Raw genomic sequence first — 144,179 nt, forward strand, 5'->3', positions numbered from 1 at the left:
CAATGGGGAGGGGTCTCAGGTGCCTTGTGAGTAGCTCTGAGTCCAACCATGTCTGTGGATTGTCTGCTTGGCATTGACCTGGAGGATTCACCTTAGAAGAAGGTGGAACGAAGGTCCAACTTGGAGATGTTGGGTCTGCCTGGGTGGGTATGTGTGTCCGCCCGGTCAATGGTAGCCCGTTAGGGTGATCAGGAAACCATGGAGCCTGAAAGAGTGGCCCAGGTGTCTGTCAGAAGTTGGAAGTGTACGGGGTGCGGGAAACCCACTCCAGAAGTTCCCACTGTCCAGGAGAAGGCTGAACCTGAGGGGGAAGCCCAGGAGCCTACAGGGGATCAAGTGGCTGAGCTAGGGGAGGTCCCTGAGCTGACTCAGTGACAGCAGGAAGGGGGGACTACCAGGGAAGCATTCTGTGAAATCCCCAAACATTCCCTACTCTGGAGAGTTTGAGGCAGCAGGCTGCAGACCAGGCATCTGGCAAAGAGTATTTATCACACTTGATCTACTGGGAGGATGGCCTCCTGTATAGTGAGCCTAAGGTTGCTAAACCTGGGTGAGCCCATTTTCTGGTGGTACCCCAGTGCTTCAGAGCCTTCCTGGGTCTGGGTGATATTGTACCTTTTAGCTGGACATTTGAGGCAGGACAAGACCTTTGACCGACTTGTCACCCACTTTTTCTGGCCCAAATGCACAGGCACTCACTTGTCAAACTTGTCAGGCAAGAGTGGGGGGAATGTAATGCTCCTCTCCAACCTTTTCCTGTGTTCAGCACCCTCTTTGAAAGGGTTGATATTGACATTGTGGGGCCTCTGGATCACAAGACAGCCATGGCCAACAGGTTCATCTTGGTCTTGGTGGACCATGCCACCCGGTACCCAGAAGCCATTCCTTTGAGGTCAATCACCTCCCCCGTGGTGGGACGTGCTCTGATGTTTTTTTTAACCTGCATGGGGTTTCCCAAGGAGGTGCTATCTGATAGGGGCACCAACCTCATATCCACTTATATAAAGTCCCTGTGGAAGGAGTGTGGGGTAACATATAAGTTCACCACTCCTTACCACCACCAAAGTAATGGTCTGGTTGAAAGATTCAACCACACCTTGAAGGGCATGATCATGGGCTTATCGGAGCCCTTGAGGCGCAAGTGGGATGTCCTCTTGTCATGCCTTCTGTTTGCCTATAGGGGAGGTGCCTCAAAGGGTCTTGGATTTAGCCCTTTTGAGTTACTGTATGGCCACCCTCTCAGGGGACCTTTGAGTCTGGTTAGGGAAGGCTTGGAGAAGGCCTCCAGTAAGCCCCCCAAGGATGTATTCAGTAACATGCTGACCTTTAGGAACCAGACAGCCTGCTTCCGGCAACTCGTCCAAGTGAACCTGGAAACAAGCTAGGAAGATATGAAGTGCTGATACGACCAGAATGCTACTCTAGTTGAGCTCCAGCCTTGCCAAAAGGTTTGAGTGATGGCCCCAGTGGAGCCTAGGGCTCTCCAATATAAGTGGGCCATTTGAGATTGTGGAGTGCAAGAGTGATGACACCTATCTGGTGAACTTGCGAACGCCCAGGAAGCCTTTGAGGGTCCTATATGTCAATCTCCTCAAGCCTCATTTTGAGAGGACAGAGGTAACAATGCTCTTGCAACAGATGATGGGTGGAGGAAGAGAGTGACCCTCTTCCTGACCTCCTGTCTGCCAAAGAGAAAGATGTTCAGTAGAGTGTGTGAACCTCTCCCCCTCCCTGAACCCAGAGCAACAGAGGGACTATCACCAAGTGTTGAAACAGTTTGCCCCTCTATTTTCTTTGATCCCAGGGTCACTCATCTGTGTACGCATGATGTGGACACCGGGGACTATCCTCCTGTTAAACATAAGGTTTACAGGGTGACTGGCAAGGTTAGGGCCAACATAAAGGATGCAGTATCCACAATGTTAGTCCTCAAGGTAATTGAGTTCTCCAGTAGTCCTTGGGCCAGCCCTGTGGTCTTGGTCCCAAAAGCCGCTGCTCCTGTGCCACTCCAGAACTCAGGTTCTGTGTGGATTACCGAGGACTCAATGCAGTCACTAAGACTGATGGGCACCCCATTCCCTGAGCTGATGAGCTCATTGATCGGTGAGAGGCTGCCAAAAATCTAAGTACTTTTGACTTGACCTTTGGATATTGGCAGATTGCTCTGACAGAGGGGGCTAAGGAGAGGTCTGCATTTTCCACCCCAGACGGGCACTACCAATTTAGGGTGATGCCCTTTGGAATGAAGAATGCCCCTGCCACCTTTCAGAGGTTGGTTAACCAGGTGTTGGCTGGACAGGATGATTTCAATGCAGCCTACCTGGATGACATTGCTGTGTTTAACTCCACTTGGGAGGAACACTTGCAGCACCTCTGCAAACTGTTGGAGGTGCTGCAGAACGCAGGCCTCACTATTAAGGCAAGCAAGTGCCAAATAGGGCAGGGTTTTGTGGTGTATTTGGGACACCAGGTGGGAAGTGGCCATGTGGCATCCCTACAGCCACAACTTTACACCAATCTGGCTTGGGAGCCTCCCAAGACCCAGACTGAGGTGAGAGCCTTTTTAGGTCTCACCGGACACCATAGGAGGCTTGTCAAGGGGTATGGCACTATTGTTGCTCCCTTGACTCAGTTAACCTCCAAGAAGCAGCCCTGAAAGTTGATCCAGGCTGAGTCATGCCAGACAGCTTTTGATGCCTTGAAGGCAGCCATGTGCATGGCACTCGTGCTGAAGGCACCTGACCTCTCCAAAGAATTTGTTGTACAGACTGATGCTTTGGAGCATGGTGTAGAAGCAGTGTTATCACAGCTAAATAAAGAAGGCATAGACCAGCCTGTAGCCTTCATTAGTAGGAGGTTACTTCCCCGGGAACGTAGGTGGAGTGCAATTGAGTGTGAGGCTTTTGCTGTGGTCTGGGCACTGAAAAAGCTAAGACCCTACTTGTTAGGGACTCACGTCCGGGTTCAGACCACCCACAGGCCCCTCAGATGGTTAATGCAGATGAAGGGTCAGAATCCAAAACTGCTGAGGTGGTCCATTTCCCTACAGGGGATGGACTTTATGGTGGAATTACTCCCTAAACAAAACACACCACTGCTGATGTTCTGTCCAGATTATTCCGCCTTAGTGAAGAGAACTCCCATGAGGTCGGGTAATTCTCCCTACTTTCAGCTGTGGGGGACATGTGTTAGACCTGGCATCCTTGGCGTGGTCTGCTCCCTGTCTTTTTTTGCCTCTACTTCCCATGCTTTGTGTGCTGGACTCTGTTTTTCCTGTTTTCGGTACTCTTGGTACTTTACCTGCTGACCAGTGCTAAAGTGAAAGTGCTCCTGTGTAGATTATATGTGTAATTGGCTTTTCCATGATTGCCATATTTGATTTACTACTAAGTCCTTAGTAAAGTGCACTAGAGGTGCCTAGGGTGTAAATCAAATGCTACTAGTGGGCCTGTAGCACTGGTTGTGCCACCCACATTAATAGCCCTGTACACATGGCTCAGACCTGCCACTGCAGTGTCTGTGTGTGCAGTTTTAAACTGCCAATTCGACCTGGCAAGTGTACCTACTTGCCAGACCTAATCTTTCCCTTTTTATAAATGCAAGGCACCCCTAAAGTAGGCCCTAGGTAGCCCTATGGGTAGGGCGCAGTGCATGTTAAAGGTGGGATATGTACTAATGTGTTTTACATGTCCTAACAGTGAAATACTGCCAAATTTGTTTTTCACTGTTGAAAGTGCCATCGTTATCATAGATTAACATGGGGGCCGCCTTTAAATATCCTTAAAGTGCAGTTTCCTTCTGAAAGCAGATAGAAATGTGGAGTTTGGGGTCTCTGAACTCACAATTTAAAAATACATCTGTTAGTGAAGTTGGGTTTTAGATTGTTAATTTGAAAATGCCACTTTTAGATAGTAGGCAATTTCTTGCTTTAACCATTCTGTGACTCTGTCTGTTTGTGGATTCCCTGTCTGGGTCATACTGACAGTTGGGCTGTTGTGAATTACCTCTAGACAGTGACCCAAAGGGTGTTGGGGTGTAACCCGCATATCCTGATGTGCCATCTGAGCTGGAGTGGAGGGAAGAGTGGTCACTTACACCTGAATAGGCTGAGCCTCTCCTCTCAGAATGCAATTTCCAACCGCCTGTTGTGGGCCTGGGGCCTGGCCTGGGCAAGGCAGGATCCTGTAAACAACAGAGACTCCCCTTTGAAGTTTGCCTACTTCAAAGGCAGAAAGGGGTATAAGCATTGGACCCAAATCCCCATACTTTAGATCAATTCTGGAACCAAGAGTAACCTCTACCAAGTAGAAGATCTGAAGAGCTGAGGAGCTGAGGAGAAGTGCTGCCCCTGCCTGTGACTGTGCTTTGTTCAGCTATCCTGCAGTTGTTGCTTCTGCCTGTGAGAGGGGACAAAGACTGGACTTTGTTGTGCATCCCTGCTTAAGAAGAATCTCCAAGGGCTTTGATTGAGCTTGCCTCCTGTTTTGAAGTCTCAGGGACATCGAAGACCTCCTCTGCCAGCACCTGGACCATCTGCAACGCATCTGATAAAAGACGCAGCACCCACTTCGCGGCTAAAATCGATGCTCCACCTGCATCGCAGCTGGGAGATCGATGCATTGCGGCTGGAGAAACAATGCAACACCCGCTTGCAGCAGGTGATAGTGATGCAAACCCCACGCAGCGCACTTTTCTAACACTGTGCAACCAGATTTCACACGCATCGTACCTGGGCGTCAAAGTCATCGAGAATCGGCGGAGATCTGAGGTGCCCCATCCAGAAATCGATGCATTGCTCTCCTGCAAGGGAGAAAAACGACACATCACCTGCCCGACCGGAAAAGAAAAAACGCACGGCCTCACTTGCGAGTAAGGAACCGATGCATCACTGACTTTTCGGACCCACGCTCGCCAGTGCAGCTTTATTTTTGACACAAACCAGGTACTTTGTGTAAAATCAACGTTTATATTGTTTTCTATGGAGTAAGATTCTTAGGCCCTGATTTATACATTTTGACGCTAAACTGCGCTAACCCAAGTTTAGCGTCAAAAAGTATACTTCCGGCTAGCACCATTCCAAGACGCCTGCTGGGTGTCTTATTTATGGAATGGCACAATCGGAAGCAAAGGGTGGGCTAACGTCATGGAGAATGAAGTTAGCCGGGAAGGGGTGGCAGTGTGGGAGTAGTGGGTTTAGCGTTAAAAAATTATGTTAGGCTGGTTAGAGTAAAAAAAGATGACTCTAACCAGCCTAGCGTCATTTATTGATGCTAAACCTACCATACCACATGACTACTGTCTTATAAAAGACAGGAGTCATGCCCACCACCCCAATGGTCAGCACAGGGGACAAGGGTACCGTGGGCATGGTCATTGCACCCAGTGCCATGTATGGGGCCCCATTTCTGGGATGGGGTCTCCCATCCTCTGCTGTCCCTTTGATATGGGTGGGGTTGTTCCTGGGGCCTGGGGAGGGCACCAGTGGGCCTATTCCATGGTGTTCTACCATGGAAATGGGCCCACAGGTCCTCTAACACCTTCCCTGACCCAGGCGTTAAATAATGGCGCTAAGCAAGCTTAGCGCCATTATTTAGATCTGCCTACCTCCTGTACGCCATTTTTCCATGGGAGTATAAATAAGGTGCTGGGGCCTTTGAGTCATTTTTTGCCCGGGAACGCCTACCTTGCATCTTTTTGACACACAGTAGTTTTCCGCAAGCAAAAAATGACTTTAACTCCAATATTTTGCCGCTAGACATGTCTCGCGCCAAAATATAATTATGTAGTTATGTTTGCGCCGGATTTACGTAAAAAAAATGATGCAAATCCTGCGCAAACAGTGTATAAAAATGCCCCTTATTCTTTTAAAAATTCATATCTTGACTTGTGTATTTTGGATTTTTGTTGTTTTGGTCTTGTTTGATTAAGATAAATATTGACTATTTTTCTAAACTGGTGTGGTGTCCATTTTGCAGTGTTTTCACTGTATTACTGTGTGTGTTGGTACAAATACTTTACACATTGCTTCTCAGATAAGCCTGATTGCTTGTGCCAAGCTACCAAGGGTGTAAGCAGGGGGTTATCTACGTGTGTTTCTCCATTGCCCTGACTGGAGTTATGGTCACTGCTTTGACAGAGTGCAAACTGACTACAAATCAGAGAGCCCATTTCTAACGCAGCCCATGTGTATACTTTAGTTTTCAAAGGCGTCAGTAATGGCAATAGAGATATTTCATTATATTTCTTGTCTTGCATAATATTTATCGATGCACCACTGTTGATAATGAAAGGTATTGAACAACCATTTACTTTAAGTGTAATTTTCAGACAATGTTTGAATGACTTTAGTGCTTTTTTATGTTGACTTTTCTTTGATGGGTATTTCTCTTTACATGCGGCCAGTCCAACATGCGTACATTTTTCTGAGGTTGACATCGACATTGCATAATCATCTTTTTCACTTTCACTTGATAGTGATACTGACAAACTTTTTGAAAGTGATTACATGACGATCGTTTTTGTTTGGTGTAGATTTGCCTCAACTGATGTTATCGCTTGGCCTTGTGGGCGTGCACCGAATGTCATTTCTGGGACGTTTGGGTAGCCATTTTGTCTTCTTGCCATGAAACTTACTTTTTCCTTTGCTTTGCAAACCATTACAAAATGGCTCTCCTTCCCACAGCCTTTTCAAATCTGTTCAAAGGTGGGATATTTACCTTTGTGTGGAGCGACAAACCACACCTGAAACACAGCTTATTTTCCGTAGACACATCACTCTGTGTCTTTCAGCTTTGTGTTTGTGCTTGCTCTTCATGTTCATGACCGACTCACTTTGAACACCTCTGGCCTCCATGTCTGCATGTTTGTCGATCGGCATTCTCTTCAGATCTGGCATCCATGAGAACTCGCTCTAGATTAGAGTTTCTCTCAGCATTCATCATCTGTATGAATCTGATCGGTCAATACCTCAGAGACATATTGCTTGCTCATCATTAAATTCATTCAACTTACGGTGTTTCACGAGAGTATCCATTCTGTCAACCAACTCTTTGTTGTTCTTGACTGAAAATGTACCTTTCGTAATCTACATGCGGCATTGAATTGAACTTGCGATTCAAGGCTTTTTTAATTTGACTGTATGTAACTTCATCAGCTCGCTGCATTTTCTTCATGACTTCTTTCACACCTCCACCAGCAAGATTCTTAAGGCATTTGATAGTTTTTTTGTTTTCTGTTTCTTCTAGTGCATCCATGAACTATTCAAATGTCTCTATCCAAGCAGGCCATGTATCACCATATAGTGCTTTTTGGTGGTATAAAACGGTGGTAGTGGTTTCAGGAAGGCAGCAGCATTATAATAGTTTACTGGATTAGCTGACACTGAAGGTGGGGCTCTCTCTGACTGGTGATTTTGGTGAACTTATTCATGCATACCATCTCTGAGCCCTTGCAACATGCTTGCCTCTGGGCCATGTTTGATAACTGCAGGAAACGTGGCCTCTTTCTTGATCTCCATTGGAACAGCCTTCCACTATTCCAATCACTGCTCTATGTACGAATGGCTCCAGAAGCACAACCCTGGGCACTTCTCCTTGGGCCACTTCCCAGTGCTGTTGTATGATGACTGTCTTTAATTGGTTCTGGTAGGCAGATGATCTTCCCTTCTATCTGAATTGCTTTGCCTTCAGGTGTCCTTTCATGTTTTTTGACACCTGGTTGATCTCAGCTTTGCAGCGTTTCTGATTGCAGCGTTATTGTGTAATTTGCTGTTGCTATCTGCTGCATGTTCGCTGTGTGTACTGTATACCTTTATGCAATGTATTAGAGAGGTGCCTCTCTTTACGACCTTGCCAGCAGGTTCTTGGCCAACAATGTGTAGATTTCTCAGTGAAGCTTTCTTTATCTTCAAATGATTCACACCGGCAGGAGCTGCGCTTTGACTCTACATACGCCAAACATCGACTTTGTATTGAGACAGAGGCACACTTGGCATGCATGACATTTTTGCTTGGACCCTGGCAAACTCTCTTAGAGAGCACTGTTGATCTTCTGGTTACTTATCCTCTATCTCGTCACCAGTTGTAGCGTCTTCTTCAGCCTAGGTACCCACCAATGACTACACCACACAGAGAGCTATGTATTACATGTCTTCATTCATCTACGTGTAAACGGAACTCAACATTCTAACCTTGCATTCACTTCTCCACGTTCTAACCCTTACGTCACAGTTATACGGAGTACTTCAGGAGCCAAAAGTGTTCCGTCATTCATACTCACATGACATCCACAGGAGTAAAAGGATTTCAGCACTCATAATTATTGCGTGAAGAGTTCTCTTGTTTGTGAGCATAATAACTAACCAGATTTAGAATTGGTGAAAAATTGTATAGTAAATTCCTTGCTATCAGGGTTGCATGTGTTTAATACAGGCAAGGAGAGGTTGCATCTACCGCTTTTAACTGCAACTAGATAATGTTTTTAGAATCAAAATCTTGGGTCTTTACATGAAAGACTAGTCTAACCTCTACCCAAATAGCCCTGTTATGGGCACAGTTTTTGCACTTTTTTCTATTGGAATTCCAAAGGGTGCCATGCACATCATCAGAAGCTGAGGATTCCTGCAGGGTAACATTGGGTACGGTATATGGTATGGTATGGTATGGTATTGTTTTACGTACCAACAAATACTGGCCATTCTGAGTTTGGCAGCTGTTTGCCTTTCTCATCCAGACCCAACACACACTGTGTCCTTTCAGTCTCACCAGTTCACTGAAAGTGGAATCAAGTGGGGTGCCAAAGGCAAAACATCTCTGCAATGGATCTTAATTTATTTTCCCTGCCTTGGCAGCTGGATGGACCTTGACCATATCAATGGCATATGTGGCAGAATAACTATACTTTATAACTAGAGGTAAACCTAGAGTCCAAAAACGTACAAGTGCTTAGTTATATCCACATTGATCCATGGGTGCTCACATATAGGGTTTGCATTTGAATTATACTCTCATACTATGAGGAGGAAAGTATGACACTTCATGCCTGAAATAATCATTCAAAGAAGGTGCTACCTATGATTGCTTATGCTTGTTAATTCAGTGCTAGCTGTTGAATAATATATATTAGAACATTCGAACGTTGGCAGCTCCATTGTAAACAATAGAGTGCTGCGGGCTTTTACTGGCCGGTAAAAGCCCGCAGCGCCAACATTCCAATGTTCGCTTTGTTCACAGCAACAGCTGTGAACAAAGCCTCACGGAGCCCGAGGGGAATTTAATCCCCTCGGGCTCCGTGAGCAATTTGTTTTTTTTAAAAGAACATTCTGCCCTGAGTGGCAGAATGTTCTAATAGCCTTAGAACCCGCCGTAGCGGGCTCTACCGGCTATTAAAGGCCCTTTCCTTTGTTAAATGCCCTCGTCTTCGGCTCGGGCATTTAACGCGGGAGCGGGCCTTTAATAGTCGGTAGAGCCCGCTACGGCGGGTTCTAAGGCTATATTAGAACCCTGGAATGTTGGGAGCTCTATTAAAAGCAATGGAGTGCTCTGGGCTTCTAATGGCCAGTAGAATCCCGGGGCTCCAACATGCCAATGTTTTGTTCACAACTGTTACCAGGAACAAAGGCCTCAGGGAGCCCCGAGCGCCTTTGTTTTATTTATTAGAACATTCTGCCCTCTAGTGGAAGAATGTTCTAATAGCCTTATAGCCCTTCCTAGCTGGGCAATACTGGCATTAAAGTCCCACTCCCTTGTTAAAGACCCTCGCCTTCGGCTCAGGCCTTAAATGCTGGAGCTGGCCTTTAATGGTTGGCATAGCCCCCCACAGAGGGCTATAAGGCTATAGTGAGATTTTATCCCACATTTACCTCCAGGCAATGACTCCTTACAGACAGACTTTAGAAGACAGTAACTCTTCAATGCCTCAGTTCATGCCACCAATGTCTGTTACTTTTACCATGATTAGGGTCTCGACTTTGGATCAGTAAGTTTTCCTCTCTGAAAATATTTTCTTTAATATGATCTTCTTCTGTGCCATGACAATAAACCAATCTTTGATCACATTCATGATTTCCTCTTTCCTCTTCACCTTGTGATTGGAAATTATATGGTGCAGTGCTACTACTGGTGGAACCTAAAGCCCTGTTATGAAGCCTTCGGAAATCATGTGGGGATAAGCTTCGATACTGGCTACTGCGTCCTTGTGTGTGCATGTGTGTTTTTGTGTGCCTGTGCGCGTGTGTGCATATTAAACAGAAAAGTTGTAGCTTGTGATTGGAATAAGTATATTAAACCTATTTCAAAATATCATTCTTTTTTTCAAAGTGATTTTGCATAACACGTTTATTTTGTTTGCTAGCAGGAATTTTTTAATAATGCACTTCTACAGGCAATACATGACTTTACATAACATTATTGTTAAGTCATGCGTTGAAGGAACAGCAAATAGAGACTGAAGGTATCCATATAGCTATTCTGCTGAATTTTTGTAGTTGTTGTTACATGGTAATATAAAGTAGTAATTAAACGTCATTGTAGCCACGCCAGAAATTACTAATCTGATAAATGCATATTACAGTAAATTGCACTAGCAAATATAAAAATGCACATAATACATTGCTTTTAATCTGGTACCTATAATGTCGTAGTAAAAAACGTACAATTTTTGTGAACGGTACAACGTACAAAATTGCATTCAATCTACACGATGAAACGTTTTTTTCCAGTGAAAAATTAAAGTTGCAAAGACCTGGGAGATGAGATTCTTATGATCGATAATAATGTAAAAAAATACCAAATGTCGAACTAGCCAAAATATTTAACACAAACATGCTTGTGATTTGATATAAAATTAGATATAAGCTCAAAGTAAGATTCCAATAACCCGATAAATGTTATGGTTGCTAGTGACTTTTAAAACAAAGCTTGAATCTTTTAACATGAATACAAATAGGAATGTTCTTCATAGAGGTAAAAACGTGAAGTCCCAGCTCCTCAGTGATATTTTACCTCTACAATTTGACTTTTTCCAAGGAAAAAAACAAAAGCATTCTGAATTTATATTCTCTTCTGAAATCAATGATTCAAAAATATTTTTCACAGAAATTAAAATTAGACATCAATTTACCTTGGCGTTGTTTGCTCTTTTACTGAGTGCTGCCACAAATGTGTGTTTATATTAAGTCAGTGCTAGTAACCTTTGAGTTTTCGTTGCTAGTGTTATTTAGAGCATTCTTTGGGCTGAACTGCGAGGGACCTCGTAGAGTTCTAGGGCCAGGCGTATCATGCAAATTTGCATTCGCAAACGGTGCGAATCGCAAAATTCGGCAGTTTGCGAATGCAAAAATGCCTTTCCAGATGTAGGAACGGCAATCGCTGTGCAATTTTAAGGAATTTCAAAAATAGCAATTCCTTCAAATTGTGACCCCATTTAGAGGATCGCAAATTGCGATTTTCTAAATAGGGAATCGCAAACAGGGAATTCCTATTTGCGATTTCCAAAGCACATGTATCAAGCATTTCCTAAGTGCAAATTGGGCATTTAGGAAATGCAATTACCACCAAATCCAATTTGGTGGTAAGCATGTGCAATTTTTAAAAATGCATTATAAATGCATTTTTAAAAATGTCATGTAGCGCACACATGCCCCTAGGGCATGTGTGTGCTTCACATGTCCGCAAATATTTTTTGGGGTGCATCAGAGGGGGCCTTAGGCCCCCAGCACCCTGGGGTTTGCATTACCTAATTTGCGAATTCCTAACTGAAATTCTCAAATTGGGAAATGCAAAACCATTCGCACCTATGGACCTGCAGGCCCATAGGGATGAATGGAGTCCCATTCTCTAATTGCGATTCGTTAATAGCGATTGCAAATTTGAAGAAATCGCTATTACCGAATTGCAAATTTCATACATCCCATTTTGCATTTCTTTTATTTAATTTATTAAAATTCGCTATTCAAGAAATGCAAACCGGGAGATTGATACATCTGGCCCCTAATGTCTAACCCTTTGTATCAAATCTTGTGTGTTAGCTGATCTGAGCTCCTGGTTTTGCTTTTAGTGTTGGGTCACCTATTGTCTTCACTATTTGCAGACTGATAAACTAAAGTGCATATTTACAAGCCCTGTGCGCCGCCAGTGAGGCATTGCATGAATGCCGAAAGTGGGCTTTCCCACGCAACACCCACGAGTTTTTATGCATTCCCAGGTTTACAAGAATCTGTAAACCTGGGAATGCGTCAAAACTGTATACCTCCCCAGGGCAGATGCAACAAAGAGAAATATCTTTATTTCTCCTTGTTGTTTCCTCTATGTGTGCTGCTTCCTGACAACAACGCAGACACCCTTGCACAATGGTGCAAGGGTGCCTGCATTGGCGCTAGCCAGAAATTTGTGCGCCAACGCAGGAGAAAAGGACAGATATGCACTGTATGTTGTAAATGTAGTGCATTTCTGCTCTTTCAGATTGGTGAAGGGCAGTGAAGCAGAAAGCCTTGCTACGCTGACCTATGACAATTCTTTGCAAATATGTCCCCACTCTTGTATGTTGTGCAAACGCTTTCAATGTGAATTGAGTGACTCTACTGGGAACTACTGGTGGACTTCCAAAGTCATTTTGACTTGATGTCACATTTTAAAATTAGGGCTTCAACTGCCGACTAGGGGTGTAACAATGGCCATGGCAGACCTCTGCATTGCATGGGGCCCTGGAGGACCATGAGCCCCCTCAGCACAGCATCTGGCCCGAGTGAGTCCGGAAGGTGCCCCCCTCCATGTTCTGTACAGGGGATCCCCTCCAGTTTTGTTACGCCACTGCTGCCTACTGCACTTTCTGTGGCTTAGGTAGGAACTATGCATTGAGTATCTATTTATAGCTCGGTTTCCCACTGTTTGTCCAATTCATGAGAAGTGGAATACATGGTCTGCAATGCAGATAAATATCATTACAGTCCCCTTTCTGTAATATTTCCCCGCAGCATCCTAGCACCTGTTCAGCACTGCATTAGGGCAAGGGCGAATCCACTTCAAACAAAAAAACTAAAAATCTTTATGAATAGGTCCCTTTGTCTAAAACAAGCATGACACAGATGACTGATTTGTTCATTAATATATTAAAATAGTTAATTTCATTAGATGTTTGATTTTTCTTATAGAAAGAAAATTTCTACTTTTGTGACCACCAAATAATGTAGATGCATAAGGTTAGCCAGTTATGTAGTACTGTAGAGCAGCTGTTCATAAATCTTTTGACTTCGGTGGACCCCCAATGAATTACTAATGAGAGCCGAGGACCCCCAGCCTGAACACTTTCCTTTTGAACTTCAAAACAACACACAAAAATAGACAAACTAGTTTATATCAAAGACAAAAATTGTGAAACATTTCTTTTAATTCACAAACTAGGGGCGTGCGGCGAGGTCCCCTCCGCTGGCGGAGCTAGGGGAGTTTTTGGAACTCTGCGCTCCGTTTGGAGCGTAGAGTTATCAAAAAAACACTCTGCTAGCCCTGCCAACGGAGCGGAGCTCAACCGGTGTGCACTACAGCCCAGAATGGGCTGCTCAGCACAAGGGCAGACAGTCTGTGCATGCCCTGTGCAGCCCATAACTGGGCTGCAGCACTCACCGGAGCAGAGGAGGGAGACAGCCGCTGACTCGTCGTCGGACGAGGAGGAGATGAGGACCCCGGGAAGACCCAGGTAAGTCCTTGTCTCTTTCTTTCGTCGTTGTTTGTGCACTTTGGTGCACAAACAAGTACTGAAACTGCAGCTTTTGCTGCCTACGACACTGGCCTGGCCAGGGCCGTAGGCAGTAAAAGCTGCTGTTTGAGGCCTCTTGTGCACCGGCCTGCCCCGTGTGCAGTTGACAGGGGCAGGCCGGTGCACAACAGTCCTGGCAGCTTTCACTGCCTACGGCCCTGGCCTGAATTCTGTCCAGGGTCATAGGCAGCGAAAGAAAGCTGCACTGCACACAGTACAGACCAGTGCCCAAGAGGCCTGAAACAGCAGCTTTCACTGCCTACGGCCCTCCTGAAAGCGCCCAAGCTGAGAAGGGCTAAGGAGGGTCAGGACTGGCTGACCAGGCCCAACCCTGTTCAGTGCTTCTGAGATCGGGTGCATTCAGGACTCTGCTGGTTCTGGAACTCCGCCTCCCCAGAATTCCACAGAGTTTTTTTCAACTCCATGGAATTCCACGGAATCAGACTTCATCAACTCTGCCCAGGCCTATCACAAACCAAAAAGTACACAATACATTTTTTTTTATTTTGCTGGGAAGGTTAGAGCTTTTCCACATGTAGTTTTATTTTCAAAATGCTACACTCTCACATATCTCTTTTTTGATCCTTATGCATGCCCTCTTTTTGACGGTGCATACCAGTGCTTCAGGCGCAGCCACTAACAATCTGTACTATATTCTGTTTGCTGTGTATGACTGCTCCCATGAATCAAGCTAAGGACACCAACTTCATTTTAGCTTTCAATTTCAAATTCATTCATATTTACAGAACATGTTAACATTTAATTTTTGCTTTTTATGTATATATTTTAATAATCTGCTAGTATAATTTAATTTTCTGAACTGTAGCGGACCTCCTGAGTATGCATTGTAGGCTCCCAGGGCTCCTCAGGAGTCTTCCTAGACTCCCAGGAGCCCATGGGGAACTGGACTCCTGGTTCCCCTTAGAAAGTCGTTCCAGGGGAAGCACTTCTGTAGAGCCCCAACTGTAAACTAAATCAAATCTAGGAAGTGTTTTATACAATGTGTGAATTAGATGCTCATTAAAATTTACATTGTGCTACTCATGTTAGTGAGAATGTAATGTGCACTTCACAGCTTGATCAATCCTCGGCTCTCTGCATAGAGTGTCAATTTATCATGCCTGGAGACTGTACCTATGCAGATATATCAACAGCACAATGTCACTGGCTAACAATATAATATGTATGATGGCATTTTTAGAAACACACTCTGGGCAGGTGTGTTAGATAACCATAACATGTGCATTATTGCATTTTTGCCATCACCTGCACTGTTAATACTACTCTTATAATCAAGCGGAACCATAGAGAATAGAAGATGTTTTTATGCAAGCGGCTACATTATGTTGTCATTTCAATTAAGTATTTATTTTTCTTTTCATGGCTTCTTATACAGTGAAACAGTCGCTAATGGGTGCAAGATTGCGGAACATTGTGATCTATATCCTCACACTATTGCAAATACGAAACGCAGTGAACATAACACGGAAGAATATAATTATATCGAAGGTCTATAACAAACCAGTCTTTTGTTTCAAGCATTGTTCGGTTACCATAAAGAAAGTTCCGGTGGACATTTACTGAATTTCAGGTGCCAAATTGTTGTTTCGGGGGACAATTGAAGTTGAAACCGAAACGGTACCATTTTAAATGAATTAGTGTGCATTCAGTTAAAGTGCTGAACTGTGTGGGACATGACTGGATGAGACTGAGGAAAGCTGGGATAGCAAAGACAACATGGCACGCAACCGAGGGCCAGCATACAGAGGGTCAACAAACAAATTGGCATAAACAGAGCTCTGATTGTCTTGTAAATTACCCAAAGGCATTTTGATGTGTCAGATGGTGACTGCAGCGTTTTCGTTATATACCCTCCCGTTTGAAGATAGAAATCTGGTGGTGGCAGTAGACTCAAATGATTATAGTTAGGAAATAGACAGATGTAGATGAATGTGGGTACTACCAGTTGGATTTACTATAGATGTGATATTAAGATTTAAGCTTAGCTTGTTTCAGACACTTCCTGGAAGGTGTTTTGGAAGAGGAAGTTTTGGACTGCAAGTGTTTCAGCCCCGCATTTGAAGTGCTGAGGTGTGGCGGCTTGTAGGTTGTGTAGGCCGTTTTAAAAATTTAGTACATTTCTAAGGGCAACTGCTGTAGAGAGATCATACCAGGAATAATTTTATGGTGCCTGGGATGCGACTGACTGGCACTTACTGAAAACCTTTAGGCGAGATCCACAGAATGACGTATGCCTATTCCCATGTCTCAAATTGGTTCACCCATGGTCTTCAAGCAAGTATTGAACGGAGTTTGTGGGGGACCCTTGAGTAGAAAATCTTGAGTCTTTAAGTTTTGCTACCTGTGTCTGCTTTTGAGCAAATGAAGAGAACCAGCTAATACATCTTGATGGGCATTTTACACAGTGGCCATTGAAGATAACATACCTCTATACCCGCCTTTAATTGCTTTGACTACAAAATACATTGCATGCAGGTGGCAGTGTGGAAAGTGATTTTTTTTCTTGGGTTCAAGGTTCGTTTTACAGTTTTGTAGCGCATTCCCACTGATAGATTTCTCCTTGCAAAACATTTTATGTATGTAACAAAAGTAATACAAATGTTGGATTAGATAGTTTTATTGTAATTTGTTCTGTTTTAATTTTATTCTGGTTTGTATTCTGCATTTAATCCGTATTTTTGTGGGTTTTACATGTTTATAAAATAGGATGGATTTACGTATGCATGGCAATAATTTTCTATGACATCGTTTGGACAAAATTTTGGGTTTGATGTTAAATAGATAGATTTGGGGGTTAAAAGCCCCCAGGTTTTACTTGGAAGAAGCATGTTAGCAAACCAAAAAGATGGGGCTTAATGGGTGGTGGGCAGTTGTGGGTTCCAGAAAATGCTGTACCAAGAGAAATGCAACAACTACACTGTAGCATTTTTTTAAAGGACTGATTTCGGGTTGACTGAAATAGACGGATAAATCATTACATAATCCTGACTCCTGAGCCCAAAGTTAAGAAACTTTATCTTGGCAACAAAAGGCATAAACAAACATGGTCTTGTCCCTGTGGTATAGTTTGTAAAATGTAGGTCAACACAGCCAATTCAAAATTATTTGGTACATAACACTTTGCACTCCATAATAAATAGGATGAGTCTGAAAGGTTTGTTGTTACTAGAGTTTGGTGTGACTTCTAGTGTTGAAAGGTATAAAATCTACAATTTTGACGAGCTGCACTGGGTTGTGCTGGTAGACCTTGAACTGAGACTGATCCATACCCTATTGAAGGACTCGTTCATATTCTTCCTTACAGGTCCACTCAGCAACACATAGAGGATTGGGTTAAGACAGCTGTGAAATGAGGATATACTGGAGACTAGTGGCAGCACACTGTTCATGGTGTGCATTAACTCCAGGTGCAGCTTGCGGGCTGCTATGATAAAAACTGTCTCCACTACAGCAAGCGGAGTCCAGGCAAAGAAGTATGTAGCAACCATTACTATAATGAGCTTGTAGAGCTTGGAGGAAGTTTTATGTAGGGCACGTTGTCCCTGAATAACTGTAACGATGTTAGTTACAGTGATGGTGACTAGTGGGATCACAAAGCCAAATATTAGAAGCGGAATGACAAGGCCCTCTGAGAATCTTAACATATCATCCCATTTCTTAATCTCATCTTTATTAACACACTCGTCAATATATTTCCAAAATGTCTCATTCTGGCAATCTTGCCGGTGGTGTGGAAGTTCTCCTAAATTCTCTGCTGGAAATTGTTGTTTGATTGCTCTTGAAAATGCACGAACTGTCTCCTCCCCTTGAGTGCGATCTATTATGTCCACTTCATCCAGACATCCAGAAGAATTTAGTAAAACATTGCTGAAGCGGAAAGGGTCGCTTCTGTAGAAAGCAAAGACACACTGTGTACTATTATCAATATTCTCCAGGTGACCAAAACAGAGACCAGGAATGCTCATTGCAATGGTGAGGATCCAAATCAACAAGCAGACCCAGCGGGAGAAGTGCTTGGACACGAATTTCAGATGCCAGAGTGGTAGTGCCACACTGAGGCAACGGTCAACGCTGAGGGCTGTGAGGATGAAGATGCTGACATACATGTTGAGATTGGAAAGAAATTGGTAGATCTTGCAGAAAAAATCCTCAAAATACCACTGCCCAATAAACAAAGAAATGGCCTTCATTGGCAAACAAAGCAGGAAAACCAAGTCGGCTATTGCCAAATTCAAGAACCATGTCATAGCTTTCCCATTCTTCATTTTAAATCCAGTCACCCAAATAACAACCGAGTTTCCCACCAGCCCCAGGATACATGTGATCACAGAAATCACCAAACTGGAAATGCGCACTCCTTCTGTTGTATCTGCGAACTCTCTTTTTGTAACACTTTCAAAGATATCTCTTACATCCCAAAGGAAAAAGCAGGCACGTTCAGAATCCATTTTGTGTCTCACAGTTACCACCTAAAAGAAAAGCAAAGATTAGTTTCATACAGAACATGTTATTATTCCGACAACATTGTCAGTCACGACTCGATCACTAAATATCGTTGCGTGCATGCCTATATACTCATAGACGAACATTTAAATTAACTGACCTTAGCTAATTCATTTCTAAATGATCTCAGACCACATTTCCGCAGAGAAGGAACGAGTTACTAGGTAATGAGAGTTCTATGCAAAAACTATTTGCAGATCACTCAGAGCACCTTAGCTTTCACCAAAATCCGATGCACCTTGGCCAAAGCAGGAGTGAGATAGCCATGTCTCTTTCATCTGAACATAACGCCAACTGAGCAGTTTTAATCCCATGAACAAATTGAAGGTAACATGTTAGGGGATCTGCAAATAATGCCTTTGGGTGTTGATAGATTAAAATATATACTATTTGAGTTACTTCCAGGAAATGTATTACATTCCTTGCCAAGTTTGGTAAATAATTACTCCTTGGTCAGCAGCTATTTCATAGAAAGGTTCTGGTCAAAACAAATACCCAGACCATTCACCACTGGTGATATGAAGGAATATTCATACTGAAGTATTTCATTATTAGAAGGCATACAAATACTGTGAAAAATACATTAGTTAACTTCAAATTAGTAGCGAGTGCTGCTGCATGAGCTTAGTTTCATCACTGCAGTGCAAAGCTACATTGTCACCTTAGAGTTATTGTCATTTTTCAGATTCTGGATGTTTCCATTGGTATTTCATCAAGTATACACAGTAGAGTACGAGATGTTATGCAGCACCGTTTCAGAGCCTTGGCACTTAAATTTAATCCTACGATGCTTACATTTATTTCAATGACTGCGTCTCTCCTTTTTGGGTTTATTCCACCTCTTCAAATCTGTTTTTAATTTATGTTCTTTATTCGGTTTAAAATATAAAACCATAAAGACCGCAGCTGAATAGAAACAGTAAAAACGTAAAAATAAATAATGCTAAACGACAAACAATCTATATAAAAATACAAACATCATCCATGGTGCTCCGAATAGACACTGCAGCACTTGAAAAAGCAAGCCACATTAGCAAAGCAAAGTTTCACTGACAGCATTTGTAGATATAAAAGTGCTGGTGGGGCTTGTTTAAATCCACCCCTTTTCAGCAAGGGAACAATAAAACGATGCGTTTGGGAAAATTCACAAAATAACATGAAATAGAATTCATCCCGGGGTGAGTTGTTATCACAAACACAAGGGCCTAGCAATTGAAAATTGTGGCATCTTCGTGGTGAGGCCAGAATCAAATGTGATAAATTTAGCCTAAAGCAAGTTAATAGACATCTGTCCCAGTTACATTTCACCAAAGTTAGGTAGTGCTCCATTTCCCAAGTTGTAGTTATCAAAACGTTCTTTCGGACAGAGGGTTTTACCAGCTCAGCCTCTTCCCTGAACAAAGTAGCTAATTCCTAGAATGTTTCTTTAATCCATTTCAGGTCACCCTTACCAATATCCTTCGGATTGAAAAGTACACCTTCTTTACCTAACTTCATAAAGGTTTCCTTTATGTATCTTATCCACTGTATTTTTAAAGCATGGTTAAGCGGCAAACAATCCCTCATTGTTGGACCTGGCCTTTTTTGTAGGGTTGTACCCAAGCTTTTTGTCTTATTCCTCCTATTTTTTCTGACTTGTTCGGGTTGGCTTTAGGACTCTGGGCACTTTACCACTGCTATCCAGTGCTAAAGTGCATATACATTCTGTCTAAATTGTATTGGTGATTGGTTTATCCATGATTTGCATATTTGATTTACTAATAGGTCCCTATAAAAGTGCACTATGTGTGCTAAGGGCCTCTAAATCAAATGCTACTAGTGGGCCTGCAGCAATGATTGTACCACCCACATGAGTAGTCCTCTAAACATAGCTCAGACCTGCCAATGTAGTGTCTGTTTGTGCAGTTTTAAACTGCCATTTCGAGCTGGCAAGTTAACCGACTTGCCAGGCCCAAACCTTCCCTTTTACTACATGACAGTCACCCCTAAAGTAGGCCCAAAGCAGCCCCATGAGCAGGGTGCAGTGTATTTAAAAGGTGGGACAAGCAGTGGTGTATTTTACCTGTCCTAATAATGAAATACTGCTAAATTCAGTTTTCACTATTGCAAGGACCATCTCTCCCACAGGGTAACATGGGGTTGCCTTGAATTTAAAGTGTAATTTCCCATTGGGAGCAGATAGAGATTTGGAGTTAGGGGGTCTCTGAACTCAAAATTTTAAAATACATCTTTTGGTGAGATTCGAAATGTAAGTTTGAAAATGCCACTTTTCTAACCATTCTGTGTCTCTTCCTGTCTGCTGAATAGAATACATGTCTGGGTCAGGATGACAGTTGGGCTGTTTGTGTATTCATTCTAGATGGCCACACAAGCGGGAGCTGAGGCCTGCCCTTCATATCCTGATAACCCATCACCGGCTGATGGGCCTTCCTGAGCTAGAGTGGTGGGAAGAGCTGACACTTGCACCTGAATAGTTCTGTGCCTATCCTCACACAAAGCAGTCTCCAACCCAATGGAGTGTGTCTGGGGCCAGGGCAGGGAAAGACAGGGTCTTGTGTGCTACAAAGACTTCTCTTTGAAGTTTGCCTACTTCAAAGACAGATAATACTGGACCGCTGACACCATATAGTTAGAATTCTTTTGGACTGAGGACATTTTTCCAGGAAGAAGAGCTGGTTGCTGTAGTAGGGACTGTCACTTTACCTGTTGCTTTATTGTGCTGGCCTGTTGCTTCTGCTTCTGTCCTGGGAGTGAAAGGACTAGACTTGACTGTCTACATCCTGTTTTCCAAGGTTCTGCAAGGTCTTGAACTGAGCTTGCCTCCGGTTAAGAAGTCTCAGGATCATCAAATAATTCACCTGCCAGCGCCTGGGCTCTCTTGCTGAGAGTCCTGACTGCCCATGTGGTGCCAAATCCAGTTCCTGGGCACTTGAAGTGAGCTCTAGTGCAATCAAGAAGAAACAAAGCACTTCACCTCTGGGGTGACTTCGGAACCAGCGCTGCTCTCCGACTCCGTGCCACTGTCTGCACTGGAGCCGTTGTCCCCCGCTGAGTGCAACAACCATGACCGATGCTGTAGGCCTGATGCTACCACAGTGCTTCCGAAGTCTCGCCACAGTGTGAGTCCAGAGCGCCATGTCACTGATGTCCGTGGCACCCGACTCCAACTTTGCCACAGCACTTGTCACCCCATGGTGTGATCACAACACTGCAAATTCTACACCCCAGCTCGCCTTGCTGGATTCCGCCTTGTCATAATGAACCAACTCCTTACTGCCAATGCTGCATCACCTCACCTGCAACCATAAGAAACTGATGCCTCACCTTCCCGTGCCAAGCTCTTGCGTACTGGCTCCAGTGATGCCTCACCTTCCCCGTGCAACATCTTTGTTTCCTCGTTGTTTTCCAAGTTACTGTAATCAGGGTTGTGCGACTCAGTGACCGGCCCGCACTCCCTCACGAGTGGCTATTGTGTTTTTAAGCGCTTTGCTAAGATTTAATCTTTGAAAATGTACATCTTTAATTGTGTATATTGGATTTTTGTCATTTTGGCCTTGTTTTACTCAGATAAATGTTGGCTATTTATCTAAACTGGTGTGGTGTACTTTTGTGGTGTTTTCACTTTGTTACTGTGAGAGTGTACAAATACTTTACATATTGCTTCTGAGATAAGCCTGACTGCTTGAGCCAAGCTACCAAGGGAGTGAATAGGGGTTATCTTAGCTGTGTGTGTCTCTTACCCTGCCTTGAGTGAGGGTCCCTACTTGGACAAGGTGCAACCCCCCGCCAACTAGAGACCCCACTTCTAGCATTCATGATTCAATGATGTAGAGCCGTCTCCTCCTTTAGCCATATCCTAATCCAAGTCTGCAAAGGACACAATACTAGTTGGTCATTTAGATACTAAACCCCTAGCTCCTCATGCACAATGTAAGTTGGTTTACTCTGAGGACACAGAGCACACACCGTAGGAATTCATTGTCCTCTATCTGCAGCTCACTAGCTGAGAGTACTCCAAAGATGTCACACCCATACATGATCTTTGACAGGCGCTTGGTCTCATACGTTTTTATTAGGGCTTTAAGCAGCCTTCTACCTAACCTAGCAGCAAAGCTAAAGACGGCCCCTATGGAACTCCTGTATTCCTGCTTCTTATCCTCAACGAAAGGTTTCTAACTTAATTTTGATTCAAACAACACCCACAGATATGGAAAATCCCAACTTTTGCTAGAGGGGGGTGGTTTAAAGTAAAGTTCTTAGATTGTAAAGGTTTAGAACCCAACACCAAGATGTATGATTTGGAAGGGTTAACCGACAGATTTAAGTTCCTCATAAAAATTTCAAAGACATTTAATAAAAATTATAGACCATCAAAACCGCATCATCCGTGTATAACAACACAGGCAGAGGAGGTGATCCAATTAAGGGGCAGTCAGCCTTGGCATTTACTAAGGCCTTTTAAAGGCCATTTATATATAAAGTAAACAAAAATGGGGCAAGGATACATCCCTGTCCCACTCCACGGCTCGTTTAAAACTATCCGTGCAGGCCAAATCTGCAGAGTATCTCACCGTGACCATGGTATCTGCGTGGTGATCACAGAGACAATACCCTATGTTAGTATCAACACACATGCTCAAGAGGATCTTCCACATTTTGATCCGATTCACCCGATCAAATGCTGCCATAAGATTCATAAATACCAAATGAATAGTCTCAGAACAGACAATAGTATATTTACTAGTCACCATTAACAGGTTTAGACACTGGTCTATGGTGGATTTACCTGGCTGGAAACAATATTGGCACTCTGATAATGTATTGTTGTCAACAGCCCAGGAGCACATTCTATCCAATACCACCTGCCCCAAAACCTTCACTACAGAGCCCAAGAGGGATATTGGTCTCTAACACTCTGGTTTATCCTTGTCCCCCTTTTTAAATAGTGGCACATTAATGGATGATGACCAGGAAGGGGGAGGGCCTACCCTTGCCGCAGCATTCAAAATCAAAGCCAACATAGGTACCCAAACATCAAGGTGAAAACAAATAAGTCAGGGGGAATGCCATCTGGACCTGGGGCCTTATGCATAGTAAGACTCTTTATGCTCTGTCTGACTTCTTCCCGGGTAAAAACCAGGCTTGACTTCTCCTACATCTCCCGGTCCTCAGCCCCCAATACTCTCTGGTATGAACAATTATAAATCTTCTCGAAATGGGACATCCATTCCTGGGGTGGTATATCATGGCCTAAACTCGGGACATTCTCCTGGGCAAAACAAGGCTGATTAATAATATGCAAGAAAGCAACACTACACTGGATTGTACTAACTCCTCCCAAGACCTTTTCGTTATAGTCCTCTTCCTCTTTTTCAACTCAGTCTTATAAATATGTCAGCACCTGGTCACCTGCTCCCTATTTCTAGGGTTAGATTTAATTTTTTTTTAAAGTACACAAGTCCCTTGAACAATTTGTGTGAAAACATTTTAAGGCCTCATTGGGAGATCTAGAGCTATCTACGTGGACGAGCACTTTTACCTGTTCTGCAATGGAATTAAAGGTGGTTAAAAGAACACCATCAGACAAGGCTGGCGCTAAACAGATTATCTGCACAGCTAGGACAAAGGGATTTAACAAAAAGCATGGACTGCACTAGAGACCACCTTAAAAGTCTACCCTGGCTCTGAATCTGGGGAACTATACGGTCCTTAAAGTTGTTCCTTACTGATGTTCAAGGACCTCTTAATGTCATCGTTAGACAATTGTGATCATTAAAAGATTGACACATGATGTTGAAATTTGGGATCAGAGGATATAACATGGCTGACACAAAAATATAATCAGTGATAGACGTGCAACCCCTTCCCATATACGTTAGGACAGTTATCCCGGCTTTAGGCTCTGTCAGCATATCAATAGTGAATACAAGGTTAAAATCATTTAACATCGTCATTAAGTCAGCACCTTCCCTGGTATGTTCCAAATGGAGCCCAGTTAACAGAAAGCACCTCAGTAGGGTTGAGGGCCACCTGTACCGACAACTACTAAAGCCCCCCATCTTACAGAGATGTGTGTTAAAGTCCCCAACCTGAATTAAATTTGTCTGCCCCCCACTAGTTGATAAATAAACTTCCAGTGACCTAGCAAATGAAATCTTATGAGCTTCTAAGGTAGGTAGGACAGGGTGAAGGTCAATAACACACCCATTTATCTTGAGAGAAACAAATATGATCATGTCCTCTTAGTCCCTCCCTACAGCTGAATAAATAGCTGGAGTAAAAAGGTTTTATAGCCCGCTAGATAGAAAGTATTCTTATATTCCCAGGTTTGTGGAAGACAAATCAAGTGAAAGCTTTTTCCAAACCTAATCTAGTTTGCATCCTTAAATTTAGAGGAGAGACCTGCAATATTCCAACTGAGCAAGAGTACATCATCACTGACAACCGAGGTAAAGACATTATACCGGCGGACTTGAAGACTTGCACGACTAGGAGATGCTGTATCTGCTGTAATAATTACTGCTGGAGGCTTGCGTCACTCACAAGCATCCAACTGACTCAAAGGAGTGAACCTCTTATAAACACTTCACCTACGGGGGTGTAGGCTGATGAATGCGACCCGATCTCGGGAGCACAACCAAGGACCAGGGTGTTGAACAAACATTGTTGAGTCTATAAAATAAGCCCAGAGGGAGAACCTGAATGCTGGAAGACAAATTAATTCTACTGGAATCAGCCGCAGGAAGCACATGCCCAATTAAAATTATGGACTACGTAGTCCCCCCTCAATAACTTGGCATCCTTGCCCAGCCAATTAACTCTTATAACCATATGGATACAGAAGAAGTGGCTGGACCCAATTTCAAGTAGGACCCTAGCCAGTGAGTCACTTTGTTCTTCAACTGGAGATAGGTTTCAGGGAAATTACAAGGATAACAACATAGGGAGTTGCTTCGGTGGGGAGATCAGTGGATGGGACCCTCATCAATCTAGGCTTCAAGACAGGCCCGTCTGAGACAAAATAAACCTCAAATCTGATTGGCCTTCCTCAATGAGCTCTCTGACCGGGTCACCTTTAGAAGGACGATCCTCCCTGTACATCATAATTTCAGTTGAGGATAAGTGAACATCACTAATCCTAAGGTTAACCTTGTCATTAAATGTACATGCATCTGTCCTAGCCCACTTGGCCAGATCTAGGGGGTGGAACCTCGGCTAAGGAAGACAAAGGGGTAAGCGTAGCATCCTGAGAGGGTGTCCATTTTAGTCCCAATACCACTTGCTCTATGTTTTTACAACGTGGTTCAATGGGACCTAAAAAGCCCTTAATCAAGAGTTCAAGTTTAGAATGTAAAGAGCCCATACAGACTTGGAATTTGCTCCAGAGACTTATTCACAGGTTTAACCTTCAATAGAGCAGACTGGCCACAGCCACCATCAGGGTCAAACCCTTCTCTTTTCTTCAGTTTCCGTGCCCGGGGAAGAAGATACTCTACCCGCTCTGGGACTGTGACCACCAACGTAGAGACAACTTCAGTTGGTGGTGCGACAGTACAGTGATCCTGGGCTTATACTGAAACTATGTTCAAAGTCGGCCTTGCTATTTTTAAAATGGGTCCGAAGGGGGCTACTGATTGTACTACATCCCCCCACACTGAGCCAGTTCATCCTCCATATTGATAGTGTCTTTTTCCAGGGCACCCACAGCGGATGATAAAAAGGACAGGATACTCGCGTGGTTTAGAGGCCGCTGGTTCAAGCTCCCGGAGGCTTGGCTGTTACCCTTGAATTTCCTCAAAGGCATGTCAAAGCAATAACAAAAAATATGCACAGAAATGTTCACTGCACCCTGGGAGTGTGATCTTGAGAAACAACAATGTACCTGAGGGTGAACGACCGCTCCTCTAGACCAGATCCAATCAGGGTGGTAACTATAACTGCAATATGACAAAATGGTACAAGAGTGCTACTAGCTAACCAATGCCACTTCGTCCACAAGGGAGGCCGGAAAACAAGGCACAATCTCAATGTTTAATAAATAGCCCAGCACCAGCGAGTTGTATAGCACGGTCACCAACAAGAATAAGGGGATCCAAGTTCTTACCGTCGGCCTCTACTGCAATACTCCTTAATGAAGTAGGTACACACACTGCCAAAACCTGTGCCTAATGCCCAAACCTGGCACTAAGAGAGTAAGGCCCAGCCCAGCCTCGTCCAGCTGCGGATGGGCACAGATGGGCCTGCCCTTCGCCTGGGCTTCGCTCAGGTGCGTTCTGCATGCGTCCCACACAGCAGAATCAGCTGAGGCGCTTTAAAGCACGAACATATGGGCAGCCCTGCTCCCGTCCTCTGCAGGCATCCGTGAGGCTTTTGGGACTCGAAGTCCCTGTCTCAAAAAGTGTTCAATGATGCTTCCCACACAGCAGGATCAGCTGAGGCAATTTATAGCGCAGACATATGGGCAGCCCCGCCTGCTTCCTCTGCAGGCGTCCATGAGGCTTGTGGAACTCGGAGTCCCTGTGGCAACAAGTGTCCGATGATGTTTTGTACGTGTTAAAAATACGTGCCTCATTAACTCATTACAAGTTGCACAGCGCCCTGTTGGGCAGTACAACACATGGAAATCCCAATCTCTCGGCTGTAGTAATTACCGGCGGCGGCATTGAGCAGACATCCACAATGTAGCTTAAGCTCAGAAATGTTCGTGTAATACTCTGCAGATGTTATTCCAACATTTCCTTAATATGAATCCTATCTTTAGTGGGAGAAATCTGTTTTGGAAAAAACGGTAAGACTCATAATAATAATTCATCCAGTAACCCCTGTTGCTGTTTGAATCAGCATTCCCTTTGAACTGGCAATGAGAGTAACAGTCAGGATGCTCCAAACTCCTTACTCTGCTATTTGTAAGACACTGAAGTGCTTTGGACATACACCTCTACGAACCCTGAGGATATATATTTCAGCATTGGAACACAGATTGATTGCATGGGAGAGTTTTCCATCATGGGAGTGTAGAGTGTTTCCCATTAAAAGTAACATCAATAGAGCACAGTGTTCATGGGAAGAACCTACCAACAACTGCATCAACTTCAGATAAAACCAACTCTAAAACAATATCCATTTGGTGGTAGCACTTATGCATCAGCCAGCTCAACCTTTCTTCTACAATACCTTCCACAAGAGCGCAATAGGGTCATTGGTACAATTTTTCAGCTGAGTACCCACTTCATGAGTACTCGCTTCAAGTGTCCAAATGTGAAAGGGCAAATATTTGGTCTCATTTTCATCACCTATGCTAGGCTGCGTCTATTTAGACAATGTGCTTAATATTTCAAAGTCTTAACAGTTTCTTCAGTACATATCATTTTGTAAAGTGCAGATATGAAGTACATCTCACTCACACTGGTTATTTATAGGAATCAAATGTAGTTACTCTCATAAAGACCTTCACTATATTAACAACATAACGAGACTGAGACTCGTCTGCTAGTTGCCTGGCACTGAGATCTTGAACCATTGCCATTATATCCTAAATTCTTTCTTTGGCGGAGTGTGTGAACTCCTCACAGTCTCTAGATCCCATTTTCAGTCTTGCTCCGGACACCTTTAGTTATTTGAGAGGTCTCATGCTGCGAATACTTCAAAAAGGATAAACATAGAACGTGTTCTGCAAGTTAACTCCCTTCTGCCATTGGCTCTCGTGTGTCTCATGTTGTGTCAGTGTGTGGATGGGCTGTCCTTCAATCCAATGTCATTTCATAGAAGGTTACATTATCCCAGTGCTGTTGCCATTTTGATTTTGATGATGGGCTTCACGAAGTAGTCCCAAATCTCAGCCTCACTCTTTCTCCCTTGTTTTCACCTTGCATTTCCCTTTTTCCTCATCACTACATCACCCAAGAGTTTCTATCTGCTGTTATCTGTCTTTTGGAATCACCATTACGGCCAATCCTCCTTTTCCTTTCCTGTCAGAACACACAACTCTGCTTGCATACTCCTTACACAAAATACCTCACAGAAAGCAACTAAAGAACTGTTCTAGGGATTAAAAAAAGTCATTTTCTTCCTACATGCAAACAACAGACCATAATCTAGCTGTACATTTAGAATGGAATAGAATGAAAGCATCTAAACCACACTTACAAATGGACCTTTCTTAATACTAAAAGGCGTTTGTTTACTACACATATTTTCTCAGCTCTTCACATGGAGGCTTCCATTTTTTACAGTGTGAGAGAGCTTCGAGATTCATACTGAGTACAAAATAGCTGCGAATCCATTGATATGTTTAATTTGATGGTACATTATTTTGAAGACAAAATCTGCATTATTACAAATGAATTACTACCATGTGAACGTTCTTCAGGAAATCTTCAATGCCACATTCACTTAATGCAATGTCGAGTCTGTGATGAGACCTTTCTTTGATTAGTGGGTTACACAAAAACCGTCTGGTTTTCCTAGGACCTACTACCAGTGATAATTCTTAGAGACCTCTGCAAACTGGTACCTGCCCCACAACTAAGTCATCATTAATGCATCTCTTTCAAGAGGCGAGGTGCCTTCTGAGTTTAAATTTGCCAGGGTCTGCCTGTTGTGGAAGAAAGCTTCTCTGTACCCCAGAGTTCTGACTTGTTGCTGCTCCGTATCCCTACTATCTTAGCTGATGATACTGGAGAGGGCTGTTTTTCGGCAGAGTGCAAGGACTTGCTGCACCCTTACTATGGCTTGAAGTTAGTGGCCTCTCATCATTCTTCAATACCGTTAACCATTAGATGTCACTCGACTGGTTAAGAGAGATGGGTATAAATGCACAGGCCTGGCTCCACATTCACAGTTTTCTGTCAAACAGGGCATTTCAAATCACTACTAGAGCTTATTGCTCCACCCACCGGTCACTATCTTGCAGTGTTCACCAGTGCTCTACACCCTGTACATGGAACCCTCGCACAGCTGATCTTGTCACGTGAGTTTGAGCTGTACGTGTATACTAATGGCACTTCAATCATCTGAAAAATCACCAGTGAGCCTGAGGAGGTCCTGACCTAGTTTCTTTCTTGAATGGTTCAGATTAAGCAATGGATGAAAAAAAAGCTCTTTGGACTAAGGGGCATAAATACAAAGAACTGGCAAAGCACTGCACCAAAAATGGCAGCGCTGCGTCATTTTGAAACCCAGGGATGTGCCACACTTACAAATGCGTCATATCCCTGTGTTTCCCCCTGTGCCAGCGCTAAACTAGCTGCCTAGCAACAATGCAGCCACCCTTTTGCAATGGTGCAAGAATGGCTGTGTTGCAGAGGAGATTGTGTGCAAGAAGGGACACCTTCCTGCACAAAAACAATCTTCAATGGCGATTTGCTCTTTCTATGTGTGCTGCAAAATGCAGCACACATAAAAAGAGCAAAAAACAAGGAGAAATTAAACCATTTCTCCTCATTGCGATATGCTAATGCAACCCCTGGGATGGCCTTATATTTTGGCACTGCCTCAGATTTTCGATTCCTTGTAAATCTGGGGCAACGTCAAAATTCAATGTGTGTTGCTGTGGAACACCCATTGGAACACCCATTGGAGCACCCATTGCACGCTCCTTCCATGCAAAGTGCTGTGTGTGAAGGGGCCGTATTTACAAGGTGGCGTTAAGCCACAAAACGTTAGACTATAGTAATGGGTGTACCTATATCCTCCTCTACATCCTATCCACAAACTTCAAATGGTTCAGAATAATACTTTGAGAGTAGTCAGGGGATTAAACTCAAGGAGCTCATTTTTCACACTATGTAACCTCACTTCATGGGCTTACTGTGAAGGAGCGTGTTATTTTTTTAAATCACTTTATCTAGTGCACAAAGCTGCATACGTCTTCATGAGCTCTTTCTTGTGTATGCTTTGCCTTCTGTTAAACTCGCTGTCTATTAAAATCGAGCGCCCTCTCATTCTTGGTGGCCCCATATTTCAATTGGTATGCACTGGGGGGCAGTGCGTTCTCAACCGCTGTGGCCTGGCACTATGATAAACTGCCAGAATAAATCGAGAACGAGCAGCCGTGTGCCAGGTTTACAAAGGCACTTAAAATCTGTCTGTACACGAAATCGCTATGAACTGTGTTAGAATAGTAATGACTATAACCCTCACAACCCAGACTAGTGTATTTATTTAAAAATAGTGAACTTTCGAAGGTGAATATGCAAATATATATGTTGAGGCCACCCCCTCTTCATGACCTAGTGGGCCGAAAACAAAAGCACAGTCAGATTTTTGCCAGGATTTCTTTCCACTCTCAACAAAAGCGGACATTGCAGGGATCCGGGTTTGCTCAAAATGCTCTTATACATTGCGATTGAGGGCAGAGGGGAACTCCAGTGGCACAACTAGTAACGGCCCAAGGAACTTCAATCCACAAACAGCATGGATTTGCATCTGAATAGAGGGACCTGTAGCTGAAGGCTGTGCAATCTACTACAGGAAAGACTTGTTTCTGACTCTTGGTAGAGAGCAGGGCCGGCTTTAGTTCTAGTGGCGCCCTGTGCGACAGTCTTTTTTGGCACCCCCTACCCCATGACCACCTCCTCGGGTTCACTTACTGCCACTGGGCCAATGTGCCCTTCATTTCTCCATAGCCCCCTTTCACATACATTAATTTCTTTTGAAGCGCTGATAAAGGCTGACTTTACTAATTCACTGAGGTACCCACATAAAATATAGTTCTACTCTTTGCAGCAGGCATATTAACCTACTACGCTACTTTATGGTAAGTCAAAGCTTCCGCTGGACAAAATACTCATCTGTCTCCCTTAGCAGGAACATTAATCACAAGAGGTATCCTGACATTGTAATTGTTTCCTGAAGGCTGGACGCACAAGGAACTTTTCAGCAGGTGCTTTTCAATGGCAAATTTCGTAAGTCGTTGCTAAACAAGGCGCCCCCCTGAGGCCAGCACCCCTCAATCAAGGTCAGCACCAGGTGCGGCTGCACAGCCCTAAAGCCGGCCCTGGTAGAGACATAAAGGGCCTGATTTAGATTTTGGGGGACAGGCTACTCCATAGCCAGTCCACCGATATCTAACTCCTATAGGATATAATGGGATTTATATTTCGGCGGACCGGCTGTCACTTTTACGGAGTAACCGTCTGCCGAAACATGAATTAGGCCTATAGTGTTGCAGTCTGGTACAGCAAGATCTTATGTTTGCCTCAAGGGACCTCTAGTAACAGCCCAAGAAACTCAGGTATGCATCAAGATAGTGTCGATTGCAACTTTAAAAAACTCTGGGGACATACAAATGCCACATTTGGCACCTATACAACAACTTTAGAGCTGCTCTGGGAGCCACCCATACCTCAGTAATATGTTATAGTGAGGAAGAGCCAGAAATGAAAAATGCCCTGGTTTTTGTGTGAAGCTTGTTGACCTTTCTTTTTTTTAAGAATTATAGGGAAATAGACATTTCTGAGTATAAAGTTAGCAGCTACACCTCTGGTTATGTCCTGCCCACATCAGGGTTATTTACTTCAGGATCGTATTTAGCCACTGGTATTTTGTCTATTGCATACTTTTTCAATAAAATATAATTAGCGAACCATATTTAATGTCCACTATGCAAAGTCAGCACATAATGGCCAGTTTCTATTATGCCCACTTACATGACACTGACATGTTTCCATAATGGCCTGTTAGAACACCATAGAGTAAATTCTATTTTACTCAAAGTATCATGAACATCTGCTCCATTAGATGATCAGCTCATCAGGACTAATTGACTTTATGCAGCATATATTCTGGGTAATTTTCAGTAAGCCAGTAAGCACAAAATGGCATGTTTCACTAAGGATGAGTAGCACACCATAGACGGTGTTGATTATGCCCAGATAGTATCTCTTGGACAATGCCCATTATGTGCATTAGGAACATGGGACCCATTTCCATTAAAATCAATTAGCCCTTCAAGGTCATTTTCCATTAGTGCCTTCTATCATATCATGGCCCATTTCCCTGTTGGCAAAACAAACAGACAGGTCAGCAAAATATGTGAACATATATGTTTCTTTATTTCATTCTGATATTAAAATATAAAATTCCAGCCAACAGGATACGGGAAGCTTTCAAGTCAATCGTTCAGAGCGTATGAGACCTTCCAATGAGTGGCCCTCTAAAGTGCGCCATTCCTTTTCAGAAAACAGTAATTCTCTAATTAAAAAGACACATTTATTAACTGAACAACTTAAGGCAATGTATTAGCAGCAACTTGTCAAACTATCTCCTCCATCAGGAAAGCTGAAACTTACCGACCAACCTACTCAAATTAATTATAGTGGGCACCGCCAGTGCAGAAAACTTCTACATGCATTTTCTATCTGTTTTGCAGAACAGAAAAGTAGCATTATTTCACAGCAACTAAGTACTAGTCAAAGAAAGAAAAAATAGAACAAGCATTGGCAAAGGCAATAGGTTTCACCTTTGTTTTTTATTACAATTTAATTGTTGTAAAATATTGGAAAAATGTTATAACATTCTTTGTTTTAAATTTGATAAACTGTTAATGGTTTTTCTCGTTTTGAAACAAACATTATTATAACATTTTTGTAATATTTGTATTCCAGTTAGATAAAACAAAGAAATAAAGGCAAAACCTATTAGCATGACGCAAATAAGACAGAGAAAACAAAATAAAATGATGGACAGAGTGTTGAAACTTTTCAAACTCTCACCCCCAGTCACAGATCTGGGCTTAATCCATTGTTATTTTGCTCACCACGTCACTCTAGTTTGGACCCAGCCATATGCAAATCAGTCTTAACCCTGTTCCCCATGGGAACAGTCCAGCCCGAACTGCCAGGACAGGTCCTCCCGGGACAGGAAACAAGCATCCTGAGACCGGTTTCAGGGTATAACCCTTCATCAGCCAGGCTAGCTTGAATCCAGTAGCACAGTGAGCAAGGGACCCACGTCTGGGCAGACCCTAGCCACTTAGGGCACACAAGGCAACATCACAAAACAAAATAAAATGATGGACAGAGTGTTGAAACTTATCAAGCACTCACGACCAGTCACAGATCTGGGCTTAATCCATCATCATTTTGCTGGCCACATCACCCCAGTTTGGACCCAGCCATATGCAAATCAGTCTTGACCCTGTTCCCCATGGGAACAGTCTAGCCCAAACTGCCAGGCCAGGTCCTCCCTGGACAGGAAACAAGCATCCTGGGACCAGTTTCAGGGTATCACCCTTCATCAGCCAGGCTAGCTTGAATCCAGTGCTGCAGCGAGCAAAGGACCCACGTCTGGGCATACCCTTCCCACTTAGGGCAACTTTAGCAACACAAAAGGATGATGGACGGAGTGTTGAAACTTGTCACAGATCTGGGTTTAATCCATCGTTCCTTTGCTCACTATGCCACTCCAGTTTGGACCCAGCCATATGCTAGAGGTTGAGGTAGGGGTAAGTTAGGTAGAGATAGGTGTAGGTAGAGGTAGGTGTAGGTGTAGGACAAGGTAGGTGTAGGGAGAGGTAGAGGCAGGTGTAGGTGTATGTAGAGGTAGAGCTAGGTGTACGTAGAGGTAGTGGGTAGAGGTAGGTGTAGGTAGAGGTAGCGGTAGATAGAGGTATAGGTGGGTGATGGTAGATGTAGGTAGAGGTAGGTGTAGGTAGAAGTAGGTAGAGGTATAGGTAGAGGTAGGTGTAGGTAGAGGTAAGTAGAAGTAGCTGAAGGTGGAGGTAATTAGACGTAGAGGTAGGCGTAGGCAGAGGTAGGTGTAGGTAGAAGTAGGTGTAGGTAGACATAGGTAGAAGTAGGTGTAGGTAGAGGTAGAGGAAGGTGTCGGTAGAGGTAGGTGTAGGTAGAGGTAGTGGTAGGTGTAGGGAGAGGTAGGTAGGTAAAGGTAGAGGTGGGTAGAGATAGGTATAGGTAGTGGTAGGTAGTGGTAGGTTGAGGTACGTGTAGGTGGAGGTAGGTGTAGGTAGAGGTAGGTATAGTTAGAGATAGGTGTAGGCACAGGTAGGTGTAGGTAGAGGTAGGTAAGGTAGGTGTTGATAGAGGTAAGTAGAGGTAGAGGTAGAAGTAGGTGTAGGTAGAGGTAGGTAGAGGTATGTGTAAGTAGAGGTAGGTAAAGATAGGTATGGAGATAGAGAGAGGTAGAGGTAGAGAGGTATTCAAGAACAAAGCACTATCAGCACTCAAAGTGCAAAACAAGTGGCAATGCAGGCTGCAGAAAGAGATCAAAGACTGAGTCAAAGCAGCCCACTCCGACACATTGTGCAATCATAGTAATTGTAGGCCTGTTGCATGCAAACCCTGTAGGAGAGGATGCGGTCTAACAGCCTGAGCTGACAACTTTGGAGCTGGGAAACCAGATTCAAGTCTCGGTGTCAGCTTAACATCCTGTGATTCTGGGCAAATCACTAAGGGCCTGATTACAACTTTGGCGGAGGGTGTTAATCCATCCCAAATGTGACGGATATCCTGCCCACCGTATTACGAGTTCCTTCGGATATAATGGACTCTTAATACGGCGGGTGGTATATCCGTCACATTTGGGATGGATTAACACCCACCTCCAAAGTTTTAATCAGGCCCTTAATGTCCACCTGCCTACCAAAAATGAATGTCTCATTCTCTAATGTAACTGGTGCTCATGTAAAGCGCTCCAATACCTTCGATTCAACAGGCACAGATACCAAAGTAGCAGTGACAAGAAACAGCGACATTCCCAAACAACATACTGCCACGGAGTGCGAAGCAAAGGAAATAAAAAAAGAAGTACCTTCAGCGTGGTAGCCAGAGAGGACGGACACTGGCCAGTGTCCAATGGAAAGTGACCGGAAGAAGTACTTGGTGTAGAGGCAACCAGACTACAAGAACAGCGAAGAAGACAACAGGAAGTGAAGCAGGATGACGTACAGGTGATTAGGCCAATCAGAAACATGTAAAGCAGATCAACGTTGAACTAAGCCAATGGTAAGTTCAGGTAAGTACGGAGCTGGGCCGAAACCCCTTATAAGTTTTTTTATTAACTATAGATTTCACAAGCAGCGTACAAGTGCGCATGCTTGCGAAACCTAAAAATGGGTTTGGCCAATTATAGCGACATAAAACGAGACATCTTGCATGAGCTCCCCTCATGCTGGGAACATCATCCCCCTCCACCCCTGGACCTGAACATAAAACCCTGACCGGGAGGGTCTTCTCAATATGTTGCTGCAAATCTCAACAAGATGTGGAAAATATATCTAGTCACTGATGGCATTTGAAGACGCACATTGGGATGCAAGGGCAGGAGGTCTACCGGCTGATATTTGATAGGAAAATTATTAATTATTCATCATCATCATATACTTTATTCGACCATAGGTCATAAAAGTTACATATTAAATTGTACAAAAAAGGTACGTTTTCTTCATTATACTTTTACACTGGCTGGAAATAGTAAGGTTTAGAATAGGAAAAGCTTCTATAGGCAATGGCCTACTATAATCCACCATTGATCCCGATACATAACTTAACATTTAGATACCAGGGTTTCTGAGACAATTACTTCATAACGTTAAAATAGTACAAATATTTAAAACTCTTAAAACAATATGGGGTGATTTCAAAATACATATTTCCCAGATGGTATCATCATCAAGATAAATACAAACTATCCGACCCAAGATGTAAAAATTTAAAGTGCTGATTTGATGTTACATAATAATATAATTCCTTAATAATTTAGATGGCATACTTTAACAAAGAGAGCCTACTACCGGCACAATCATTTGGCAAATTTAAGCACTGTCAAGTCGTTAAGACACAGTGATAAAAAGCTTATATATTAACTTAAAATGGTTATCGGATTCATGTTAAAATGGCACAAGTGCCAGACAGATGCATAAAAAATAGCTCTTTATGGCTAAAACTAGTGTTAAAATGGCAGAAACACATAATGATTACCTACATAATGTCTGAAAAATCTATTCCGAGCCCTATCCAACCCACTTTATCCAGATCATCTTCATCATCAACTTAGTTCATCAATGACCATAAAAGCACATAAAACAGAATATAATAATTCTTAAGTAAATAAATAAATACATGTCTGTAAATAGGTGTAAAATATTAAAAAATAACTTGATTTGCACATATGGCTCTAAATCTTACCTATATAGAGATAAGACCTTAAATAACTTTTTGAAGATGGCAACGTATGCGCCAAGCTGTTGCTAAATACTTACTTACTGAAAGAATTACGTCAGCTGAATTATGGCTTTTTAGAACCCGTAGAGCCAAGGAGCAATTCTTGAATCCCATGTCCCTGCAAATCTTGCGGATCCATTTTGTTCGCGGAATCGCATAGGCTGGGCAGAAGAACATAAAATGCTCAATGGTTTCAAAAATACTGCCACAGGCAGGGCATGTATCGGGAAGATTAATCGACCCCCACCTATGAATCAATGACATCAGGGGCAGTGAGCCAAAACGAAACCTTGCGTATAAGCTCTTGCCTTGCAAGTCCGGTATCACATCCAAATAGGATTCAAACTTTGGGGACCATTTAGTATCAGTAAAGGAATTAGTTAAGCGACCATGGGATTTATGGATTATGTAGTTGTCCTTAACATAAGACCAGTAGGTTAACTTTAAAACATTTTTGTGCCGTCTCTCTAATTTGTGGGGATTTTCCCAATAGTCGCCCAAGCCCAAAAGCCTAAGCCAATGGGCCACATGGCGAATCCAGGGAAGAGTATTAGCATTTTGGCATTTCAGTAAATCGAGTAATGCGGTCTTATATATATCTAGTTCGGGGGTTGTCCATAATCTAATCCAATAAAGGAGAGGTCTTAGAGTAGCTAGATCTGCTACTCGGCTTAGCCCCAGATCTAGAAATATTGGAAGCAAGGGTGTAGTGCGTGGACATGCAATTAAAGCCCTTGCAAAGTTGTTTTCCCCCACACTGATCTTATTGCAGTTAGCGTAACCCCATACCTCCGCTCCGTACAGGGCTGCACTTTGAGCCTTAGCCGTGTAAATTTTAATTGCTGGGGAAACAACCTTTGTAAAGGAGCTTTGGTAAAAACGCAATATGGATGAGGCTCTATGTTGAAGGAGCCCTGCACTTTTCGTAATCTGCTCTTCCCATAGTAGTTTACTGGTTAACCTAACTCCCAAGTAATCTATAGAGCTTACTTCCTTCAGCGGTACTCCCTCAATGTGGATGGAACATCTTTTCCTAGGTCCCTTGGATAAGACCATCAATTTTGTTTTGTTAATGTTAACCTCCAGCCCATAATCGCTACAGAATTGGTTAAACCGGTCAACAAGGGTCTGCAACCCCATTGGTGTCTTAGAAATGAGGAGTGAATCATCGGCAAAGAGCAAGATAGGGATTTTTTGTGTATTCAGGGAAGGGGCATCATTCTGGCCTGTGGACACAGCCTTTACTACTTCGTTGATAAATATAGTAAACAGTAGGGGGGCTAACACGCAGCCTTGGCGAACTCCTCTTCTGATTGGAATCCGTTCTGTCAGTTCGCCTTGTTCACCCCACCTCACTTGGGCATAAGTGTTCTCATGCAGTCGTTTTAACAGGAGTAATAGATCCTCTGGGATTCCCAATCTACCCAGCACTTCCCACAGTTTGGCTCTTGGGACCAAATCAAAAGCCGATCGCAGGTCTATAAATACCACATACAGGCATTGTTTGGCCACAAGTACATATTTCCAATGCAATATGGCCAATCGAAAAACCTGGTCTATCGTGCTTGTTTTTGCACGAAACCCTGCCTGTAGATGGGAAAGGATTTGGTACTCCTCAACCCAATTGATTAACCTCTGCAAAATTTGTTTTGCAAAGATCTTTTGTAGGTTGTCTATAAGGCTAATTGGCCTGTAGTTGGCTGGGAGATTAGCATTCCCTTTTTTATAAATGGGTATGATCTCTGCCCCCTTCCATGTACCTGGAATTTGCCCCCCTGCCGCTATACTATTTGAAATGGCATTTATATACCAGGACCAGATATGTGGTTCTGATCTATAAAGATCTCCAGGGAGCTTATCTGGTCCAGGTGCTTTGCCAGGTTTTAGGCTATTTATAGCCTCAAGGGTCTCTTCTATTTTAAAAATGAGGCAACGCTCAGGGACACACTGAGACTCCACTTGGGGGGCCATACGGGAATTTGGTTCCAACAATTCTGTTGGAGAGTGGGCCACATTGGTGTCCATTGGGCCCTCTGGTAGGGCATAGAGAGTAGTAAAATGCTCTACCCAGCTTTCTGGTTGGATATGGTTGCTGGGACAACTCCTACCTCCATTTTCTCTTTTAGACAGAAGCTCCCAGAAACGCTTATTGTTCTTCTCTCTGGAAGCATCTAATAATTCCTGCCACAGGGAATCCTCCCACTGCTTTTTAGCATTAGACAAAGTTGCTTTGTATAGGGACCTGGCTTGTTTAATTTCCCCCTGGGAACCAGACATTACTGCAACTCTTAACCCAGACTTAGCCTTTGAGCACCTCTCATCAAACCATCCCTTGCTTGCCCCTTTCCCTTCATGTGTCTTTGACCGCCTTGTTTTATAAAAAAAAGACCGTAGTTGGGTATACATGTTGTCATGTATTTTGAGAATCGGAATATTCCCCACTGCCTGGTCTTCATACTCTGCCAAATTATTTAAAAAAATCTGATATATTGCTCTGATATGATGAGGGTTGGACACCACTTTTGGCCATGTAATCTTGGTGAATTTGTTGTTCCAACAAGATGGCGGAATGATTGTGACATGGTTATTAAGTGTTCTCCTGAACGTTTCTCCAGAAAGAGTAAGGAGCAAGGGGAAATGGTCACTGTCACATCTTACTTCTATTTTCATATCTACCAATTGGGGCCACAACCTAACATCTACCAAGAAGTAATCAATAGTGCTTGTCGACATGCCCCTTTTAAAAGTAGGTGCGCTGTTCATATCAGATGGAGTTCTACCGTTACAGGCCCTAAGGCCATGATTTAAACATAATGTGGCTAATTGCATGGCCACCCGAGATTTTTTGCAAGGCTGGGTAATAGATAGTTGTGGGATCCCCCACTGCTCATCTTCTTCATCAGTTAAACCACTTGTGAGAATAGAAGGCTCGAAGGTACAGTTAAAATCTCCAGCTATGATTAGAATAGTTGAGGGGTGGATGCTGCCTACAAATTCAGACAGAATAGCCAGGGTATGGGACTCGGAGCCATTTGGGACCGATCGTATATAAGCATTAACAATAACAATTGATAATCTTCTGTTAAACGTAATACACATGGCTTTTAGATCTACAGAATCAATTCCCAAAAGCTTGTAGTCACACTGCAAATTCTTGTTAACAAGTAATAAGAGCCCACCTTTTGCCCGGCCCCTCCCCTTCTCTGGAGGTATAGCAGGTGCACTAAATGAGAGAAATCCATCTATATTGGTGGCATCCTCCGCCCAAGTTTCCTGAAACAAACATATGTCTGTTTTTTTAATAAAAGAGGCCCATTCACCATCATCTAGTTTCTTTGCCAGGCCGGCAACATTCCATGACATAAGTTCTAATGTACATTTATCTTGGTTTGTCACCACGGGTGTGCATCCAGCGTCTACCACACTCGAGTCAGTACTACAAGTGTTTGGTGATAATGTTTTGTCATCCCCCGTAAAATGTAAGGCCTTGGAGCAGGCCGTCACATTAGTTACTAGTTCAGTAGTCAGTCATACAGGATTGGGCAACAGCCTGGGATTAACTTCCTTTCGTGCAGCATCTCCGCGGGAATTAGTTAAACCATCAGATCCTGCCAGTCCCATGGCTTGTCCAGTATTTTGTGGGTGTAACATGAGTCTAATTCCCTCCCTGGTTGTTGCATGTTCCAAGTGGGTACGACGATCAAAATCCATTAATTGTGTCACCATATACTTGTCTTCAAAATAGATAGTTATTATGTCAAGATTGGTCCCTGTGATGCTGCTTCTCTTGGCCGATATTATGTCAGAACGAATAACAGAGAGACAACTTCGTCGGGAACGTATCCAATGTATGACTTTGTTGATCAAGGAAGCTTGATTCTCAGCTAACCCTGGCGATAGTTTTGGAACATTAGTCAAATAGATTTTATTTGTTCCCTGACTTATAAACAGGTCCTGTTCTTTATTAACTATACTCTCAGTATTGTATCGGGAGAGAGTGATGTTGTTAGAGGGAGTCTTATGTGACTTGTTGGGGGGTTGTGTAAGGCTGGAGTCTTGGACAGTTTCCGGTGGGTCGGATTTGCTAGTCCTACCTCTGGCCCTGTCACTAGTAAGATTACTTGACCAACTACCTTGACGGTCTCTGTGCCTAGGTACATTTGTAGACCTCCTGGGTCTCATGTTGTCGATATTGGGATCACAACGGTAGTCTTCCCTCCCTAGAAGAGCTGTCCCCCTTCTAGTGGGGAGACAACAATTGTCCCTTAGCTCCGTCCCCATTGGTGGGGCAGATAATGGGAAGACTTCTTCCCCCCTGACCTCCCCACAGACTTTACAAAGTCCAGCACAAGCACGATTGCTCTTCATAAGATCTATTAATACTAAAACCAGTCCCTTAACTTCATCAACTCTCTGGAGAACTGTAGCCAGGTTGTCTCTACTAGCTGCTGGTTCTTTGCCTTCTGGCTCGAGCTGGGGGATCGGTGAAATAACACTAGGGTTGGGTTTTCCAACTACTGACTTGCACTTGGGCACACTCGTGGGCACGGGCGAGTCCTCTATTACCAATAGAGGTTCAAAACGATTAGTACAGAATAGGCTAGGGACCACCTTGATCACCGGAGTCAATGGTAGAAGGGTTGGTGTATGTGGTACGTGTGGGAGACCCAGCTGGGATACTGGAGAACTCGCTATGTTATAAGTGGGTAACGGTAGGGGGCCCTTGCAATTATGCGGGCCCCCGTCTCCATCTACCCCTATTATAGTATCTGTAGGATCCCTTGACCCCTTCTTTTTAAATAACTCTGGGATTTTCCTATCGTTAGGGGGGCCTCTCTTTAAATTAGTTGCCCCTAGAGTTGTTTGTGTACCTAACATAGACTCAACTTCTTTAACTAGGAGATCTATTTCATCCAATGGGTTTAACCCATTGGGTATAGCTGGATTCAAAGGTCTACTTGGGCGTTTTTTTGCGATTTTAGTACCCTTGGATTGTGCTGGTAAATCTATAGCCTTCCTTTTCCCCATATTGGGAAGATGCCCGCAATGGGGTAGCTTAGAGGAGGAATTAATGGGGGAAGGGCTGAGTGAAGAATAGGCTTCTCAATTTAGGAATAGTAGGATGGTGCTATAATCTGTACTCTCTTAAACAACTCTTAGATAACAAGTAATTCTCTTACTACAGGTGAAAGAGATGGGGCCCAGCCCAGCCTCCTCCGGTCTCTGACGGGCTAAGGACGGGCCCGCCCTTGGCCCGGGCTTCGCCCGGGCGCCGCCCGCGCGCGTCCCGCGCTGCGGGAGCGCGAAGATAATTTAAAGGGCTCCTGCCCTATTGCTTGACTCTCCTCCCGGCCTCCCGGCTGTGACAGCGCTACCCGCGACGGCGGGAGCGCGAAGATAATTTAAAGGGCTCCTGCCCTATTGCTTGACTCTCCTCCCGGCTGTGACAGCGCTACCCGCGACGGCGGGAGCGCGAAGATAATTTAAAGGGCTCCTGCCCTATTGCTTGACTCTCCTCCCGGCCTCCCGGCTGTGACAGCGCTACCCGCGACGGCGGGAGCGCGAAGATAATTTAAAGGGCTCCTGCCCTATTGCTTGACTCTCCTCCCGGCCTCCCGGCTGTGACAGCGCTACCCGCGACGGCGGGAGCGCGAAGGTAATTTAAAGGGCTCCTGCCCTATTGCTTGACTCTCCTCCCGGCCTCCCGGCTGTGACAGCGCAATTAATTATTAATTTCTTACATGTGATAAGATGTGCACGAACATGTTTTTTATTGTTATGCCCAACTCAGCCTTTACCAATGTGTATTATTACTTATGCACGAGTGAGATACCTTAATACAATAATCACATGGTATGATCATGTGTCATAAACAAAAAATATAACGAAGAACGAAAATTGATCGTACAGTAGAATTAATGTGAGACATTTTTCATAGAAATACACTTTTATTGAATTCACTTTTATATTACTTGTCGTTGACACGGATTTTTTTAAGGACTAATTCTGGATTTTGGTGCATGTAGTATAATTCAACACATAGGTATGTCAGTGAAACTTTGCATTCCACTTAGTTCTAAACGATGTATTGAAACTGTATGGAAATGGAAAGATAAAATAAAAAATTGACATATACAATTATGTTTACTGTTTGAATGCCGAGATTGATTAAATCAAATAATTAATTTATTATTTGGGTAATTGGATAAAACTTCATCCCAACAAAATGATAAATTGATTTTGGATGAATATTTCTAGTCCGATACAAAAGAAGGATTTTTGATAGTGGTTTGCACATGCATGAATATTGTTTTAATAAAGGATGTGGGAATAACAAAATATATTTGGTAATCAAATGTTACAAAACTGTTGATTGCAGATGTCTTTATAATTTATGAGATCGATAAAGAATGTTTTACTCTTTATTTGTAATGTGTTTTTCTACAACACTTATCACAGCATTCAGGCAGATTCCCCACCCCTCTGCACACAAACACATTTGCACCCTGACATCCCCTCCTCTCCGCTTCCATTCAGATACACACACATGCATACTCACATGCATACATGCACACTAATTCCGTTACACGTACACGGACACACCACACACATGCACCCAACACCTCGCCCCCCCCCTTTTGGATAGTCCACTTACCTGTTTCGGCGAGATGGTCATATGGAGGGGATGGGTCCTGGCGTCTTCCACTCCAAGCACTGCACCGCCGTACAGGACACCGCCCTGCCAAATTATGCATCGTGCCTTGGCGGTGCTGGCAGTGGAACCTCCTCTCTTCCTCAGTCAGCCAGGCCAACGGGGTCGGATTTCAACCCGTAAACGGGTGGAAATCTGAAGGAACTCACAGTATGGTGGTCTTCGGACCGCCAACATTAGCAGTCTGTTGGCGGTAGCGGCTTCGGCAGTCTTGCAAAAAGAACGCTGAAGTCGTAATGAGGATCTGAGTCTGGAACTGGCAGTTCATTGGATCGTTGGTTTAAGGATATATGAAGCTGTAACTCCCTTGCTTGGAGCCCATCGATGCTGACCTGTGGAGTGACTTAATACTTATGTTTCACATTTGAGTAAGTGTATGTCCTAGCAATTATACCTGAAAAAGAATCTTCAGAAGTACATCCCTCAAGCAACTTTAGTACCAATGAGATATTACTATCCCAAACAGACTGAATTACTAAAGGTGACGAGTGATTTTCTGTTATAGAGCCTTAAAATTAAAACATATCTATGGATATCCACACACCTGAATAATAGTTGTGTTTGACGAAGCGGAGTCAACGTTTTTATTAGGTACTGGTTGGATTTGATACTGACTTTTTTCATGCAGCTATCCTGTTGAAGTAATTAGATTCAGGCTACTAAATGTAAAGTTTGTCTGTCTTTAATCAAATGGACATCATTCAGCTGATACTGATAACACCGAAGCCCTCAACCTGAGTGGGCCGGTAATGCTCCTGTTAAAACTGGCCCCTTGGTATTCCAGATACCAGGAGAACCGATAAATCTAGTGTGGTAGAGTTTACAGAAATTACATGTTACATGGGGTTACCTTAGAATGAAGAATTATTGTGAGACTCAGTAATTCTGAGTCAGATTCCATTGCTTATTCGTCATTCTTCACCCAAATTACCCCTGCAAATTTTGTCTTCTTCAGTCAGCCTAAATTGATGCATGAAGATAATCAGATCTGTGGTGTTCCAGATGATCTCATAGTTCCAAAAGGGCTGGGAACTTCTGTTAAAGTCCCCATTAGATTTAAGAGACCTCTTGCAATAAGGGTCTTACTGTTCAAGTATCTAGACAAAAAGCAGTTTGTGGCGTGTTTTATAGAAATATCTTATATTTGATTTCTATCATTGCTAAAGAGAGCTCAAGTTCTACGCAATGAGGAAATCAAGAGGCTGGTCAACAAAAAAAAACCTGGGCAGCCGACCACGGGTACCCTCTGCTGTGGGTGGCACTTATGAATATATTGAACAGGCGTGTAACGGCATGGGTGGAAAACAAAGGGAGGGCCCTAAACAGCCAGAAATTGTTGAGGCAGTCCTGCAGTTGATATTGAAATATAAAAGTATGCCATGTATACTTGAAGCAGTAGTCAAGTACACCTGAACCAAATCATTTTTTAGCAGACAAAAGATGCATTACACAATGTTCAATGCTCCTAGCACTGCTGCATTACTTGCAAAGAAAAAAACGATTAAATATTAATACCATATGAACAGCAACCAACTTAACCACAACCCCACTCAAAAAGTCAAATCACCTCACATTAATATAAAATGAGAAACAGACCACAAGAGTTTTCAAACATCTCAAACAAAAATATGCCACCATTCACACAATGAGTTTTCATTAACATTACGGAGGCATTAAGAGTGCATTAACTCCTATCTATGTGGGTGTACTGTGTGATAAGTGAAAACCTCAGAAACAAGGGCATAAATAGTCTCATGAGGTACTTTGTGCTCATAATGGAAAGCTAACTCCGAAATAAGTTATACAAACAATGTGCAACCTTATCCTGATCATGCGTGCACATAAATTCAAGACATAAGCTTTATAAGCAAATAGGTCAATGCATCACATCATGGCTTTATGTGGTTGAAGCCACAAACAGAAGTGATACTTAAAGGATATATAAATGATAACATATAGATATTAATGGAGACGTATGTGTCAAATAAAACAGAAAAGTTTGACAGAATTGAGAAGATTCTATTTTCTTTATTTTTTATTTTAATATAATTTGTTTTTTAAAGAACCTCGCTGGATCCGAGTATAAAGCTGTCTGTTAACACTGTGATAACTTAAATCATCAGTCTACCAAGTTAGTCAACTGCAAGTTGCAGTGTGAAATGGCAAAGAGCATACATTTTAAAGGGAGGACCATATAGAGATAGAACGTTGTGCGTATAGAATTATTTTATCTCTCCTGGTGTACCGTAAATATGTTTTTGAGTGGACCTAATATGTCTCCTATGGAAATATTGTTCCATCTGCTTACATAGTTAAAAGGGTGTTTGTCCTTGCAGACCATTATTCATAGGACCTCCAGTCTTAAATTTGGTTCTTTGGAAAAGTTAGTAAAGTGACATCAATATGAGAGAACTAGGGTATGTTTGGCCAGGATGCAGCTGGTAACATAATTTTGACTCTCTGGATCTTACCTGTCATTAGATAGTAAGTCTACATAGATTATGTTGAAGACGATCTTGGAATTACAACGCCTGTCAAAGTTAATGATCCTTGAGGTAGGATTGTAAAGTCAGATGTCCGTGTAGGATGACAAGGTGGTACAATGGTATTTTAGTGATGTAGTTCACCTGTAGTTTCACTGAAAGTTCACAGGCTTTTTGAGAGAAAGATGGTGGCACGTCCATGAAGAGTGGAGACTTGAATGAATGATCGGTCTCTGGATTTTCTTCTGTTATATGAAACCAGTTTCTTAACAAAGTTAAGCCTACTACAATCAGAAAATGTATACATCTTTATGAAATGTAAAACAATTTAGTGCAGTTGATGCATATGAGCTGTCTGCTTTTGAACATCAATATTTTATTTTTTACCTGTTTGTGTGTATCTTTTATTGCACGGTGGTTTATGTTGCTACAGAGAGGTCCTTCTACCATACACCTAACTTTTTGTTTACAGATGATCGCCACCTTGGAGCCATTTCATTTTTTTTCATTCATTTTCTCACCTGCACCTGCTGCGGATTCTGATCCCACAGAGCAGTACAGGCGGGGAAATAACCATTATTCTAATGTGCATGACAAAAAAGCTTAAATATCAAGATTTTTACATACTTCCCTATTGGTAAATGCAGTGTCTCATTTATAATAGGAGCCAAACTCTGTATATGAGAATAGAGAAGGCTGCTTTACATTTTGCTTTACATTTTCAGAAACATGTAAAACATATATTATTTTACTTAACCTTGTCCCAGAGATTCCTGTACTAGTGATCGTGGACTGTTAGAGGCCAAGCACTTACATACCAAATTGGTTTAGTTTTATGAACAATAAAAAACATAGACATGAAAATAGACATTTAAATAAATGAGACGACAGGTCATCGTGAACACCATGCAGCTTTGCTCATTTTATCATTGGGTTCTTCCTATTCACCTCTTATCATGCCATGTGTCATGGCCTACTCCTATTCTGTGAGGTTTCTTTATGCCTAATGGACTGTTGAGGCTTCCCACTTGCTTCACTGTCTTTCTATACATTGGCACTTGTTTGGGGAATCATGTTTAATTGGTCTTGGGAGGTAGCATTGTATGTTTAAACTTGTTGGTGCTGAATAACATGAATGTACTTCCAGATCTTGTGGTCTTAATATCTGCCTGCTAACATATTGTATTTGTGAACAATTACTACCAACATAACATCAACATAAATATGTATAGAGAAGTATAGATTTGGTGTTCTTAATTCCACATCTACTTACTTTGATGATATGTTAGTAGCCCATATCATGGGCACAGTGTTTTGCAAGGTCATTGTCAAAACCACACACTGTGGTACAACACTAATGAGACAGAAACTTGTATCTTGAACTCAATAATTGCTCACAAACAACGAAAGGCAATGATGCAAATAGACAAGTTTCTAGGCAGCTGTGATACATAATGTTAGATTAAAGTCGTCAATTCTCTTGTGTTTACAAGTTCCACAACGCCAGTGCAAGCACAGAAAAAACCCAGTCTACTCTTTGATGTTTGTAGAAGTAAAGAACTGTTTGCAGGCATCAAACACAAAGCCAAATTCTAAAGACCCACTAGGTATCTAAACTGGAACAGCTATTAACTGAACATATAGGATTATAACTACATCTGGACATATTAACCACACACTAGATCTTAAACATGTTCTTTAGATAGGGTGCCAATGTAATTCAAAAGCAGGTTGACGTGGTCAGACATTCAAGCAGCAAGAAGCACTTGTATACCTAATCCAAATAAAGCAGCCACAGCTGAATAACTCTAAGACGAGGCAGACAGAACCAGACTCTCCAGAGTAACCTTTGCTGAAAAAAGCAGGATCAGCGCCCTAAGTGGGCCACTGCCTGCCAGGGCAAGACCTTGGCAATGCAAAGAAATGGACGTTTAACCAGGGCTCTATGGGACGAGATTCACCTGCTGAAGTAATAAAACACCTGTACCTGCCTCCCCGTCTCCCTGTCACACGTTACTGCTGCAGTACAATGTTATTGGAAGCACCCTTTGAGCCACGCGACCAAGCAACATGGTGGATGCTGCAGTTTATCTATGGTGTTCCAGTGCCTAAAAGACTATTTCACTCAAATAGTTTTCACTTATTCTTAAATTAGCTTTGTCAACATTTTTAATACTTATGGCCAACGATAAAATTGTTGTATAATCTGTTAATCAAAATATTCTTCTTTCTGTTGTGCTTTGTCCAGTAAAACTGCAAATATTAATTTGTCTATTTCACATGTATTAGGCAGTGCTCATATTCGTGAAGGCAGCATCTCTTGTAAAGCTTTCATAGAAACTTTTCACTCTCCCTACTGAATTTTAACTGTGCAACCTTTCTCTTCCTACTCAAAGCACTGAGCAAGGCGATGTAATGATAGCCATTCTGGATTCCAAAGATTGCAGTGTGTCTTGAAATCTAACTTTTCAGTGGAGCTAAACAGGTGAGGAAAATGGAGCTAGTCATACTGAAAGGCTGAACTGTAAATGTTCTTGTGGTCAACCACCGAAATCCTCAGCAAATAGTCCTTGGGAAGTTTTCTTCATTTGTCTAAGCTTTATCTAAAAACAGTGAGAGAAATATAGGACCTGAATTTATTGCCAAAGACAATGAGATTCTAATTTTTCATAAAGTATGGCTTATAACTACCTTAGACCTGCATCTTAAGCAATGTCTAGATAATGATGGTTGCTGCTAGTGGTACTGGTGTTACTAGAATTGGACTTAATATTATTTCTGCTGGCATACTTGGCATTTTATGCGTTTTACTTTGGTAGAGCTTCTATCACAAATCCAATGATGTGTTAATTCTGCTCTGTTACATGTTTGTGCTAGTAGGCTAAGCCAGGCAAACCAGGATATGGCTTACTGTTGTTGTCACAAGGCAATAGTGGCCAACAGATTTCTGCAGCAGCTTTTTAGGTTGAGAGTTGGCAGCGCACACCGCTGACTGCAAGACATGTTGTATTTCAATCTATGCGCTTTAACCAAACCCACTCTTAACATTCGTTATTTGTTTTGCTTGTTTTAAATGCTTCCTTTTTATTGTTGAATTTTTCTGAATGTCCCTCCTTTGAGTGCTGAGTTTCCTCTCAGGCAATTTCACTAAGAGAACATTTTTGTTGGCCCCCACACTACGTTCACCCTTCCTCCTATTACAATGTGTGATGGCCCCTTCTTCCTCCTCCCAGGGTTGATCCTTTTTGATGGCCATCTGTTTCCTCTTCGCTCGCACCCCATCCCTCCCGTCATTGCTGCCATCCTTCCTGCGCAGCTGTTTGTCTAATGAGTTTCCTGATTAAACTGGTTTCACGAGGGCACGATTCATCACTCCCACAAGCAGCACAGACATTTACTAGCTAATCTCCAGCTGCAGCTTTGTTTGTGGTTATTCCAAGTCTCATATCTGGGCATCATTTGATCTAGAACTCAGTGATCAACTCATATCCAGAATCTGTTCATGCATAACACATTCAATACGTTTAACTATTTCTCGGGAAATAATAATATTAATAATAATTCCAATAATAATAATAACATATGATGATGATGATAATAATAATAGTAATAGCAGCACCAATATTAAAGAGTACCAATAATATCATCCCTGTGAAACATAAACTATAAGGCTCACAACAAAAACATCAACAACAAAACAACAGCAAGTTCATTCATCACTTCCTAAATAAACTATATCTTCCTTTCTATCTATTCTGTGCAGCTCTCACCAGTATCTTTTCACCATGTCACATAATTACATTACACAAGCTCCACATCTAACAATTCCAATACAAACCACATAATTCCACTCCACCACATCCATCCACTATGTTCCAAACCAATACCAATAAATGAAAGACATTGCCATTTACAACGTCCTTAGCTCTGACTTTCGCGAATCCGAGACCTATTACATTGCAAATGCTTGTTCTTTATAGTACTCTCTTGGATGAGGTGATATGTGGTATGCTTTTCATGCAGTATATTTGCGTACCAGGGCCCAGATTCTGAAAACTGTCATGCGGCACAGTGCGGCAGCCAAAAAAGCTGTGCTGCATTGTGTGACAAGGAGAGAGCAGGAGAGCGCTATATTCACATAGAAATGGCACTCTCCTCCCCTAGCAACGGTGAAGATTTCAGCTACCATGCACCACACGAGCACACCATGGCACCATAGTTCTAGGGTGTGTGCATGAGTCTAGCATAGGTTCTGTACAGGAAGGGTATTCTTCCTGTACAAAATACTAAGCCTAGACAAGTGGAAATGCTTTTCCCACTTTGTATGTTTGCTGTACAGTGCAGCACAAATACAAAGTCGGAAAAGCAGGGAGAAATGGAAACATGTATCTGTTTTGCGCCTGATTTTCAACGGCTTTAATTATTGACGCTAAACCCTTTCTTCTGATGTTTCAGAATAGGGTTTAGTGTCAGAAAGCATGGGTGGTAGCACGGGTACCCTCATATAGCACCCATGTAACGCCCCCTTGAGGCAAAATAACGCAAACCAGCGTTTCACACTGTTGTGCATTACCTTGCCACACAAACCAGCGCAAATAACTATTTCCTTTGGTTTGTGAATGCCAAAAAATGTTAGCGTCGGTTTAGCATTAAAAAAAGCTTCGGTAAACCGACGTTAAGCCTTCGAGAATCCGGTCAGAGTTTTTTTAATTTGTTTCTTATGGTAATTTTTAAGGTGCATTGTGAATATGACCGTGAAGTACGGTGTTTCTTTCGTCCAGTTCCACTCATTGCGTGATTGTAATTACCAGGCCCGACCCATTCAGTTCAGTTAGATAAGTGCTTCAATGTCTATCCTCTGACATGAAGAGCTGTAAGTAAGACTCACTTTGTTTGGTGGCTGTTACCACTACTGTCTTGATTTCAGGTCAGATGCTTACCTCAGATGCTTATTGTTAAGTGTTCTAGTGACGGCATTTGTGGATACTCATGGTGCATGTTCGCTGGTGGGGAGGCAAGGTTGACGTCCGTGATGTAATTTGCTCAAAATGCCTAGGCTTAAATTGTTATCAAGCACTACGGGAACGCCGGGATTGCATTTTTAGTAGTACATTATTATTATTTTTGTTTGGGTCGAGCGCTGTCTTGATGTCCATGTTTGTGTGTGAGGATGCATCTGCAATTGAATCACAACTGAATATAAATAAGGTGTCTGTTCCCAGTCGACCCTTCCTTCGTTTTTTGGTTAAACTGCCATCGGCGGACTTTTAACATTTTCAATAATTTCCATATTTTAACGATGAGAATTGTTTAGATTTCTTTTGCACACAATACACCTGATATACACGCCCCAGTTCCCACAGACAGACATGCATGAAACCATCCACTGACAACAACATCCGACATCTTCTAAGCATCCTCTGCAGGCCTTGTAGTTGCTGCAGCAACAAAGCCTGGGAGGTAGATGCAGCTAGTAGATGCTTTCCACAGTGCCACTTGTTCAAGGTGTGCACAGTAGTGATTGTTTGGGGTAGGAGGTTACATTAAAGTGCCTCGGGGTACCTGCCCTTTTCCACTGAGGGACTGGTGCGCAGCATGTTTGCGAGTATATTCTCTCCTATAAGGGAGCTTGCCCTGCCTACTTTTCTGCGCTTATGTTATGACCATATTTTATTTGTCCATGTCACTTTGCTGTAAGGTCCTTCTGCAGTGTCCAATATTTTGTTTGATTTAGCCGTTGATCTTGAGTTACAACTTCCCTCTGGTCCAGTCACATATATTTGTTTGTTGTATTATATTTTAGTATTTGAAAACAATTATTGTATTTTATTAGTATTGGTATTTTTAAAAGTATTGTATCTAAAATGATTGTATGTTTCTGTGTGAGCACGAAGTATGTTTCCTAATTTTCATGAGCTGAAATAACAATCACTGGTTGGATCTGAATCCAGAGGAAATGGCTTCGAGTTGACTCTGGTTCTCTCCATTCTATATTCTCACATTTGCTTTGAATTTCATGTATTTCCTACATTTTAATGTATGTAATAGATTTGTCACTACTGGCAGTAGATACATCTACGCCAGTTAAATTTGTCGAATAGTGTGGCAATGAACGCATACTTTGCATACCAAATAAAGGAAAACTGGGCATTAACTTTGCTAGTTTTTATATTTATTGTACAACCTAGATAGGCTTTAATTTTAATTATATCGGGGTAATCTGTGGTAATGTCTGGAATTTTTTGTTGGGAAAATTATGTAAGAGGCCAAAGATTATGCCACTACCATACCTCGTAAATGAAATGTCTGTCCAAGGAAAAAATCATATAGCAGGAGCTCGGAAGCAGCACAGTCGAAGTGCAGCAACAACGTGACGAACCCGAAAGAATGCACAGCACTCCTTTCATGCACGCATCTATAAAATAACCCGAACAATCACTTTTTGTTACCTTTTTTTAACAGTGTGGACAATCTGGGTACATATTGAATGCAATAAGTATTTATTTATTTTTTAACTATATATTTATACCCAGAACAACGAAAATTACGCTGCACTCTTACAAGTTTAAACATTTCCAGATTATTTTATAATAGTAATATTTACATCTCTTCAAATAGTACCAACGCATTTCAGCTTTTACAGCCTTGTTCACGGTAAATTCGTTTTTTAAAATAGATATTAGTATTTGCAACCCCAACCTCCAGTGAGAGGTACTTTGGGAATTGTAGTCCGATTTTCTTATCCTCCACTACACTCATTTAGCTGGCGAGTATAGTGTTCATTATGTTTAATTTCATTAGGATCCATAACTCATGAGCCCATAGTTACCAAGGCAATCCCCAGTACACAGGCTGCATCGGTTTCAAGGAAATAATGTCCCAGGGCACGTACTCACCATTTTCCTCAGTGAGACTGCCCTTCTACAACTCGTTTTTGCTGCGTTTTACATAATAGCCGTTCATGTAGCGCAAACTTGATTGGAGGAACGCTTTACATAAGTATGTGACGTTTCATTTAGTTTCCTACAGTTTCCATCTGAGGAGTGCTTTATATGACTACCACTTACAGACAAGCTTAGCAGTTGAAAAATATGCAAACTGGAGCATTTACAAATGAAAGAAACACAGAGGGAGAGCTGATACTTCAATAATCACTGTACTAGGGAAACTCACCCCATAATGCTTTGCGGGGCATTTCTTTTCCAAAACATTTTACCCATAACTCAGCCTGTAGTAGTCCTACGATGATGGGACCATGACCAAACCATTCAGCGCAATTCACTATTTCTGTCTAGGGCATCTCTGGGTCCCCACACTAGGTTTCAGGGGGCCCCAAAATAGTAGCCACTCCCACCATTCAGATTTTAAAGCTTTCTCGTGGCTGGAACTTTTGTTTTACAGCTGGGACTAGTTTGTGTTTTAAGCACCTTGTTGGTAATAGTATTGCAGTAGACCTCTAGGGGTTCAATATATGTTACACTGCATTATTTACTGCTATTCTGTTTTTGTGTTGTGGGGCCTTCTAGGGGATCATTATATACTTATATGACCATGTTTGTACAAACTCTTTTTATTATGGTGTCTTCTAGGGGCTGTTCTGAACATTATAGTCAAGAAACTACAATATTAGCTGCACTCAGAAACTCACCCCGTAATGCGTTGTGGGCAATTCCTTTTACAACATATTTTTGCCCATAATTCACTGTATGGTGGACCTAGGACAATAGGATCACCATCAAAACGTTCAGCATGACATACCCTTTCTTTCTAGGTCATCTCTGGGTCCCCACATTAGTTTGGGCGCAGTAAAATAGTAACCTCTCCCACCATTCAGTGTCTTTTTAAGCTGTCATGGCTGGAGCTTATGTATTACAGCTGAGAGTAGTTTGTGCCTTGTTTGTATTAGACCTGAAAATGGGCAAGGCACTACACCCTCACTGCATTACTTTCTGCCATTCAGTTTTTTTGTTGTTATATCCAATAGGGGCTTGATATATGATTACATGACCATGTTTCTTACAAATGTTATTTTCATAACGGTGTCCTCTAGAGGCTTTTTTCAACATTACATTCAAGAAACTACAATATTCGCTGCACTCGGAAACTCATCCATAATGCTTCGTGGGGTATTCCTTTTTCAAAACATATTTTCCCATAACTCACCGCATGACATGCTCTTTCTGTCTAGGTCATCTCTGGGTCCCCACATTAGGTTGGGAGGGTCCCAAAATATAAATATTTAAAAATATAATAAATAATGGCAATATTTTCATTTTTTGCTGCAGATAGAGGATGAGGGTAAATGGCGGTGCCTTAGTTCCATGCAGAGCCACTGGATTTATGTGTCAGAGAGGATCAAATAATACAACAGGGTTGACCAATTTATTTGGCAAGAAAAGTCCAGTTACGCATTTACGACACAAATAGCTCTAACTCAAGCAAATGCAAGACCTATTGCATTACAAATGCTTGTTCTTATTTGATGTAAATCCATTCAGTAGTTTAGGAAAAATTAAAGGAAATCCAAATTTGGATACCTAGGGTCATGACGACTCCGCGAATACTGACGATATCGTGCTGAGATCTGATTGGCTTCAACCAGGGAGTGCTGGCAGCCATTTTGCTTTTTTTTTTTTTTTTTGGTTAAGACAGCCACCAGGGTTTACCATTGATCACAAATCAAATTAAAAGTACAAGCTCCCATTCCAATTATCAATTTCATAGGTTAATCCGGAAAAAACTTTAACTAGTAACAGTTAATTTGTCTTTTAGATGGGGGCAGCAGGATTATGAAGCAATATCACTTTATTAGAATTTTTATGCTTTACAGGATAGTCACTGCTGGCTTTCCTTACTGTTTCATTTTTATAAATGAGAAACTAGAGGGTGATAGATGACCCTCACTTGGCCAGTATTCTTTATATTTTAAAAGGAGCATAGTCTAAAGCTACTGAGGTGTGTTCTAGGCACCTTAGGTCATCACTGAGCAGCAATGGAAGATGCTAGTGTAAAGGTTGGTAAGTTTGTACAAGTCTGAAATTCTACTTTTCAATATAGAAAATATTTTGCGGTGGGAAGACTTCAGTGGGATAAGATTGGACGCAGTGATCTAGTTGAGTCTATAGTGGGGCGATTGCTGTGGCTTTTAAGAAAGGTAACACACTTGTGGGTAATTTACATGTGTAATCTCCTCTTACACTTTTGAGTAACCTTATTTATTTTGAGTTTTTGCAAAATCTGATTGTGAAGTTACTCAAAAGTGGAGACATATTTCCCCATACCCTCAGTTTTGGGAATGGAGTGAGTAATCATCCTTTCTGACATTTAACTTGTGGCTGGATTATACATCTGGTAGCACCTCCGCACACGGGGTGGAGTCTCCTCCTTCAGAGCAAAGAGTCTGGATGGTGGTCCATATCACTCTTGTGCACACAGGACTGAATCTCTGCACCCGGGGGGGGACTTCCACATGGCAGTGAATAGGAGACCTTTGCATGGCAGTTAATAGGAAACTCTCTCTATCTTTCCAACACCAGACCTACAAGCACTCATTCATATCTGTCCTTTACTCATACCTGTATGTTAGTCACACATCACATACATGTCCATCATGAACATCCTCTAACAAAAGCTCTAAAAATTACTCATTTTGTGGTAATGACATTTTATCACTCTTTCAAACAGGAACTCATTTGAGTAGATTGGCTGAATCACCTGGGGCAGAAGTCATTGCAACGGCAGTAGGGCAACATGCAGAGCAGGTCTTGCAATACAAACCACCCACACAGACTGGTTTGTCACTACTGTAAAAAGCTGACTAACTCACTATAGAGGATTGGTCTTGCTCATTTTTTTCAAATCCAAAACATAAATGTCAATATGTTTTGCCATGTCTTTTATTTGTAATGAAATGTTGGGCCTGATTTAGATTTCCGAGGACGGAATCCTCCACCACAAATGTGATGGATATCCCGTAGGCTGTATTACAATTTACATAGGATATAAAGGGATTATATTACGGTGGACCGGATATCCGTCACGTTTGTGATGGAGGATTCCCCTCCGCCAGGATCTAAATCAGGGCCTTTGTCATTTATACTGGTAGACTATTATATACTACTACTTTTAATTTTCTTTAAAGGCTCTGTTGTGTTGTCTTATCCATCATGTTCCACAACATCAACTTCTGCACTTAGCAGTGCAACAGCTCCTGAACTGGTAACACACAGAAGACGGATGGTACTGGCAAGTTAAATCTCTAGTCTTTTGCCTAAGGTTTTGGGCCAAGATTTACTAAGGGCTTGCATTGCCCTTGCATCACACAAGGCGACACAGGGCAATGCAAGCTCTTACGTCAGATTTGGTATGTCACGCAAAGCCATCTTGCTTGGTTCTGCATGGCTTCATAAATCTAGAGTAATGCAACACCATGCATGTCGCTGCATTGGAAAGTCATTCCATGGGTGGAGACTGGGTGATTCAATGCATTAAACACTAGTTTTGTTGCATTCCCAGATTTACTATCAATGGTAAAACTGGGAATGTGTCAAAATGGGATGCCATCCCAACATAGGCGTGCACTGTACAGCACAAGTAGACAGTGGAAATAGCCTTTGAGCATTTTGTTTTGTACAGGAAGGTGCCCCTTCCACCACAAAAACAATCCAGCCTGTAAGACAGGCATACTTGTAAATGGCGCAAGGGTGTTTACATTGGCAGTAGACAGCACTCAATGCACCAGGGCAGAAAAAGAGCTGGAATGCGTCATATCTTAGCAAACATGGCACAATCCCGCTCTCTCTAAGTTGTCTTGCACCAAGTGATAGTAAATCTGGGCACTAATATCTATTTATTACTGACAGGGTAGTTGCATCTATTTTGTCACACATCCCTAATGGCACCATGCTCAATATATCATTCAACTCTTTTAAATATTATTATTGTAATAATAAAATGGCCATGAAATTTGGCAATGCAAAGGTAACACTAAAATATATGTTAGGCCTTGTTTTAAATTGAAGAATATAATGGAATAAAAATGAGTAGTGAAACCATGTACCTCATATCTTCTTGTATGATTTACAATGACTTACACCTACATATATGTCTTTCTCTCTCTCGCTCTCTCTCTCTCTCTCTCGCTACTGTCAGCTTCTGTCATACAACAGACCCTGATGTCAACCTTGAAAACAACCATAAGTGAGACAACAGGGGACATCCTGGCAACAGTAATTAGACTCTCCATCATCCGTTCATCTGGTAAGTCTGGGACCTATGATGTTAACTTTTATATCTCATCATTATTCCTTTCTCTCACTCAATGTTCTCTTTTCTCTTTTTGGTAGGTATATCAAATGTTAGTGTATATCCAGTGCTTTTTCTCTAATATAGCATTTGTGCCCATGATGATAAATTTATAGATTAACAATATAAAATTAGCCTTCATCTTCACTCTACAGCTGCTGGATCTGAACATATATGGAACGATCAGCTAGAAGGACCCAGGTTCAGAAGCTCACATCACTGACCATCACCATTAAAAAATCATCTCTGTGGCATGAACTGGTGAATTCAAGTTGTTGAAACATAATTTCATCAATGGACCATCACTTGATAGCATATGCAGACTTATGTTAACATGGTACTAAGTCTCATATATATGAAAAATGGTGCACATTTGCACTAGCGCAGTTGTGCGTCATTTTTTAACGCGTGCTAATGCCATTTCCTAACACCATCTTTGCGTCATATTTAAGAAATGACACATAATGGCGCTAAGGAATGGCTAGCGTCCCAAAAGATGCTAGCCGGTGAGGGATGGTATTAGGGGAAATGGTGCTAGTGGGTCAAAAATAACAGTAGGCTGATTAGAGGCAAAACATCTGCTGCTAATCAGCCTAGCGGCATTTTTTGACGCACAATCAGTCAAAAAATGTCTTCTGTTTAAGTATAGACAGGAGTCATTTCCACCACACCAATACCCACCACAGGGGACCAATGTCCCCAGGGCAAGCCCAACATACCCAGTGGAAGCCAGGGGGCCCCATGTAAGGCCCCCCCAGTGGCACACCACAAACATACACATACATTTACCTGGGATGGGCTCCCTCTTCCTGTAGTGTCCTTGTGGTGTGGGTGGGGTGATGCTGGGGTTTGGGGAGGGCAACTTTTTGCCCATTCCATGGCGTTTCCCCATGGAATGGGCCTACCAGCACATTAACGCATGGTCTGACCAGGCGTTAAATAATGATGTTAATCGAGCTTCGTGCCATTATTTAAGCTCACCTTCTAGTTGCGTGTTGTTTCTGCATCAGGTGTTAAATATGGTGCTGGGGGACTGGTGACATTTTTAGGAAGGGGTCGCCTACCCCCAACTGTCCCTCAACTATACATGATACACAGTAAACCATAGGTGTAACACTACATTGTATCAAGATGTTATGCAGAATCAGTTTATTTATGGCGTAAACATGTGGCATCGGTTTCTCAATTACATTTTAATTATATGGGAAGGGTCTAGAGAACATCTGGAAGAAATTTAGAGTTGGTTAAATTTGGGTGTTGAAAACGTGAATCTCACAGCCAATGTGAACAATGAGAAAATCGATCTCCTTGATATTACCATTAAGGAAGCAGGTGGAGTTCTTGGGGTGGAACTCTACACAAAGCCTACAGATAAAAATAATCTTCTTCATTATTCAAGATAACATACCCTTCGGGCAGTTCCTGCTTTACCATCATAATGGCATCTCCCTTCATAATTTTTAACAAACACTCAGAACATCTAAAAGAAAAGACTTAGGGACAGAGGGTACACGAAGAAGTTAATCAAATCAAATCATTAGCATTTATAAAGCGCGCTACTCACCCGTGCGGGTCTCAAGGCGCTAGGGACAAAGGGGGTGGTTATCGCTGCTCGAACAGCCAGGTCTTTAGGAGTCTCCGGAAAGCGGAGTGGTCCTGGGTGGTCCTGAGGCTGGTGGGGAGGGAGTTCCAGGTCTTGGCCGCCAGGAAGGAGAAAGATCTCTCACCCGCCGTGGAGCGTCGGATGCGAGGGACGGCGGCGAGTGCGAGGCCAGAGGAGCGGAGGGGGCAGGTGGGGACGTAGAAGTTGAGGCGTCTGTTGAGGTATTCCGGTCCCTTGTCGTGGAGGGCTTTGTGTGCGTGGGTGAGAAGTCGGAAGGTGATCCTTTTGCTGACTGGGAGCCAATGCAGGTGTCTCAGGTGTGCGGAGATGTGGCTGTTGCGGGGTACGTCGAGGATGAGGCGGGCTGAGGCGTTTTGAATGCGTTGCAGGCGATTTTGGAGTTTGGCGGTGGTCCCAGCGTAGAGGGTGTTGCCGTAGTCCAGGCGGCTCGTGACGAGGGCGTGGGTCACGTTTTTTCTGGTGTCGGCGGGGATCCAGCGGAAGATCTTGCGGAGCATGCGGAGGGTGAGGAAGCAGGCGGAGGACACGGCGTTGACTTGCTTGGTCATGGTGAGAAGGGGGTCCAAGATGATGCCGAGGTTGCGGGCGTGGTCTGCGGGGGTCGGTGCGGTGCCGAGGGCCGTGGGCCACCAGGAGTCGTCCCAGGCGGACGGGGTGTTGCCGAGGATGAGGACTTCAGTTTTTTCTGAGTTCAGCTTTAGGCGGCTGAGCCTCATCCAATCTGCGACGTCCTTCATACCCTCTTGTAGGTTGGTCTTGGCACTGGCGGGGTCCTTGGTGAGGGAGAGTATAAGTTGGGTGTCGTCGGCGTAGGTGGTGATGATGATGTCGTGCTTGCGTACGATGTTAGCGAGGGGGCTCATGTAGACATTGAAGAGTGTCGGGCTGAGTGATGAGCCTTGAGGTACGCCGCAGATGATCTCAGTGGGTTCTGAGCGAAACGGAGGGAGGTAGACTCTTTGGGAGCGGTTTACGAGGAAGGAGGCGATCCAGTCCAGGGCCTGGTCTTGGATCCCGGTGGAGCGGAGGCGGGTGATTAGGGTGCGGTGACAGACGGTGTCAAAGGCAGCCGAGAGGTCGAGAAGAATGAGGGCGACTGTTTCACCGTTGTCCATCAGGGTTCTGATGTCGTCTGTGACTGAGATGAGGGCGGTTTCAGTGCTGTGGTTGGTTCGGAATCCGGTCTGTGAGGGGTCGAGCAGGTTGTTGTCTTCCAGGAAGGTGGTCAGCTGTTTGTTGACGGTCTTCTCTATTACTTTGGCTGGGAAAGGCAGAAGGGAGATGGGGCGGAAGTTTTTCAGGTCGCTCGGGTCAGCCGTAGGTTTCTTTAGTAGGGCGTTGACTTCGGCGTGTTTCCAGCATTCGGGGAAGGTAGCAGAAGAAAAAGAAGAGTTGATGACGGTCTGGAGGTGCGGGGCGATGATGTTGTCGGCTTTGTTAAAGATGAAGTGCGGGCAGGGGTCCGAAGGGGCGCCGGAGTGGATAGAGTTCATGATGGGTTTGGTTTCTTCCGTGCTGATGTGGGTCCAGTTGTTGAGGGTGATGGTCGGGGATGTGGGTTCGGTGGTGTTAGGTTGGGTCTGGTGTCCGAAGCTGTCGTGGAGGTCGCTGATCTTGCGATGGAAGAAAGTGGCGAGGGATTCGCACAGATCCTGTGAGGGCGTGACGGCGTTGGCGTTGGCGCTGGGGTTGGAGAACTCCTTGACGATGCTGAAGAGTTCTCTGCTGTTGTGGCTGTTTTTGTCCAGTCTGTCGGTGAATAAAATCCTTTTGGCAGTGCGGATCAGGTGGTGGTGTTTGCGGGTAGCGTTCTTGAGGGCGGTCATGTTGTCAGCGGTGCGGTCCTTGCGCCAGGCTTTCTCAAGTGCGCGACAAGTTTTCTTTGATTCTTTGAGGGTGTCAGAGAACCAGAGGGGTTTCTTGGTGTTGTTCTGTCGCTGCGAGCGTTTGAGGGGAGCAAGGTTGTCTGCGCAGTTGGAGATCCAGTTTGTGAGGTTGAGGGCTGCGATGTTGGGGTCGGTGGTGAGGGTGGGTTGGTTGGCGGCGAGTGCGGCGAAGAGTTGCTCTTCAGGGATCTTGTTCCACTGTCGGCGAGGGATGGGTTGAGTGCGGAGGTGGCGGGTCTCGCGTCGGAATGTGAAGTGGACGCAGCTGTGGTCGGTCCAATGAAGGGCGGAGGCGTGGCTGAAGAAGACGTGTTTGCTGGCGGAGAAGATAGGGTCGAGTGTGTGTCCGGCGATGTGGGTGGCAGTGTTCACCAGTTGTTTGAGGCCGAGGTTGGCGAGGTTGTCGAGCAGGGTGGTGGTGTTGGGGTCGTTGTTTTGTTCCAGATGGAAGTTGAGGTCGCCTAGGAGGATGTAGTCCGGTGAGGCGAGGGCGTGCGGGGAGATGAAGTCGGCGATGGTGTCGCTGAAAGGGGCGCGAGGTCCGGGAGGACGGTAGACGAGGGATCCTCTGAGGGTGGTCCTCGGGTCGGTGCGAATCTGAAAATGCAGGTGTTCAGCGGCAAGAGGGGAGTCTTCAGTGGAGGTGGTGACGCTGATGGAGTCTTTGAAGACGATGGCGATACCTCCTCCTACTTGGTTGGTGCGGTCTTTCCTGGAGATCTTGTAGCCTTCGGGGATGGCGGTGGCGATGTCTGGAGCAGAGGAGGCGTTCATCCAGGTCTCCGTGATGAAGGCGACGTCCGGTGCTGTGGAGTCTAGGAGGTCCCAGAGTTCAACGGCGTGTTTGTGAACGGAGCGAGCGTTGACTAGGATGCACTTGAGGTGGTTGATGGCGCGTGGGCTTGTGGTCGTAGTTGTTGCGTGGTGGAAGATGCGTTTGCAGGAGTTGCAGGCGAAGGGTCCATGGGTGCGTTTGGGGTGAGCTTGGAAGCAGGTGTTGGAGCGTCCTGGGTTGAGGGCATGGAGGGTGGTGGGGTCATAGCGGATCATTGGGGCTTGGGAGCGCTGGGGGCCAGGGGTCATGGCGCTGGGCGCGGGCCAGACGCGGACGGGCGCAGACTGGCTTGCCTCTGGCGCGCCTCTGGCGCGCCAGCGGCGCGGTCGCGCAGCGGCCGCCATATGAGGTAGGAGGGGGGGGAGGGGTCAGCTGGGAGCGAATGGGAGCTGGGGGGCGGGGGCGTGCAGGAGGTTGCGACGGGAAAGCGCGAGGGAGGGGGGGGGACAGGTAGAGTGAGAAGAGCTGGTGGAGGGGGGTTTAAGGGTGGAGGGGGGAGAGTGTTAGGAGGTTTAGGAGATTAGGGAGAAAGATAGGTGTAGGGTTGTGAAGATAGGGGAGGGAGGGTTGTAGAGGTGGGTGAGGGTGAGAGGTAGAGTGAGGGGATAGGAAGATAGGTAATAGAGGGGGTGGCGGGAGGGGGGGAGAGATAGAGAAATAGGTAGAGAGAAAAGGTAGATAGAGAAATCGATAGATAGGGAAAAAGATAGAGAGATAGGAAGATAGGAGGAGGTGGAGAGTGAGGGAGTTGAATAGTGGGATAGAGAGATGGAGAGATAGGTAGATAGGAGGAGTGAGGGAGGTAGAAAGTGAACGGGTTAGATAGGGGAGATAGAGGGGGGGATGCGAGTGGGGGAGGGGGATGAGGCAGGAGCAGGAGGGCAGGCGCGGGGAGAAGAGGACGGAGGAGGCAGAAGAGCCGAAGGCAGAAGACAAGAAGACAAGAAGAAAAGAAGAAAAGAAGAACAGAAGAAAAGAAGAACAGAAGAGCAGAAGACCGGAAGGACTGAAGACCGGAAGGACTGAAGACCGGAAGAGCAGAAGACCGGAAGAGCAGAAGACCGGAAGAGCAGAAGACACACAGAAGAACACAGAAGAACACAGAAGAATCTATAAGCCACTTCTTTAAAAGAGCCAGGTTCTTTAATAGGTAAAGTATGGTTGAGAAATCTAAGAAAAAGGCAGATATAAATAGTCTTTGTAAGTCAATTTTCAGCTACCAGTAACCTGGTAAAAAATGTAATCCATAGAAACTGGCATCTTCTAAATGAGAATGAGGTAACAAGGCTAAAAAAAACCCTGTTCCCCTTCAGATGAAATAAAAATCACAAATACAAACGACTTTGGGGATGACAAAAATCACTTGTAACCATAAGTGGGGGAGTTGCAGTTTCTGTGATCAATATGTTCTTGCAAAAACGAATAAATATCTGGGAACAAAATGGACCAAAAATCTTTTTTAATGATTGTCAAAACAGTAATGTGATATACTCTGTGCTGTGCCCATGTGACCTAGGGTACGTTGTTAAAACAAGTAGAGAATTGAGATTCAGGATCTGTGAACATAAATCTGCCATAAGGACCCAGAAGACAAATTCCCCTCCTCAGAACACTTTAAAGAAATGGGCTATGACTATACAACTTTAAGGTGGTTAGTATTGGAGAAAGTGAATCGTGGAAAAAGAGGTGGGAACACAAAGGAGTTTAGAAAGTTGAGGGAACAATGATTCAGATCTAGATTTAACACAAGTAGACAAGGTCTGAATATGAAGGAGGAATTGGATTGGTTTCCTGTATGAGTGCAATCTGAATAAATGAACCTTTATAAATGTAGATTGGATGATATAACATCTTGAATGTTTGATACCATAACAGTGGCAATGTTGGGAAAACAAAATAGGGGAGATTACATCTGTTATGATGCCCTTATGCAGAATAAAGTGGAATACGGAGGGCTGGATGGATGTATTATGTTGTTAAAAAAAAGTGGTTTGCATATATTTAAGATGGCATCCTCTACAGGGATACTAGGAAATTATATATGTCTTGTTGTAAAACAGAGTTCACGGAAAAAGGGATTCGTTGTTTGGAGCCGAAGCTGTCACACTATCACGTGAACCAGGAGTTTGTGAGTTAGGAGTTTTGGCTTTTAGGAACTTTGTCCTAGTTTACAACGTGAAGAAATGTTGAGTTCACTGTACCCAAAATGGTGCTCCATGGGAGAAATGAACGGAGTTTGAAAGTCAAAGTGAGTAATAGCATTAGTTACAAATAGAATCTTGTGTGCATGCAAGATGGCGCCCTTTGCGGCTATAATATTGATCCGCGATCGACTAGTGATTGTATTGGGTACTTTCATCATGTGATAAGATTTAACGAATTATAAGATAAGTGTTAGAAATGGGGTCATTGGTTGGCAGTCAGGTTACCCTCTGTCCAAGCAAGGACCCTCACTCTAGTCAGGGTAAGTCACACACAATCCAAATTATCCTGTGCGCACCCTCTGGTAGCTTGGCACTGAGCAGTCGGGCTTACCTTAGAAGGCAGTGCGTAAAGTATTTGTGCAATAAATCATGCAACAACACAGTATAACAGCACAAAAATACACCACACAGTGTTTAGAAAAATATATAATAATTATCTGGTTAAATTCAGGTCAAAACGTTTAAGATTTGATAAGTATAAGTTAAAATATCACTTCAGAGAATTATAAATAGAGTCTTTAGTCTTTAAAAAGCAACAAGTGTCTCTTGCAAGCACGAAGTACCTGGTTTGCGTTCAAATACTCTGCAAGGGTCCACAGAGGAGGAGATGCGTGGAAAATGGGGAGATGTGCGTTGAATTTTCTGGCGCACACCGTTGATGCATCGTTTAGTTTTCACGCAGGGCAGGCTTTGTGTTGATTTCTGGCACGTAGATCCTCTTTGGGTTGTGAGGTTTTTGGACACCCTGGGGACGATGCGGAGAAATCCTGGGCATGCAGGACAAAATCACAGGGGCTGTGTAGATCCGGTGGGCGTTGCGTGGAAATTTCTGTCGCACGGCAGCCGCTGCGTCGATTCTTCTCGCAGGAAGTCGGGCTGCGTTGTTCTGGTTTGGCTATGCGTCGATCCAATGGGCCGTGCGTCAAAGTTCCGGTCACAACACTTGCGCTGCATCAATCTCCTCTTGGAGAGCCGGGCTAGGTCGTTCTGGTTCGGCGTGTGGTGATTTTCTCACTGCGATGCAGGCTGTGCGTCGTTTCTTGGAGGCTGTGCGTTGATTTTCGCAGCACAAGGAGTTCTTTTGCAGAGATTAAGTCTTTTTGTTCCCGAGACCTCAATGAAAAGGAGGCGAGCTCTATGCAAGCCCTTGGAGAGCACTTCTCAGCAGAGCCAGAGGGCAGCAAAGCAGCAGGGCAACAGTAGGGCAGCAGTCCTTTGCAGAAAAGCAGTCAGGTGAGTCCTTTCAGCAGCCAGGCAGTTCCTCTTGACAGGTTGCAGGTTCTGGTTCAGGGATTCCTCTCCAGTGGTATCTTGTCCAGAAGTGTCTGAGTTGGCAGGGTCAGAGGCCCTGTTTAAATACCCAAATGTGCCTTTGAAGTGGGGGAGACTTCAATTAGTGGTGTAGAAGTGCACCAGGTCCCCTTTCAGTTCCACCCTGTCTGCCAGGATCCCAGTACGGGGTTTGGCAGTCCATTGTGTGAGGGCAGGCCACTGTCCTTTCACATTTAAGTGTCAGGCCCTCCACCTTCCCAGCCCAGGAAGACCCATTCAGTATGCAGATGTGTGCAGGTGTGACTGAGCATCATGTGTTTGGGGTTGTCTGAGTGAAATGCTCAAGGGAGCTGTCAAGTAACGTAGCCAGATGTGGATTGTAAGGCACAGAGGGATTTAAGTGCAATGAAATGCTCACTTTCTAAAAGTGTCATTTCTAAAATAGTAAAATTAAATCCAACTTCACCAGTCAGCAGGATTTTGTATTACCATTCTGGCCATACTAAATATGACCTTGTTACTCCTTTCAGATCAGAATCTACCACTGAAACAGGATATGAGGGTAGCCCTAATGTTAGCCTATGAAAGGAGCATGCCTCACAGCAATGTAAAACAAATTTAGTAGTTTTACACTACCAGGACATATAAACTGCCCAGATACATGTCGTGCCTTTTATCTACATAGCACCCTGCCCTATGGGTTACCTAGGGAATACCTTTGGGGTGACTTATAGGTAGAAAAAGGGGAGTTTAAGGCTTGGCAAGTACTTTTAAATGCCAAGTCGAAGGGGCAGTAAAACTGCACACACAGGCCTTGCAATGGCAGGCCTGAGGCATGGATAAGAGGCTACTTATGTGGGTGACACAATAAGTGCTACAGGCCCACTAGTAGCATTTAATCTACAGGCCCTGGGCACATGTAGTGCACTTTACTGGGGTCTTACAAGTAGATTAAATAAGCCAATTGGGTATGAACCAATGTCGCCATGTTTGAAGGGAGAGCACATGCATTTTAGCACTGATTAGCAGTGGTAACGTGAGCAAAGTCCTAAAGCCAGCAAAAATGAGGTAAGAAAAAGAGGAGGAAGGCAAAATGTTTGGGGGTGACCCTGCCGAAAGGCCATTTTCATCAGTCAGTAAATAATCATCGGAGTAACCCCGCAAGTTCACTTTCAAAGGAGTGCATAATGGCGTCCATACGCCACGCTCCTGCAGAGCAGCAATATGCTACTGCAAATGCACACCATAATGACGTGGGTATCGCCTTTAGTATATATAGAACCCAGTGGATTTGGTGATTGAGGAAGGGGTTGCCATATGGGCAGATATCTGGTGCCAATAATATGATTGGTGAGCAAAGTAGGAGTTTGTACTCACCCTCTGTCCATAGTCCCTGAGGAAAATAAGGAAGGATAAAAAGACTATAGCGCATCTTTTATAATACGCCTTTTTTTTAGGAGATGAGTTGCAATTACAAATAGCCTGTTATTTGGGTGCAGAGGTCCTCGCACTTCAAGAAAGTAGGGAGGATTGTTTCCTCCTCTAATTCCCAGTGAATGTCTCTACACTGAAGCACGGCCATCCTCTAAGTCTTGAAATATTGACAGGCAGTGAGTGGGGCATATTAAATCTTGATATTTTATTTTGTATTCTTTATAACAGAGCATTTAACGATAAAAGGGAGGACTCAGTTACCACATTTACCCTCAGTTAATGGTTTTAGTGTGAAGTGGTATCATCCTCGAAAACAGTGAGCATTGTAATTTGGGTTTATATGTAGATATTTGTAAAGGGAGTTAATTTTGTGGACTAATTGAGAAGTTTATATTTTTTCGGTATAGCCCCCTTTGAGGAGAAATAGACATACCAAGAACCTCAAGAAATACGTGACAGTTTATGATGACAATATCTGAGAATAATTTGGTGTTGGATATATGAGTGAGTGTACAATAAGTTACATGTGGAACACTAAGAGGAATGCAGGAGAAGATGTGGTTTGGTAGTTAACAGACACTATAAGTCATGATGAACACTGGCATGACAGATGATGGAAGGCTCTGTAGAAAGTATATATGGAGTATGTTTGGGTATGGGGAAAATTGATTTGAAATCTGTACAGTGGCACAGCAGTAGGTGAGACTTTTGGCTTTGAGATGGGGGAACTCGAGGAAGGGTGAGATGATGGGGGCGTGGGCTCCCTGATACTAATGCACATAAAAAAGTCAGTGGAAAATTGTGGTATGTGCAATATTTAGGATATCTGTAAATTACTGTAGTAGATCACCTTTTTTAATGATTAGATTTTTTACATTAAAAAAGGTTTTATCATTGATGTTTATTTGAGTATACGCTTTATGTTTTTAATGCTGGTCTTTTTATTCTGTATTTGTATGAGAATAAATTCCTTTATCCTGAGGACGGTGGTAGTTAATTGGATCAACCACCGAAACTCATCAATGCCATATATAAAGAGAATCTGTATAACATCTTGATACAATTAAGTTTTATACCTATGGTTTACTGTGTATCATGTCTAGTTACGGGCCAGATGAGTATTGTGGATGTATTGTGGACCCAACCAAACTTGGGATTGTTTTTCTTTTGTGTTGTGTCTCCTGGCTGCTTAACCCCTTAGCTGCTAGTCCTCCCCACCCCAGTGCTGAGACGTTTTTGGCTATTTGGGGTAGTCTGAGCTTAGGCCCCCATAACCTTTTAGCCACATAAGGTATCCCACCAAATTTGCATTCTTTTTTCCTAAGATCCTAAGATCATAAGATCATAGGGATTCTTAAGTTACCCAGGGTTTGTGTATTCCCCTGGAGAGGACCAAGAAAATGGCCAAAATAGAGCAAAGATTTGTGTTTTTTGGAAAAATGGGAAAACGTGCTGCAGAAGAAAGCACCTGTTTTTTCATTGCAAATGGCATTGTAGGAAAGTACCCTCTTTCTTGGCATGGTTACCCCCATTTTCTGCCTGTTGTCAGTGTGTTTGACTGTGTTCACTGGGTTCCTGCTAACCAGGACCCCAGTGATTATGCTATCTCCCTTCTAACTTGGTAACTTCTACCATTTTCACCCCACATGCACCCTTTTTCACCATAGGTCACTGCACCAGGTCACCATAAATCACCACTATGGCAGGCCCTTCCAGCACAGAAGGCAGGGTGCAAGTACCTGTGTGTGAGGGCACCCCTGCACTAGCAGAGGTGCCCCACGAACTCCAGTGCCATTTTCATGGACTTCGTGAGTGTGGGGATGCCATTTTGTGCGTGTACTGGACATCGGCCACTACCTATGTCCAGCTACATAATGGTAAGTCCGAACCTAGGCATGTTTGGTATCAAACATGTAGGAATCATACCCCAATACTGTTGCCAGTATTGGAAGTATGACTCCATGCACTCTGGGGGCTAATTAGAGGACCCCCAGCATTGCTGCTACCAGCCTTCCAGGGTTTTCCAGGCTGCCGCCACACATCAGACAGGTTTCTGCCCTCCTGCTGCTTGAGCAGCTCAAACCAAGGAAGGCAGACCAAGGGATTTATTTTGGGAGAGGGGGTAACACCCTCTCCCTTTGGAAATAGGTGTTACATGGTTTTGGAGGGGTAGCCTCCCCAAGGCACTGGTATGCTTAGAAGGGCACATTTAGTGCCCTCCCTGCAATAAACCAGTCTACACCAGTTCAGGGACCTCCAGACCATGCTCTGGCATGAAACCGGACAATAGAAAGCGGAGTGACTACTCAAGTGTCCATCACCACCCCAGGGATGGTGTCCAGAACTCCTCCAGAGGGTTCCTGGGTTCTGCCTTCTTGAATCCAAGGTTAGCAGGGACCTCTGGGAGCATCTGCGTGGCCAGGCCAGGCAGGTGACATCAGAGTCCCCTCCTGATAGGTGGTCACCTGGCTAGGTGACCAATCCCCCTTTCAGAGCTATTTAGGGTCTCTCTCTTGGGTGGGTCCTCATATTCGGCTTGCAAGATTCCAGTAGGACTCCTCTGCAACCTTACTTCCACTTCTAGCCACTGGAACCACGACTGGACCCTCCAGGAACCAACAATCTGCATTCATGATGAAGACACTGCTTACAACATTGTTTCCACTGCTCCTTCCAGCTTCTGCAACATTTCCCCGGCTGTGCATCCTCTGTGGGTGGCAAGTCTTCAGTCTGCATGAGAAGGAAGAAGGAATCTCCCTTGGAGTGAATAAGTCACTCCCCTGCATCTGCAGGCACCAACTGCAACGCCGATGGGCTGCGTGGATCTCCTCTCAAACTGAGCTGTGTGGATCCTGCATCATGGTTGGTAGTCTGGAGTAGTTCTCTTGGTCCTCTCTGCCAGCTGTCCAACTTTGGTGGAGGTAAGACCTTGCCTTCTCACGCAGGACAGTACCCCAGTGCACGCGTCTTCTTCAGATGTGAAGGCTTGTTTGCATCTCCTCCATGGAATCTTCAGGCCACATGTAGTTCCAGCCCCCAGCACTCCTTCCTGCATTCCACAGCCCTCTACATGGTTTTCATGTGGCGTGGGACCCTTCTCCAGTGGCCCTTCTGCAAATCTTGTGCCCCCATTCAGTGGGTGCTACCTTTGCTCCTGTGGGCTCTCTGTGTCACTGAGGGTCCCCTCTGACTCCTCATCCAAGGGTTGAGTCCTCCTGGACCTTGCTGGACCTCAGCAGCTCTACTTTCTGCCAATTGTGACATTGCCTTTGCCAAGGCTTGTTGGTGAAATTCCTGGCTGCAATTCTCCTTCCAGCGTGGGACGTCATCTGCATCCCTCAGGATTTCTTCATCGACTCCAGGGCCGCAGTGCTGACCTTCTTCACATCACTGTCAACCAACTCCTGCATCCACAGCTGGGTGGGTAGTAGCTCCTACTCCTCCTGGACTCTTCTGTGACTTTTGGACTTGGTCCTCTTCTTCCACAGGTCTTCCTCTTCAGGAATCCACCGCTGGTTTCTTGCAGTCTTGTCTGGGTGTTGCATTTTCTTCATTTTCCTCCTTTTGGGTGATTTGAGGAAAACCTAGTAATTTACTCCTTTCCTCCTGTTCGCTAGGGGGCACTGTGGTACTAACGTTTGGGGTTTCTTAGTACCCCCAGCTCCTCTCTACACATTCCACTTACCTAGGTGGGGGTCCGGTGTTCGCATTCCATTTTTTAGTACATGGTTTGGGCTCCCCCTAGGGTCACATTTGTCTAACTGCATTTTCACTGTTTTATATCACTTTCTATGCCTATTGCAGATAACTAGTGTATACATTTGGTGTGTTACTTACCTCCTATTGAAGGATTACCGCTCTAGTACTTTTTGGCATTGTGTCACTAAAATAAAGTACGTTTATTTTTGTAACACTAAGTGTTTTCTTTCATGTGTGTAAGTGGTGTGTGACTACAGTGGTATAGCATGAGCTTTAAATGTTTCCTAGATAACTCTTGGCTGCTCATCCACAGCTACCTCTAGAGAGCCTGGCTTCTAGACACTGCCTACACTACACTAATATGGGATACATGGACCTGGTATAAGGTGTAAGTTCCTTAGGTATCCACCACACACCAGGCCAGCTACAAACAGGCATCAACAAAGGATTTGTGGTGCTAAAATCAAACTCTTCCCACCTTTCAGGAACTGACAGACTTGAATCAGAAAACCAAGTTTTTCAACACAGTTGTGGCATTGTACTGGGATAGAGCCCATTTTTCCAATTTTGTTTTGCTTTCACCCTCCTTCCAATTAGTGGTAGAAATGGGTATGAAACCACTGGTAGATCCCAGAAAGCTATACATTTCTGAAAGGTAGACAACATTCTGAATTGAGCAAGTAGTCATTTGTGTAGAACCATCAATGTTTTCCTATTGAAAGTAACAGTTGAAATTATAAAATATTGAAACTGTGTTAAAAAAAACAGCCAGTTGTGTTTTTGTTTTACTCTGCAACTTCTTCTAACTATGGCAGATTTTCAAAAACAAAATACTGTCAGATTTGCTGGGCCCATCTGGTTGTGGGGATATATAGGGCTTGTAGGTTCACCAAGAACCCTAGGTGTCCAGAGTCAATAACTGAGCTGCTTTTTCATTGTATACTGGGTATACAGAAATTAATTTGATAAAATATAAAGAGAGAAAAATAGGTATCCATGAAACCTATATATTTCCGAAATGGGCATGAGATATGGAGTTTAGAAGCAGTGGTTATTTACACATCTCTGAATTTGTGGGTACCCATATTAGCATGTGAATTAGAGGGCATTTCTCGAAATGACTTTTTCATTTCTTTCTTTTATATGTTTGGAAGGCTCAAATGCAGAGACAGACTATAGGAATAACACTTGTTCTACTATTCTGTGTTCCCCTAACTATCCTGATAACAAGGGTTCCTCACTTGTGTGGGTAGGCCAAGTGCCAGCAACAGGAAATGGCCCAAAACGCAACATGGGACACCACATTTTTCCACCCAAAACTGACTCTTTTTTGCAATGTGCCTAGCTGTGGATTTTGGGACCTAGCTCAGCTGGCACGTAAAGAAACCTAGCAAACCTATACATTTTTTAAAACTAGATACCCAGGGAAATCTGAGATAGGGTGACTTGTGTGGCTCTCACCAGTTTGTTTTACCAAGAATCCCTTGCAAACCTCAAAATGTGTCTAAAAAACGCATTTACCTCACATTTCAGTGATGGAAAGTTTGGAAATCTCAGGGAAGCCAGAAACTTCCTTCCTCCCAGTATTTCCCCAAGTCTCCCTATACAAATTACACCTCACTTGTGTGGGTAGGCCTAGAGCCATTAACAGGAAATGGCCCAGAATACAACGTGAACACATCACATTTGCCCACCCTTTTTGCAGTATCTAGCTGTGGATTTTGGTCCCTAGCTCTAGGGGTGGCTCCTCCTAAGCGTCGCCCCACTGGACTGTTGGGAAAGGAAAGATAAAATGATAACAACACTCATTATTATCATTTTATTTTCCCTTTGAGAAGGGCTGGGGCTAGGCTCAAGGGAGGGGACCAGAGGAGAGCTTTTGCTGCACAAAGTGTGCATGTCAGTTTGGTCGGCCATGTTGGGCCGGCCAAACAGACATGCACACTTTGCATGTTCTCTACCTGGCTGTATTGTACAGCCGAGTGGAGAACATGCCCATGTCCCCACTCCCAGTCTGAGCGGTGAGGCAGCCTGTTCAGACCAATTACAATGCTGCTATCTTGCTGGTGACAGCAGCGTTGTGGTTGTCTGGGAGCCTGTGTGCAGCCGGAAAGAGGAAGAGGACAGAGGGGAGTCGAACACGTCTCCCCCACAGGTAAGCGTTTTCTTTTCCTTTTTTTATTCCCCTCATCCCTTCCCGCCCCGCCACCATTGCTGAGTGGCAGCCACCACTGCCTAGCTCAGACGGCACCCAAAATGTTTTGTGGACCCATCAAAATTATCTATTACAAAAAAACTGTTTTTGCAAGGGAGGGCACCTCCCTTGCAAACCCAGACAGTTCTGAAAACTAGACACCCAGGGGTCTCCAGGGAGGTGTGACTTGCATGGATCCCCCAATGCTTTCTTACCCAAAATCCCCTGTAAACATCACATTTAGCTAAAAAATCACATTTTTCTCACATTTCTGCATGGAACACTGCACCTACCACCCATCATTCCCCTCATTATCCAGATAAAAATGATACCTCACTTGTGTAGGTGGGCCAAGTGCCTGCAACAGGGAAGGTCCAAAAACCTGTAGAAATTAAGGGGGAACCAAAGCAGGTCCAAAAGGGCAGTTTTTTTCCATATGTTTTTAGGGTGACTCTGTTTTGGGCGCCCACACCAGTGGGACAGAGTTTTTATCACTACAGATGGGGCAATGCTAGGTGGTAGGAATTTTGTGTATTTCTGTGGATTCTGGAAATTTCCATCACAGAAATGCAGGGACAATGCGTGATTTCAGGCAAAGCTGGAGGTTTGCAGGGCACTGCAGGTGAGAGAATGATGTGCGGTGCATGTGGAGCACAGTACCCTGGACTCCCCCAGATGTTTAGTTTTCAGAAGAGTCTAGGTCTGAAAGGTTTTTCCAGGTGGCAGCATACCCAAGTCCAAAAAGTGCAGCCGCACACCATGGCAAGTGGGATGACATTGGGAGTTAGCCAAGCTCTCTTGGCCCATATGTAAAATCAAAACCCAAAACAGTCAAATGTCCTCTTGCGTGCCATTGAGATGAGACGCTTTAGTCCAAAGGGGGTGGCAGGAAGACTGCTGCCTCCTTCAGTTGGGGTTGGGGACATAACCTTGCCCATGGTGGTGGGAAGTCCCAACTTATATATTTTCAAAACAAATGCTTCCCTCATGTCTGGTGGGCTTTCTGCTTTTCCTGGATGGCAGTTTGGTGGTATTAAGCCTCCTCTGCCCCTCAGGAGGGGCAGAAAGACTGTCCCCATTTATTTTTGGGGGGGAATTGCTATGCCCATTCTGGGCACTCCCTAACCCTACCCTAACCTAGTGCATACTGTGCTTTGTGCCCCCCCTCAGAGGGGGGAGGGGACAGGTGGGGGCCTATTGCCCCCATATGTCCCTCAGGGGAGGCAGAAAGACTGTGCTTATTTTTGGGGGGGAAGCAGAAATTCCTGGTGCCTAGTGGGCTTTCTGTCCCCCAGGGGGTGCTGATTTGGGACTATTGTCCCCTGTGGGAGGCAGAAAGACTGTGCTTAATTTTTAGAGGGGAGGGGTGGGAGCACTGCAATGCCCATTCTGGGCAGCCCACACCCCTATATGAATAAAAAAAATCCTTGTTGCCTAGTGGGGTTTATGCCCCTGGGGAGGGACAGATCAGGTGCTATTGCCCCATCTGGCCCCAAGGGGGGCAGAAAGACTCTGCCAATTTTTGGGGAGAGGTGGGGGCAAAAACCCTTGCCCAAGGGGCCGCTCCCCTCTCTCGGCAGGGGTGCCTTTGGAAAGGGGAGATTCACCCCTTTCCAATGATATCCCTCCTGTCTACCTCAGTGCTCGGGGAGCTGAGATAGCTCCCTAAGTACTGAGGCAGTGAAAGTGAAAGTGAAATGAGCCGATCTGCTCATTTCACTTTTGTTTTCAGTGAAATGACGCTGTGCGCGCTGATAGTCATTTCAATGAAACCCAAAACAGCCTCGGGAGCTGGGGAAGCTACTCCGCAGCTCCTGACACTGTTTTGACAGAAAGGAAATCTCTCTGGTACCTGCACCAAAAGGATTTCCAATGCCATGTGCATGGACGGCCGGGAGTCATCCTACACACATGAGCACGGTAGCGTCGGACGGCTGAAGGGTTACAAAGATTCTTTGTTTTTAGTCAATTTTTAGTTTTCTTTTCTAAATGGGATGTTTTTAATAGGAAAATGGTAATAAAATTGAAGAAATGTTTAGGTTGACAATGGTACAATGTCACACGTATGCCTTAAGTTACAAATGGTCTGATCGTGTTCGAATTACATCATCATCACACTCACGCTTTAATCGACCAATGTTTTGTGTTTGCAATACAAATACGTCAAACATCTATAAAGGTTTTATCCCACATCTTAATTGACCAATGATTATTTTTTCCTATACAGAAAGGTAACAGGATCCTGACAATCAATTGTTAGTTGCACGTTTTGGTATTCATTTGTAAGTAATTAATGCTTTTGCGCTTGAGTGCTTCTCTGGGGAAGTCACATAACAGATGAGGTAATTTATTGTATCATTAGTGGTTCAGCAGTGACTCGTCATCGCACTCCATCCTAAATAAGCTATTATCTGATGGAGCTGGCAGTTGCAAATTGTCATTTTCATGCCTTAGTTTGCGAACAATGTCAACAGAATTTCCACTCCTGCATTTCCCTCAGACAAACCACCAGAGTTAACGATTTAGTGAATTAAAATTCCGTCAATGTAACAGTGGAAAGTCAATGATTTTGCAGTTAGCAAACTTGCTCTGTTTGTGAACACTGCACAACTTCTCTTGAGTCCAAAAGTTTCTGAAAAGTATATTGATGGAATTAGCAAACTAAAAGTGCATTTTCTGCAGCGCTTTAATCTGCCAAAATTCACCTTTAGTGTGTGTGAGAAAGTAGCCTCTTTCTAGCATGGTTACCCCCATTTTTGGCCTGTTTGTCAGTGTGTTTTTACTGTCTCACTGGGATCCTGCTAGCAGTGCTCATAGTTTAAAACCTATTTGTCAGTGTGTTTTTACTGTCTCACTGGGATCCTGCTAGTCAGGACCCCAGTGCTCATAGTTTGTGGCCTATATGTGTTGTCAGTATGCTTGACTGTGTCACTGGAGGTCTGCTAACCAGAACTCCAGTGCTTATGCTCTCTCTACTTACCAAATTTGTCACTATATTTTAGTGACTCTATATTCCAATTCTAATTGGCACACTGGACCCCCCCCTTATAAGTCCTTAGTATATGGTACCTAGGGCATTGGGGTTCCAGGAGATCCTTATGGGCTGCAGAATTTCTTTTGTCACCCATAAGGAGCGCATACAAAATTTTCTTCAGGACTGCCACTGCAGCCTGAGTAAAATAGTGCACACACTATTTCATAGCCATTTTTCACTGCACCAGGTAACTTTAAATCACCTATATGTATAGCCTTCATTTACTGAAGGCTAGGTGCAAAGTTACTGTGTTTGAGGGCACCCTTGCACTATCAAAGGTTTCCCCACGTTGTCCAGGGCCAATTCCCCGGACATCGTGAGTGCGGGGACACCATTATAAGCATGCACTACATATATGTCAATACATGTATGTAGCTTTACAATGGTAACTCCGAATATGGCCATGTGAGGTGTCTAAGATTATCGAATTGAACCCCCAATCCAAATCTGGTATTGGGGGACTAATTCCATGCACACTGGGGGCTCCACCATGGACCCTCAGTACTACCAAACCAGCTCTCTGAGGTTTTCATTGCAGCCCCAGCTGCTGCCGTCTCACAGCCAGGTTTCTGCCCTCCTGGGGATTGAGCAGCTCAATCCCAGGAAGGCATAACAATGCATTTCCTTTAGGAGAGGGGTCTTACACCCTCTCCCATTGGAAATAGGTGATACAAGCATGGGATGGTATCCTCCCAGAGCCTTTGGAAATGCTTTGAAGGGCACAAATGGTGCCCTTCTTGCATAATCCAGTCTACACCGGTTCAGGGATCTCCAGTCCCTGCTCTGGCGTGAAACTGGACAAAGGAAAGGGGAGTGACCACTCCCCTGTCCATCATCACCCAAGGGGTGGTGCCCAGAGCTCCTCCAGAGTGTCCCTGGCATTAGCCATCTTGGATTCCAAGGTGTGGGGACCCTCTGGAGACCTCTGAGTGGCCAGTGCCAACAGGTAACGTCAGAGACCCCTCCTGATTAGGTGCATACCTGGGTAGGTAGCCAATCCCCCTCTCAAGGCTATTTAGGGTCTCTCCTCTGGGTGTTTCCTCATATTCGGTTTGCACGATTCCTCCAGGACTCCTCTACATCCTCTGCTTCAGCTTCTGACCGTCGGATCAACCAAAGACTGCTCCAGGAACTGATGTAACTGCAACAAAGTATCCAGGACGACTCCTGTGACCTGCAACTTCAGCTCCAGCCAGCATTTGCAACAGTTTCCAAGGTGTGCACACTCTGAGGACTGCCTGTTTTCACCCTGCACCAGAAGAACCAAAGGAATCTCCTGTGGAGTGACAAAGTCACTCCCCTGCTTCAGCTGGCACCCTTCTGCGTTGATAACCGGTACTCTGGGACTCCATCCTGTTGACGAGCGCGATCCCTGGAACACAGGTGGTGGACTGAAGTGACCCAGACTGTCCAAAGATCCGGCTATCCAAATTTGGTGGAGGTAAGAAGTTGCCTTCCGGTGCTGCAACAGTACCCCTGTGCACCACGTCGTCTGCAGCTCCTTGGGCTTCTGTGCACTTCTTCCAAAAGTTCTTTGTGCACAGTGTAGCCGAGGTCCCCCGCACTCCATCCTTCAATGCACAGCTCTCTGAGTTGTTCTCCTGCGACGTGGGACCCTCCAATGTAGTGCTGCGATGACCGCACTTTGCATCTTCTTTGTCCCCATGTTCTGGGACTCCCGTGGGTTCTGCCTGGTCTTCTGAGGGCTCTCCGAAGTGCTGAGAGCCCCCTCTGTCTCTTCAGTCTGAGTTGGGACCCTGGGTCCAGGCAGCTCCTCTTTGATGCAAACCTTGTACTTGCTTGAACCAAGGCTTGTTGGCGGAATCCAGCAACGCAAACAGCCTGCATCCAACAACTCAACGTGGGACATCTTTGCACCGAGCAGGGACCCGCAGCTATTTTCTTTGGTGCATTTCTGTACTTTTCTTCTAACCTGAGAATCCACTTTTGCACCTTGTTCCAGGTTAGCAGGGGCTCCTGTTCTTCCCGGACTCTTCAACTTCTGGACTTGGTCTTCTCTCTCCACAGGTCTTCAGGTCCAGTAATCCATTGGTTGTTGCCTGCAGTCTTGCTGGGTTCTTGCATAATTCTTCATCATGACTTGTAGTGTGTCCAGAGGAAACTTGCTGTATTTTACTCCTGTTTTCTTGGACTATAGGGTGGAGTACTTTACTTACCTTTGGCGTTTTCTAACACTCCCAGCGCCCCTCTACACACTACACTTGCCTAGGGGGAATTCGACATTCGCATTCCACTATTTTAGTATATGGTTTGTGTTGCCCCTGGGTCCATTGCTATCTATTGTATTTTCTACTGTTTGCACTATTCTAGGACTGTTTACTTACCTGATTTTGGTTACTAGTGTATATATTGTGTATAATACTTACCTCAGGAAGGACTATTGCCTCTAAGATAGTTTTGGCCTTGTGTCACTAAAATAAAGTACCTTTATTTTTGGTAACACTGAGTATTGTCTTTTATTGTGTATTAGTACTGTGTAACTATATTGGTATTGCAGAAGCTTTGCATTTCTCCTAGTACAGCCTTGGCTGCTCTGCTACAGCTACCCCTAGACAGCCTAATCTGCTAGAACACTGCCTACATTTCACTAATAAGGGATAACTGGACCTGATATAAGGTGCGCGTACCTTAGGTACCCACTAAAAACCAGGCCTGCCTCCTACAGTGTGATTTTTCTCCCTATTTAAAAAAATCAGTGGTCACAAAGCTCTGTAAATCAGTATACCTCAAGCATAATTTGATTATGTTGCAATGAACAGAGGTTTGAATTCCCAGAATGCAGTGAGATAATGTTTGACCCATTTTGAAATAATCAGCGATAGCCACTGGGTGTCAATTAACATTTATTTGATCCTGGATCTCATTTAACTTTCAAGCTTAAGGACAACAATAGCACATGCAGTCAATGTCAATACACATCCAGGGGGCTCTTCTGCAACCCCTTAAACTTCCCAATCAGAATTAACCCACTAACAGTGCAGAGCATGCCCAAGCATGTGATCTCATCTGCATGGCATTTACCTGCAATAGAACAGGTAGTGCTGCAGGATAGTAAAGGTATTAGGGCATGCTATTACAGTTAAGAGCGAAGACGCTGTCAAGGAAGTTGGTGCAGCGTGCAGGTAATGTAGCACAGGTGCTGCAGTTATGGTAAAGGAAGTTCCCGCATCTGCAGTGCAAAAGTGTTGTGCTGCAACTGAAATTAATGCAGTACACAGAAGCTGTATCTTTGGATGCAGACAGAGAATACGCCTGCCGTTCCCATCTGCTATGCAGCCTCTGAAGAAGTTCATGATTCTGCAGTGCGCATGTGCTGCAAGTAGGAAGTAAAGCTGGATATGGTTCGTACAGTATAACTACAACACCTTATGATGTGTGCAATACATGTTCCAGATGTGTACAGATAGTGATTTTGAAAACACGTGATGTGCTGCAGCTGAATACAGAACACGTTCCTGCTACCTACAATTGCTGCAGCTGGGGCTGAATGCCATAATTTTTGTTTCTTTAGTGTACAACTGCTGCAGGTTTGGGTAAAGATAGGACATGCTTTGCAGTTAATTTGCAGCTTTAAGTGGTGGCATTATAACACTGCCTACGAATAGCATGTGCTTGCAGCTGCCATTGTTGAAGAGCTGTTGAAACGTACTCCATCTGTGATCCACTTACATCCATTTTTCCATCTTTCAATCCAGATAGACCTTCGGGTTCACAAATTCTGTGCCCACTGCCTCAGTCATGTTGCATTTGCAGCACCAGTTGCGCAGTCTTACAAAGCTAAGAAGTCGAGGCCTGGCCAACATTTCATCTTTGAGGCATGGGATTAGACTGTCAATTTCTCATAGACAACAGTCGCTATCATGCACACTGATTACCAGTAGTGGCTCACTTCAGTCACAAGGGGCAGGGCAGGTGCAGCACGTGGGGGTGGAAGATGGTAAACTTTATTTTAAAGAATTTTAAAAAATAAATAAAAACTTACCTTTTCTCCTGTGCCGCTCCTCTTGCTCCTGTCGCTGCAGGCAGGCACAGGCTCCCAGCCTGCCATGCGGCCAATCCTGACGCTGCTCAGAGCAGCGTCAGGATTGGCTGGGAGCGCCCAGCCAGGGCACTCCCAACCAGACTGGGAGCCTGTGCAGGCTATCTCCAGCCAGTCAACTGTGTTTCTGGGCTGGAGAGAGCCCTATGTGCATGAGCGTTTGGCCGGCCCGAGATGGCCAAACAAACATGCGCACTGAGGGGAGTGCACAGTGCACTCCCCTCACTGCTTGCAACCCCGTGGCCCTGCCCCTTTAACCCCTTCGCTGCCAGGCCTTTTCCCCCACAGCCTTTTTTTGGCTACTTGGGGCAGTTCGCGCTTAGGGCCTCATAACCTTTTGTCCACATAAGCTACCCCTGCCAAATTTGCATCCTTTTTTCCAATATCCTAGGGATTCTAGAGGTCCCCCGGGGTGTGTGGGTTCACCTGAAGGAGGCCAAGAAATTAGCCAAAATGCAGCAAATATTTTATTTTTAAAAAAAGCTTGTGTTTTTTTCCCTGAAAATGACATAAACAAAGGGTTTGTGGTGCTAAAATCTTCCCAGCTTTCAGGAACAGGCAGACTTGAATCAGAAAACCAAATTTTTCAACACAATTTTGACATTGTACTGGTACACCCACATTTTTTACTATTTGTTGTGCTTTCAGCTTCCTTCCAGATAGGGACAGAAATGGGTGTGAAAACAATTCTGGGTCTTGGACAGATAAACAATTCTGAAATGTAGACAAAATTCTGAATTCAGCAAGGGGTCATTTGTGAAGATCCTACAAGTTTTTCCTACAGAAAATAACAGCTGAAATAAAAAAATATTGAAATTGAGGTGAAAAAAGAGCCATTTCTCTCCACGTTTTACTCTGTAACTTTTTCCTGTGATGTAAGATTTTCAAAAGCAATATATCGTTACGTCTGCTGCACTCTTCTGGTTGCGGGATATATAGGACTTCTAGGTTCATCAAGAACCCTAGGTACCCACAGCCAATAAATGAGCTGCACCTTGCAATGGGTTTTCATAGTATACTGGGTACACAGCAAATTATTTGTAAAATATAAAGAGTCAAAAATAGGTATCAAGGAAACCTTTGTATTTCCAAAATGGGCACAAGATAAGGTGTTGAGAAGCAGTGGTTATTTCCACATCTCGGAATTCTGGGGTGCCCATACTAGCATGTGAATTACAGGTCATTTCTCAAACAGACGTCTTTTTTACACATTGAAGTTACATTTCAAAGGAAAAAATGTAGAAGGGACTATAACACTTGTACTTCTATTCTGTGTTCCCCCAAGTCTCCAGATAAAAATGGTACCTCACGTGTGTGGGTAGGCCTAATGCCCGCGACAGGAATCACAGCATGGACACATCACATTTTTACATTGAAATCTGGCGTGTGTTTTTTAGAAAGTGCCCATCTGTGGATTTTGGCCTCTAGCTCAGCCGGCACCTAGGGAAACCTAGCAAACCTATACATTTTTGAAAACTATACACCAAGGGGGACTCAGAATAGGGTGACTTGTGGGGCTCTCACCAGGTTCTGTTACCCAGAATTCTTTGCAAACCTCAAAATTTGGCAAAAAAACACTTTTTCCTCACATTTCGGTGATAAAAGTTCTGGAATCTGAGGGGAGCCACAAACTTCTTTCTACCCAGCATTCCCTCAGGTTTCCCAATAACAATGGCACCTCTCTTTTGTGGGTAGACCCAGTGCCCGCGTTAGGAAATGCCCCAAAACACAACGTGGACACATCACATTTTCCCCAAAGAAAACTGACCTGTTTTTTTGCAAAGTGCCCAGCTGTGGATTTTGGCCTCTAGCTCAGCCGGCACCTAGGGAAACCTAGCAAACCTATACATTTTTGAAAACTATACACCAAGGAGGACTCAGAATAGGGTGACTTGTGGGGCTCTCACCAGGTTCTGTTACCCAGAATTCTTTGCAAACCTCAAAATTTGGCAAAAAAACACTTTTTCCTCACATTTCGGTGATGAAAAGTTCTGGAATCTGAGGGGAGCCACAAACTTCTTTCTACCCAGCATTCCCCCAGGTTTCCCAGTAACAATGGTACCTCTCTTTTGTGGGTAGACCCAGTGCCCGCGTTAGGAAATGCCCCAAAACACAACGTGGACACATCACATTTTCCCCAAAGAAAACTGACCTGTTTTTTTGCATAGTGCCCAGCTGTGGATTTTGGCCTCTAGCTCAGCCGGCACCTAGGGAAACCTAGCAAACCTATACATGTTTTAAAACTAGACACCTAGGGAAATTTAGAATGGGGGTGACTTGTGGGGCTCTCATCAGGTTCTGGCACCCAAAATCCTTTGTAAACCTCAGCATTTGGCAAAAAAACACATTTTCCACACATTTCGGTGATGGAAAGTTCTGGAATCTCAGGGGAGCCACAAATTCCTTCTACCCAGCATTCCCCAGGTCTCCTGATAAAAATGGTACCTCACTTGTGTGGGTAGGCCTAGTGTCCGCAACAGGAAATGCCCCAAAACACAACGTGGACACATCACATTTTCCCAAAGAAAACGGACATGATTTTTGCAAATTTCCTAGGCGTCACCTAGGGAAACCTACCAAACCTATGCATTTTTTAAAACTAGACACCTAGGAGAGTCCAGGATGGGGTGACTTGTGGGGTTCTCACCAGGTTCTATTACCCTGAATCCTTTGCAATCCTTAAAATTTGGCAAAAAAAAACACCTTTTCCTCACATTTTGGTGATGGAAGGTTCTGGAACCTGAGGGGAGCCACAAACTTCCTTTTGCTACCCAACGTTCCCCCATGTCTCCCGATAAAAATGGCACCTCACTTGTATGGGTAGGCCTAGTGCCCGCAACAGGAAATGCCCCAAAACACTACGTGGACACAACAAAATCATCAAATACAAAACTGCCGGTTTTTGCGGGGGGCTCCTGCGTTTTTGGTCCTGGGCTCAGCAGCCATCTAGGGAAACCTATCAAAGCCAGAAGTTTCCAAAAACTAGACACCCCAGGGGGTCCAAGGAGGTGTGACTTGCGTGGATCTTCCAGTGCTTTCTTACGCAGAATCCTCACTAAACCTCAAATTTAGCTAAAAAAGCAAATTTTCCCCACATTTATGTGTGGGATCACTACACCGGCACACATTTCCTACCACCCAATGTCTCCCGATAAAAATGATACCTCACTTGTGTAGGTGGTTTGAGTGCCTGTGACAGGAAAGAACCAAAACATGTTGAAATTGAGGTGGAAACAAAGCGGGTCCAAAAGTGCAGTTTGAAAAAAACATTTTTAGGCTGACAAGTGGGGGAGAATTTTTATCGGTATAGATGCGACAATACTGGGTGGTAGGAATTTTGTAGATTCCGGAAGGTTCCATCACAAAAATGTGGGGAAAATGTGTGATTTTAAACAAAGTTGGAGGTTTGCAGGGCAGAAAATGGTGGGGGTGAACGTGAAGCACAGCACCCTGGACACACACAGATGTTTAGTTTTCAGATGTGTCTAGGTCTGTACATTTTTCTACATGGTAGTGTCCCAAAGTCCAAAAAGTGCAGCCCTCACCATTTCAAGAGGGACGATTTTGAGAGTTAGACAAGCTCTCATGGCCCAAATGTAAAACCAAAACCCAAGATAATCAACTGTCCTCTTGGGATAAGATCTTTTAGTGTGGGGGGGGAGAGCTGAAAGACTGTTACCCCTTCAGCTGGGGTGGGTGCATAACCATACACATACTGGTTGGTAGCCATCACCCCACTATTTTTTTTTAATTATTATTCCCTGGCATCAAGTAGTTTCCCCCCCCCCCCCCCGGGGAGTGGATCGGGGGTAATTGTCCCATCTGCCCACCGGTGGGCAGAACAACTTTGTCCCCATTTATTTGGGGTGGGGGTGTGGCCATACCCCCACCCTCTTTCTTTGAAAAAAATCTTCCCTGGTGTCCGGTCGGCTTTCTGCCCCCCTTGGGGGCAGATGGGCCTTACAAAAATAGGCCAATCTGCCCCCAACGGGGTCAGAAATGTCCAGCAGTAATGTGCCCCCATGGGGAGCGACCCTTGCCCAAGGGGCTGCCCTCCAAACAAAACACACACACACATGCACACCAATCCCTGGTGCCTAAGTGGTTTCTGCCCCCCCTGGGGGCATATCAGCTTAATAGAAATAGGACGATCTGCCCCCAAGGGGGGCAGAAATAGCCTAAAATAGATTCCCCCTGAGGGGAGCGACCCTAGCCTAAGGGGGCGCTCCCCAGCTGTAAAAAAAAGAAAAAAAACCTGGTGCCTAGTGATTTCTGACCCCTTTGGGGGCAGATCGGCCTAATTAAAATAGGCTAATCTGCCCCCAATGGGGGCAGAAGTGGCTTAAAACAAATCCCTTGCCTAAGGGGTCGCTCCCCTTGTGTGAAACTGACGTAAAGGAAAAAAATCCCTTGTTTCTGGTGGTTTAGCCCCTCTTGGGGGCAGATTGTCCTAACAAAAATAGTCAGAAATGGCCTAAAAAGAATTTTCCACTGAGAGGAGTGACCCTTGCCTAAGGACCGCTCACCATCTCTAAAAAAAAAAAATATATCCCTGGTGCCTAGTCGCTTCTGCCTCCCCGGGGGCAGATCAGCCTAATTAAAAGAGGCCGATCTGCCCCCAGGGGGGCAGAAAAGGCATCATAAATAATAGTCCTCAAGGGGAGCGACCCTTGCTCAAAGGGTCACTCCCTCATGCCAATTACACATATAAACAAACAAAAATCACTGGTGTCTAGTGGATATTTCTGCAGCCCATCGATTCACAATCCGGCTGCAGAAATGTTCAGACATGAAAGGAAAGGCCTTTCCTTTTCTTTCATGTCCTCTGGCTGCCTCCACTCCCCGATCGGAAGAGAAATGCAAAGCATTTCTCTCCCAATCGCACTAGAAGCTGAGCTTCCATCATGATGGGGGCAGCCTCTGATGAGGTCAGTGCATGATCACGTGCTGACGTCATTAGACATCACTTGGGGGAGGTGTGGGAGTCGGGTTGAAGGGGAAGTGATTCTCCTATCCTTGCCCAGGCGAGGGGTGTGGGAGGCCCTCAGGGGGAGCACTAGTTCTTCCCCGTGAGGGCCGGGTCAGGATGTAACAGTTACGTCCTCGGCACCCGAGCGGTGCAGCCGAGGATGTATCCATTACGTCCTTGGCACCAAAGGTGTTAACAAACAAAACAGTAATAAACACAATTTATTATCATTTCATTTGTTGAAGGTTTTGCAGCTTCTTCTGCTGGCAGTGGAGGGGAGGGTGACGCTCCTCCACCCTAACGGAAAAGCTGCCCCTGCTGATTACATACTTGCCAAGAGTAGTGGAATTTTCTGATGCAGGAAACCACTATCCTACTTAGCACTAGCGATGAGAGATTCCAACTTTTTGACATACAGTGACTGTGCAGAACATTGAGAGGCACCTCCAGGTTTAAGCTTTGACCAGAAGATTATACAAACACACACACTGACAACGCCAATTGTTTTAGCTTTTATATAGTGAATCAAATGTCCCGAGCTTCACCACTACACACATCAGCATGGCTACAGCGTTGCTAACTTCCCTAACAGCAGAGACAGCAGCAGCAGTGTAGGATCCCCTCACACTCACAGAGCAAGGAGAGTATGTGCAATAATGCACACATGCGGACACATACAATAGGGACACGATGTGTAAGCCGAGTGCAAGTTTCCGTCAAACAGGCAGAACAGTTATTATACTGGCAATAGCGGTATAAAGCTTTCTTTTACACACACACCCAGAAATACACAAAAAAACACAAAAACATACATTCGCACACTACAGTAGCAGCACAGCCAGCATCTGAGCAAGTGTCACTTATTCAGTTTTACCTTAAATTACCTCAAAGTGTGTAAACAATATAACAAGAAAGATAAAATAGCAAAGAGAATGCCGAGATGCACGGGGCAAGCAATAAAACCAGGATTAAAGGAAGGTTGAGTTACAAATGTTCATTATACACATCTCTATACAATTTTTAGCACTGGGTCTAGTTCTTACTGTATGTCTTGGACTATATTATTAGCTTTTGGAATTGCATCTGAATTAGTGCATCCCTTTCATAAGGACACATCTCCAATATTGCACCCAGGTTTGAAAGACTCACATAAGGTAATGTATAAAATGTTGACCTATCTGGGGTACTGCGTCCCGTTCTTGATTTAGTCATCTCCGGTATATTGTGTGCTATTGTGTGCTATTCTGGATGTGACTACTGGTATAGTGTGTTCGGGACTGGGGGGTCCCATCTGGACTGAACTGTTCCGTGAACAAGAACACCTCTGGGATTTCGTGACCAATTCTGGAGACCATTTCCAAGTGTTGCATTGATTTCTGGACACCATCTCTGTCCTCTTATCTCCAGTGATGAAGAAAACTTCTGGGGTATTGCTTATTGTTTTGGGCGTTGCATGCGGGTGCTATGTCAAATTCTCATTTCATCCTTTAATGTGTTAAGTCCAGTACTGAAGACAGCAGATGTAGCACTGAAATTTGCGAACAGCTAGAGTATGATGTTGGAAGGAGGGGGGCAATTTCCAAAAACAAATGTGCTGCAGCCTTACACTAAAATCACAAAGCTGCTTATTTTTTTCTTCGGCCTATGCATTTGGATTGGTTTCTCGGGCTATCTTCCATGCTTGTCCTGGTCACCCGCTTGTCAGGGGTGTAACACAGGCCCCTGCAGCCTCTGTGGTGCAATGTGGCCCTCAACCTTCCTGGGGGCCTCCAACTCTTCAAGGGGGCCCTATTGAGCCCACGGACAAAGAATATCTGTGTGATATGGCCACTCAGGGGTCCCTCACAAAATTCTGCGTTATGAAACTGCTGCTTGTTTGGAGCAACAACAGGGTTTTGGCTTTGCTGAGGACAGAAGGCTGACTTGGCAGATTAGTGTTCGCACTTATGGGAGCAGGTGATTTCTAAGGACAATTTTGTATTGCCTGTGCTTCTGGGCTAGATCAGTCTGGTACACATGAAATCTTAGAATTTCGCCCTTCACAGTATTTTGCTCTCCACAGTATTGGTCTTGAGTTCTATTTATCTTCTTAGTAATGTTTTCCATTTTTTCATCGATCAACGGATATATCCTAGTTTACAGTGTTATTGTTTGAACCACTGGTTGTATCTCTTTATTTAAAAAAAAAAAAAAACAATAAATATGTCTGTGCCACAGTAGCAATCGCTGTATTATTGCTGAATTCAATATCTGTATGAGGTTATATATGTAGATATAACGTCAATATGTCTAATTGCTGTTTTGCACATATTGCTATTTATTGACAGGGTTATGGTTTCATGATCGATAATTGTATAAAGTAAGCCAAATCCCAAATTTACAGCAATCAGCCGAGATGTGTTTCACCCTGTAAGGTGGCAGAGTGATAATGGACTGCAGACAATCTACCTATTGACGAAATTGATTACATACCTTTATATACTTATATAACCACATATATATTGGATTCAGCAATAATATAGCAAATGCTCTTGTGGCGTGCATATCTTTTTTTGTTTTTCTTGTGAAGCTGTTAAAAACTAGGGGCCAGATGTATCAAAGGATTTTGTATTCGCAAACGGTGCAAATCGGTAAATTCCACCGCTTGCGAAGGCAAAATCGCCTTTCCCGATGTATGAAAGGCAGTGCAATTTTAGGGAATCACAATTTTTAGCGATTCCCCAAAATTGAGACTTTGAATAGGGAATCGCAAATTGTGATTCCCTAAATAGGAAATCACAAAAAAAGAATTCCTATTTGCGATTTCCAAAGCTCATGTATCATGCATTTCCTAAAGGCGAACTGGGCATTTAGGAAATGCAATTACCTCAAATTCAAATTTCGTGGTAACCATGTACAATGTTAAAAATCCATTGAAAATGAATTTTTAAAAGTGTATATAGCACACACATGCCCCTAGGGCATATGCGAGCTTTACATATGTACAATTTATTTGGTGGGTGCTTTAAAGGGGGCCTTAGGCCCCCAGCACCCTTAGATTTCCATTACCTAATTTGAGAATTCCTAACAATAATTCGCAAATTGGGAAATGCAAAACCATTTGCACCTATGGGCCTTCAGGCCCATAGGGATGAATGGAGTCCCAGTCCGTAATAGCAATTCCCTAATAGCGATTGCAAATTTTAAGAAATCACTATTAGGGATTTTCTATTTTCTTACATCCCATTTTACATTTCTTAAATAGCGATTTCTTAAAATTCGCTATTTAAGAAATGCAAACCAGGGCTTTGATACATTTGGCCCTAGGTTTCTTACCTTGATTAGATGCTCCACACTCCACAAACTAGATACATTTTTCTCATTGAGTAGTAAAGAGCGTAGCATGTGAATTCATTATTCTCTAGTTGTATTCAGCTATTCGCTCAACTAAATACTGTTTACGCTGTTGTTTTGGCTCTGATTGCAGGGTTTTTGGCTCTGATTGCAGGGTTTTGGACATGTCAAGAAGCAATCTGTTTAACCTTTACACTTGGGAATTCCACTGTGGATGGTAGGAGAATTGTACATCTACTGGTTTAGCACCAGCTGTAACTTCTACTCGACTAGTTTAGATTCAATATCATCTCCTTGGCTGGAATTTAGTGCAGCCAATCAACCATAAATCATGAAATATTTTCCCACAGAACCTAGGCTCCTGTAGATGCTTTTTAGGCTTTGGTTGAAATGCTTTGACATATTGTGTAAACCAAGACTGATGTGCATATTGCTAGGTCTAATCTGAGGTGTCATAGTGGGCAAAAGAATAATGGATTGTAATGCTATCCAAGCGTTTACCAATGGTTAGACAAATTGCAAGCATTCATCCCCACCACCTTTTATGTGCTTGATTTATCATCCTAAGTGGCTAAGAGTATTCCCAGATTCACTGTGCCACTAGAACCAAGTTGTACCCACCTGAGAACCCCAACTAGAGCAAAACTGGTCTTGGGTTGCTTGTGTTCCAGTTCAGAGTGGACCAGGCTTGGTAGTTCAACTGGACTGTTCCTATAAGAGCAGGACCAAGACTGATTGGGTTTTGCAGACTATGCTCTATGCAGTGGTTTGCCACCTCTTGCCCCTGTTAAGGCCAGTGGAATCTTTGTCTTACAAGTCTGATGGTCTTGTCATTCCCCAAATGTCAGTTTTGATCATGGAGGACAAACACTTGTTTTCGATAGCTTGCAGGCATTACCAACTTCAGGATCTTCTACCTTATGGCACTGGTTACCCCCTTGTACATGATGCCTCAATTTACAGATACCTTAGCATTAACATGTTTATCCTCTTTTACAGCTAGGTGGTCACAGGCACGTAAAAGGACCTATGAACCTACTCTGTCCTCACTGGTGTGGTGGTGAAGGGTGTGTCATAAAAAAGAAGAAAACATGATACCCCAGTCACCGTGGTAAATAAGTACATATATTCAGGTAATTTCAAATATTGATATTAATGTTATTAGCTTCAAAGGGACTAAAGGTTGAGTGACTTCCAATGTAGATAGATTTCTACATCAAAAGCATTCATGCCTAATCTGTCATCATGGGACTGAAACGAAATCTGAACAGTACACTCACAGCATGGTGACCATGCAGACACCTGTGCAAACTCACTTTGGCAGGGATGTTGAAGGGAACATTCCCATACTTCAATATGTTGGAAAAGGGGTTTCCACAGGAAACAGTATTTTGCCTCTTGAGAAACAACAGTTTTAAATAAACTACAAATTCCAGTCTAAGCCTTTTCACAGATCAGGTTATGTTTAGGTGGGTTAGGGATACAAAGTAAGAGGTTTAAGTCTAGAAGTCTACAAACTTCATAGTTTTCAAAGTGCAAACCTCTGGAATTCTACAATTCCCCCATAAATGTCAGACTAAGAGAAATGCAGTCTTCAATCTACTTCCTATCGCTTGTGAGTGAACCCCTGTGTTATCAATGCCTGTGGATGGCAATGGATGGTCATACAATTGAGCAGAGTTTAATGGAGTAGAGCCTCTTAGATTGGACCATCGTAGAGTGTAATGTGACAGAATGGAGTGTAAAAGAGTGGCCTAGAGTGAAGTGGCATAAAGTACAGTGGTGTAGAGTAGATTAGTGTAGAGTGTAGTTGCACAGAGTGCATTGATTTTGAGTAAGTGATGTAGAGTGCACTGATGTAGAGTGCAATAATGAAGGGTAGAGTAGCACAGACTGCAGTGGCATAGAGTAGAATTTTTCAGAGAAGAGTGAAGTGGCTTAGAGTGGAGTGGTTCAGGGTAGAGTGTAGTGGTGCAGAGTGCAGAGGTGTAGAATACAGTGGTGCAGAATGCAGTGGCATAGAGAAGAGTGGTGTAGAGTGTAGTGGTGCAGAATAAATTGTAGAAGTGGTATGGAGTAATGCAGAGTGTATGAGCGCAGTAGAGTGGCAAAGAGTTGAGTGGTGCAGAGTGGAGTGCAGTGGCACTGAGTAGAATGGTTCATAGTAGAGTGGTGCATAGAGCAGTGGCACGTAGAGTGCAGTATCATAGAGCACCTTGGTGTCAAGTGGCGCAGCTTGCAGTGGCGTAGCATGCAGTGCTACAGAGTAGAGAAGCCAAGAGTGCAGTCTTGCAGAGTAGAGTGGCATAGGGTGGGGTGACATGGAGTAAAGCAGCATAGAGTAGAGTGAAGTAGAGTACACTGGTGCAGAGTAGAATAGAGTGGCATAGCATGCAGGGGCGTAGAGCGTTGCTGAGTAGAATATAGTGGCCTAGAGTGCAGTGGTGCCATGTTGTTGACATAGAGTGCAGAGGGATAGGGTGCATTGGTTTTGAGTAAAGCGATGTTGAGAGCATTGGCAAAGAGTACAGTGGTTTAGAGTATAATGCCGTAGAGGGCAGTGGCATATAGTAGAGTGGTGCAGGGTAAAGAGGTACAGTGTAGAGTGCAGTGGCATAGATTGCAGTGGCATAGAGTGGTGCATAGTGGAGCAGTATGGGGCATATAGTGCAATGGCATAGTGTGCAGTGGCATAGAGTAAATTGTTTCTGAGTGAGATGACATAGAGTGGAGCGGTGCAAGGTAGAGTGAAGTGGTGAAAGGTAGAGTGCAGTAGCATAGAGTACTGGCATAAAGTAGCATGGAGTTGAATGGTGCAGAGTGGAGTAGAGTGGCGTAAAGTGAAAGGGCAAAGAGTGGAGTAGAGTGGCATAGAGTGCTGTTGTATAGAGTAGATTGTTTCAGAGTAGAGTGAAGTGGTGTAGAGTGGAGTGGTGGAGGGTAGAAATAGAGAGGTGCAGGATAGAGTGCAGTGGCACAGAGTAGTCGTGTAGAGTGCAGTGGCACAGACTGCAGTGGCAAAGACTGCAGTGTTGCAGAGCAGAGTGTCAAAGATTGGAGTAGCATAGGGTGGAGTACTGTAGAGTAGAGTGAAGTGGCCTAGAATGGACTGGCATATAGAGGAATGGCACATAGTAGAGTGGGGTAGAGTGCACTGGCATAGAGAAGAGTGGTGCAAAGTAGAGTACAGAGGCATAGAGTGAAGTGGCGTAGAGTGTTTCACTAGATGCCAGCAATGCTACAGCCTGCCCTGCTGCTAGGCATTTGTTGTTTCAGTAGAAAATATTCACTTATTTCATTACTGACTCCACACACATCAAACTAATAGTATAAAAACTATGGGCCTGATTTAGAGTTTGGCGGGGGATGTTACTGCATCACAAAGTGTGACACATATCCGGTCCACCATATTACAATCCCTTCATAGCCTATGGGAATCATCATACAGTAGATGGAATATCTGTCATGTTTGTGACGGGGTAACCCTTCTGCCACACTCTAAGGGCCAGAAGTAGGAAGACAGCAAATTGCGACTGGCAATTTGCCAGTCCGAGCGACTCGCAAATTGCAACTCGCAATTTGCTATGCAGAACGGTGTCTCAGACACCGTCTGCGAGTCGCTACGGGGTCGCAAAGACCCACCTCATTAATATTAATGAGGTGGGTCACAATTTGCGCCCCCATAGCGACTCTTGGCACTCACGGGGATGGAGGCCTGCTGGGAACAGCAGACCTCCATGTCCGTGACTCCTTTTAAATAAAGCAGGTTTTTTTTTCCAAGTGTAGCCCGTTTTCCTTAAAGGAAAACGAGCTGCACTTAGAAAAAAAAAACGAAACCTTTAGTTTCAGATTTTTTCAGGGCAGGTAGTGGTCCCTTGGTGCCTGCTCTGAAAAAATATTTTTGGGTCCACTCACAAAGGGGAAGGGGTCCCATGGGGACCCCTTCCAGTTTGCGAGTGGGTTACCATCCACTTCAAGTGGATGTAACTGCGACTCCATTTGCAACCGCGTACCCGGTCGCAAATGGAATTGCATACCACTGCGACTCGCAAATAGGAAGGGAACACCCCTTCCTATTTGCGAGTGGGAAATGCATTTTGCGAGTCGGTTCCGACTCGCAAAATGCATTTCTGCATAGCAAACACACGTTTGCGACTCGTAAACGGCGATTTTCGCCATTTGCAACTCACAAACAGTTTGCTACATCTGGCCCTAAATGAGCCCAATGTTTTTACATAGGAAGGATGTTTAAGGCCGTAGTGTAAAAAATGTAGTTGGTTTCTGGGCCCCTGTTTGTAGTTTTCTTAAAAACAGTAATCTGTGTTGTCTAGGTTTTTGTGGTACTGTGTTGTATATACTGAGACTATTGCTCATTAAGTGCAGTTGTGCAGGCTACACCTTTTGGCTTGCCAATGTGTCATATTATTAAAAGGGTTTGGTACTAGGACTCACTGACTGTCAACATAAAGATCATTAGACATTCACTAGAGGATCACATTAAGCAAAAGCCAATAGTGCTCTGATAGAAGAACCTCTACATGAATGCTGCATCAGAATCACAGAAATTACATGCACCTCCTCCCTTCTGGCCTGTTTTAAGGTATGTTAAAGCCTTGTAAACTGGACTAAAGAAGAGTAAACACAACTGCCCTTGGAAGACGAAGCTTGACATTTGACCTCTGAGGTTAAATGCACAGCAAATGTGACAAGATAAGAACAAGATTTAAAGGTCTGTTTACAGAAAATAGGGATCTCAGAAGGATACAGTAAACAAGAGTTTGGCAAGGGAAGGGACAAACTCAAGCTGGAAAGCCTATAACAAATAGAGCCCTCAAATAGAAGGCAAGGAAATGTGAGTTACAAACCACAAAGCCAGCTGTAAGCAATGGACAGAATCAGTAGTGGGTGGTTTGAGGGCAGCGTGATTGGTGGGGTGGATGACACAAAAAGAACAAAAACCAAACAGACGATGACACGAACATGAAAAAACAACATTAAAGAACTTATCTGCCGTCCCTCCCCTGCATCAACGCTCTTCTGCTCCTCTCCACTGCAGCAGAGGCTCTCAAACTCCCCTGCAGCCAATCAAAATGCTGCTCTCATGTTGTTGGCTGGCTGCTGCTCGTGTTTGGCCTGAGTGCCCTGGCTTTGCACTCCCAGAGAGCCTGGGAGCCTGTGCCTGCTGTCTCTAACCCGGTAATGCAGCTCAGGTTGGAGACAGCTCAGGGCGCATGTCGGTTTGGCTGACCTGAGACAGCCAGCCAAACCCACATGCACACTGATAGCAGTGCACACCACTCACCCTTCGTGCCTATCACCACAGCAGGCCTGCCCCAAGACTCGTCCCGGCCCTTAGAACTTGAAAAATAAAATGATAATAAACTTGTTTTGTTATCGTTTTATTTTTCAATGTTTGAGGTTGGGGGCGAAACTCCTCTGCATAGCGGAGGAACTGCCACTGGGCAGAATGCATTCCCAGGGAAGCTTTCTGAATGTTCACAAGATGCCTTCACCACAGGCTTCGACCTAAAAAGTGACTTTGTGTAATGTAACTGGTGCTCCAACATCTTCTGTCGGAGTTGGTGAAGTATAAAACCGCAAAAAATAAACTTTGCTATCCAAGCCATGTGTTTCTTCTTATTTTCAATGTGAAAAACGGTAGACATTGAAGTTGTCCTGGTATGAAAAGCAGGAATCACCTGATCATTTACGAGAGCACCGGCATTTCACTGAACAACGCGGTCTAGTACTTCGTGTCTGCTACCGAAGCATGCACAATGTGAAAAATCACATTTGCTGGCCACCTTTGGTGCAAGGAAGTAAACTCCTAAGCAAAATAATATTTTTGTATTTGTTCCAATATTATTAACTGAAGTGTTTCCCCAAAGGTAGATTTTGAGTTTTCGCAATCATTTGGACTGTGATTCATTAGGGTCTATTTCCCTACCCATTTATTATTTCGTTTTATTAACAATTTACTAACAACCAATGTGAGCAAATACGAAATGAAATACTCGGCCATCATTAGGTCTCCCAATTGAAAGATTATTTACATATATTTCTAACACACAATAAAAAAGCAGCCATAGAGAAGGAAGGACAATACAATGTGGAGACTTAAAGTGAGCGAATTACGCTAAAAGGCACATGATTCAATTGCATGCTTTAAAATTATGTCAAGGGGTTTGGCTTTAGTGTAAACAGCAGCATTTACCATGCTGCTTACGTTTGTTGTATGCATAAAGGATGTTTATCACGTTAAAACCTGACCTATTGGCTTTACCAATACAGGAAAAAAATACAAAAAACAATTGCTTTAAGAACAGAATACATACAGTAGGTAAGAATGGAATGTGACAAACATCTTGAAGGCCGAGTCCACTTTCAGATGAAAAGGCAAAATATTCCCTCTTTTCGCTTGTGGTCTCTGCCCCCTGTAAATAAGGGAACAGCTCCTTGCGATCTTGCCAACACTGCATCTGGGCCTGCATGATCTGGTCACAAAACATTTTCAGTTACCACCAACTTCAAGTTGGTGGTAAGCCATTTGCAAAGGGAAAGGGTTCCCAGGGGGTTGCGATTGGGGGTACAAACATTCTTCAAGAGCAGGCAGTGCTCCTACAGACCATTGTCTAATCTTAAAAAAATGAAAAGAAAACTTTTCAGTTATCTTTTTGTAATGCAGCCCTTTTCCTTCAAGAAAAAGGGCTGCATTACAAAAAAAAGATTGCTTTAATTAAAAGCAATCACAGACATAGTGGTCTGCTGACCCCAGCAGGCCGCCATCCCTGTGATTGTAGCCATTCAAATTGAGGCCTGCCTCATGAATATTGATGCGGCAGGTCCATTTGCAACCCACTGGGAATGGCTAACAGTGTCAAACACAGTGTCATAAATTGCAGTTTGCGATTTCTTAATAGCAAATTGCTAAGATTTGCTATTAGGAAATCAGAAACATTATCCTATATACATCTGGCCCTAAGAATCTGCAGCGCCTTCTGTAATACCAAACTGCTCCAGGGCACAGAAAGTGTACACACCTTCCTGTTACGGCTCCCAGGGCACTGTGCAGTACAGAGCTGTTTGTATAGCAGGCAGCAAATGTTTGGTGATACTATTCACATTCATTACCTTTCCCTACATTATACATACTTGTTGAAACCTTCCTTATCTGGACTATGCTTTCTCTTAAATCCTGCTTCACTTTAAATATTTTTATTAGTTTAATTATCTAATTAAACTAACCAAAGATTGTCAGGGGCCTTTAGGTACCACTTAACAATTTACATTGAAAAATAAGAACAAGGAATCAACAAACTGATATTAGGAAATGATTGGGAAACGTTGCAGAGAAGCTGAAGGAGACAGATGGAACAGGGAAGAATTTTCTGAAAATTATAATGAACAATGACCAAAAAACACTTAGCAGATTTGGCAGTAAGGCAGAGCAATTTGTTCAGAAAGAGATGGAAGAGACTGATTTTAAGATACTTTGTGTGGGCAAGCAGGGTGAGCTCGGTTCTATTATCTAGGGGTAAGGTGTGCCAAACGGAAGTATTTGTCCCAGTGAAGGCTTGAAATATTTTTTGTATGGATTACAAAGAGGCAACCTATAGCCAACTTCCTACTTTTTTACCACTGTATATCATGGACATGTTTCAGAAATACTGGGAGAAAGAAGCCTGCCTAAATGCCTTTTCACAAACAGCAACTAATTGCAGAAAATAAGCAATGATGAAATAGACAAAAAAACACAAGGCAAAATCATGTTATCCATAAACAAAGGGAAGTTAATTCACAAAAGCAAATGCAGTCATAAACATAAGTTTATGACCAGATGTAACTTATCTACATCTACCAAGCAGACGCAAATAAATTCCTGGCATGCGTTTATATATCTAAGAGTGCAGATTGCTCTGCTATGAGTACAGCGAAATCTGCACTTGTAAATCCAACTCAAGAAGTAGGAAGTGTGCATTCCAAGGAATGGTTTGCCCTGAAAGTTTGGACACTCCCTCGAATATGTACGTTTTTGATCATTTCCAAACCCTCCAAGCCCCCTTTCCACTCAGGCAAGGGCATGAAGCAATTACCCTTCAAAGGGTATTTGGACACAAAATTAGATTTTAAATATCAAGCTACAGAAAAATCAAGTTTTTAATATTGTGACACATAAATATTGTGATGCAGAAATATTGTTGACAAACATTGATTTTGTGGGTAAATAATATTGTCTTCAATAATCTCTGTGTTGTAAATATCGTTTTTAATAATACCGTTGTAAAAAATATCATTTTTTAAATATCTTTGTGTGTTTTAGTTCATATTTTGATTGTATACGTAAAAATAAGTTTGTATACCTTTTGTTCAAATGTTTTAAATATAGTTTGTCATTTTAACTTATTCATAATTTTTTATTTAATTCTTAATAGTAATTTATAGTGTCGTGGAGGGTTGTGAGATTTGCATGGGCACAAAGTGGAAAGTTAATTAAGTATAATTAATACATTTTTTATTTATTGTTATTTTGTTATTACTGATAAATAATTATGTAAATTGTGTAATTATTATATTTTTAGGTTATATTGTAGGTGCTGGTTGTTGGATTTGCAGAGGTATAGGGTTTGAAGTTAGCTAAGTAATTGATTACCAATTCATTACTATTTTATTATTTGATATTTAATTAATTATGTAAATTGTGTAATTACTATATTTTTAGGTTATGTTTTAGGTGCAGGTTGTTGGGTTTGTTGGGGTATAAAGTTGGAAGTTAATTAAGCAATATGTAATTACCAATTAATTATTATTTTTATTGAAATGTTTACTTGATTTATAATTTTGTAATTTTTTTTATATTATATTTTTTGTGTTAAATACTAGGTGTGGGTTGTTTTGTTTGTAGGGGAATAAGGTGAGAAGTTATTTAAGTAACAGTTAAGTAGCAATTAATAATTAATTTATTAATAATTATTTTATGATTCCTTAACATGTTGTGTTATACTTTTTTACTTTGTGGGCTGCTAGGTTTGTGGGAGTGTAGAATGGGAAGTTATCGAAAGAATCAGATAATAACTTTTTATGTACTATTAATTATTAAACATTTTAATAATATTGTAAATTGTTTATTTTAAGTGTCAAAATAATTTTCATATTAAGAGTTTTATATTTTTGGTCAAATAATAGCTATTAAAATATGTTATGTGTTTGAACTGAACTACTTTCTCTAAAGCTGCACATAGTGGAGTGTCAATAGTATATTTAACACTTCCAAAGTCCAACGCTTTCCCTAAAGGTACACCGACTGGAATGGGAATAATAAATTCTACCTCTCCGGAGTCCAATGCTCACCCTACTGTGCACAGACTGGAATAGGGATAGTAAATTTAGTTCTTCCGAAGTCCATTGCTTTCCATACTGTTGCACAGACTGGAGTGGGAATAGTTCATTTTACCACTCTGGAATCCAACACTTCTCTACTCTTGCGCAGAGTGGAGTGGGAATAGTACATTTTACCCCTCCTGATCTAATGCTTTCCCAACTATTGCCCAGATTGAAGTGGTAATAATAAATTCCACCCCTCCCGTGTCCAATGCTCTCCCTACTGTTGCGCAAACTGGAGTGGGGATAGTAAATTTAGTTCCTCCGAAATCCAACGCTTTCCATACTGTTGCACAGACTAGAGTGGGAATGGTAAATTCTACTCCTCTTGAGTCCAACGCTTTCCCTACTGTTGCACAGACTGCAGCGGAAATAGTCAATTTTACCCCTCTGAAGTCCAACACTTTCCCTACTCTTGCACAGATTGGAGTGGAAAAAGTAAATTTAACCCCTCCGAACTCCAGAGCTTTCTCTACTGTTGTACAGGCTGGAGTAAGAATAGTACATTTAACCCTTCTGAAGTCCAATGCTTTCCCTACTGTTGCGCAGGTTGGAGTGGGAACAGTAAATTGTACCCCTCCTGAGGCTAATGCTGTCCCTATTGCTACACAGACTGGAGTAGCAATAGTTATTGTTACCTCTCCGGAGTCCAACACTTTTGCTACAGTTGCACAGCAAGGTTTGAAAAATCATAAACATGTTACTAGACCTGCAGGTCGAGTGACTTAAATAATCTACTCAACATAACTGTAATGTACTTGACCTGTAAAGGGGTCTCAAATTGTGTGATTCTAGGCAAATAGTTTACAGAGTCTCCTTTTTCTTAATTCTCACATATGATTGCAGCGTCAAATATGTGAGCTCATCATTTCTGCAGTACAAAAAAACCTCTTTTGTGTGATTAAGTAGACTAAAGTTTGCTGCATGCATCACACAAATCTAGCCCATATACCCATGAGGTCTAGCCCAAATAACCCAGGACTTCTTTTAGTTTACTCACAACATTGCCATCAGGACAGGAGTGTTTCTCAGTTTGTTTAAACACTCCATTTTACTAAATATATTACTAAACCATGATGTGGTAACAAATTGTCATCCTCACACAGTGACTTTCCAAGAAATGTACAAACGCCTCTCTACTAACTTGCAGCTTTACTGATAAAACTAAATAGTGTATTAACAATCTGTGAAAATTGGGTTTCAGAAAACACATCCTTTGCACATCAACACATAAAGTATTCCAATTTGTTTTCATCCTATTAAAATATTTGTTCATCACACAGAAATATAAAAAAAAAAGGGCTTTCACAACTACTGAAATATATTTTGAAATGTTTGCACAGTTGGCTTAGTCATTTAAATGTTGTGTGTTAGGAAAATCCAAACACCCTATATCCTTTTATTTTACATTCTAAACAGCAGGTCACAAAGTTCACCTTGCAAAGTCTTGGAACTCTGCAGTCAGAAGGAAAATCAATTGCAAGAAAAACTGACTTTTGACCTCTGTCTGTGAACACAGAGCAATGTGACATAAGAACAAGATCTAAAGGCATCTTTTATTGCCCCTCCACTGTTCAACTAAACAGAACACCTGTTCAGTGTCAAGTATTAACAAGCATTTGCAATGCAACGGGTCTCGCGTTTGCTCATGTTAGAGCTGATAGCATTGTAAACTCCTAACCCGACTTTTCACCTATCGGCAAAAGTGCATTTATGTACCTAACCCGAAAAAGTGCAATTAACTGTGTAAAGCGCTCGACTTTTGACAAGCGAAATCGATCTAGTAAAAAGTAGTCCACGAGCTGGGCAGAAAACAGCGAGCCTCTCATGTTTTCTGTACATGGTTGATGCGCTCGAGGAGGGCTAGCCACCGGAAAAGGCATGACGTATGCATGCCTTCGACTAATGAAAGCAAGCAGATTTAAATAGGCAAGCCCACGAACCAATGAAAAACACTGACGTGAGGTCGACAGGGCTCTGAGCCCTTTTCTAAACCCTAAAGCGTCTCGCTGCAATACGCATGCGCGAGCGCATGCAATGCAGGCTCAACCCTAAATATAGCTGGACCTGATCAATTAAGATTCACCAATGCCAGTGGTCCAGTGGATTTTTCCAGCCCTGCACAGACTGGAGTGGGAATAATATATTTTACCCCTTTGGTGTCCAATACTTTCCCTACTGTTCAGAAAGAGATGAAAGAGACTGATTGGCGTGGGAACAGTAAATTTAACCCCTCCAGAGTCCAGTGGCTCTCTCTACTGTTAGACTGAAGTGGAAATAGTAAATTTTACCCCTATAGAGGCCAATGCTTTCCCTACTGTTGTACAAATTGGAGTGGAAATAATACATCTATTTTTCACACTCTTTACTACTTTTCTTAATTTTATTTAAATATATGCAATATTATTTTTTATCTGTTTCAGTTTATATTATCTGTGTATAGATATATGTATATACATTTATTTTAAAATATCTTTAGTAAGTGTCTTTTTAAATTTTTTATTTGTTAATTTACTTCATATTTTACATTTGATTTGTTTTTTTATGTTCTATGTCTCTATATATGTGTGTGTATCTTTATTTAAGTATATATTTAAATATGGTATTAAATGTTATTTACATTTAGTTACTTTACATTATATTGATGTTATATATTAAAATATTTACTATTTACTATTTTTAACTGTATATTAAAAACCAAACATTTTGTAGGTTTTTAACAATATTAACGCTAAACATTATTTAAAAAAAATATTTTTGTACTTACCTTTATAAGTATAGGAAAACAATATTTTTGTGATCAATATTGATGACATCATATTTATGGCATGATATTTTGTGATCAATATTATGTCATTGATCCCTTTCAAGAGTAAAAAGAGGAAGGGTTCATCCCCAAATTTGGTGAGGATGCCGGGATGACTTTCTCCTCAGGGAAAAAGGGTTTCCTCGTTTAGGAAACAAAAAAGAAACAAGCATTGGCAAAGCCAATAGGTTGCTCCCGTGCAAGATGTATTTATTTTGTCAACATTTTTTTTTTAATGTTCCTTAGCTGTGAGAGTTGCTGTGCTATAGAGCCATCGCAATTACCAGTGTGTCAAAGCCTAGCTGGAACACTGAGCGTGGAGAGTCTATGGCTTTACAGCCAGAGCTCCTGGCCTTGGAGCTGGGGAACCAGGTTTGAGTCTCTGCGCCAGATCAGCATCCTGTGATTCTGGACAAATCACTTAATCTCCCTGTAAGAATTAATCTGTTCTTGTGTAATGGAAGTAGCGCTCATGTAGAGCACTCAAAGTCCTTCCAGTGGACTTTGCACTATATAAGACAAGTTATGATGGAGGTAGGAGGGAGGCAACTAGTGATGGGGTGGAAAAGGAGCATTGAGTGAAGGTAGCGAGGTTGACGGAGGGACAGGCCAGCAACGAATGGGGAAGGGCATGTAAGGAAGGGGCATGCAGCGACAAAAGTGAAGTGGTGGTGGGGTGTGCAAGCAACAGACAGAATGCAGATGCTGGAACGTAAAAGAAAAGTATGTTACAAGTGCGCGGGCAAAGTAAAGACAAGGCCACCAGAAGCAGTACTTGGTCCAAGCTCCACTGCAAGGATGAAGATGTGAAGCTGAGCAGGAGACAGGAGGAGGCGTCAACAACAGGAAGAACGTAAACAAGAGTAAACAGGGAGCCAACCAATGGTACGTAAGGGTAAGTAATAGATGGGTTGTAAGCTCCTTTTAAGATATTTATGTCTCTGCTAGACAGTGCTGTGCTGTCTCTTCAAAACATGTTGCTTGCAATCAGTGGGCATCAGCCTGCCCATGGGCTTACCATTTGTTTGCTCCATTGTCGCCTGAGTATCCTTCATTCCTGTTTGTCCATTGCACGCAGGTGTCATGCCTCTTCTTGTGTTTGCCCCTCCCCCAGAGCATGGACCAAGTACTTATGTCCAGTCACTGATTCCCATCTTGGGAGCTACATTTTTCTTTGTCTTTGAGCACTTCAAGTGAGTACTCATGTTTTCACTCTGTCCATCTCCTCCTATCCTTCCCCATCCCTATTGCTTCTTTCACTATGCAGATCATTTTTATATATTCCTCACACCCACCCTTGCTCCATTTCTAAACAGGTAATCAAATTTAGTTCCTTGTTTTAATGGCTGAACGTGCTCGTAATTTAAAGATTAAAGGACATATCACTGCAGACAAGCTGCTGCTGCCATGGTCTACTAGGGGGAATAGAATGGTGATGCGCATTTTAAAATAAAGATGCTGCCAGACAGAAGAGCTGCAGAAATGCCACTGGTTCGCTGGGTAAATACAGAGGACTCAGCAAGCTGCTTTTAAACACCATGCTCCCCTGGTCGGAGCAGTGCCAGCATCGAAACTTCAAAGCAGTGATAAATCCGAACGCCCAGCGCAGGAGTCATCACAAGACTTGAACACTGGCAAGGGAGGCATCAACAGCTGCTGGATGGCAATAACTCTGTTTTAGGCAATTTCAGGGGTAAGAGGAAACAAAGGGGAAACAACATAATCTCGCCTCCCGGATGGTGGCTCTCTCAGCACTGCAGTACATGTGCTGCCTGCAGCAATCTAAGCTCCTCATACGTCACTGGACAATATAGCCAACGATGCAGACTGTGCCACACACGCTGCTGGCCTGTGAAGACAACAAGCATTCAACTCCACATAATTCAACACAACGTTATGTGACACACATTTCTACAACACACAAACCCACACAACAAAATTACACTACACAATTCAACATCTCATAAGTCCATGCCACACAATACAACTCCACAACATTCCACTCCATACCACATAAGTATACTCCACATATATCTACTCAGCTCAAAAACACATAATTACACTGCACAAAATTAAACTCCAAGCCACATAATTACACTCCACAGATATAACCTCAGCTTCAAAACACATAATTCCACTGCACATAATTCCACTCCACACCATGCCACAGAATTCCACACAAATCCACACCACACAATTCAGTGCTACACAATTCCATGCTACACAACGTAATTAAACTCCACATACCACACAACACCACATAATTCAATTCCACATAATTACACTCCACTCCATGCCACATAAATACACTCTAAACAAATCCACTCCACGCCACATAGCAACACTCCATGTTAATACATTCCACACCATGCCACATAATTCCACTAAACACTATTTCACTCAACATCACACAATACCATGCCACACAAAACTCAGCTCCACACAATTCCATTCCAGACATGTTAATTCCACACCAAACCACATAATTTGTCCCCACAACACACAATTCTACTACATACCAAATAAAATCAATCCACACCACAGAATTCCACATCATGCCACCTAATTCAATACCATGCCACATAATTCCTCTTAACAACATGCTACTCCACGACACACACTACTACTCCACCTAATTCCACTCAATGATACACAATCCCACTCCACATAATTCCCCTACATTCAATATCACATAATTACTATGCACATCATTCCACTACACACCATGCCACATAATTCCACTACACATTACTCCACTCAATGACACACAATTAAATGCCACACAATTCCAAAAACAATTCCAATGCAACCCACATAATTTGACACCACATAACTGCAATCCTCACAATGTAATTTATAATCCAACATCATGCCACATAATTCAACACCCTTATATCCAACTCCATGTCACACTATAGCACTCCACATAAAGCTACATAATGCAACATAATTACACTCCACATAACTCCACTCCACACCATGCCACATGATTCCACACCATATAATTCCACTCCACACCATGCCATATAAATGCACAAAACGCCACACAATTCAATGTCACACAATTCCACACCACACAACATAATTACACTCCACACACCTCTCAACACCACATAATTACACTCCACATAATTACACTCCAAACCATACCACATAAGTACACTCCATATAAATTCACTCTGAACCTCATAGGAACAATCCACATAAATACACTCCACACCATACCACATAATTCCACTCAACATAATTTCACTCAATGCTACACAATTCCATGCCACACAATTCAACTCCACACATTTCCATTCCACACCATATACTTCAACACCAAACCACATAGTTCCACTCCACAGCAGACCATGCAAAATATTTTCACAACACATATTTCATCTTCACGCCGCATACATCCACTCCACTCCATAACGCATGGCTAAAAGACATTGACAACACCAGTAGCTCTCGGATTGCTGAGACCTATGGGCTTTGCCATTGCCTATTTTTTTGTTACAAGAAATTTCGCAAGTGCCACGTAGGCGAAACCTAAAAATGTACGTTTGCAAATGGAGCTCCATGTCTCCTGTGAAGAAATCTCCACAATCGACATCTCCATTCAAAGTAACTAGGCGTCTTTTAAATAAGCACGACATTCCCAAAAGTGCGCATTGAAACCTGTGCCTTGTGCAGCATTGTACGCATACTTCAAGAAGAATTTGTGAATTCTAAAAAATATGAAACCTGCCGCTTCGTGGATGCAGAAAACTAAGGGTGCAGATTTACTACTCTTTTGTGAATAGTTCTAGAGTAAACTATTGAGTTTATAAAAGTGGGCATTTTTTACCACAAAGTGACAGGGCAGTATGAAATCTTGTTACCGATCGAGGCGCAACTAAGTAAGCAACAAGATGTGGTCGTGCAAGCACAACAGTGAGCCCCGCGTTTACTAGGAGATTGCCACACACTTACCACCCTGCTCTCCTCGGCTGCACAGCGTAGTTGCCACAAAGTAGTGCTTGCCCGCCTGAAGCTGATCCTAATCTATCACGAGCACTAAATAAAGCATGTGTGGAATGCAGGCCGGTTGAAGATAAACATAACAGAAAATGCAGTGCTCATGTTCACTCTGAGGGGGCATCCTGGCGCTGAACAAGAGAGGGTCTAGCCACAAAGGGATTTTGGAGTGATACAAGTAGTACTTCTGTAGTACTCTTTTATGTACTCTTACTTGCTTTTGTGCAATATAAGACTATGTAAAAGAGTACTCCTTTAGTATTATAGCCAATACTCAAAAATGTTTTCTGTGAATTGGCTTCCAAGTGCATATTGTTATCCGAAATAGTATTCATGTGAGAAGGGGCTCATTTCGACTTATTATTTTGGGCCCCCATGTTTACACTCAGGACCATATTCCAATAGGAGGCATGGTCTCTGCAAATATGAACACCATAATATAACACAGCATTAAAAGAAGTAAAGAGAACAAAGTAGACAGCGAATCCTTAACTGCAAACTAAGGAGCTTAGTTACAAACTCCTGTGTCCCAGGACGGCACAGCAAGTGTCTTGCTGCATTGCCCTCCACCACCAGGAAAGGGCAGAAAATATCTAAAAGATACAGCGCATTTCTGTCTTCTCCCCCTGAGCTGGCGCTAAAATTAGCTGCCAGGAGCCAACGCAGGTACCCTTGTATCACAGTGCAAGGGTGCCTATGTTGCAGGGAATTATTTTTTATGCGCAGGAATGCCATCAATAATGGTGCAGAATGCAGCACACATGGAAGTAGCAAATTGTCGTTATTTAATGATAGAAAAAGCAAAAACAAGGAGACATAAAAGTACTTCTCCTGGGTGCACCATTCGTTTTTGGCGATGCCTCAGATTTACAGTTTCTTGTAAATCTGTGGCAGTGTCAAAAGCAATGGGTGTTGCGTGGAAATGCCCGCAGCAACACCCATTGCACACCCCTCTGCCACAGAAAACTGTGTCAGGGTCCTATTTTTACAAAGCAGCATTAAGCCAATGTGAGAATTGCCAGAACGCCACAGGAGAGTTGCTGTGTGTGACGTTCAGGTGGCGCTAGGGGCTTGTAAATAATCCCCATAGGGTCAGATTTACCACTATTTCGTGCAGCGCCATTCAGCAAGAAACCTTGCTGTGTTGCATGAAAGGGCAGGAATGTGTCTTATTTAACATGATATGGCGCATTCCTGTCCGTTCCTTGGACTGGCATACAATGGTCTCCTTTGCCCCAACGCAGGCACCTTTGCACCATGGGGCAAGGGTACCTGCGTTACATGCAGGATTGTTTTTGTGCAGGAAGGGGCACCTTCCTGCACAAAAACAATCCTCAGATGCATTTTCCTCTTTCAAAATGTGGTGCAGAATGTAGCACACTTAGAAAGAGGAAACAACGAGGAAAACTAAGATATGTGGGCTAAGTGTCCCGTTGTGGGGGAAAAAAAAAAGCAGAGCATGAATATTGCCAGCATATCTGCAGGTCCAAGCTCGCCCTCATCATATGTCGCCTCCACCAGGGAGGAAGCTGGGACGACTTTCATTTTAAAAGTATGAACTGTCCAGACGACTCAAAATAGAAATACGCTGCTTTTCGCCACTGCCTGTTTTGGGAACAGAATTGTATAGTCTCTGGTCGTATAACAACATAAATTCAGCTCCCCATTGCTTCAGGTCTCCACCTTTGTCAGCTGCGACCACTCCATCTCTTCGAGCTAGGACTTTGGAACTGGAGAGACAGCTTTAAGTCTCGGCATCAGCTTAACATCCTGTGATTCTGGGGAAACAATCTGAACCCCTTGTGCCTAAAAAATGAATGTGACATTAACTAAAAGAACTGGTGTTCCTTTAAAGCGCTTCAATAGCTTCGGGTTCAGTTCGAGCTATTTAAAACTGCTCGGAAAATAAAGGATAAAATAAGGTTTCCAACGCGGCATCACGACTATTGTCCGCAAACTCGGCTCCTTCGGGCAGATAATTACTTTGGGGAAGTCTGTGGCAAACAATCCCCCTCAGATCTTGCCTTGTAATTGCTCTTACCTGATGGTCGATGCGTTCGCAAGCTCCTGCCTCAGCTTCTCACTTTACCCCGATCTGCGCGCTGCTGAAGAAGTCCGGGAAGCTGCAGTCGCCCTTTTGGTTGGTTCCCGGGGGCTTGCGAGATGCCCCTCCTTTCCCTCTCAAGTGTTTTTTTCAACTGTTCATCTCGGAGGAATACAGAAAGCATCCTGTGAAAAAAGATTGATGAAGAGAGGAACCATGAAAATGAAATATGGGAACTCTGGGATAACTTGAGACGTGCATTAGGGAGGTGCCCCCGGGAGAACTTACATGCCATCAGCAGTTGCGGTAGGATGCAGCAGTAGGCCAAGTTCTTGTCTCTCAGAATACCTACCAGCACATGCGTCACCAGGAGTCATTTGTTTACAAAGTGACTGTGAGAGAGACGGTGTTTGTGAGCTGATGAACTACTAATCGGTGGCAGCGAGGAAATGTGTTATGGGCGGGGAAGGTGATAGGCAGGGCCCCTGGAATTATGCGGCGGGAGGTGGGGGTCAAATTATGTGGTATGGTTGACTAAATCATGCCGCAACAAAAGGCAAATAATGCGGCATAATGCAGCACATTTTGTTACAGTATTACTTAATTATTCAATCATTTTTAAACTTGGTAACACTGGGTTTTGGTTTCAACCCAGAAGTACCCGTTTAACACCCAAATATAGCAATAAGCAACAGAAAGTTGACCAATCTAACTTTGCTAAAGGGACTTCCATTGCGCAGCAACACGTGTAGCTGCATTTTTATTAACTTTTGAACCCTTTGATCTACAAACAATGCCTTGTTAAAATCTGACGGATTATGTGGAAATTATGGCAAGTGTATAATTCTGAGAACATTTCTGCAGCAGCACAGTCACATAATCCCAGTGGCCCTGGTAATAAGTGACTCGTGGCAGAGGATGGGTGAGATGTGAGCTGAGTGATTGGAGAGAGCAGGGCCTGAGGACCTTTGAAGAGGCCAGGTAAACAGGTTGTTACAGGACTTGTACCATGTCCCACCTTTAACGAACATTATATTCAGGTATGTACTACTCAACTGGGCTCTGTACGTGGATGAGAACTCTGGTATTCTATTGTACCTTGCCTGTAGGCATACAAATTTAATAATAATTGTTTTACGCTCTTCTCTCACTTTTTGTGTTAAACAGGAATGAGCTTCCTCCAAAAGCCTTCCTATGCTCATTTACCATCACAAGCAGCGAGGTTATATGCCTCTTGTATCTAGTGACAGTGCTTTGTAGCTCCTAGAAGCAGTGACAGATGCCACTCCCACGCTTCCTGTGCCCACTGATATAACAGCTCTTTTTGTGTGGGGACAGTAGTCAGTTTCAAGCAGCCTCTATGATTAGGCTGGTCATCACTTTTTTAGGTCACTGCCTGCCAGACAGAAAAATTGCCTGGTTGAAAAAGACTTATTGGAGCATGTTGATAGCTGACACGGAAAGCAACTCCACCCATTGCTTTCCACTATTTTTTTTATTTTGCCACTCTTATTGTTTGCTTTCCATTTGATGGTTTTCCTCGTTTCAGCCAGTCCATCTAGCCCTTGTACCTCCTGTGTACACAGCCTATTTACCATCTCTCGGATTTGTACCTTTTATCCTTCCACAAGTGTCTGTTTATTTCTTTTTGTAAAAGCACTCCATGAGGATGTCTGTGTTTCCCCCATTCTGTGTGTGTTAGAAATGAGGTCTTTGGTTGGCAGACAGGTTGCCCCCTGTCCAAGCAAGGACCCTCACTCTAGTCAGGGCAAAAGAGAAACACACCCGGTTAACCCCCGCCCACCCTCATGGTAGCTTGGCATGAGAAGAAAGGCTTAACTCTGAGGCAATGTGTAAAGTATTTGTACAAACACACACAGTAATACAGTGAAAACACTACAAAATGACTAAACACCAGATTAGCAAAATAGACAATATTTATCTGAATAAAACAAAACCAAAGTGACAAAAATCCAACGTACACAAGCAAAGTTATAAATTTTTAAAAGATTAAACCTCAACACAGAACTTAGAACACAAATGCTTTGAATTGGTGAAAGCACAGTGTGGTGCCGGAGTCGTTCTCAACAATCTGGTGCTAATGGCACTGGTCACAGAGTCACATGTGCCCCCAGTTATAGTACCTTGTAAGAAAGAGGAAACAAGCCGGTGCACAGAGTCAGGGATCGAGGCGTTGCTGGAACCAGTGTGGCGTCGGTTCCGGTGCTGTGAATTGAAGGAGCAGAGAAGTCGGTTCCTTGCTGCGGAGCGTTGGAGGTGAGGCAGCGTTGGTGCAAAGATTTGAATCCGCTCACTTCTGGTGGAGTCGATATCCGGCGGTCACGGCGTTGTTCGGCGAAGTCGGATGTCACAGACATCGGTGACATGACACTTTGAGACTTCATGGAGTTGTGGACGTCAGCGAGGCAGCGGTGGTGTCGGGTCTGCAGGGTCGTCGCACTCCAGTAAGGACCTCGGCTTCAGTTGCAGGCCGCAGCGTGGGATCCTGCAGCGGCGTCAGTCCAGAGTCGTCCGAAGTCGGTACACTGGGTTTTTCTTGTTTTTTCACCAGCTTCTCCTTCAAAGGGCCCACGGACTGGATAGGATACCACTTGGCAGGGCAGGAGTCTCAACAGAGAGTCCAGCTGCTGGCAGAGGAAGTCTTTGATGGCCCTGCGACTTCAGAACAGGGGACAAGCTCAGCCCAAGCCCTTGGAGATACCTCTCAAGCAGGAATGCACAACAAAGTCCAGTCTTTGTACCCTTTCACAGGCAGAAGCAGCAACTGCAGGATATCCCAACAAACAACAGCCACAGGCAGGGGCAGCACTTCTCCTTAGCGCTTCTCCTGGCAGAGGTTCCTCTTGGATCCTTGAAGAAATCTGATTTTCAGGGGTTTTGGGTCCAACATTTATACCCCTTTTTGCCTTTGAAGTTGGCAAACTTTAAAGGAACATCTCTGTTGTTCAAAATATCTTGCCTTGCCCCACATTGCTTCTGGTAAGCCTTTCTGCTTGTGCCAAGCTACCAAGGAGGTGAGCGGGGTTAACCAGGTGTGTTTCCCCTTTACTCAGAGCTGTAAACGTTTCCAAACAAGTTATAAGAGCCAGCCATTGTTGTGCAAATAGAAACCCATTGGGAACTTCATTGGAAGGGTCAATACTATAGAGCATCGCAAATAGTTATAGTCATCAATGGTTGACTTTTATATTGCAACACAATCCCTGCTGGTGGTGCATTAACCATCAAAGTTAGGTTGTCGATTTGTGATAGACCTTGAAACAACAGGGAACTAGTGTAACATTATCATTTGGTGTTATGGAGTTTTGGCATTTGGAAGTGCTGTCATAATGTTACGAATAGCCAACTTAATGATACTCAATTCACCAACCTTAGAGGGATGAAAGGCTGAGCCTGCCACGTTGGTATTTAAACTGGCGACCTTCAGGTCGCAACATATGTCAGTGGAAAATGCAACCTTTACGATCTCAGACAGTGGTAATTTGCACGATTAATCTGTGTGGAAGTTTCCAGGTAGGCTGTTCAGATGCACAGCGCCTTTGATAATCACCTGCCTTCCTCACAGTTGGGTGTGGGATGTGTGTAGTACCTGCAATGTAAACTCTGAAGGCTAAAATCCTCTGATTCACAAAATCAAAGGGTGTTAGAATGCGAACTGGCTTTTCTGAATGTACAAAATCCCTTTTACAAGGTGTAAAATTAAATCTGATTCATAAATGGGATTTTGCAATCCATTTCAAACTGCAAATACGAAGGCGCCATAAAAAAGTGTTGCATTTTTATTTTATTTCATGTATTTGTAGTAAATGTATTTAAAATTAGGAAAATTATAAAAATGTTTTTCAATTGGAAAACTACACCTTCCAGAATGCATTGTAAATAATGAAGCACTATGGGGTATAAATAGCAAAAGGGAAAAGGGACTCATTCACTGTGAACAAGACTCCTTGTGGAGTTGAAACGCTTGGGTGGCTGTTATTTTGGCATCAATAAATAGGCACTATTGAAACTTCATGGAGTGCATTGAATACTTTTGGTGAATTATATATATATATATATATATATATATATATATATATATATATATATATATTACCTAGTGGCGGTCGCCACTAGATCGTTATAGTTAGGACCTAGTTTCTGTAAAAAAAAAGTGTTTTTTATTTTGCTAATAATTTTGCTACCATTTGATGAATCTTTACAAAATTCTCTCAAAAAATACAACGCTAACCTTAGCGCTGGCCTGGAAAGTTTCGGGGTGATCCGTCAAGCGGGGGCCGAGAAAAAAGGGGGTCCTAAAAGCTTCTTCCCCATGAATTTTTCTGTAGGGATTTTTAACAGGAATAGCGCCCAAACAACTGGACTGAATAACGCCAAATTTGTCAGAAAGGTAGCTCTTGGTCCGGAAAGCAACCTTTTTGTTACTTGGTGTAATTTTGTTCGGTAGTTTTTGAGAAATTAAAGAAAATCTAAATGTGTACATATATGGACCCAAAAGCTCAGCAAAACCTCCTGATCTCTTGCTGAGATCTGATTACCTGCTAACACATCCACAATTAAGTGTTAGGAGCCATGTTGGGACTCGGAAAGAACATAGGTTACAGGGACGTTATTGTCTGGCTTAGATTTCACACATACAAATTCAGCAGTTTATAGTTACTTGAGCTAGCTATAACTTGCACCCCGTAATGCAGTGCTTATGACCTTACATATTACACCATTCATGACATGATCAATGACATCACTGATTACATCACTGAAGACATCTAAAATGACATCACTGATGACATCATCCAGTGAGTGTAAGTAATTATATGGATGTGTGAGTGGGTGTGTGAGTGGGTCTATGAGTAAGTGGTTGGGCCAGTTGCTGTAAGGAAGAGTGAGTGGATGTGTAAGTATATGTCTAGGTGAATGAGTGGGTTTGCAAGTGGCTGCATTGATTGAGTGACTGGGTGTGTGCTGTACAGGTGAGTGGGTGTGTGAGTGCTTGTATGGGTGAGAGACAGAATGTATTTGTGACTGTACCAGTGAGTGGCTGAGTCAGTGAGTGTATGGGTGAGTGAGTATGTGTATCAGTGGCTTCAAGCATAAGTGCATCGATGTGTCAGTGACTTTATGGGAGAGTGAGTGGCTCTGTGAGTAGCTGTATCGGTGATTGAGTGGGTGTGTGAGTGGGTGCATGGGTGGGTGAGTGGGTGTATGAGTAACTGCATGGGTGAGTGAGTGGGCGTGCAAGTGCTTCTATGGGTGAGTGAGTGGGTGTGTTAGTGACTGTATTGGTGAGTGAGTTGGTGAGTCAGTGACTGTATGGGTGAGTGAGTGGGGATATGAGTGACTGTATACATAAGTGAGAGGCTGTGTCAGTCACTGTATGGGAGAGTAAGTGGATGTGTGAGTAGCTGTATCAGTAAGTGACTTGGCATGTTAGTGCCTGCATGGGTGAGTGAGTGGGTGTGTGAGTGATTGTATGGATGAGTGCCTGGGTATGTTAGTTATTGTACGGGTGAGTGTCTTTGTGTGTAGGTGTCTTTGTCAGTGAGTGAGTGGCTGTAGATCTGACTGCATGGCTGAGTGTGTGGGTCTCTGACTAGCTGTATTGGGTGAGTGACTGGGGGTGTGTTAGTGGTTGTATGGTACGTATTGATTTATGTGTTGTGTGGGTGTATGAGTTGTGTGTGCGTGGCTGTATGGGTGTCTGTGGGTGTGTAAGTAGCTGTGTAAGTGTGTGAATAGCTGACTTAGTGATGTATGGTTGAGTGAGTCATTGTGTTAGTTGCTGTGTGAGTGAGTGGGTGTGTGTCTGTAGTCTTATGGGTCTATAAATGAGTATGTGAGTAGTTGTGTTGTGAATGTACAATTGTTTGTATGGGGGTATGAGTGGGTGTGTGAGCATTTTTGTGGATGATGTCATCAGTGATGTCATTTGAGGTGTCATCAGTGCTGTCACTGACCATGTCATGAGTGATGTAATATTTGTTACTGGGGTGCAAGTTATAGTTAGGTAAGGTAAATATAACTCCTGAATTTCTATGGTTTTGTATGTGAGAAATGTGAGCCTTACTATAACGTTCCTGTAACCTTTGTTTTTTTTCAGTGAATTTCTGGGTTTTTCTAACTATATTTCTTAACTATGGCATCTTTGTTACCATTGTTTTTTCAGTGAATTTCTACGCTTTAAAAAAAATTCTATATCCTATCTATGATGTCCCGGTAACCTTTGTTTTTTTCAGTGAATTTCTAGAGGTTTAAAAAAATATATATTTCCTAACTATAACTTCCCTATAGCCTTTGTTTTTTTCAGTAAATTTCTAGAGTTTTTTTAATTGTATTTCTTAAATGTGACAAGTAACCTTTGTGAGTCAATGTGTGAGTAGGTACATGCGTGTCTGAGTGGGTGTGTGAACAAGTGTGTGAGTGTTTCAATGAGTGTGTGAGTTGGTGTATGATAGTCCATGTGCTTCTGTGAATGGTTGTGTCAGTACCTGTGTATGTCTGTGAATGGCTGAGCGAGTGCTGCTATAGGTCCGTAGGTGGGTGTATCTGTGGCTGTATGGATCTGTGTGTGTGATTGTTTCATTGGTGGAATGGGTTTTTGGCATTTGGATACGTGAAGCATTTAAAAGGGAGAACAATGCACTTTGCTGTTATAAGGAAACATCAATGAAGAAACCTCTCACCACAGTCACTTCAATTCTGATTGAGCTCCAATTTACATTAACAAAGCATTAAGGTCTACTACGAATTTCAAATTATTTTTCAACGTACAGTAATAGAGGAAACATAATAGCTTTTTAGTCTCCAAGGGCAAGAAGTTAGGTTAGTTTCCATTTTACTGAGGTGGAGCTTCACTTGGAGCAGTTAGTATGTTTATATTACTAAGAGCTACCCCTTAAAATGTAATTGATTTGAAATAATCATTAGGGCGACAAAGGTAGCTAATTTCTTTTTTAAGAAGACAGTACAGTTTTGCGCAAAATATGTGTACCGTACTGTGGTACTTTCAAATGGGAAATCAGTAACTGTTTTTTTATTCTGTAATTGCCTAGAATATATTCTAGACGATAGTTGTGTAATGGACCAACTATTTTCACGCTTGGCTGTGTGTTTCATTGCCACTTATTTTATTTTGCAGGTAACTGTGTATTTTTTATTTATTTACTGCAAATTTTAGTGGGACACATGTTCCGGTTTCATGGAAGTCACGAAGATAGCATGTTTTTTAAAAGTGTAAAACACAAACACACACATATATATATATATATATATATATATATATAGATATATATATTGTAATTAATGTTTGACAACAGCTGTTTTCTAATATAGGGGGTCATTCTGACCCTGGCGGTCATGGACCGCCAGGGCCAACGACCGCGGAAACACCGCCAACAGGCTGGCGGTGCTTCTGGGGCCATTCTGACCGCAGCGGTACAGCCGCGGTCAGAAAAGGGAAACCGGCGGTTTCCCGCGGCCCCAGGGAATCCTCCACGGCGGCGCTGAAAAGGGGATTCCGACCCCCTTCCCGCCATCCTGTTTCTGGCGGTTTTCACCGCCAGAAACAGGATGGCGGGAACGGGTGTCGTGGGGCCCCTGGGTGCCCCTGCAGTGCCCATGCCACTGGCATGGGCACTGCAGGGGCCCCCTAACAGGGCCCCATTACGATTTTCAGTGTCTGCTTGGCAGACACTGAAAATCGCGACGGGTGCAACTGCACCTGTCGCACACCAGCAACTCCGCCGGCTCCATTCGAAGCTGGCTTCCTCGTTGCTGGGGCTTTCCCGCTGGGCGGGCGGGCGGCCTTTTGGCGGTCGCCTGCCAGCCCAGCGGGAAAGTCAGAATGACCGCCGCTGTCTTTTGACCGCGGTACGGTCTTCTGGCGGATCCCGCCAGGCGGGCGGCTTCCGCCGCCCCCGGGGGTCAGAATGACCCCCATAGTGTTTAAACTTGTATTTTTAAATTTGTATTAATGATTACTACTTTTTCATTGTATTTCACGTCTTTGGGTCTGTGAGTGGGTGAGTGAGTCTGCGAGTGGGTCTGTGAGTGGGTGCATGGGTGTCTCAGTGGGTCTGTGAGTGGGTGTATTAGGGGCTGATTGGGTCTATGAGTGGGTTCAAGAGTGTCTCAGTGGGTCTGTGAGGGAGTTTGTGTGTCTATGTGGGTCTGTCTGTGGGTGCGTCAAAATCTCAGTGGGTCTGTTAGTGGGTGCCCAGAGTTCATGAGTGGGTCTGTGAGTGAGTACATGAGGGTCTGTGAGTGGGTGCATTAGGATCTGAGTGGGTCTGTGAACAGGTGCATGAGTGTGTGAGTGGGTCTGTGAACAGGTGCATGAGTGTGTGAGTGAGTGAATTAATTAGTATGTATGACTGAATGTTTTTTTTGATGTTGTCGTAGATATTCGCAAATTTGTCGCTGCATGACATGGCTGAGCTGTGCAAAAACATTTTTTAATGGCATAATTTAAGTCTTAAAGACCTCTATATCCCATCCTTGGGGTCAGAGTACCTCCACCCTGGCCCCTTATGCCACTTTTCATTTTATTTTCCAGCCCCGGGGACCATGTCCAGTTAGCTAAAATGGCGGCCGCAACTTTCTGGTCAGGTTGAAGCCAGATAATCACAGCATTTCTGTTGATGCATGCGTTCGTGAATACTTTGTGATCGCTGCAAAAACTTCGCGATCAATTCGCAACCTCAGATATACAAATTTATTTCCCCTTTAATTTCTCAAAAACTACTGACCCGATTTACACCAAATATCCAAATGTGTGATCTGCATACTGAAACCTAGCTTTCTGCCAAATTTCATGTTATTTCATCCAGCTCGGGCTGTATTCCTGTTCAAAACTCCTATGAGAATTAACCTGGGAAGCACATGTTTTTTGATGCCTCATTTTTCTCAGCCCCGTTTGACCAATCATCCCGAAACTTTCTGTGTGCAACAAGAAGCACCAGCACACTTTTTTTTGGAACATCTTGTGAAGATTTGTCAAATGGTGCCATAGATGTAGGCAAGTCAAAAAACACTTATTCTTTTCTACCTACTGGCGACCACCAGCTGGTTTTATATATATATATATATATATATATATATATATATATATATTTATACATAGACCAAATTTGGCAGAAAGGTAGCTCCTGGTCCAACCATAAAGCGACCGTTCAGTAGTTTTTGAGAAATAAAAGAAAATCCAAATTTGTATATATAGGGACGCGAAGGCTTAACACACTCTCCCGATCTCATGCTGAGATCTGATTGGCTGCCAACACTTCAACAAAGAAGTGTTGGCAGCCATCTTGGGACTCAGCTTCAACTGAGTCCCTGAAAAAATTATGTGAGAAAACAAAAAGGGTTGGAACACGCGTAGTTCTGGTGCTGGGAACCCAGGATGACCCTCCCCAGAGCTAAAAAGCATTTTATTTTAAATTTTTAGCTTGAGTTGTGGACCGTCATCTCCCCGGGGCTTCTAAGTGATATGATGCAGGGGTGCCTCGCAGCCCCACCACTGCCCTGCCCCAGGGACCCCCACCTCCAGGCTTTAAACCAATATGAGGCGGGCCGCATGGCCACCCCACAACCTCAGGGACCACCACCTCTCACTAATTGAGGGTTTTAGTCCAGGTGTGTCTGGGTCCTTTCCTTACTTTAATTTGTTTTCAACTTAAAAAATTTAAGGTTCATAATGAAAGGTGATCTCACTCTTTTTAATTGACAAATACATTTTTCTTTTCAATTTGTTCAGAAATATCTCATTCTAAGTTTATCATTCACCAAAGCCTTAAAAACTCTCTATCTCTCTCCTTCTCACTCCTCTCTCTTTCACTATCTTAGTTTCTCTTTTTCAATCTCTTTCACCCACTCACCAATCCACTCAGACCCTTATGCACCCACTCACAGACCCACTCAGAGACTCACGCACACACTGACAGACCTACTCAGATCTTTGTGCACCCAACCACAGTCCCACTAAGACCCTCACGCACCCACGCAAAGACACACTCACGCACCCACTCACAGACCCATTTAGACTCTCACATACCTTCTCACAGTCCCACTGAAACCTTCTCACACCCACTCACAGACCCACACAGAAACTGACACTCCCACTAAGACACTGATGCACCCACTTTCATACCCAGACATACACTCTTACAGCCACTCTCACCCCCAGGTACACCCTCTCACCTCTATTCCCACACCCAGAAAGGTAATATCAATGTATTATTTGCAGTAAAAATGTTCTTGAAAAACTGTGCATGGTAGGGGCACCAGTTGTAGTTACCTTAGGGCATGAGTTATAGCTACTTGAGATAACTATAACAGGTGAATTTATATGGTTTGGTATGTTTAAAATGTTAGCCTAACTATAGTGTCCATTTAATTTAGTTTTTTAAGTGAAAATATATAATATTTTTTAAGTGAAAATATATGGAACTGGGCCTCAGCACTTCGTTTTGGTTTTGGTTGTTCAATATTACATGGGATTCTCCGCCCTTGCAGCTGAGGCCACCCTGCAGGGTTGGGGGCCCCTTATGGAGTTTGCAGATGGCACTTAATATTTAGCAGAAGCATGACCCGCTTGCCTCTGTATCAGCTCTGGCATTTATCCTAGAATGTTCAGCTACTGAGGTGAGAAAGGGGTGAAAGGGAGGAATGTTACCTCTCCTTTCAGCAGTTTTCAGACTTTCTTGCATTTTAAATTCATGGATGAGAGGAGCCCCAGTAGAGTGATGTCTTCAGAAAAGCAAATAAATGCTATTTTAAATCACGTGTCTATCTTATGAAGAACTTTTGTGCGCTGGATGGACGATATTATAGCATGATTAAGAATAAATACTGAACTGTAGTTTGAGAACATTTACAGTGCACTATGGGAAATGTATTCTTGGAATGGCAAGTCACTTGGTACATGATTTATAAACAGTTGTTCTCAAGGCTCTTTAGCCGAAACGCATCAGGACTGCATAGGTGCCACTATTTGTATTTTGAATAAAGATTGAAAGGTACCTGGAACTGGACTTCAGAACTTCCTTTTAATTTTGGTTGTTCAATATTACATGGGATTCTCTGCCTTGAGGCCACCCTGCAGGATTGGGGGCCCCAGACACAGGATGACTTTGTTAATTTAAATAAAGTCTCCCCATTTTAGCCTATGAAGGCCATTCACGACAGTGAGGGAAAAAAATAATTTGGCTTTTTTACCTCACCAGGGCTTATAAAACTATTTTTATAAGGTCCCTGTTTATAGTTACATGGCACCCAGCCCTAGGGGCACATAGGGCACACCTTAGAGGTGATGTATATATAAAAATGAGGTAGTTTAAGACTTCAGAAGTATTTTTTATTCTAAAGTCGAATTTGCATTTAACCTTAATTTAAAGGCAGCCAGCAAGGCAGGCCTGCCTTTAAAATGACCCTGGGCACCTCAGCAGTGCACCTATGGGTGCACTACCTATGCTGGGGTCACTAAATCTACATGCCTTACCATATACTAGGGACTTCTAGGTAGGTTGACATAGCCAATTATTATTAGCCTAATTTGCATGCTCATTTTACACAGAGCACAGGCCCTGGGACTGGTTAGCAGTACCCAGAGCACCATCAGAGTCAGAAGAACACCAGCAAAAAGTGAAAAATGGGGCAAAAACTTAGGGGATCTCTGCAATCAGCCCTGTTTTCTCAGAGTCAGAAAAACACCAGCAAAAAGTGAAAAATGGGGCAAAAATTTAGGGGATCTCTGCAATCAGCCCTGTTTTCTCACACACATACTGCGGATAGCAATCTAGAGACAACAATTTCCCCTGAAAAATGGATGACCCATTTTGAGGGTCTTTACGCAGAGTGGTGTAATACAAAGAGCAGGCCGCAGAAACACGACTGGGGTTTAGTAAATGAGTATAGTGATCCTTCATGCATAGTTTACCTATCATGTGGCAGAGCGAGGGAGGCAATGAGGTTTACCCTAGATGAAACGGCTATTTCCCTAAACCAAATGAAAAAGGAAAAGGTCCCTAGCCTTGATGGTTTCCCGTGTGATATGAATCTCTCCCAACCTGATGGATGGATTCCTTATCTCAACTCCCTCAGTGATGCTATCTTGAGGGGTGAGGGTATTCCTTCTTTGTGGCAAGAGAGGTCATAATCCCATTGTACAAAAAGGAAGATAGAGACAAGTCGGCCAATTATAGGCCCATAAGCCTAATTGACACTAGCCAGAAGATCTTCTGCAGGCAGGTCCTGGCTAGACTTCAATCCTGGCTCAATAACATTTGATTCTTGAAGAGGAACAGGCAGGATGTACGGCCAAAATCAGTACCCTTGACCAGTTGTTTTGTTTTTATGACTATTTGCTGAAAATATGCATCTCTAGGCAGTACCATCTGTATGTTGCTGTTATGGATTTACAAGCAGCATTTGACCTGGTACCGAGAGACACCGCATGGGAGGTTTTGGAAGCTTATGGTATTCCTGGTGATCTCCTGTGGATTCTGAGAGCTTTGCACCAAGACACATATACAAAAGTTAGATGGAGCAGAGGAGGGGACCTTATATCTAAAATCCCCATTTGGCGAGGCGTTAGGCAAGGGTGGGTGCTTGCGTCAACATTATTTAGCTTGTATATAAATGGCACAGTAAAAAGTCTGTTACAATGTAGGCACGATGCGCCTAAAATCACTGGGGCACCTCTTCTGCTTCTTATGTTTGTGGATGATGTGCTTCTAATATCAAGATCCCCTATGGGACTACAATGTGAGCTGGACACCTTTGCAGCTTTCTGTCATGAAAGAGGTCTAGAAATAAATCTGTCAAATCTAAGTTCATGATGATCAACCTGCATAGGTCCTTCAGAAAGAAGCTGACAATCTGTGGTGCCCCACTTGAACAAGTTAAAACTTTTGACTATCTGGGGGGTAAGGCTGGCGGATAACACACTGGGGACCTCAACTAGACAAAAGTAAGTCTATCCTATTCCAGAGGGCAATGGCTATACAGTGACGATATAAAGCTACTGGGGGGGTGGGGCTTGGTGTCACCGGTTTTAAAAGTTTATAGGGCTGCGGCTGTGCCAGTAGCTGTATATGGGGCCAAGATATGGGGCTATGCAAATGTAATACCATTGTCACAGACAGAAAATAAGTTTGTCAGGGCCTTGTTTGATCTCCCAACGAGTGTACCCCTTTTACCACTAATTTATGACCTGTCCCTAAATAGTATTCACCATCTGATTGCTTTGAGGCCCCTTGTGTATTGGGTAAAACTGTGGTCATCTGCGGAATCTTCTCCATACAGGAAATCACTATTCGAATTGGTATCCCTAGACCCAGAAGTATGTACACACTGGTTAAAATACGTAAAACAATTAACGGACATGTTAAAAATGGGGGAACTGTGGAGCAGGCCTTGGCCAATGGGGAAAGATGTCATGCAGAAATTAAAAAGAGAATATTGGAATTACATTGCGTTAAGAGCCTGGGTCGAACAGAAAAATAGGAGCATAGCTGCGCAGTTCTTGTTACATAAATGTGTCCCTAAATTTAAATCGTATGTAGACAGAATCATCACTCCCTTCCAAGCAAAACAACTCTATATTCTGTTCAGATGTGGGGTTCTTCCCCTAACAACTTTCACTGCAAGTTGGGACAAAAAAAGATACTGAACAACCTTCCTGCGTACATTGCCTAGTGCACAATGAGTCCGGGGCTCACATTTTCTTTTTTTATCCACTATATGCCCAGGAGCGGAAAAAATGGATAATACCGCTATGTAAATTAATGGGCGTGAGACAGTATAGGGTAACATTACGAATCCTAAAGGGTGAAACCCAAGAAGCAATAGTGTTTGAAGTTTCTCACTATTTGTACTGGGTTTGGAGATTGAGACTGAGAACTGGCACCTAAAAGACCTAGCAATTATGCCGGTCTAAATAGATACAACTTACATGAGACCCTGGTGTAGCATTTCATGTGATTGTGGAACCAACTGTGGATTGTCTGATGTGGATTATCGACATGGCAAATTGTACACATTTAAAATGATTTTTGGTATGTATATGATCTTATTTCATTTTACTTATTTATTATGATATGCACTTTTATGGCTTTTAAGCTGAAATAAAGTATTTACTACTACTCATCCCTCAAACCAACCTGGTGTGGAAGAGGAACGAACGGAGGAAGAGAGAGCCCTCTTCGCTGTCCTTAAACTCACAGCATCTATGTTATTTACGTTTATCACTGTCACTCTTATTTCTATAAATTACCAGTTCTGACCCTGTGTTGCTTTTATTGTTAATATGTGAAGCAAATCTATACGTTTGGTGACTACGCACTATAGAAATCTAAAAAATGAGATAAAAAAATAATTTTTACAGCAGTTTGCTCCTTCTCTTTTCTACTTCTCACAATTCTACAGTCTCCCAGTTTGGGGCTCCATGTTGTGCCTCCACACCAGTGGGGTCAATATGTGACCAATTTGCACCTACGTTGGATATTTAAATAGTTTTGTGGTGTGTAACTCATGGACCCTGGTGTGAGGACCACGAAACGTAAAATAATCCAACTTCTAGTGCAAGCAGGAGGAAGTTAGTGAATTTCCATTGTGAATCTGCAGTCCAAAATTCTTCTCAGCTGATCAATTTAATTTTCTTTCCTAGCTAAGATTTGCAAATCGGTTCGAGATGCTCGTGTTTCCCGTTTACAACCCTTAGAAGCCTGGATTATTGTGTTTTTTGGTTTTTGTGAAAGACATCTGAAAAAGTACTGAACACATTTTCACTAAAAGGACGAAAGGCACCTAATCTGGCTCCAATTCCATGCAACGTTTGTGTTAAAACTGTGCACTTTTCTGACTTTAGTAGAAATAAAAACTTAACATCAGTTTTTGGAGAAAACCTACAAAATATTGTTCCCTTAATAACATTTGAATCTTACAACCAATGTACGCCAAATTTCGAAAGCCATTCGAGCAGTGGCGGACTGGCCGTAGCAGGAAACAGGTGTTTTCCCGGAATGCTGGAAGGGAGGGGTCCAGTTTTGCAGCGGTGGGGGCCAGTTTTGCTACTGGGGGCCGGTGTTGTAGCTGAGCTGAAATATCGGCCAGTAACAAAAGGAGCAGTGCTTTGCACTTGGACACTGCCCTCTCTCCCACCAACTCGGGGGCTGGTCTGACAAAAGTACCAGGGCTGCTTTGGGTTCCCAGTCTGGCCCTGCATTCCAGATTCAGTAAAACTAGAAATGTCCACAACATGGAGCGTATTAGTCAAGCAGAAATTATTAGCGATCCATAACATGGTGTGTTTTTTCCTATCAAGTAACAAACTCAACCATAACTAGGGAGACATGACTGCTCCTCTGCAAAGGAGTAAGGAAGAGAAATACACTTTTTTGCTTAGGACCGTCTCTCTCTCTCTCTCAATCAATCAATCAATCAAAGCATTTGTAAAGCACACTACCCACCCATGAGGGTCTCAAGGTGCTGGGAGGGGGGCTGCTACTGCTCGAACAGCCAAGTCTTGAGGTGTCTCCTGAAGGTAAGTAGGTCCTGTGTCTGTCGTAGGTCGGTCGAAAGAGTGTTCCATGTCTTGGCGGCGAGGTGGAAGAACAATCTGCCACCAGTGGTCGTTCTGTGGATGCGTGAGACGGTACAGAGAGAAAGGTCAGCAGAGCAAAGTTGTCGGGTCGGGGTTTAGAAGGAAAGCTGTCTGTTGACGTATTCTGGTCCAGTGTTGTGCAGTGCATTGTGAGTGTGGGTGAGGAGTTTGAACGTGATACTGTTGTTGACGGGCAGCCAGTGCAGGTCTCTCAGGTGGGCTGTGATGTGGCTGTGGTGGGGGATGTCCAGGATGGGGCATGCGGAAGCGTTTTGTATGCATTGCAGTCTTTTCTGGAGCTTGGCCGTGTTTCCTGCGTAGAGGGCGTTGCCGTAGTCCAGTCTGCTGCTACGAGGGCTTGGGTGACCGTCCTTCTGGTTCTATTGGGGATCCATTTGTAGATCTTCTGAAGCATTCTCTCTTTCCCTCCTGCCTTTTGTCTCCCCAATATTGCCTAGCAAGGTGTGGTCTGGATCGTTGTGGTATGATGAAGTAATCAAAATCCTGTTTTAAAGTGGAGGAAACTTTATTTTCGGATCTTGAAAGAAGGAGCCCACGACCAGCTCCACACCCGTCCAGAGCAGCACTCGCAACAGGCCTGAACTTGGAACGCTGGTCCCACATCAAAACTAAACATATGCAAAACTAACTCTGTGCATCTCGTGTTGTGTCACAAGATGCATACAATATCATATACATATAACAATTGTATAGGGTATTTATAATTTTCAATCCAAAATAGTCACCAACATTTCCCAAATTGTGTGTTATAGTGCTAGCTATTTCTAGAATCCTCCTTCATCCGGCCAGTGGACCTAAATAGTGTCTGATCTCTCTTTTAGTAAGTGTCTTTTGTCATTAACAAATTAGGCTTTTTTACTGATATCGTTTCTAGGGGTGCTTGGCCCAGATGGAGTGCTTGGCCTGAGCTGGGGGTGTGATGTGAAGGGAATGCCAGAAGGGTTACTGGCCTCCATATCCTTGTATTATGTGTCTAGCGGGGCACCCAGGCATATTTTGACGATAGAAAAATCCCATGTGGATCACTCGAGCAGATTAGACCTAATGTACTGAAGAGTGTCTGAGCTCTCTTTTAGTAAGCGTCTTTTGACTTTAATAAATTGTGCATTTTTTTCTGATGTCGGTCATAGGGGTGCCTGGCCCAAGCTGGGGGCGTAGTCTGAAGGGAATGTCATAAGGATTACTGGAGTCCATTTCCTTGTATTATGTTTCTAGCTGGGCACATAGGCATATTGTGAATACAGAAAAATGCCACATGGACCACTCAAATAGATTACTCATTAAGTCAAATTTCAAGGTAGAATTTGTGTGTCATAAATGGCAGTGACCTCGAGTTCACTTCCATATCCAATCCATATGCTTACTTGACAAGGATGAGAGGGCTCTATAAAGGGTGTCTCAAAAGGAGTTTAAAAGGTGCTAAACCTATCCCTTTCTGCAATATCTGTCAGCAAAAGATGAAAATAGAAGGGTGATGCCCTGAGGTTGACTCTAGTTTGTCCAGCTTGAGTTTGAGTGCCTTATCCACACGCTAAACCAGTCCATTGATCTGAGAATAATAACATGTGAAGAACTTGTAAGTAACTCCATTGTCCACTCTATACACTTATAGTGGTGATGGTAGTGTGAATGTCTGACCTCAATATACTCAATTGGCACAGTTTATAATTCCACCATAATCTCTTTAAATGTATGCATGTGCAGGGTCAGTAAAGTGCTGGAATAATCTTTCTGTTATCTACTTCAACTAAGGTGTCCATCTAAGGAGACCTTGTGTGCTGTCAAGAGAGCCTTTCTGTGGCACCACTCTGGCACAAACAGCCTCAAGTTGCCTCTGTTTAAAGAAGGAAATGCTCACTGTACAACAGTCAAAAGCTCCAGAGTACTCAGAATTACCTATGCATTCCTCCATTGGCCTGCACTTAGGTTTAAGATTGAAGAAGTACACGGGTGGGCCACTCTCCCTGTGCCTTACATATTCTAATATTTATTTTGTCTAGGCCTCTTATCATTCAGCAAATCTTGCTATTTAATGAATTCCCCAGAACAGACTCTGCTGGACACTAAGAGGTAGTGTCATCTGAACTGAGAGGTATCTTTCTCGGTTTACCCGAAAGCCCAGCAGTAGTACGATCATCATGCATTCACCTTCATTTTCTGGAGTATCTCCTTCTTGGAATCTGCCTCAACAGCACTCCTAGAGGACCACTTGAAGTATATCCAGAACAGCAACTGATATTCCTAATTTAAGGAGGTTGTTGTCTTGGAAAAACATGAAAAATGTCTTACTCAAATCTTTCCATTGACTTTTAAAGTTAGAAAAACATTGGGAAAACTTGGCTTTCATTCCAAAAGAGGCTTGGCGATAATCTTCTCCATTTAAAATCATACTGAGGTGTTCAGCCCACACTACTACAGCCGAGATCCCCACTACAAAAGGTACATTAACAAGTTCTTCACAGAGGAGTAAGATGAGACTAGCCAGCTTTGATCCTGCAACCTTTAAAGGACACTTGGAGTTGCCTTTCTTGAGTAGTTTCTTCTTCCTAAATGGAAACAAACACATATGGGTTTTTGTGGATTACATTAGGATCCCTTGCTTGAGAGCACCACTCTGTAGTTTATGCACGGTCTTGGATCCCTGCGATATGCATGAGCTGTTCAAGAAGGTTAGGGCATACTGTTTAAATAGTACTCCTTTTTTTTGTCACAGTCTACACATCTGCCTATTTGGTCTTCCCACTGGTCTTATCAAAAGCAAGTTGTCTTAGGCATGTAACCTAAGAGTTAGCAAGGTTCTGACAGTAGGCAATTGTTGAAAATAGACAACTAATCAAGCGACCTGCCTTCCATTCTTTTTCACTCATGTTCTGATTTTCGCCAGCTAATTCAAAATAACCCAGCCATAACAACACATAGTTGCCAACAAACTATGGGCCTGATTTCGATTTTGGTGGACGGGCTACTCCCACACACCAGTGACGGATTTCCCACCACTGAAATATGAATCCCATTATTTCCTATGGAATTTATATTTCGCCGAGTGGGATATCCATCACTGTTGTGACGGAGTAACCTGTCTGCCGAAATTTAAATCAGGTCATAAGTCTCTACCAAAATGTTGGTGATAAATGGGTGGGATTACTCACTGAAGTCAAAAGGCTTTACTAATCATCAGTGCCTCAATCTGTAATTTCTTTACTTCTACAGAATGGATTCAATGGCCTCTGTATTCCATTTTTATGTTGCGTCTCTGAAGCTCTTCTATTTCATAGGACTGACTCTTTAGGCCCTTCAAACACTATGGCCCTCATTATGACCCTGACGGTGAGTGATAAAGTAGCAGTAATACTGCCAACAGGCTGGCGGTAAGTACTGCCAAATTATGACCATGGCGGTGATAACTCCATACAAATACACAAAAGGAGAGCACTGGGAGTGTTGCTAGCCCACACCGCCTCCCTAAAGAAATCTGTATAATCACTGAAGGTGTGGGGTAGTCGGGAACCAGAGGTAAGACTGGGTCAGTCTTATATCGGTGTCCAGTATTAGTTAGGTTGCTTAGAGTCCTAAAGCAGGGGAGTCAATGTTGGAGAATATCCACGCAGGGGGGGGGTGCTGTGTTGTCCTACAGGGGAAGAGGGAATTTCCCTTACGGACTAGGTGGTCTCACACACATAAAAGTGTCATGCTTCATCATATGACCACCTAGCCCCACCCAAGCAAGATGATACTGCTTGGGCGGACTCGACCTCTTGGTTAAAAGAACCAGAGGGAGTGCTGAAATTAGACTGACTGGATAGTTACTTAGATCCAGATGAGGTGAGTAATAAAATTACCAAGCATGTCACTGATGGTTGCTGCTAGTTTTAATATAGGTGCATGCTGGTAAGACTAAAAACAAGAGGAGGAGGCTCGTTAGAGAGTAATGTCTCCTGGAGTCTAAAATGAAAAATGGGTGACCAACATGTTTCTGCCCTCACAAGGTGCTGGTAGGTCAGGGGCATTCGTCAGGGTCGGAGCACACGCAGTAAGTGGAGTGCTCAAAGTGGATAATGAATGTCCTACCTGAACGGGTAGTTCACGGTGGGGTAGGTCTAGGATAGAAATTAAATACACCACAATTTATTCAGAATCTATTCAGAGTGAGAAAAACCGTGGCAAACCACTGCAAGGCACACAGCAAAAGGTGAAAACATGTAAAAATGTAAAAGGCAATCACACACGCATGCAGATGTGACTTACCAAAGGTTAGGGGGCGATTTGCCTCTGGTCTGGCTAATGCCGGGGAGGGGTTTTCCCTTGTAGTCACACTCTGAGGAGATTAGGCGTTTAAGTAGGGAAAACAGAGGGGAAGAAGATAAAAAAATGTATAGAGAAAGTGCAGAACATGGGGGCACGAGGGAGACCCAGAGAGGGAGGTAGGGATAGACAGAGAAAGCGAAAACAAGGACATAGGGAAGAGAAGAGGGAAGAAAAAGGGGGGGGGGGTTGGCAGTTGGTGAAAGGGAAAGGAAGGAAGAAAAAAGGGGGAAACAAGAGAAAAAGAAAGAAAGGGGGGGACAAAGAGAAAAAAAGGAAAAAAGAAAAAAGGGGGGGAAAAAAAGAAAGAAAAAGGAAAAAAAGAAAAAGGGTTGAAGCTAGGCAGACTGGAAGCAAAAAGAGGGAAAATGGGGAAAAAGAGGTGAAAGAAAAAGGAAAACAAGAAATACGAGGGGCCAGGGGGGCCAACACTTACCACTCCAAAGGGAATACCATGGGGGGTACCTACATGCCGGAGCCAGGCCGCTCTGGTACTGACCGGAGGGCTGATCTGCAGTTTTATGTCGATCAACAACCAATTGGCAAGAGGCTGGGGAGCCTGGGGGTGGGGTCCGGTGTAAGGATTATCAGGTGTGTAGGTCGTATTGCCTAAAGCCTCCCGGAGCTCAGGGAGTGTTGCTGCCACGCCCTTAGACCGGCCGCGCCCCCCCGTGCGGGGTGCGCCGGTGCTTCAATGTGGAATCCGCCCGCCGGACCTCTGTGAAACCGAGGCCCGCGGGAGACATGGTGAAAGTACGGGAAGAGGATGCGGCGCGGATGGCAGGCGCGGAGAGCGTCCTGCCGTGGCGCGTCGCGGGAGGCGCGGTGCGTCATCAACGCTCACAGGACTCTGGGATATAGAGTCCCGTAGAGCGCGCCTGGTAGTCCAAATAGGACGCCCAGGCGGAGTGGAAAAAAGGGGGGCGGGGGGTGCCAGGGAAACAAGGCGGGAAGGAGGGAAGGGGGGGGAGGAGGGGAGGGAAAAGAGGGAAAGGAAAAGGAAAAAGGGATCAAACAGGAAAGACAAAAAAAAAGGGGGGGGGTTGTGCAGCCAGGGAATGAAAAAGGGAAAGAAAGAAGAGGGGGGGGAGGGGGGAGGGAAGGGAAAGAAGGAAGAGAAAACGGGATAAAAAGGAGGGCTAGAAAAGGGGGGGGGAGAGAAAGAAAGGGGTGTAAACAAATGAAAAGAGGGCAGGTGGGAAAGAAGTGGGAAAAAAAGGAAAAGAAAGAGGGAAGGTGAGGAAGGAACACCAGGGTCGGGGAGGGGAAACAGACAGGGTATATGCGGAAAGGAGAGGGTATAAAAGAGGGAGAGTGATGGGGGGGGAAAGAAGAAGAAGAAGGAAAAGGGGAGAGAGGAGGGAGAAGAAGACAGGGAACGAGAGAATAGAGGGGTATGTGCAAAAGAGGAAAGGGAGAAAATGTGAGAGAGAGAAAGCGAGAAAAATAATAATAAGCGACAATAGCTCTAATGGCAGGAGAGAAGAGACTGAACTGGGTAATGGGGGTGATCCCCTGGTCAAAAATTAATAGTAACCAGCGAGTGGGTAATGGAACCTGTAGTAGGGCATAATAAGGTCGCAAGAGGGGGTCTCATGTGGGGAGGGAATCTTACAGGTCTCTAGTCATCAACCTAGAGATGACCACTGGATATTGTCATTCAATCCTCTAGTGTCTGTTTGCAGCCTCCATATCCACCTCTGTTCATATAATAATAGTTTATGTTTGGCATTAATTGTTGTTGATTTCAATTGGTCCAACACCACCCATTGCATGTGGTCAGGATGGTGATTGTTGGAGATATAATGTTCAGTGAGTCTTGTGGCATCTCTCTTGCAACGGATGGTGCTCCTATGTTCGACGATGCGTGTGCCCACTCTTCTCGTTGTCATCCCAATGTATCTCTTGTCACAGGGGCATGTGATCATATATACCACGTTTTTACTGTTGCAATTTGTTAATTGTCTCAGTTCCCAGGGCGTCCGTAGTCCTAGATCAAGTGTAAAGGTTTTCTTGGTGAGTGCGCACACGCTGCAGCTGCCGCATGAGAAGTGTCCTCTGGGGGGAGGAAGGTCCCAAAGGGTCCTTTGTCTACTTATGGTAGGGTTTACCCGTGGGCGTGTATGTATGATCATATCCCGAATACTTTTTGCTTTTTTATAGGCATTCATTGGGATCTCAAAGGGAAGACCCCCAGAAGTGAGGATTTTCCAGTTTTCATTTAGTATCTTTTTGATCATATTAGACGCTGGGTTAAATGTAGTTACACAGATCAATGGGTCTCCTTTACTGGCTCTGCTGCTAGGATGCAGTAGAGTGTCCCTAGGGCTCACACAAGCACGTTTATCGGCTCTTCTCAGTAGATGGTCCGGGTATCCTCTTGCTCGAAGTTTGTTAGTGAGCTGTTGCACATGTTTTTTATAGTCCGTTAGTTCGGTACAGTTCCGCCGAAGACGGAGAAATTGGCCCACTGGCAGGTTTTCCTTGAGGGAGCGTGGATGGAAGCTCTGAAACTGAAGGAGAGTGTTTCGATCAGTAGGTTTGTAGAATACTTCTGTTGTCAGTGAGCCATTTCTTTCTGTTATTAATAAGTCAAGGAAGGCGACCTCTGGGTCACCCAGCGTGGCTGTGAATCTCAGAAACGGATTCAAGGTATTCAGCCAAGTGATAAAAATATTGGCTTCTTCCCTTGTGCCTCTCCAGATGACCAGGATGTCATCAATGTATCTCTTCCATAGCCTGATATGGTTGACATAAGGGTTCTCTTCAGTCAGGACCATTTCTTTCTCGAAGTGATCCACATATAGGCATGCCAGGCTAGGAGCGAAAGTGCTACCCATGGAAGTACCCTGGATCTGTAAGAAGAAGTTCTTATCGAACTCAAAGAAGTTTCTAGTGAGGGCCAGATGGGCTAAGTCCAGGATAAATTCTGGGGGGGTAATGTAGTTCCAGATACCCCTATTTAGTAGGTCACTGACTACTTCCAGAGTTGCCTCCTGTGGAATGTTGGTATATAATGATTCCACATCTAGTGTCATGAGATGTTCTTTGTCTTTATCAAATTCCAGGGTATCCAAAAGGGAGAGCACATCTGTTGTGTCTTTGAGGTATGTGGGAATTTGTTTCACGAATGGTTGGAGGAACCAGTCGCAAAATTGGGACAATGGTTCTAGTATGGAGCCAATCCCGGAGACTATTGGTCTTCCCGGGGGTGGGTGTTTATTTTTGTGAATTTTGGGCAAAATGTAGAAGTATGGGGTTTATGGGTCAGATTGGTTGAGGAAGGCGGCCTCATGTTTAGTGATCCACCCGTTGTTCATACCCTTGTCAATCAGGAAAGTGATTTCTTCCCTGACCTCTTCTGTCGGGTCCCTTGCCAGTTTCTTATAATGATGGTCGTTGTTCAGTAGGCGTAGACATTCAGTATTGTACATCACTGTGGGCATTATCACTGTGGCCCCGCCCTTGTCGGCTGGTTTAATAGTGATGGAGGAGTCATTGCTAAGGTTCTGGAGGGCTGTGAGTTCTTCGGTACTGATATTGTGGAAGATCTCCCTTTGTGTGTTCTGTAAGTTGTCGATCCTCCTACTCACTGATTTCTCAAATGCCAAGACTTCTGGTGGCATCAGGTGAGAGGAGGGAGTGAACTTGGATTTGGGACGTAGCCCGGTGTTCCTTTCTTGTTCTTTATTAGATTCGGGGTTCATAAGAAAAAAGGTTCTTAGTCTGATCTTGCGAAAGAACTCTGCTAGTTCTATCCTTAGTTTGAAGATATCAAGTTTTGGGGTGGGGACAAAACCTAGACCTTTCTCTAGGGCTTGGAGCTCGTTGGTATTTAATACTCTTGGGCTCAGGTTGACAACGGTGGTGGATCCCTTGCCTATACTCTGCTTGTACTGGGGGATTCGTCGTCTGTTAATCCTTCCTTTAGGTTCCAACTTACTCCCTTTTTCCTGCCCCTTCCCCGTCCGGGGCCTCTCCCAAAAAAAGGGACATTGGGATAGGACCAGGTCGTTTGTGGCTGGGGATACAACGGGGCTTGGAATTGGTTTGGTGGCCCATAGGGGGAGGGCCAAGCCCAGGGGGGCATGTTGAGCAGCGGGGGTGGGTGGGGGTGGGGAGGTGGGTGGCCTGTGAATGGAGTGGGCCAGTTATTCCGAGTATTCCCCCTCCTGCCCCGCCTTGGCCGTGTGGGTTGTGTGCGGCTGGCGTCGGAGTCCGAACTCGAGTAGTCTCCGGACGATGTATCGGAGGGCAAAGAGGATTGGGCTGTAAAGTCTTCCCTAGAGTAGGGGTGTACTTTCTCTAGGGAGAACCTGTCCAGATCTTTCTGGAATTTGGTAATTTTCCGGTGAGTCAGGTAGTCTTTGAACTCGCCGATTGTCTTGTTAGTTTCTTCTAGTTTCTTCTTGAATGCTGCAACTGTAAGTCCAGTCTTTAGGTTACTTTCTGCCGTTTTAATTTGAAGCACTAAAGCCTCTGATAGTCTGGTGGCTGTCTTGATGATTAGGATTAGCCAATCACGTGTGCATTTCCAGGCTATCAGTGACTAGTCCCTCCTAAATTCTTTGTCCTCTAGGAAGATACGTGGTTCGGTAGTAATAATCAAACCATTTGGTGCTGCATTTTTTCTTAAGTATTCAGTTAGGACAGCCCCGTGTAATATTGTTTTCACTTGTGTCCTCTTAAGTTCAATCAGAGTGTCCCAGTCCCCTAATTGAGCTATTGTCTTGGAAAGAGAAGCATCTCCTAAAAGTGAGGGTGCAGCAAGGATGGCTTGGAGCTCCTCCTCGCTGAAGGCAAGCCCTTCAGCCATGTTAGGGGAAGGGAAGTAAGGGTATCCAAAAATCCTGTGCGTATGTCACAGGTATTGGAACTATGTAACAAGACTCTCACAGCTGGCTGCTGTGCTCACTACAAATACACAAAAGGAGAGCACTGGGAGTGTTGCTAGCCCACACCGCCTCCCTAAAGAAATCTGTATAATCACTGAAGGTGTGGGGTAGTCGGGAACCAGAGGTAAGACTGGGTCAGTCTTATATCGGTGTCCAGTATTAGTTAGGTTGCTTAGAGTCCTAAAGCAGGGGAGTCAATGTTGGAGAATATCCAGGCAGGGGGGGTGCTGTGTTGTCCTTCAGGGGAAGGGGGAATTTCCCTTATGGACTAGGTGGTCTCACACACATAATAGTGTCATGCTTCATCATATGACCACCTAGCCCCACCCAAGCAAGATGATACTGCTTGGGCGGACTCGACCTCTTGGTTAAAAGAACCAGAGGGAGTGCTGAAATTAGACTGACTGGATAGTTACTTAGATCCAGATGAGGTGAGTAATAAAATTACCAAGCATGTCACTGATGGTTGCTGCTAGTTTTAATATAGGTGCATGCTGGTAAGACTAAAAACAAGAGGAGGAGGCTCGTTAGAGAGGAATGTCTCCTGGAGTCTAAAATGAAAAATGGGTGACCAACATGTTTCTGCCCTCACAAGGTGCTGGTAGGTCAGGGGCATTCGTCAGGGTCAGAGCACACGCAGTAAGTGGAGTGCTCAAAGTGGATAATGAATGTCCTACCTGAACGGGTAGTTCACGGTGGGGTAGGTCTATGATAGAAATTAAATACACCACAATTTATTCAGAATCTATTCAGAGTGAGAAAAACCATGGCAAACCACTGCAAGGCACACAGCAAAAGGTGAAAACATGTAAAAATGTAAAAGGCAATCACACACGCATGCAGATGTGACTTACCAAAGGTTAGGGGGCGATTTGCCTCTGGTCTGGCTAATGCCGGGGAGGGGTTTTCCCTTGTAGTCACACTCTGAGGAGATTAGGCGTTTAAGTAGGGAAAACAGAGGGGAAGAAGATAAAAAAATGTATAGAGAAAGTGCAGAACATGGGGGCACGAGGGAGACCCAGAGAGGGAGGTAGGGATAGACAGAGAAAGCGAAAACAAGGACATAGGGAAGAGAAGAGGGAAGGAAAAGGGGGGGGGGGGGGGGGTGGGGGTTGGCAGTTGGTGAAAGGGAAAGGAAGGAAGAAAAAAGGGGGAAACAAGAGAAAAAGAAAGAAAGGGGGGGACAAAGAGAAAAAAAGGAAAAAAGAAAAAAGGGGGGGAAAAGAAAGAAAAAGGAAAAAAAGAAAAAGGGATGAAGCTAGGCAGACTGGAAGCAAAAAGAGGGAAAATGGGGAAAAAGAGGTGAAAGAAAAAGGAAAACAAGAAATACGAGGGGCCAGGGGGGCCAACACTTACCACTCCAAAGGGAATACCATGGGGGGTACCTACATGCCGGAGCCAGGCCACTCTGGTACTGACGGGAGGGCTGATCTGCAGTTTTATGTCGATCAACAACCAATTGGCAAGAGGCTGGGGAGCCTGGGGGCGGGGTCCGGTGTAAGGATTATCAGGTGTGTAGGGCGTATTGCCTAAAGCCTCCCGGAGCTCAGGGAGTGTTGCTGCCACGCCCTTAGACCGGCCGCGCCCCCCTGTGCGGGGTGCGCCGGTGCTTCAATGTGGAATCCGCCCGCGGGACCTCTGTGAAACCGAGGCCCGCGGGAGACATGGTGAAAGTACGGGAAGAGGATGCGGCGCAGATGGCAGGCGCGGAGAGCGTCCTGCCGTGGCGCGTCGCGGGAGGCGCGGTGCGTCATCAACGCTCGCGGGACTCTGGGATATAGAGTCCCGTAGAGTGCGCCTGGTAGTCCAAATAGGACGCCCAGGCGGAGTGGAAAAAAGGGGGGCGGGGGGGTGCCAGGGAAACAAGGCGGGAAGGAGGGAAGGGGGGGGGGGAGGAGGGGAGGGAAAAGAGGGAAAGGAAAAGGAAAAAGGGATCAAACAGGAAAGACTAAAAAAAAGGGGGGGGGTTGTGCAGCCAGGGAATGAAAAAGGGAAAGAAAGAAGAGGGGGGGAGGGGGGAGGGAAGGGAAAGAAAGAAGAGAAAACGGGATAAAAAGGAGGGCTAGAAAAGGGGGGGGAAGAGAAAGAAAGGGGTGTAAACAAATGAAAAGAGGGCAGGTGGGAAAGAAGTGGGAAAAAAAGGAAAAGAAAGAGGGAAGTTGAGGAAGGAACACCAGGGTCGGGGAGGGGAAACAGACAGGGTATATGCGGAAAGGAGAGGGTATAAAAGAGGGAGAGTGATGGGGGGGGGAAAAAGAAGAAGAAGAAGGAAAAGGGGAGAGAGGAGGGAGAAGAAGACAGGGAACGAGAGAATAGAGGGGTATGTGCAAAAGAGGAAAGGGAGAAAATGTGAGAGAGAGTAAGCGAGAAAAATAATAATAAGCGACAATAGCTCTGATGGCAGGAGAGAAGAGACTGAACTGGGTAATGGGGGTGATCCCCTGGTCAAAAATTAATAGTAACCAGCGAGTGGGTAATGGAACCTGTAGTAGGGCATAATAAGGTCCCAAGAGGGGGTCTCATGTGGGGAGGGAATCTTACAGGTCTCTAGTCATCAACCTAGAGATGACCACTGGATATTGTCATTCAATCCTCTAGTGTCTGTTTGCAGCCTCCATATCCACCTCTGTTCATATAATAATAGTTTATGTTTGGCATTAATTGTTGTTGATTTCAATTGGTCCAACACCACCCATTGCATGTGGTCAGGATGGTGATTGTTGGAGATATAATGTTCAGTGAGTCTTGTGGCATCTCTCTTGCAACGGATGGTGCTCCTATGTTCGACGATGCGTGTGCCCACTCTTCTCGTTGTCATCCCAATGTATCTCTCGTCACAGGGGCATGTGATCATATATACCACGTTTTTACTGTTGCAATTTGTTAATTGTCTCAGTTCCCAGGGCGTCCGTAGTCCTTGATCAAGTGTAAAGGTTTTCTTGGCGAGTGCGCACACGCTGCAGCTGCCGCATGGGAAGTGTCCATGGGTAGCACTTTCGCTCCTAGCCTGGCATGCCTATATGTGGATCACTTCGAGAAAGAAATGGTCCTGACTGAAGAGAACCCTTATGTCAACCATATCAGGCTATGGAAGAGATACATTGATGACATCCTGGTCATCTGGAGAGGCACAAGGGAAGAAGCCAATATTTTTATCACTTGGCTGAATACCTTGAATCCGTTTCTGAGATTCACAGCCACGCTGGGTGACCCAGCGGTCGCCTTCCTTGACTTATTAATAACAGAAAGAAATGGCTCACTGACAACAGAAGTATTCTACAAACCTACTGATCGAAACACTCTCCTTCAGTTTCAGAGCTTCCATCCACACTCCCTCAAGGAAAACCTGCCAGTGGGCCAATTTCTCCGTCTTCGGCGGAACTGTACCGAACTAACGGACTATAAAAAACATGCGCAACAGCTCACTAATAAACTTCGAGCAAGAGGATACCCGGACCATCTACTGAGAAGAGCCGATAAACGTGCTCGTGTGAGCCCTAGGGACACTCTACTGCATCCTAGCAGCAGAGCCAGTAAAGGAGACCCATTGATCTGTGTAACTACATTTAACCCAGCGTCTAATATGATCAAAAAGATACTAAATGAAAACTGAAAAATCCTCACTTCTGGGGGTCTTCCCTTTGAGATCCCAATGAATGCCTATAAAAAAGCAAAAAGTATTCGGGATATGATCATACATACACGCCCACGGGTAAACCCTACCATAAGTAGACAAAGGACCCTTTGGGACCTTCCTCCCCCCAGAGGACACTTCCCATGCGGCAGCTGCAGCGTGTGCGCACTCACCAAGAAAACCTTTACACTTGATCTAGGACTACGGACGCCCTGGGAACTGAGACAATTAACAAATTGCAACAGTAAAAACGTGGTATATATGATCACATGCCCCTGTGACAAGAGATACATTGGGATGACAACGAGAAGAGTGGGCACACGCATCGTCGAACATAGGAGCACCATCCGTTGCAAGAGAGATGCCACAAGACTCACTGAACATTATATCTCCAACAATCACCATCCTGACCACATGCAATGGGTGGTGTTGGACCAATTGAAATCAACAACAATTAATGCCAAACATAAACTATTATTATATGAACAGAGGTGGATATTTAGGCTGCAAACAGACACTAGAGGATTGAATGACAATATCCAGTGGTCATCTCTAGGATGATGACTAGAGACCTGTAAGATTCCCTCCCCACATGAGACCCCTTCTTGGGACCTTATTATGCCCTACTACAGGTTCCATTACCCACTCGCTGGTTACTATTAATTTTTGACCAGGGGATCACCCCCATTACCCAGTTCAGTCTCTTCTGTCCTGCCATCAGAGCTATTGTCGCTTATTATTATTTTTCTCGCTTTCTCTCTCTCACATTTTCTCCCTTTCCTCTTTTGACACATACCCCTCTATTCTCTCGTTCCCTGTCTTCTTCTCCCTCCTCTCTCCCCTTTTCCTTCTTCTTCTTCTTTTCAACCCCCCATCACTCTCCCTCTTTTATACCCTCTCCTTTCTGCATATACCCTGTCTGTTTCCCCTCCCCGACCCTGGTGTTCCTTCCTCAACTTCCCTCTTTCTTTTCCTTTTTTCCCCACTTCTTTCCCACCTGCCCTCTTTTCATTTGTTTACACCCCTTTCTTTCTCTCCCCCCCCTTTTCTAGCCCTCCTTTTTATCCCGTTTTCTCTTCTTTCTTTCCCTTCCCTCCCCTCTACCCCCCTCTTCTTTCTTTCCCTTTTTCATTCCCTGGCTGCACAACCCCCCCCTTTTTTTTTAGTCTTTCCTGTTTGATCCCTTTTTCCTTTTCCTTTCCCTCTTTTCCCTCCCCTCTTCCCCCCCCCTTCCCTCCTTCCCGCCTTGTTTCCTTGGCACCCCCCACCCCCCTTTTTTCCACTCCGCCTGGGCGTCCTATTTGGACTACCAGGCGCGCTCTACGGGACTCTATATCCCAGAGTCCCGCGAGCGTTGATGACGCACCGCGCCTCCCGCGACGCGCCACGGCAGGACGCTCTCCACGCCTGCCATCCGCGCCGCATCCTCTTCCCGTACTTTCACCATGTCTCCCGCGGGCCTCGGTTTCACAGAGGTCCCGCGGGCGGATTCCACATTGAAGCACCGGCGTACCCCGCACAGGGGGGCGCGGCCGGTCTAAGGGCGTGGCAGCAACACTCCCTGAGCTCCGGGAGGCTTTAGGCAATACGCCCTACACACCTGATAGTCCTTACACCGGACCCCGCCCCAGGCTCCCCAGCCTCTTGCCAATTGGTTGTTGATCGACATAAAACTGCAGATCAGCACTCCGGTCAGTACCAGAGCGGCCTGGCTCCGGCATGTAGGTACCCCCCATGGTATTCCCTTTGGAGTGGTAAGTGTTGGCCCCCCTGGCCCCTCGTATTTCTTGTTTTCCTTTTTCTTTCACCTCTTTTTCCCCATTTTCCCTCTTTTTGCTTCCAGTCTGCCTAGCTTCAACCCTTTTTCTTTTTTTCCTTTTTCTTTCTTTTTCCCCCCCCCCCTTTTTTATTTTTTCCTTTTTTTCTCTTTGTCCCCCCCTTTCTTTCTTTTTCTCTTGTTTCCCCCTTTTTTCTTCCTTCCTTTCCCCTTCACCAACTGCCAACCCCCACCCCCCCCCTTTTCCTTCCCTCTTCTCTTCCCTATGTCCTTGTTTTCACTTTCTCTGTCTATCCCTACCTCCCTCTCTGGGTCTCCCTCGTGCCCCCATGTTCTGCACTTTCTCTATACATTTTTTTATCTTCTTCCCCTCTGTTTTCCCTACTTAAACGCCTAATCTCCTCAGAGTGTGACTACAAGGGAAAACCCCTCCCCGGCATTAGCCAGACCAGAGGCAAATCGCCCCCTAACCTTTGGTAAGTCACATCTGCATGCGTGTGTGATTGCCTTTTACATTTTTACATGTTTTCACCTTTTGCTGTGTGCCTTGCAGTGGTTTGCCACGGTTTTTCTCACTCTGAATAGATTCTGAATAAATTGTGGTGTATTTAATTTCTATCATAGACCTACCCCACCGTGAACTACCTGTTCAGGTAGGACATTCATTATCCACTTTGAGCACTCCACTTACTGCGTGTGCTCCGACCCTGACGAATGCCCCTGACCTACCAGCACCTTGTGAGGGCAGAAACATGTTGGTCACCCATTTTTCATTTTAGACTCCAGGAGACATTACTCTCTAACGAGCCTCCTCCTCTTGTTTTTAGTCTTACCAGCATGCACCTATATTAAAACTAGCAGCAACCATCAGTGACATGCTTGGTAATTTTATTACTCACCTCATCTGGATCTAAGTAACTATCCAGTCAGTCTAATTTCAGCACTCCCTCTGGTTCTTTTAACAAAGAGGTCGAGTCCGCCCAAGCAGTATCATCTTGCTTGGGTGGGGCTAGGTGGTCATATGATGAAGCATGACACTATTATGTGTGTGAGACCACCTAGACCGTAAGGGAAATTCCCCCTTCCCCTGTAAGACAACACAGCACCCCCCCTGCCTGGATATTCTCCAACATTGACTCCCCTGCTTTAGGACTCTAAGCAACCTAACTAATACTGGACACCGATATAAGACTGACCCAGTCTTACCTCTGGTTCCCGACTACCCCACACCTTCAGTGATTATACATATGGTGATAACTCCATAGACAGCCAATGTACCACACCAACCGCCACGGCGGAAACAACAGTCACCATGGCGGTAGCCACCTAAGGCGAGGTGGGAGACAAAGTACCGCCCACCATATTATGACACAGGAAACCGCCACCTTTTCCAGGGTGGTACTAACACCAACAAAAGCCTGGAGGAAACAGAGCTCAGAAGTGAAAGAACTCGCCATTGGAGACACAGGGAAGAACCACACCACCATGGAACCTGAACTGCAAGTCTTCCCGATAATCTTCAACGTCATGCTCCACCTGGAACACCAACGCCGACGAAGACGACGACGGTGAGTACAGCCCCCTAGCAGACAAGGGAGGGTGGGAGGAAAACAACAGTGACACACACACATGCACAACACACACCCGACACACACACACACCATACACACAACCAGCTGCACACGTAAACCAATGGCACACGACACACAGCATAATAAATCACGGACCATAATGCTGGAGTAACGACAATGTGTTAGCATAGCAAAATCCACCACACAAACCAAATATATACATATGTCAATGAAGGGCCAATGCCCAGTCACAGTCATGAGGACACACAATGCCACAGGACACAGTCCAAGGCGCAACCTGTTTCCTGTCACAGCCAGAGGGAACACTGCAGGGGAATCATTTTGCAAGTGTGAAGGAACTTCAGTGGGGTGGGGGGGCACCTCAGCCGAATACAGGAACATCCCCACTGGCTCTGGAGGGGGCACCATGCCCATTGCTCTGTCCTGGGGAGTGCAAGGCCACAGTCTCTCAAGTGGGTGAGTTGCCCACTGGTTTTGGAGGGGGCAACATGCCCATTACTTTGTCCTGGGGAGTGCAAGGCCACAGCCTCTGGAGTGGGTGACTTGCCCACTGGTTCTGGAAGAGGCAACATGCCCATTGCTTTGTCCTGGGGAGTGCAAGGCCACAGTCTCTTAAGTGGGTGACTTGCTCACTGGTTTTGGAGGGTGCAACATGCCCATTGCTTTTTCCTGGGGAGTGCAAGGCCACAGTCTCTCAAGTGGGTGACTTGCCCAATAATTCTGGAGGGGGCATCATGCCCATTGCTTTGTCCTGGGGAGTGCAAGGCCACAGCCTCTGGAGTGGGTGGCTTGCCCACTGGTTCTAGAGGCGGAAACATGCCCATGGCTCTGTCCTGGGGAGTGCAAGGCCACAGTCTCTCAGGTGAGTGACTTGCCCAGTGGTTCTGGATGGAGCCAACTCACATAGCAGCCCCTGCAGGGTGGCCTTCATGGTGTCCGCTGGCGGTGCAGCTGCACTGTGGTGGTGGTTGGAGGAGCCTCCTGAGCAGTCCCTGCATTGTCCGATGGCTGCATTGTGGTGGTGGTTGGGGGAGCCTCATGGGCAGCCCCTGCACTCCTTGATGGCTGCATTTTGGGGAGGTTGGAGGAGCCTCCTGGGCAGCCCCTGCACTTCCTGATGGCTGAACTTCCACAGCTGGCGGTGGGAGCCCCATGACAGCTGGTGGTGGTGGCGGTGTTAGCCTGACAGCTTCCGCTGCGGTAGAGTGCCTTGTCTCCACCTGTTCGTTGGTCGTGGATCACTTACCCTTCCTGACAGGGGTGGATGGGCTCTTCCCCTCTCTGCCTGGTGGTGCAGGCTCCTTCCCCTTCTGCACAGCTGGTGCAGGACCCTTCCACTTCGTCACAGCTGGTGCAGGCCCCGTCACACTCTTCCCTGGTGGTGCAGAACTCTTCACACTTTTCCATGGTGGTGCAGGCCCCTTACCCTTCTTCCCTGGTGGTGCTGGCTCTTTCCCCTTCTGTGTTGTAGGTCTGGTATCCTTACCACCACGGGTAGGTGGTGCTACCACTGTCCCGTGGACTGTTTGGCTGAGGTGCTGGGCTGTGTCCTTGGTACCCTGCCCACATGTGCAGGACGGGGGAGGGGTAGGGAACAGGTCAATTTGGGAAAGGAAAAGCTTTTTAGGGATGTTGGGCCAGGAGGAGGGAGGAGTAATGGGAGTGGAGGATGAGGGAGCGGTTGTTGGAGGTGTATGTCTTCTGAACTTGGGAGCAGGTGCATGGGCTGTATGCTGATGTGAGGTGGGTGGCTGTTGAGTGTGTGAATGCTTGCATTTGTGTCCTTTAGGACGGGGGGACAGACATGGTGACAGTGGACGCGTACATGGTTATTGTGGAGGTGTCTGCCAGTAAGGTTTGTTCTGCTTGGTGTGGTGATGCTGATAGTGGATGTAGATGTAGTGCATGCAGGTGTAAGTGTGGACGTGACTGGGAGGGAGGTGGAGGAGGAGGAGGAGGGGGAGACAGTGGAGGCTGTGGATGTTATCATATCTGCAACTGTATGGTGTTTGTGTGAGTGCCTGTGGGATGAAGTGTGGTGTTTGTGTTTGCCTGTGCCACTCTTGTGTGTTGCCTTGTGTGCATGCTCATCTGTATGTGTGCCTGGGATGGGTTGGGGTTGAGGGGAGTGGGACTGGGAAGTGGTAGTTGGAGGGGGAAGGTAGAAACAGGGACAATGGCTGCCATCAGAGAGGAGGCCAGAGCCTGAATCGATCTCTGTTGGCCATCAATCCGTTGTGAATGCCCTCCAGGAATGCATTGCATTGATGCATCTGGGATGCCAGCCCCTGGATGGCATTCACAATGATTGTTTGCCCTACAGAGATGGATCTCAGGAGGTCAATAGCCTCCTCACTCAGGGCAGCAGGGCTGACTGGGGCAGGGCCTGAGGTGCCTGGGCAAAGGAGATTCCTACCCTCCTGGGTGAGCGGGCACGGGCAACTGGCTGAGGGGCTACTGGGAGTGCGGTGCTGGTACGGGGGGTGGCAGATGTACCTGCAGCTGGGATGGTCACAGAGGTTTTTTGCCACCACCAGGGAGCTCCCATTATAGGAGGTATCTGAGTCTGTGTAGTCTCCTCCAGTCTCCGCTGTGGAGCTCCTCTCGCCCTCCGTCCCACTGATTCCATTGGTGTCGGTGGCTTCTGCCTCCAGGGTCATGTGGGATGCAGCTCCCTCTGTCACCGGTGCCCCTGCTCCTCCTCCAGATGATGCTAATGCACATGAGGAGAGGATGACAAAACAAGAAAGGGGGGAGAGAGACAAAGGATACACTGGGTCAATGACTGCACCAATACCACAGTTGGCGTACACAGCACCCTCACACACAGGGAACAGGCCTACGCAATATGCAGTGCACTACCAGTGATATGGCTAGTCACCGAGGCATGATGAGGAGCACACACTGCCAACTGCAGCACACCTGGGAACCACAATGCCCTGCCTGAAAGTGACTACTAACAAGCTAGGTTAACTGTATTTGCCATGCAACCATTACCCTTTAGAGGACCCAGGCTGCAATGTCTGTCCTGGCATTAGGGGCACCCACTAACACACAAACACTACCCGGATACCACCCCACCAGTCAAAATATGTAATGATACCCACTGTACTCACCCCCTTGTGGCTGCTTTGATTTCCTCAAGCGCCCATCCAGCTCAGGGTAGGCCACCGCCAGCATGTGGGCCATCAGGGGGGGTCAGGGTCCGACGGGCACCCCTTCGTCATTGGAAGGCCATCCCCAGCTGGGCCTCTGCGGTCTTCCATGCCCAGCGTGTCAGGTCCTCCCACTGTTTCCGACAGTGGGTGCTCCGCCTACCATAGAGCCCCAGGGTCCGCACCTCCTTGGTGATGGCACGACATATTCACTTCCTTTGATGGGCGCTGAACTGCAAAGGCAATACAGACAGGACAACACCATTAAACTAACAGTCCAGCTTGTCACACACATGGCCCACTATACCTGTTTCCATCACCATTGGCACACACATTGCCCAGCACACAACATGTACACCACCAACAGAGAATCCCCCCTTACACAATGCCTTCACACACATCTCCATGCATCCATGCCACATGCATCGTGCCCACAGTGTACTCACCTGTTGGACTGGAGGCCCATACAGCACTCCGTACTGGTGTAGGACCCCATTCACCAGTTGCTCCAACTCCGACGAAGTGAAGGCTGGGGCACTTTCCCCAGTCACACGGGCCATGGTAGGTTCCAGACACAGGTCATAGCAGCACATGCAGTGTAGGTCTTCTCCTGTTGAAGGTCAGGAAACAAGTGAGGAATGATTTAGAAACCCTCATCTGATATCATCTATCCATCATTCAACTGGGATTCCCCCTCTTGTGCAAGTTCTCTCACTGCTCCATTTCCTGACAACTGGTTCTTTCCAAGTAACAGTGGGCTTGGCAGCAGGAATATCACAGCCAATGTTCTCAATTGTGCTGGCAAGAGGCTTGTCTGCCCTGGTAAAACACATGTGCAGCTACATTGCTTTCCCCCAGGTGGAAGATTTGGCCACACTGAAGGCCGGATTCTATGCAATGGGACATATCACCAATATTATTGGTGTGATTGACGGGACACATATTGCGTTTGTCCCCTGCCAAAATGAACAGGTGTACAGGAATCGTAAAAGTTTCCGCTCCATGAATGTCCAGATGGTGTGCCTTGTGGACCAGTATATCCCCCACGTCAATGCTAAATATCCTGGGTCGGTGCATGATACCTTTGTCCTGAGGAATAGCAGCATCCCAAATGTGATGGGCAAACTACAGAGGCAAAGGGTGTGGCTTATAGATGAGCCTTGGTCCCCACCCGGTGTTTATTAGTGTATGCCTCTGATGTTAACCTAATAGGATAGTGTGTGGCTAAATGTTGTCCATCAAAACCTGCAGGTGACTCTGGCTACCCAAACCTATCGTGGTTGCTGACCCCTGTGAGGAATTCCAGGACAATTGCTTAAGAACGTTAGAATGAGGCACAGGGGCGAACCAGAAGGATAATTGAGAGGACCTTCGGCCTCCTGAAGGCCAGGTTCAGGTGCCTCAATCTGACAGGTGGATCCCTGTGCTCCTCACCCGAGATGGTCTGCCAGAAAGTAGTGGCATGCTGCATGTTGCACAACCTGGACCTCAGACGCCATTTACCTTTTCTGCAGGAGGCGGAGACTGGAGATGCCCCTGTGGCAGCAGTGAACCCTGAGGACAGTGAGGATGAGGAGGTAGAGGATGAGGATGTGGACAACAGAACATCAGTTATCCATCAGTACTTCCAAAGACACACAGGTGAGACTGTGCAACTTCACAGTTCTATGATTACTGTTGTATTCTGTGTGGCTGTGGCATGATGGCATTACCCACTTTTTACCTCTACTTATTATAACCTATGGATTATCATTTTACAGATGTTGGTGATATGAAAACAATGTCCTGATGTGATCACTACAGCCTGCTACAGGTCATTATTGCTATGCTCTCACTATGTTCAGTTCATTTGCAATGGATGTAGCTGTTTCCATCAATATATAGTTACAATATATAAAGTACTAGTAGTCCTGTTTTTTCCAAGGGTGTTTATTATAGTACTAAGAAATTGAGAGGAAAGTGCAAAGGAATAGGTAGATGATGGAAGAAATTCCAGGGTATTGTTCCAGTCTGTTTGTAGCACAGGTGCAGTGTCCAAGGGGCCATAGGAAGGGGAGCAATGGCAGTTTAAGGTGCACAAGGTGACTGAGTGGGACACAAGGGGGAACAATCAGTAGAGTCTAATTTCCTGGCAGTGGTCTTGGCAAGTGTCTGTGGCTTCTGTCTGGGCCACAGGGAACGTTTGCGGGTGGTTCACCTTCTGCAGGGGGAGAGGTGCTGGTGGCATGTAGGTCCTGTGGCAGGGCCTGCTGCCCACTAGCCCAGGCGGAAGTGGAGGGCTGGTCAATGGACAGGCTAGTGGTAGGGGCCCGCTGCTGTACTGTTGCCTCCCTCATGATGTTGGCCATGTCTGCCAGCACCCCTGCTATGGAGATCAGGGTGGTTTTAATGGCCTGCAAGTCCTCCCTGATCCCATGATACTGTCCCTCCTGCACCCGCCTGTTCTCCTGCACGTTGTCTAGGATCTGGCCCATCGTGTCCAGGAAATGTTGGTAGGCTCCCAGGACCTCTGCAAGTGCCTCCTGGGAAGTCGGTTCCCAGGTCTTGTCCTCCCCCTGGCGCACAGCAGTCCTCCCAGTCTCCCTATTGGTCTGTGCTCCTGTCCCCTGAACATGTGTGCCCACTGCTACTGACCCCAGGTCCCTGATTGTCATTGGGTGTGAGGTGTGGCCCGGGGTCCCTGTACAGGTGGGCACACTGCTGTTTGACGTGTCCTGGGGACAGAGGTTTGGGTACGCTGGGTGGTAGCTGTGGTGTTGGATCCTGATGGGGGAGGCACTATGGTGCTCTGTGATTGTGCTTGGGTGACCGGCTGTCCAGTGGTCCCTGATGGGCCAGGTAGGTCCTCCAGATCCAGACGTCCAGAGTTACTGTCATCACTGGGGTCCTTTTCTGTTGGGGGACTGGATAGTGGTGGCACCTCCTCTCCACTGACATTTGCTGGGGTACCTGTGCGGATGTAAGTGATGTATTATGCTTCAAGTGTATGACATCTGCACAGCCCTAGCTTCCCCTCTATGGCTGGTGTTGCCCTGCCAGCTTTTCTTGTGTATTGTGATGTATTGTGGGATTGTTAGTTTCCCTATGCTGTGCATGCTTTAGTGATGGGTGTCCATGCAGGGCTGGGAGGGGTGTCCATGCATTGATATGGCATGCAGGGCTTGGCATTGGGGTTAGTGATATGTGTTGGTGCAGTGTGTGGGTTGGAGTGGAGTTATGGGACTGAGGGTGTGGGTGTGAGATGGCATGCAGGTTTTGGGGGGGTTGATGATTAGTAAATGTTGACTTACCAGTGTCCAGTCCTCCGGCTACTCCAGCGAGTCCCTCAGGATGCAGTAATGCCAGTACTTGGTCCTCCCATGCTGTGCGCTGTGGGGTAGGAAGTAGGTTTCCACCTCCAGTCCTCTATATGGTGAGCTGGTGCCTTGCTGCTATGGAACATACCTTCCCCTGTAGGTC

General features: G+C 44.3%; 1 protein-coding gene across 3 annotated transcripts; it reads right to left on the reverse strand.

Moving 5' to 3' along the window:
- Window positions 1–15,189: 15,189 nt before the first annotated feature.
- LOC138304051 (chemerin-like receptor 1) lies at window positions 15,190–106,129 on the reverse strand. 3 transcript variants are annotated; one of them, XM_069243746.1, is made up of 3 exons: window positions 106,017–106,129; window positions 105,726–105,913; window positions 15,190–18,239 (listed from the first exon to the last, which is right to left on the reverse strand). In XM_069243746.1, the coding sequence occupies exon 3, from the start codon at window positions 18,216–18,218 to the stop codon at window positions 16,977–16,979; it is 1,242 nt and encodes a 413-aa protein (XP_069099847.1). In that variant the 5' UTR covers window positions 18,219–18,239; window positions 105,726–105,913; window positions 106,017–106,129; the 3' UTR covers window positions 15,190–16,976. The 3 variants fall into 3 exon arrangements, with proteins under 3 accessions (XP_069099847.1, XP_069099848.1, XP_069099849.1); XM_069243747.1 differs by lacking the exons at window positions 105,726–105,913; window positions 106,017–106,129 and adding an exon at window positions 103,640–103,757; XM_069243748.1 differs by lacking the exons at window positions 105,726–105,913; window positions 106,017–106,129 and adding an exon at window positions 19,069–19,130.
- Between the last annotated feature and the right edge of the window lie 38,050 nt (window positions 106,130–144,179).

The sequence above is a fragment of the Pleurodeles waltl genome, chromosome 7 (genome assembly GCF_031143425.1).
Source record: "Pleurodeles waltl isolate 20211129_DDA chromosome 7, aPleWal1.hap1.20221129, whole genome shotgun sequence".
NCBI classification, from domain to species: domain Eukaryota; kingdom Metazoa; phylum Chordata; class Amphibia; order Caudata; family Salamandridae; genus Pleurodeles; species Pleurodeles waltl.

Bases quoted from the DNA above. Each gene is read 5' to 3' on its own strand.
- LOC138304051 (XM_069243746.1), bottom strand. From the start codon at position 18,218: ATGGATTCTGAACGTGCCTGCTTTTTCCTTTGGGATGTAAGAGATATC.